General features: G+C 41.2%; 1 protein-coding gene and 1 non-coding gene across 7 annotated transcripts; one reads left to right on the forward strand and one right to left on the reverse strand.

The window, feature by feature from the left end:
* The first annotated feature begins 11,509 nt into the window (after positions 1-11,509).
* TAMM41 (TAM41 mitochondrial translocator assembly and maintenance homolog) lies at positions 11,510-96,978 on the forward strand. 6 transcript variants are annotated; one of them, XM_066350791.1, is made up of 8 exons: positions 11,510-11,827; positions 16,092-16,274; positions 18,801-18,893; positions 28,117-28,267; positions 42,718-42,863; positions 81,956-82,121; positions 84,154-84,216; positions 96,862-96,978. In XM_066350791.1, the coding sequence occupies exons 1-8, from the start codon at positions 11,702-11,704 to the stop codon at positions 96,936-96,938; spliced, it is 1,005 nt and encodes a 334-aa protein (XP_066206888.1). In that variant the 5' UTR covers positions 11,510-11,701; the 3' UTR covers positions 96,939-96,978. The 6 variants fall into 6 exon arrangements, with proteins under 6 accessions (XP_066206888.1, XP_066206889.1, XP_066206891.1 ...); XM_066350792.1 differs by lacking the exon at positions 96,862-96,978 and adding an exon at positions 88,064-88,196; XM_066350795.1 differs by having other exon boundaries at positions 11,713-11,827; positions 16,120-16,274.
* Positions 64,874-64,949, reverse strand: TRNAT-GGU (transfer RNA threonine (anticodon GGU)). Its single transcript has one exon. It is a non-coding gene; the product is annotated as a tRNA-Thr (tRNA).
* Positions 96,979-121,896: the final 24,918 nt, after the last annotated feature.

Below are 121,896 nucleotides of genomic sequence, written 5' to 3' on the forward strand. Positions count from 1 at the left end.
TTTTGTGGTGGTTTTTTCAAGGGTGGTTACCATTAAGTAATGAAAAGGGTACCTACCATATTCATTGTAGTACCCTATCTTATGAGTATTTCTGCACTTCATTGTCCTTTGCTACTGTTAATCTCCATCCTCTCCCCCCTTTTTTTCTTTTGTTGTCACAGTTTAAGTTTGGTTTTATTGTGTTCTTGGTGGAGCTGTTACTTGTGGTTTTGTTTTCTTTTGTTCTTTGAATCTGGTTGGAAAACCCCCTTTAGTATTTCCTGGAGTGGGGGCTTTCTGCTGATAAATTCTCTCATCTTTTCTTTTTTTTTTATTTTTTTTATTTTTTTTATTTTTTTATTTATTCATTTTAGAGAGGAGAGGGAAAGACAGAGAGAGAGAGAGAGAGGAGACAGAAAGAGAGAAGGGGGGAGGAGCTGGAAGCATCAACTCCCATATGTGCCTTGACCAGGCAAGCCCAGGGTTTCGAACCGGCGACCTCAGCATTTGCAGGTCGATGCTTTATCCACTGCGCCACCACAGGTCAGGCAATTCTCTCATCTTTTCTGTATTTGTGAATGTTTTTATATCTCCTTCGTACTTGAAGGATAGCTTTGATGGGTATAGTATTCTTGGCTGAAAGTTCCTCTCTTTCAGGGCTTTAAATATTGGGGTCCACTCTCTTCTAGCTTGTAGAGTTTCTGCTGAGAAATCTGATGATAATGTAATAGGCCTTCCTTTATATGTTGTACCCTTCTTTTCCCTGGCTGCCTTGAGAATTTTTTCTTTGTCATTGGTTTGTGTCATCTTCATTATGATGTGCCTTGGAGTGGGTTTGTTGGGGTTAAGAAAACTCGGTGTTCTGTTTGCTTCTTGAATTTGAGGCTTTAGTTCTTTCCACAGGCTTGGGAAGTTCTCGTCTATTATTTGTTTGAGTATATTCTCCATTCCATTTTCTTTCTCTTCTCCCTCTGATATACCTATTATTCTTATGTTATTCTTTCTGATAGAGTCAGACAATTCCTTTAGGGCTTTCTCATTTTTTATTATTTTTGAGTCTCTTTCTTCTTCTCTCTGTTGTGCCTCAAGTTGCTTGTCTTCTATTTCACTAATCCTATCTTTTATCTGGGCTGTTCTGTTAGCTAAGCTTGTTACCTCGTTTTTCAGCTTGTGAATTGAGTTTTTCATTTCTGTTTGATTTGTTTTTATAGTTTCAATTTCCTTGGTAATATATTCTTTGTGTTCGTTGAGTTGTTTTCTGATCTCCCTAAATTGCCTTTCTGTGTTTTCTTGTATATCTCTGAGTATTTTTAAGATTTCTATTTTAAATTCTCTGTCATTTAGCTCCAAGGCTTCCAATATGTTAAATCTTTTCTCCATAGATTTTTTCCACATCTATTTGTGTTACCTCTCTATCTTTTGTATCCATAATATTCGATTTCCTCTTTCTTATTGGCATCTGAGGGCGGTCTTGTTGATAGCACTAATTAGAATTAATAAAGAGTAAAAAGTAAAAAAAAAAAAAAGGTAAAACACCCTACAAAAAAAAAAAACAGTAATAATTTATTATTTCCCCCTTTTTTCTTTCTTCTCTTCCCCTCCTCTCCCCTCCTCAGGGAAATATCGTGATGACCTGTGAATTATATTATGCTAAATGGAACAAAAACTGCCTATAACGGAGGGCCTGATTTGGGGCGAAGAGTTCAAGGGGCAAAAAAAGGGAGTAGGGACCTACTAAATGCAAAAAAAAAAAGGAGAAAATCTTAGACAAGCATAAGATGATTTGCTTGTAAGTGATGGTCAACTAAGAGATATAATGAGAGGGATAAGAGGGAACCAGAAAAAAAGGGGGAAAAAAGAATAATAAAGAAAAAAAAATAAAAAGTAAAAATCTGTTGTAATAAGTGGAGCGAAGACTAAATACAATGGAGACCTTGTGTTGGGAGGAATGCTAGTGAGTTAAAAAGCAACATAAAAAGTACCCAAAAAGCCACAAAAATAAACAAACAAAAAAAAACCAAAAACAAAAGCGAAAGAAAAAAAAAAAACTTGAGTCCCAAATTAAATAATTTGTTCGTGATTGAGGATTAAATGGGAGGAAAAGTAAAAGGAGAAAAGAAGAAATGAATAGAAAGGAAAAAATAAGAAAAAGAGAAAAACGAAGGAAGAAAAAAAAGGAAGAGAAAAAAAAACAAAATAAAGCAAAACAAAAAAAAACAAAAGGGGAGAGAGTGAGAGTTAAGTGTTTTGGAGTGTAACCTTAAAGGGGAGTGAGGATGAAGAAAAGAAATAAAATGTAACACTCATGGGTAGTGTAGTTCAAGAAAAGGGAAGCATAAGATGGGCAGAGAATAAACGGACCGAGGTGGAGGAAATAGAAATAATAATAATAAAGGCAATAAGATAGAAGAAACAAATAACAACAATGAAAAATTAGTGGAACAAGTTATAATGTCTGTGGATTTTTCTTGATTTTGAGAGGTTAACTTCTTCCTTTTTCTTTTCTCTCCCTCTTCCTGGTCGGTGACTCTGTTCCCCAGGCTCTGTCCCTGTGTCACACTTAGGTAGGGATTTGCAGTTGATGGGATTCTATGGCAATGTCACATAATTGGCTTTAGTCTTGCTGGTAGTCAAGGCTTGTTGGCGTTTGCAGGGTCCAACAATGAGAGAGTTTGCTTTCCTGGAGTCTCTCTCCTAGTCTCCCCTTCCTGAATTAGCAGCCTGGTGATCCAGCTATAAGGCTGCTACTGCTTCTGCCTGGGGAGTAAGAGGCTCAAAGAGCTAGGAAATCCCCACTCTATCCCCACTCAGCGCAAGGCTTTGGGAAAGGCTCTGGCAGTCAGAGCCTCCAGCATAATCAGGTGGGGCTGGGAGTCAATTGTTGTCAAGGTGACTGTTCAGCGCCTAGCATTCAGTTGGACCACTCAACCCAGGCTTTCCACACTTTGTAGCCTGTTTTGGCTGGGAAGAAGAGGCACTAGTCGCTGCTTGGGACTCGTGTATTATAGATCTTATTATCTGCCAAGTCCCTCTTGTTAGCGTTTATCCCTGAATATGGAGGCTCTGTCAATCAGAAGTTGCCCCCACCCCTTTAGCGAGAGGCACTAAAAAATATCACGCCTCTTGTCTTGGATCGCTGAACTGAGAGAGATCTTATCAATTAGAGCCCCGTGGGTGCGCAGATTTCGTGGGTTAAGCTAATTTCAGTGATTGGATCCGCAGCTGTGCTCCAGAAAGTATTTCAGGCTGCCTGCGTGCCCCTCCTCCAACGCTTGATTGTTTGCTTGAATGGCTGGGTGAGGTGCCCGCCCACGCAGAGAATCTCCCAAGTAGGAAGATAGCCCTGGCGCCTCTCCCGCTCGCCCCGCCGCTGGCAGCTAGGGCGCACCAGGCGCGCGGGATAATGGGGCACCCTGGGTGTGCGGGCCAGTGGGGCGCTCTGGGCTCGTGGGACGCCCAGGGCACGCGCGCGAATGGGGTGCTCCGGGCACTGGTGGCTGGGGACTCTCACTCGCAGTGCGCGGGCCGCTGGGGACGCTGGCGGTGCTCGCTCTGCGACCGGACCGTGGCACCGGGCACGCGCCGGCAGCTGCTCGCCGCTCCCTAGTGTGGGCCGACTCACCACAGGCGCACTCCCTCCGCGGCTTGAATAAACGTCCCTGCGGTAGTTAGCTTCCTCCACACCCTCAGTCTCTCAGATTCAAGTGAGAACAGTCCTTTCGCTTTCAGTTTGTGTGGAACTCCGGAATGCTCCGAGGATAAATTTTTCTGTTTCTAGTTGATAAATTTGTTGAGATTTTGGGGAGATCTGTCGGACGCGCTGCTCACGGCGCCATTTCCGTGACGTCACTCAAACAACATTATTAAAAAGAATTCAGAGACTTATTTTACTTTAAAAGTGTTGGTCTTACATAAAATGCACACATTTACTTGTATTTAGTGTTAAACATATTGTATGGCTCTCACAGAATTACATTTTAAAATATGTAGCATTCATGGCTCTCTCAGCCAAAAAGGTTCCCAAACCTTGGGATGGAGCGTCGGACTGGGATGCGGAGGAGCCAGGTTCAAGACCCGGAGGTCACCAGCTTGAGCATGGGCTCATCTGGTTTGAGTAAAGCTCACCAGCTTTGACCCAAGGTCACCGGCTCGAGCAAGAGGTTACTCGATCTGATGAAGTCCCATGGTCAAGGCACTTATGAGAAAGGAATCAATGAACAACTAAGGTATCACAACAAAAACCGATGATTGATGCTTCTCATCCCTCTCTATTCCAGTCTGTCTGTCCCTATCTATCCCTCTCTCTGACTCTCTCTCTGTCTCTGTAAAAAAAAAAAAAAAAAGACACACTAGATCAACTGGATTTAATTGACATCTTCAGAACCTTTCACCCCAAAGCAGCATAATATACATTCTTTTCAAGTGCTCATGGTACATTCTCTTGGATAGACCACATGTTGGGACACAAAACAAGTCTTAATAAATTTAAAAAGACTGAAATCATATCAAGCATCTTCTCTGATCACAATAGCATGAAACTAGAAATCAATTACAATAAAAAAACAAAAATATTCACACACTTGTAGGCTAAGTAGCATGTTATTAAATAAAAAGTGGGTTAATTACAAGATCAAGGTAGAAATCAAAAATTTCCTTGAAACAAATAAAAATGAACATACTGCAAATCAAAATTTATGGGACACAGCAAAAGCAATTTTGAGAGGGAATTTCATAACATTACAGGCATACCTTAAGAAGCAAGGTAAAGCTCAAATAACAACTTAACCCTGCATCTAAAAGGACTAGAAAAAGAACAACAAATAAAACCTAGAAGAAATTGAAGGAAGGAAATAATAAAGATCAGAGAAGAAATAAATGACATAGAGGCTAAAAAACAAAACAAAACGATCAATGAAACCAAGAGCTGGTTCTTTGAAAAGGTAAACAAGATTGATGAACCTTTAACCAGACTCATCAAGAAAAAAAGAGAGAAGACTCAAATAAATAAAATTAGAAATGAAAGTGGAGAAGTAACAACTGACACCGCAGAAATACAAAGGATTGTACAAAAATACTATGAAGATCTATATGCCAAAAAATTGGACAACCTAGGCCCCTGGTTGGCAAACTGCAGCTCATGAGCCACATGCAGCTCTTTCACCCCTTGAGTGTGGCTCTTCCACAAAATACCACATGCGGGCGCTACCTCAATAAGGAATGTACCTACCTATTTTTAAGTTTAAAAATTTTGGCCCTCAAAAAAAATTTCAGTTGTACTGTTGATATTTGGCTTTGTTGACTAATGAGTTTGCTGACCACTGACCTAGGCGAAATGGATAAATTCCTAGAAACAAACAATCTTCCAAAACTCAATCTGGAAGAATCAGAAATCCTAAACAGACTGATTACAACAAAGGAAACAGTTGTCAAAAACCTCCCAGCAAACAAAAGTCCTGGACTGGATGGCTTCACAGGCAAATTTTACCAAATATTCGAAAAAGAATTAACACCTATCCTTCTCAAGCTATTTCAAAAATAAAGAGGAAGGAAGACTTCCAACCTCTTTTTTTAAGGCAAGCATTATCCTCATTCCAAAAACAGGTAAAGATACTACAAAGAAAGAATACTATAAGTCAATATATCTGATGAACTTAGATGCTAAAACTCTCAACAAAATATTAGCAAACATTATCCAGCAATACATTAAAAAAAATCATACATCATGATCAAGTGGGATTTATTTCTGAGAGGCAAGGCTGGTACAATATTTGCAAATCAATAAATGTGATTCATCACATTAACAAAAGGAAAGATAAAAACCACATGATTATATCAATAGATGCAGAAAAAGCATTTGATAAAATCTAGCACCCTTTTTATGATAAAAACTCTCAGCAAAGTGGGAATACAGGGAACTTACCTCACTATGATAAAGGACATCTATGACAAACCCACAGCCAACATCATACTCAATGGCAAAAATTAAAAGCAATCCCCTTAAGATCAGGACAAGGCAGGGGTGACCCCTTTTACCACTCTTATTCAACATAGTTCTGGAAGTCCTAGCCACAGCAATCAGACAAAAAGAAGAAATAAAAGGCATCCAAATTGGAAAAGAAGATGTAAAACTATCATTATTTGCAGATGACATGATACTGTACATAGAAAACCCTAAAGTCTCAGTCAAAAAACTACTGGACCTGATAAATGAATTCAGCAAGGTGGTAGGATATAAAATCAATATTCAGAAATCAGTTGCATTTTTATATATCAACAATAAACAGTTTGAAAGAGAAATTAAAAAACAGTCCCCTTCATTAGTGCAACAACAACAAAAATAAAGTACCTAGGAGTAAATTTAACCAAAGAGATAAACACCTTGTACTTGGAAATTTATAAAACATTGATAAAAATAAGGAAGATACAAACAAGTGGAAGCATATACTGTGTTCATGGATAGGAAGAATAAACATCATTAAAATGTCTATATTACCCAAAGCAATCTATAAATTTAATGCAATTCCTATGAAAATATGGCATACTTCAAAGATATAGAACAAATATTTCAAAAATTTATATGCAACCAAAAAAGAACATGAATAGCCACAGTAATCTTGAAAAGGAAGAATAAAGTGGGAGGTATCACACTTCCTGATATCAAGTTATACTAGAAGTTCATTGTAATCAAAACAGCATGGTACTGGCATTAGAACAGGCATACAGATCAATGGAACAGAATAGAGAACACAGAAATAAACCCACGTCTTTATGGTCAATTGATATTTGACAAAGGAAGTTAAGAGTATACAATGGAGTAAAGATAGCCTGTTTAATGAATGGTGTTGGGAAAATTGGACAGGTACATGCAAAAAACCTGAAAGTAGACCACCAACTTACACCATTCACAAAAATAAACGCAAAATGGATAAAAGATATAAATGTAAGTCACGAAACCATAAACATCTTGGAAGAAAACATAGGCAGTAAACTCTCTGATATCTCTCTTAGCAATTTTTTGCCGATATTTCTCCAAGGGCAAGTGAAATAAAGGACAAAATAAAACAAATGGGACTATATCAAACTAAAAAGCTTTTGTACAGCAAAAGACACCATTAACAAGATAAAAAGACAACCCACACAATGGGAGAACATATTTGCCAATACATCTGATAAGGGGTTAATAACCAAAATTTATAAAGAACTTCTAAAACTCAACACCAGGAAGGTAAACAATTCAGTTAAAAAAGAGGCAAAAGAGGACATCTGTATGTCCAAAGAGGACATACAGATAGCCAATAGGCATATGAAAAAATGTTCAACATCACTAATCATCAGAGTAATGTAAATTAAAACCACAATGAGATACCACCTCACATCTGTCAGAATGGTGCTCATTAACAAATCAACACACAATAAGTGCTGGTGAGGGATGAGAATGCAGACTAATGCAGCCACTGTGGAAAACAGTATGGTGTTTCCTCAAAATATTAAAAATGAAACAGCCTTTTGACTCAGCTATCCCACTATTAGGAATATATCCTAAGAATACCAAATCACTGATTCAAAAGAAAATATGCACCCCCATGTTTATTGCAGCATTGTTTTCAATAGCCAAGATCTGGAAACAGCCCAAGTGTCCATCAGTGGACAAATGGATTAAAAAGCTGTGGTACATATACACAATGGAATACTACGCGGCCGTGAAAAAGAAGGAAATCTTACCTTTTGCATTGGCATGGATGAACCTGGAGACTATTCTACTAAGTGAAATAAGCCAGGCAGAGAAAGACAAATATCATATGAGCTCACTTATATGTGGAATCCAAGGAACAAAGTGAACTGAGGAATGAAATAGAGGCAGAAGCAGGGTCACAGGTACCAGAGGGACAGCTGTCACAGAGGGAAGGGGGATGCAGGGATGGGATCATAGAAGGTGAAGGGATTAGTGAAATTATATATGCATAATATAGAGATACAGATAACAAGACAGCAAATCCCAGAAGGAAGGGGGGACAGAGTTAAGGGGAGGAGGGCAAAAGGGGTATAAATAGGGACATGGAGGTGGGGGTGAGGGTGTTATATTCAGTGGGACACTTGAATCTATGTTAACAAAGTAAATTAAAATTAAAACAAATAGTTAAAGAGAGGCTTTGGGTAAGTTGATTAAACCCAGGACATTTAGGAGGGCAAAAATGACAATAATTATGTATGATAATGCCAAATACAAAATGATGTCATGTAATATGAATGTATAATTTTGTTGAAAAAAATGACTGTCAATTCATTTCAAAATTTTAATGTAAATCTCATTAAATATGGGCATAAATGGATTTATATTCATAATTTCAGTTTAACTTTTCAAGACAAATTCTAAATTAGTGAAGTTTGTTTTACTGTTTACTTTGTAAACATGTTGCAGTCTGTAGTGACTTCACTTTTTAAATTAAGTTTATTGGGGTGACATTAGTTAATAAATTTATACAGATTTCAAATGTAAAAAAAAAAAAGAAAATAAAAATAAATACAAAGCCAAAAAGAAAAGAAAAGAAATACAAAGCCAACAGCTAGATAAGTCAGAAAAATTAGGTCCCACATTCACTCAAGTGGTATTTGAAAATGGCTCTCTAATGTTTTTATTTCATTGGAATAAGAGTTCCAACAGAACGCTAAAGCAATTATATGGAATACTACAGCTTTTTAATAGCTTTTAACCTCTCAAGCCACAATAATTTAAAAGGGAGAGAATGAACTGCTTGGAGGAAGATTTCTTCTGGAGAATATAAATGTATTTTCTGATACATTGCTTCTGACTCTTTTTGGGGAGAGGCAAATGTACACAGGAATGTGATGGAACTTTCCAGTTGGTGATTTTGCATTATCGAAGCAAGGTGTTTGTGAAAATGACTGGTAATTAGGTGTGAAAGCCTGTAAGACTGAAAAATGGAGAAGCACTGTAGAATCTTATATATATCAAGGGCTGAATTTGGTACACTCTTTTGGAGGGGATTTTAGCAATGTGTGTACACTTTGATCCAGCATTTTTACTTCTAGAAATCTACTTTATAGCAAATTGCACATGTACACAAAGGTCTAAGTACAAGGATGTTTGTTTGCATGTGTAAAAAATGGAAATACTCTGTATCTATCAATATAAAAATATTTCAACAAATGATGGCATATCCATAGTTTAGAAAAATTTTTGCTAATAAATAGAATGAGGTAGATCTATATATATTCTGACACAAAAAGATATCCCGGATATGATAAGTAAAAAAAGCAAATTGTAAAATAGTATCTATCCTACAATTCTATTTTTTAATGTTTCCAATGTCAATATAGTCATAGAAAAATATCTGGAGGAATATGTACTAAAGTTTATCACTGGATATCTCTGGGGGATGGTATTCATATTTTTGTAATGTTTACATTTTTATGAGCATGAATTACTTTTGCAAAGAAAGTTGAATTATTACTGCAAGGGAGGAAAGTAAAATTATTACGTGGCTAGTAGAGATTTATTCACTATCTCTGGATGTAACGTTTCAGTGTAATTCTGCATGCAGTAAATGCATTTTAGGTTCTGGCAATCTGGCAAGGGAGGTATTTTAGTCAGAATGAACCAGAATGAATGTACTCACGTAGAGAGGCTGAGATACATTGTGTCTCCTTGCTGCCACCCGTATTCTGGTCTCGGTTGTCCCTTTAGCTACTGCTGCTGCTCTTCGACCTTGGCTGAGGGAGAAGCAGCTCATTTCCTACTTCTTTCTCTTGCCTCACAAGTCACCTATTTTAGAAATCACCAAAACAAGGTGGTAAATTGCTTGGCCTTTGGAGTTGGGGAGCCCTGGGTTCAAATCTCCTAACTGTGAATTTGGGGAATTAGCATCTCGTTTTGGGCCCTCTCTCTCTTCATATGAAAAATGATACTCTTAAAGAACCTGCCTGATTGGGTTTTTGGAATGATTAAAAAAAGTTAAGTATTGGAGGTGCTTAGGAATAGTAAATAAATAAACAAATGTCACTTATTGTCACTGCATTCTATTAATTCATCTTTGGTGGATTCTCTCCCATCTAGCCTCTACCTGATAAACTCTTACTTATCCTTCCAAGCCTGGCTCAGATGCCATCACTGTGAAACCTCCTCTAGTTTCTCCTCACACACCCAGAACTGATTAATGCTTCCTTACCAGTAGTCCTGCAGGGTGCTAGGCACCCAACTTCATACTGTACCTTATATTCTGGGTTTGCTTGTCTGTCTCTTCCACAGACCCTGAGCTCCTGCAAAGCAGCCATCCTGTTCTAGTCAACTCAACCGTTCAACACTTATGTCAGTGCCAGGTCCAGGGTTTGACTTCAAATAACCATTTTTCAAATTGAATTAATCCCATCCCTGTCTTTATCACCCAGGCCTGACATCTTTAGTTCACTGTGAAACTATGGCAACAGCTTCCTAACTGGCCTCTTCTTTCCCCACTCCAGCCCAGGCTAACATTTGAGCCAAAAGAGTCCCTGATCAAAATATTTCAAGGAAAGAGTAGAATTTTAGGGTGCGAAGCCAGACTTAAGTTTTAACTCCAGTTTTGCCACAGGCTGACTTGATTTTAAGCGCATTGCTTTTTCTCTCTGACTTCGCTTCTTCATCCCTGAAATAGAGGCAATAACCTCTGCCTGCAGGACAGCAGAGGGGGCTCAGTGAAGAATTCATATGAAATGCATCAACATTACACAAATCTAGCTATTCCCACTTCTTTTATTTTTGAGGAAGAAGTGTCTTTAAAGTCTCTGTCCTGGAAGTCAAACTACCTCCCGTATATAGCCCTGTGATCCTGAGCAAGTTCCTCTAGTTACAAATGAAGAGGTGAGCTCTCACCTGGGGTCCTGTTTATTCCCAGGAGACATTTAATGTGCTCTGTAGTGAGGCTAATTCCCAAGGCAAAGGTGCAGAAATTCTTCTCCAATCTTAAAATTAAATACAAATATCAGGAACATTGGTACTGTCCTTTACCATTAATGGAGCACTTTCATACCCATCATCTGACTTGGAAGGGGCTTTATTGGGAAGAAATCACAGAAAAATCTTAACAGTGATAATCCCTGCATGGTGAAATTGGGCATGATTTTAAATTTATTTGTGTTTTCCTAAACTTTGAAAATCTACAATTTATTAGCTGGACACAGATAACTGTTGCACAACACGGTAAAGGTACTAAATGCCACTGAATTGTACATAAAGTGCACAATTTTGTTATGTGAGTTTCACCTCATTAAAAAATCTTCAGCAATACAAACGCACGAGTTTATATTCATTTATTAAAATGTGGTTTGAGGCGAGAACAAAAAAAGGATTCTCAAAGCTCAAAAGTAGTTCAATTAGGCAACATTTTCCCTCACCCATAGGTTCAAATCACAGTATGGCGGCCAGCCTGCAGTACGCTCCTCCGACCATCAGGGGTCTCTGCAAAATCCTCGCGTCCTCACACAGGGGCTAGCGCCTTCTCTTGCGTCTTTGAAGCGCTTTTGCGTGGGAGAGGCGTGGCCGGCTGCTTGCCGGCACAATTGTCAACCTAGTCTGTGCGGGTCTTTCCAGCTCCCGCTCCGGCATTCTCCCCTTAGGGCGGGTCCCAGTCTTTTATCTCCCCACCCTTAATCGCCTGCCCCAGTATTTATCTCTGCATCGGTGTCCTCTGTCTTGCCCTGCCAAGGGTCTCTGAGGCTCGGCTCCATGGCGCTGCAGAGCTCGGGGGTGGCCTTCCGCAAGATCCTGTCTCACTTCCCCGAGGAGCTGAGCCTCGGTTTTGCCTATGGCTCCGGGGTGTACCGCCAGGCAGGGCCCAGTTCGAACCAGAAGGTGAGCCTGGACCGGGGCCAACCCCACCCCTAGAATCGGCCTGTTCGCACGAGTTTCCTTTTGCCTTTGGTCCCTCCAGAACCCTAGAGCCATCTGCTCTGCGCACTCCACGTCTCAGCTAGCAAAGCACCAAGTATGAGAGTGTACTTAGTAACGTGAGCAGAGTTTTTGGTTAAGCAGGAGTCCACTTCGTCTAGAGCAAGAGGTGCAGTTATGCGGAGGGAAAAGTTGACACAGAAGCAAGACGGTAGAAGGAGAAAGAGATATTTGACAGATGCTAGTTCAGTGTTCTGGGATTTGGCTGAACATGGCGTTCTCTGAGAAGCTTTAAAAATACTGATGCCTGGTTTCCACCAGTGGAGATTCTGATTTAATTGGTCTGCGGGGAGGCGGGCTTCAAGAATTTCAAAACTTTCCCAGGTGATTGTAATGCACAACCTAGCCTGAGAGTGTGTCTGTAGCTGTAGGGGAAAATACTTCCTGACTTCAGGTAGCTGATGGACTGATTGTAGGGCCAGGGCACGTGCAGTGAAGTTAACAAGAGCAAAAGTTAGTGGGTGACCAGTATATTTACCCGTGCTCAGAACGTTTAACAAGACGATTTAGGATTAGGCATTTTAACTCTTCAGAATTGGTTGAGCACAATGGCAGTTGAGGGTACAGTTTTCCTTTTAATTGCAGGGTTTTTTTTCTGAAAATAAAGTTTGCTTCCAAGGTGGAGGAGACAAGATTCAGACAGCAGAAAGTGACAGGCAGATACTTTCCCATTTAAATGAATCTGTTAGTAACTCTTCTACCAGGGCTTTAGAGCTTTTGCTGAATTAACATAAAAGAAGCAAAAGTCAAAATAGAGCTGTGTGCAGCTTGGTTTCTGAACTGGATTTTTACTTGCTGTTGTTCATGCACAGCCTAACATCTCACTGTCATCTTTAATAAACTAAGGATAAGTGTGCAAATTGCTGCAGGGCCTTCTGGATTTGGATACCTGGCCATCTGTACTGTTGCTGGGATATGCTGTTTCCTACCTACTCTAGTTTTTAAGTAATACTTTTTAAAAAACGGATTGCTTATGAGAAACTATAGATTGTTGGTGTATAAATGCTAGGTTATTGTAGGCTAGTTGTTTTTTCTAAATACATTAACATAATTATAAGTTTTTAAAAATATATATCCACCCCAAATCTTAAATATCATATGGTTTGTGGATCACATTATGGAAAAGTCAGAGCAGGCCTAAGCATCCTGATTCTATAGCCACCTCTTCATTTTTTTCATGAAAATTTTCCTTTGAACAGAGGTAGAAAAGTCCTTTTAAGAAAAGGTCCTTCCTTTGCTTTCCTCACCCTCATTTCCTGCAGGTTAACAGGTCTTATAGATTCCAACACCTAAGTCCCTGTCAGATTAGTCTCTATACCCTTCAGTGCATTAGTATTATTTATATTCTCACCTGGAATCTTGCATTTAGCCTCCTATGTGGTTTCCCAGCCTTTGTTCTCTCCTCTCTCTAGTGAGCTCTTCTCCAGAAAAATGTCTTAGCAGAACCTGCCCAGCTCTCATATCCACAAGAGTGTTTTCCTCCCACAGGACTCTCCTTCCCTGTGCTTCTCCTAACACTTCTACCAAGCCTGCTTAACTCTGTGCATTTCAAGATTCAGATTTAGTCAGTCTTAAAGAATGTAATTTTATAGGAAAATTTCTGCTTCCTGTTCTGACCCAATTTTGAGTGAAGTGAGTACATTTTATTTTCTTCTATCAAGTCAATTTACTAATAATTTGTTCATTTTTCCAAGTAGTCTTTAAGCTCTTTACCACTACCTTATCTATTAGAGCTCATTTAGGTCCTCAGTGAGTAGCTGGTGAATGGATGAGAGTTAAAATAACATTTCCCTTTACATAATACTGTATAGAGACCTGACCAGTTTGCTCAGTGGTAGAGCATCGACCTGGCGTGTGGAAGTCCTGGGTTCGATTCCCAGCCAGGGCACACAGGAGAAGTGCCCATCTGCTTCTCCACCCCTCCCCCTGTTGCTTCTCTCAATCTCTCTCTCTCTCTCACTCACTCTCGCTCTTGCTCTTGCTTTCTCTCTCTTCCTCTCCTGCAGTCATGGCCCAGTTGGAGCAAGTTGGCCCTGGGTGCTGAGGATGGCTCCATGGCCTCTGCCTCGGGCACTAAAAAGAAATAGCTATGGTTACAAAGGAACAAGGGCCCCAGATGGAAAGAGCATTGCCCCCTAATGGGCTTGCCAGGTGGATCCTGGTTGGGGTGCATATAGGAATCTGTCTCTCTGTCTCCCCTCCTCTCACTAAAAAAAGAAAAAAAAAGGAATAGTGGTTTAGCACACAGAATTTGGAACCAGACTATTTCTGCCACTTACTAGCTATGTGTTCTTGAGCAAGGAATTTACTCTGTGCCCTGGTTTCCTTTCCTGTAAAACTGTGATAGTAACAGTGCCTACCCTGCAGGATTGTTTTGAGGATAAAATGAATTACTGTATATATAATATATAAACTGTTTAGAAGAGTGTTGGCATGACAGTACATGTTAAATAAGCATTGTTATTATGTGTATTGATGAAAACAGAGCTTATATTGGTTTCAGAGACTTGCTTAAGTTTCTGACGAATAGCCTCAGCAATCTTAAAAAAGAAGAATAAAGTGGGAGGTATCACACTTCCTGATATCAAGTTATACTACAAGGCCATTGTACTCAAAACAGCCTGGTACTGGCATAAGAACAGGCATATAGATCAATGGAACAGAGCAGAGAACCCAGAAATAAACCCACAGCTCTATGGATAATTGATATTTGACAAAGGAGGTAAGGAAATACAATGGAGTAAAGACAGCCTCTTTAACAAATGGTGTTGGGAAAATTGGACAGCTACCTGCAAAAAAATGAAACTAGACCACCAACTTATACCATTCACAAAAATAAACTCAAAATGGATAAAAGACTTAAATGTAAGCCATAAAACCATAAGCATATAGGAAGAAAACATAGGCAGTAAGCTCTCCGACATCTCTCGGAGCAATATATTTGCTGACTTATCTCCATGGGGAAGTGGAATAAAAGACAGGATAAACAAATGGGACTATATCAAACTAAAAAGCTTTTGCACAGCTAAAGACAATAAGAACAGAATAAAAAGACAAACTACACAATGGGAGAACATATTTGACAATACATCTGATAAGGGGTTAATAACCAAAATTTATAAAGAACTTGTAAATCTCAACACCAGGAAGACAAACAATCCAATCCAAAAATGGGCAAAAGAAATGAATAGACAATTCTCCAAAGAGGACATACAAATGGCCAATAGGCATATGAAAAAATGCTCATCACTAATCATTAGAGAAATGCAAATTAAAACCACAATGAGATTTCACCTCACACCAGTCAGATTGGCGCTCATCAACAAAACAACACAGAATAAGTGCTGGCAAGGATGTGGAGAAAAGGGAACCCTCCTGCACTGCTGGTGGGAATGCAGACTGGTACAGCCACTGTAGAAAACAGTATGGAGATTCCTCAAAACAAAAATCGAACTGCCTTTTGACCCAGCTATCCCACTTTTAGGAATATATTCCAAGAACACCATAGAACTGCTCCAAAAGGAGAAATGCACCCCCATGTTTGTGGCAGCATTGTTCACAATAGCGAAGATCTGGAAACAGCCCAAGTGTCCATCAGAGGACGAGTGGATTAAAAAGCTTTGGTACATATATACTAAGGAATACTACTCAGCCATAAGAAATGATGACATCGGATCATTTACAACAACATGGATGGACCTTGATAACATTATACAGAGTGAAATAAGTAAATCAAAAAAAACTAAGAACTATATGAATCCATACATAGATGGGACATAAAAATGAGACTCAGAGACATGGACAAGAGGGTGATGGTAACAGGGGTGGGGGGTGGGGGGATGGGGCGAGGAAAGAGAGAGGGGTGGAGGAGGGGAGGGGCACAAAGAAAACCAGATAGAAGGTGACGGAAGACAATTTGATTTTGGGTGAGGGATATACAGCATAATCAAATGTCAAAATAATCTGGAGATGTTTTCTCTCAACATATGTACCCTGATTTATCAATGTCACTGCATTAAATTTAATTTAAAAAAATAGAAGGAAACAAGTTTCTGATGACAACCCAGGTCTTTTATTAATCTTAATGACATAGAATTTTAGAGCTTGCCACTCCAAGTGTCTTTCTAGGAATTAAAACTAAAATCGTTCTCTTTTCTTCACCTCCCAGAATGTCATGCTGGACTTTGTGTTCACAGTAGATGATCCTGTTGCATGGCATTCAAAGAACCTGAAGAAAAATTGGGACCATTACTCTTTCCTAAAAGTTTTGGGGCCCAAGTATATCACCACTATCCAGAATAACTATGGTGCTGGAGTTTACTACAATCCATTGATCATGTGTGATGGTAGGGTAAGTGACTTTGGGCCTTTGTCTTAAGTTGGGTTGTTATTAACCTTTTTATTAGAATACCAACAAAATATATATGTTGTTGCAGTCAGGAAATGTTCAATCTCCTGCTGGGTGAAGGTGGTCAAGTGTGACTGTATTTTATTTTATTTTGCCTTCGGCCAAGTGGTTCTCTATTTTAATGTGCATCAAAATCCCCTACTGTGCCTGTTAGACACACAGATAGCTAGGCCCCACCCCAAAGTTTCTGACTCAGTAGGTCTAGGGTTGGGTTTGAGGATTTGCTTTTTTTTGTAAATTGAAATATAATTGCCATATAACATTATATTCATTTTTGGTTTACAACACTGATATATGTATATTTTGAAAGGATCACCACAATAAGTTTAGTTAGTATCCATAACTACACATAGTTACAATTTATTTCTTGTAATGGGAACTTTTAAAATCTCTTTTGGCAATGAGGATTTGCATTTCTGACAAGCTTCCAAATGATACTGCGGCTGGTCTGGAAAACATGGTTTAAGAACCAATGGTTTAGTCAGTGGGAGGACTAGGCAGGCCCATTAAGAATCAGAGTGGAAATTATTCTGATTTATACAGAGTGGCCAACACTCCCAGAAAGAATTTGGAAGTGAAGAGGATATCATAGGTAGTTGGGAGCATGTGGTGCCAAGTGGTAGGTACCTCTTGGTACCAGCAGGTGGGCGGAATTTGGTGAGTGGTTGTAGATCAGGTAAGATGCATGGATCCTGGCAGAGGGTTGTCTGACAGCAGGACCCCTGCTGAGCTGTCTTTCAGATGAAGGGGCCTCATCTGTAAGAGGGCTGCCAAGAACTAGTCAGGATCCCAGCCTAAGAAGACCAAGGGATACTGAATCAGATGCCTTCTAGAGATAAGCTGGCTAAAGATGACATATAGGTTTCACCAGCTGTGCCACCTCTGCTCAATGCTACTGATTGCTTAGGGCAGTCATACTTTGATGTGCAGACAATGCCCTGAGGATCTTGTTGAATGCAGATTCTGATTCAGTTGGTCTGAAATGGAGCCTGAGATTCTGAAATTTTTTTCAAGCCCTCAGATAGATGCCGATGTTATTGGTCAGTTGACCACACTTTGAGGGCCAGGAAGTTGAGTACTGACTGAGAAGGATTTTGAAGACCTATTTGAACTTGGCAGGAATGAGTGCTGTGATTGATTGGTGATGTCTGCATAACCTTTGGGGGAGATATATATTTTTTTTTTTGGTTGAGGTCCGATTGGTGATGTCTGCATAACCTTTGGGGGATATATATATATATATATATATATATATATATTTTTTTTTTTTTTTTTTTTTTTTGGTTGAGGTCCAATTGTGCTCCACCTGCACTTTGCAGATGAAGAAAACCAAGGTTCAGAGGAGAAAATAACTTCCATAAGCTCATGCAGCTACTTAGTGACAGACCCTGACTTCCAGGCCAGTGGTATTTATTTCTATTGCCTCCCAGCTTTTATGTGCCTGCAGCAAGAAGGCTTCCTAGCTTGAGGAGAGGGAAGGTTATTCCGCACAGCCTTCTATGTCCACTTCAGTCATGCCGAACATGTACCTTTGTTCTTCCTTCATAATTAATATTATGCTGAACCTATCTCTAATTAGTAGCTTCAAACAATATTAAAAGCTCCAGTAACCAAATGTTTGGGCATAATTATATGCCAAAGGGACTGTACTTTTTAATTAAAATTCTTTAGCTACTTTTTAGATATTTGCAGCCTGAGAAGGCTATTGGGATACTAAGTTTAGCAAAGTGAGGCCAGAGATATTTGTTGAAGCAAATTGGATTTTGTAACCTGTAACAATTACTATTCAGAGTTTGTATAAATTACCGTTGCATGAGCTTGACCATAAATCCATATGTTCTCCACTGATAAAGAGGTTTTATTTTAGATGTTGCTTTGTAATTATAAAAGTGTTTAGAATAGTACATAATGAAAGAAAAATTTACCATGTAAAGAATGTCAGTAAAAACTTTTAATTAAACAAAATTTCTTGTACTTTATGGTAAAATGAACACTGGAGTCTAAACTAAAATTCATGGACCTAGTTTTGTCTCTGCTACTAATGGTGCCACCTTGGGTGTATCATTTATTTTCTGAGCCTCAGATTTCTTATTTCTCAAATGAGAAATGTAAAATATATTACTGCTTTTTAAACTATCTATGCTTAAAGACCAATTTTTTATTTCCAATTCTTTGAGAACCAGTACTAAGTAGCCTCTAAGAGCCATTATACTTTTAACATCACAAGAGTCTGAGTTAAAATTATGGTTACCTCACCTCTTCTACCTGAGGGGACAAGTCAGTCTTGGAAACTTACCCTTTGAGAAAATTTTTGGTAGAGATGTGTGTCTTTACAAAGTAGGCATTCTGCGTTGGCTTTGGAAATCAAGGTACTCTATAGGAAGCAATCTCTTTCTTTATATTTTGCATTTGCGTAAGCAACAATATGGTATTTTGTTCCTTTTCATGCCTATTTCTTTTCATTTTCAGCTTATCAAATATGGGGTTATTAGCACTAGTAATTTGATTGAAGATCTCCTCAACTGGAATAATTTATACATTGCTGGACGACTCCAAAAACCGGTGAGTGTTTTATTGGCTACCACAGTTAGGTATATCTCTCCTTTCTGCTCCTGGCCTTACTTTTATCTTTGATTGCAATGATATGGGACTCCCGGAAATAGAAATGAGTTTCAGACTCCTCTTTCTCCCTAAGAATTCATTACCAAACAATATCTAGATATTACCCACACTACTCCTGCCCTCTTTCTAAAGATTTTTCAGTTGTCTGGATGGATTAGGCTCAGAGTTAGTCCATTTGGGCAGAAGAGGATGGCATAATAAATTTCCAGTATCTAGATGGAGCCTCTATTTGCTTGACCCAGATAACCTTCTCTTCTAGAATGTAAAGGCCAGAGGACATTGTCCACTGATGTGTCCCAGCAGTGCCTGGGGCAGTGCCTGGCACATAGTAAGCATTCAGCAAATATTTGTTGAATAAATGAATGAACTAGGTAGTCATGCTGAGGAGTTCAGATTCTAATCCCCATTATCTTCCTCAGGCCAATGGTGAGATCCTGTCATTGCATTCTCCATTTGGGATACTGCTAGAGGAGACTGTAGGGCAGGGGTCCCCAAACTATGGCCCGCGGGCCACATGCAGCCCCCTGAGGCTATTTATCCGCCCCCCCCCCCCACCCCCCCCCCCCCCCCCCCCCCCCCCCCCGCCGCACACCCAGAAGGGGCACCTCTTTCATTGGTGGTCAGTGAGAGGAGCATAGTTCCCATTGAAATACTGGTCAGTTTGTTGATTTAAATTTACTTATTCTCTATTTTAAATATTGTATTCGTTCCCATTTTGTTTTTTTACTTTAAAATAAGATGTGTAGTGTGCATAGGGATTTGTTCATAGGTTTTTTATAGTCCGGCCCTCCAGCCGTCTGAGGGACAGTGAACTGGTCCCCTGTGTAAAAAGTTTGGGGACCCCTGCTGTAGGGAGTAGTTATCTCCCTGGGATTTAATAGAAACAGGAAACAAACAAAACAGGAAAAAAGTGAAGAGGACTTGAACTTTTGACTTGTTTTTACAAATGTCATGTTTCTTCTTTTTTTGTGTGACATGGACAGAGAGAGAGAGACAGAGAGAGGGACAGATAGGGACTGACAGACAGGAAGGGAGAAAGATGAGAAGCATCAATTTTTCATTGTGGCTCCTTAGTCTCCTTAGTTGTTCATTGATTGCTTTCTCATATGTGCCTTGAGGAGGGGCCTCCAGCAGAGTGAGTGACCCCTTGCTCAAGCCAGCAACCCCTGTCTCAAGCCAGCGACCCACGCTCAAACTTGTGAGCCCTTGCTCAAGCCAGATAAGCTGTGCTCAAGCCAGCAACCATGGGGTTTCAAACCTTGGTTCTCTACGTCCCAGTCCAATGCTCTATCCACTGTGTCACCACCTGGTCAGGCTCATGTTTCTTCTTTTTTGCAAATTTATATTCTATTTTGTGAGAAAGGATCTTTTCATAGTTTGAGAACTATGCAACATTGTCATAGTTGCTAATCTCTCAGCAAAGAAGATTTTTCTTAGTGCTGTCAGAGGGTGTGAGGCCCCCCAAAGAGAGTACATGATTGTTCTCAGATGTCTCCCATAGAGTGAATATGCTGCTCCTCCTTTTATCAGAGCAAATATTAGAGAGAGAGATTTATACGATCTTAACTTACTTGATTGTGTCATAAAAATCTCTATACAGCCTGACCTGTGGTGGCGCAGTGGATAAAGCGTCGACCTGGAAATGCTGAGGTTGCCGGTTCGAAACCCTGGGCTTGCCTGGTCAAGGCACATATGGGAGTTGATGCTTCCAGCTCCTCCCCCCTTCTCTCTCTCTGTCTCTCTCTCCTCTCTCTCTTTCTCTGTCTCTCTCTCTCCCTCTCTCTCTCCTCTCTAAAAATAAATAAATTTTAAAAAAATCTCGGCCCTGGCCAGTTGGCTCAGTGGTAGAGTGTCGGCCTGGCGTGCGGGGACCAGGGCACATAGGAGAGGCGCCCATTTGCTTCTCCACGCCCCCCCCTCCTTCCTCTCTGTCTCTCTCTTCCCCTCCTGCAGCCAAGGCTCCATTGGAGCAGGGATGGCCCGGGCGCTGGGGATGGCTCCTTGGCCTCTGCCCCAGGCACTAGAGTGGCTCTGGTCGTGGCAGAGCGACGCCCTGGAGGGGCAGAGCATCGCCCCCTGGTGGGCAGAGCGTTGCCCCTGGTGGGCGTGCCGGGTGGATCCCGGTCGGCGCATGCGGGAGTCTGTCTGACTGTCTCTCCCCGTTTCCAGCTTCAGAAAAATACAAAAAAAAAAAAAAAATCTCTATACATATACATGGGTGGTCAAGATTCTCTTGCCTTGCATCTGGTCTTAAAGTGTCATGGTGTAGCTCATTATAATGTCCATAAACACTTGATAGGGACAATGGTTATGTGGATATACTCATATGTAAAAATTTGTCAAGCTTTATCTGTTAGATTTGTATACTCTATGTAATTTTTACTTCAGTAAAAACATTTTTATAGTTTGGAAACAATAGGCTTATCAAAATAATGTAATGTCCAGTTAGATGAATTTCTCATTTCTAGGCTGGATAATTAGAAAAGCTCATAATTCAGCAAATAAATGTAGTTGCAAATTTATAAACACTAATTTTCCAAGTTTTTCTTTTAATTTTCAAAATATATGTAGCTTGACAGGAAAAGTGATGAATGTGGAATGAGAAGCTTTGGGTCTTATTCATTCCTGACACTTGTTAGCTATTTATGTGAAGTCAGGCAACGTGCTTTACCTTTCTGAACCTCCTGTAATTTTTCTGTAGAATGGGGACAACAATATTTGTCCTGCCTACTTTTTAAGAAGTTATTGAAAACTGGAAGCAGGATAGTAATGCTAGAAAGAAAACAGATGTTTTAGAATCAGACAGATCTGTGGTTTGTGTCCCAGCTCTGACAGTCCCAGCTATGTGACACTGTACCAGTTACTTAAGTCTCCCTGAGCCTTGGAACATCCTCATTTATAGATAAGGCTGATCATACTGACCTCAAACAACATTTAAGGAGTGCCTGGATCAAAAATGCCTTGCACTTAGTAGATGCACAGGAAATGATCTTTCACTTTCCTTTGTCCTTGCCCATCTCAGAGTTATTTTGAGATAAAATGAGATATTGAATGTGAAAAGGTTGTGTTATTCCCTGTACTGTTTTATGTTTGGAATATTTCATTTAAAAAAAAAATAGGCTTTAGAAAAATGAAAATGCCATGAAATCCCAGAATAAAGTACTGGAAATGACCTCAGATTTCATCTAAATGTCATATATCTTGATAAAATAAAAACAGCAATTCAACACAGGTAGTAGCAGCTACACTTAAATCATGCAAAACAGCATTTCTCAGCTACCTTGGAGAATAAAATGTTATTGATAATAATGACTATTCCTCGGGCTTATTAAGCTTCTAGCACAAGAAAAATAGGATATCTTAAAAAAATCATTTGAAAGTGTTGACCATAGCACATACATGGTAAAAAAAAAAACCCAAAAGACATAAATGGGTAAATTAACTCATCTATTCCTGCTGTTAGTTTCCCTCTCTAGTGGAAATCAGTTAACCAGGCTCAAGATAACTATCTTTAGTAAACTATTTTTACCAGTAGGTGGCAGCAGATATTAAAAGAACAAATCCGATGGAAGAAAGAATTGGTAGCATTTTAATAAAAGAAATAGTTGAATGGCTTAGGAAGGAATTGTGAGAATACGAGTGTGAATTCTTTGTTTTTATGTATTTTAAAAAAAGGAGTTGCATGAAATCATATTGCCTAAAACTCTAAAATTATCTTCCATATTACAACTAGAATAGAATATCTCAATCACTAGCAGTTTTGGGTTTAAAATATACAGAGGGTAAGGGAAGTCTCTGTACTTTCCATTCAGTTTTGCTGTAAATCTAAAACTGCTCTAAATGTAAAGTTTTTTAATGAAAAGGAGAAATATAAAGGAATACTTTGCTTTAAAAGATAGACATTTTTGGAAAAAGTTGAGTAAGTTAAATTTTTGCTATATTATACTTCACCATTAACTTAGTTCATAATTGAAGTGATAACTATTATTTTTAGTGCAGTCTTAAGTTTCGGAGTCATTTACCAAGTCATTTCCAAGTAAAGAACAATGAAATTTAAAATATTTAATAAAACATTTTGGCTAATCCTTTTTAAATCAGAAAACTCTCAGGTAATATTAATAGTCATTTCTCTAATTTATTTAACATAAGTTTAGTTTTTTGTATTTCAAATAAAGTGTGTAGATAATTTGCCTTAAATTTTTAAACTATTCACATTGATATACAGTACCTTGTTAAGAGGGTTTTATTTTTGTGTATTCATTGCAATATATTTTATGTGCTAGTAATATAGCTTTTAAAAAAATAACAGCTCCTTGAAATATAATTCAGATACCATACAATTCAGCTATTTAAAGTGTACAACTCAGCCCTGACCAAGTAGCATAGAGTGCCATCCCAAATATACCAAGGTTGCGGGTTCAATCACTGGTTAGGGCACAAACAAGAATCAATGAATGCATGCATAAATAAGTGGAATAACAAATCAATGTTTCTTTTTCTCTCTCCTCTCACTCCCCTTCTCTCTTTCACCTTTTCCTCTCTCTCTTTCTCCCCCTCCCTTCTTCTTATTCCCCTTCCTCCCTCTCTCTAAAATCAATCAATCAATAAAGTGTACAATTCAGTGGTTTTTAGTCTATTCACAGTTTTGCAACCATCATCATATTGTAGCTATTGATTTACTTTTGGTAGATAGAAAAATCACAGCAGTCGAAAAGATCCCTGAGGCCCTGGCCTTTTGTCTCAGCGGTAGAGCATTGGTCTGGTGTGTGGAAGTCCCAGGTTCGATTTCCGGCCAGGGCACATAGAAGAGGCGCCATCTGCTTCTCCATCCTTCCCTCCTTTCTCTCTACTCTCTCTCTTCCCCTCCCAGCCAAGGCTCCATTGGAGCAAAGTTGGCCCGGGTGCTGAGGACAGCTGCATGGCCTCTGCCTCAGGCGCTAGAATGGCTCTGGTTGCAACAGAGCAACGCTGTAGGTGAGCAGAGCATCACCCCCTAGTGGGCATGCCGGGTGGATCCCAGTCGGGTGCATGCGGGAGTCTGTCTGTCTGTCTGCCTGCCTCCCCGCTTCTCACATCAGAAAAATACAAAATATAAAATAAAAGATCCCTGACTAGACATGGAAAACCTGGCTTACTAGCTGGGCTCTTCCCAGCTCTGAGCAGATCTTGGGACCTCTAACCTTTGAAATGCAAAGATTGAGCTATTCACTTGCATATTTAAAAAACAACTAAGTTTCTTCTCTGTATATGCCAAAGATTTTTTTTTTTTGTATTTTTCTGAAGTGAGAAGCGGGAAGACAGAGAAACAGACTCCCACATGTGCCCGATTGGGATCCCCCGGCATGCCCACTAGGAGGTGATGCTCTGTCCATCTGGGGCATTGTCAGTTGCAACTAGAGCCATTCCAGAGCCTGAGATGGAGGCCATGGAGCCATTCCCAGCGTCTGGGCCAACTTTGCTCCAACAGAGCCCTGGCTGCAGGAGGGGAAGAGAGAGAGAGAAAGGAGAGCAGGAAGGGTGGAGAAGCAGATGGGCGCTTCTTCTATATGCCCTGACCAGAAATAGAACCTGGGACATCTACATGCCGGGCTGATGCTCTACCACTGAGCCAGCTCGCCAGGGCCTTTGCCAAAGGAATTTTTATAAAAAACGCTATACTCTTGTCTTGGCAGAGTCCATAGTCCAACAGATAATTAGTAAGGTGTCATCCAGTTTGAAGGTTCAGTGTGGTTTGTTTTTTGTCGTGTTTTTTTTTTGTCTTCTGATGTTCTGGCAATGACCATTTAGAAAAATTAGCCTTTCTAGCCATTTAAGATGGAAAACTTCCATTGATGGAAAGGGTCATTTGGTTCATGGTTGGGTATTTGAACATTAGATAGGGCTTTGTGAGTATAACTTTACTTTTTGTAATTCAAGTACTATCTCTGTGTGAACTGTATTTTAGAGGAGACCACATATGACTTTTCTTTTTTCTGTCTTGAAAGGTACTCACAAATCTCTCGAGTTGGGCTTTTGAAAATCCCTTCAAGTGTTGCCCCATCCTTTCTCCAGTAAAGATTTTTCTCCTTGGCAGTAGTGCTAATGCTATCTGGGCACTTCAGATCGGGGCATTTCCAGTAAGACACAAACAGCTATTCACAAATCTGAGGGCTTTCTTCTTTTCCCAGGCCTATCTGGCAGTGTCCCAAGAGTTCACTGGCTTTTCACTCTGAACATCAAATAACAGTGCTGCTGAGGCAAGTTCCTAGTTCACCTTACACTGGAGAACCAGATCAGCACAGTAGCAGAGTTTTCTGAATTGGCATTTTTCTTTGAGTAAGGATGTTTTTATTTACACTCTCTTAACCTTAAATGGCAAACAGACTGCTTTTTTATAATCTAAGTAGAACAATGTTCTTAGAGAATACGTGGTATCACATTGAGTAGGGAAATTTCCTCCAACTTACTCTCTTCTTTGCAACTTTGATTTGTTAACATCTCAAAATAGCTTCTGTCTTCATGGAGTTTCTATAAAAGCTACCCCCCAAAAAAAGAGAGAGAGGCCCTGGCCAGTTGGCTCAGTGGTAGAGCATCGGCCTGGCATGCGGGAGTCCCGGGTTCGATTCCCGGCCAGGGCACACAGGAGAGGCACCCATCTGCTTCTCCACCCCTCCCCCTCTCCTTCCTCTCTGTTTCTCTCTTCCCCTCCCGCAGCCAAGGCTCCATTGGAGCAAAGTTGGCCCGAGCGCTGAGGATGGCTCTGTGGCCTCTGCCTCAGGCACTAGAATGGCTCTGGTTGCAACAGAGCGATGCCCCAGATGGGCAGAGCATCGCCCCCTGGTGGGCATGCCGGGTGGATCCCGGTCGGGCGCATGCGGGAGTCTGTTTGACTGCCTCCCCGTTTCCAACTTCAGAAAAATACAAAAAAAAAAAAAAAGAGAGAGAGAGGGAGAAGAATTATTGAACAGGACCTGGTGAATGAGGAGAAATAATAAGAATTTGGAAGTAAGGTTTTACAGACTTTTAGAAAGAGCTCAGGGACCTAGATCTTCATTCACTGTGCCACTGCTCTCATGCAGAAGTCTTTTAATAGGGAATCAGATTCCCCATGAGTACGATGAGGAGGTCACCTTCCTATATCCATGATTCTCTTATGATTCTATATGGAGTACAGAGTTTGGGATAATTATTCAAGAAATAAATATAGGGCTTATTAATAGGGCCTTAAGATTTGTTTTAATCATCTCTCAAGAAAAAAAGTTAACCAGACAAGATCCCTAACTGAATGCATGAGAATAATTCAAAATAACTATATTTAGAGCTGAATTTGCCACGCATAAGGGTGTTACCCTGATTTTGCCATTAAATCATTATGCAGCCATGGGCAAGTCCTGCTACTGGGCTGCGCCTTGGTTTTACTCTCTGCAGATGACTGCAATATTACTAAACTCACCCAAGTGCTGAAAGGTTTCATTAAGGCTATTAAGTCCTTGTAATTACAAGGGAGGAGGTGGTAGTATTGGATAAAGTGGCTTACCTAATATATGAGAGGTTTCTATGTTATAAATATTTTTTCAGGAAAAAAGTAGGGACAAAAAGTAAAAGATAGAATTTAGGTTTTTAAGCCTAATTTATAAACTAATTATGTTTTATGATATTGCTTTTTACAATTAATTTTTAAAAAGAAACTATACTTTGAGAGATGTATCAGTCTCTTGCTGTCTAATAAGATTTTAATTTGGAGTTTCTTATATGTATGTGTCTTTTATGTACCATCTTAATTTTGTCAGAAATTATCTCTGACAAAAGGTAATTTAAGCCTTGTTTTCTAGAACAGGAGGAAAATTTGGTGCCAGCACTAAATGGTTTAGAGATGGTAGATACATTTGAGATGTGTGGAGTTCTTATTAGGGACTTAGACCCTTTCCTTATTTAGCACATCAGTCAGAAGGAACATGATGGTTTTTAAAATTATGGCAGGAGTGTAAATAGGCACAACTACTCCAAGAGCAATTGAGCAGTTATACTTCCAAGTATATATACCGTAGAGCAGTGGTTCTCATAATGTGGCTCTTTGACCAGCAGCACCAACAGTACGTGGAACTAGTTAGAAATGTACATTTTCAGGCCTCACCTAGGCTACTGAAACCCTGGAGGATGGGCCTAGTGATACATGTTTTAACAAGCCCTTTAGGTGATTCTGATACTTGCTAAAGGTGAGAAACTCTGGCCCAGAGAAACTCTTGCGGTGTGCACTAAGAAACACATAAGGAAGCTCACTTCAGCTAAGGGATCATATGTAATATCTCATTTAATCTTCCCAGCAACCGTATTAGCTTAATCCTGTATTAACCCCATTTTACTAAGGAATTATGGCCATAGTCACAGAGCTAGTAAGATTTGAAGCTGGGACTTGAATGAATTCTTTTAACTACAGTGCAGTCTTTAAAACCTAGAATCTCAGAACAGGCTAGAGCAATTTATATTTTCATTAATTTGGGGAAAGTCAAAGCAGCTTCTGCTATGGATTCAGAAGAAAAAATTGTTTTTATTGATCAAGACATTCACTAGTATAGTAGGTCATTTACATTTATTATCTCATTCAATCTTTGTAATAGTTCTTTGATGCATGTCTGTTATCCTCATTTTATAGATGAGAAGTTAAGTAATTTCCCCAAATTTATACAGCTAGTAAATACCTAGACTTGAGCCCATCCTGTGCCCCAAACCCATGTGTTTCTACTGCAGCTAATTTTCTTTTTCTTTGGTCAAGTTTAAAATCAGTTAAAAAATAGAGCATGAAGCTACTCAGGTTATGTATGAATAACAGAAGAGTTGAATTCTAAATAAAGAAGTAAAATGCCTTTATCCACCATAAAATTAAGTGAAGAACAATAAGATTGTAAAATAAATGTTAAATTTCCCAAAGGACATTTATTACATTTCTAAACCCATTTAAGAGAAGTATTTATTTATTTTTCTTCCTATCATGATTTCTCTGATTTTGGCACAAAACAGAAGATTCTGGGATTGCTTATTAGAATAATAATTATTTTGTGTCAACTGGCCTAATATTCCAAGATCTTCAGGGCTAAGTTTGAGACAGTTCCATTGCATGTGTAATACCCTTAGCTTAAGCAGTACTTTTCTGGAATTTTTCTTCTGAATGTCCTGCTTTTTTCAGGTGAAAATCGTAGCACTGAATGAGAATATTACTCTTAGGTCAGCCCTAGATAAAAATCTGAAGAGTGCTGTGACTACTGCTTTCCTCATGCTTCCTGAAAGCTTTTCTGAAGAAGACCTTTTTATAGAGATTGCCGGACTCTCCTATTCAGGTTAGTAGGTTTGGTGCCCATGTTTTGTGCAAGAAGATTTGTTGTTTGAAGACCTTGTAAACACCCCCCTGCTCTCCCTGCACTGGAGCTGCAGCGACCTTAGTTCTGAATCCCATTACTTCCTGTGTAGGTTACTGCAAAACTCAGTGGTTCCAAAGTCTCTTCCTCTCCACATCTGTACCTAAATTACCCTAGGGTAATCTTTTTTTTGTTGCTATTCTTAATTTTTATTTTTAAACAATTTTAAACTTACAGAAAAGTTTCAGTGATGGCACAGAAAACCCATATGCTCTCTTCCCAGATTTACAAGTTTTAACATTTGTTTTATCATTCTCTCTGTATCGGTGGTTTTCAAACCTTAGTGTGCAATCCCCTGGAGGGCTTTTAAAATAGACTGCTGGGCCCACTCCCAGAGCTGATTTTAGCAGGTCTGGGGTAGGGCCCAAGAATTTGTATTTCTAGCAAGTTCCTAGGTAATGCTGATACTCTTTCAGGCATTTCACTCTGAGAGCCACTGCTCTCCCTTCATGTGTAAATACACTGTATTAGTTTGGGTTTTTTCCTAATTATTTGAGAGTAGATCATTTATTATGTTCCCCCCCTTTTTTTGTGACAGAGACAGAGAGAGGGACAGATAGAGGGACAGATAGGGACAGACAGGAAGGGAGAGAGATGAGAAGCATCAATTCTTCGTTGTGGCACCTTAGTTATTTGTTGATTGCTTTCTTATATGTTCCTTGACCTGGAGGCTACAGCAGAGTGAGTGACCACTTGCTCAAGCCAGCGACCATGGGGTCATGTCTGTGATCCCATGCTCAAGCCGGTGACCTTGCACTCAAGCTGGTGAGCCCGCGCTCAAGCTGGATGAGCCTGTGCTCAGCTGGATGAGCCTGTGCTCAAGCCAGTGACCTGTAGGGTTTCGAACCTGGGTCCTCCATGTCCCAGTCTGATGTTCTATCCACTGCGCCACCGCCTGGTCAGGCTATTATGTTCCCTTTAGGCCAGATACTTTAATATGTGTTTCCAAAGAACAGAGACACTTTCTTACATAACCAATAGTACAGTTTTCAAATTCAGGAAATTTTACACAGATTCGGTACTTTTATTAAATTGGCAATCCATAGTTCACATGTTGTCAGGTGTCCCAATAATTTTTATAGCATGTTTTCCTCCAGTACATGAGCGAGTCAGGGATCATATATTGTATGAGATGTCATGTCTCTTATATCTTTTAATCTGGAATACGTCCTCAGCCTTTCTTGGTCTTACATGACATTCACATTTTTGAAGTCTACACACTAGTGATGTTTGTACCCTGGTAAACAGTGTTTTTCTCACTTCTAAACAATTTATGGGGAGACATTTGAAGATCATGCACATATCCTTTCCTTATCAACCTTTTCCTCCTAGGTCACGCACCCATTGACGATTCTTGCTCAAACCCATCTCTTTACTGTGATGGTTACAAAATGGTAACCTTCCAACTTCACCTCTTCCTCCACATTAAGGAAAGCTTTCCCTTCTTTCCCATTTATTTTTCTACCTAAGGATTCACTTCCTTTCCCTTTCCCCTTAACCAGGGTGTTCCTCAGAGATGTCAGGGGCTCCTTCAGAGGGCAGGGGGGAGCTGAGAGGAGAGAGCCCTGACCCTCACCTTAGCTTCCACCAGTGGAGGGAGTGCCACACTTGTCTTTCCAGGTACTAAGGAGCTGTATAAAACTGCATTTACGAAAAAGTCTTCTACTTAAAAAATAGTTTAAACACCACTATCTTAAGTAAATATCCTTTTTTCCAACTTTTAAATATGAGTCAAAAAACTTTATGCCCAAAATATTGCAAAAGCAGTTTGTTCATTTTCTAAATCCCTGTACAGATAAGATTTCATGGAAATGTAATGCTGAAAGAGACCTTAAAGGTCTTGTTCTTCAGTGTTTTTCCCAAAATGTGTCTAGCATGATCATACTATAATTACAACACTGGGGAGAAAGGAAGTGAAATTACCTCCATCTTCAGTTGCTTGCACCTTGATGTGGCAGCATCCCTGCTGTTGAGATGAAAGTGGGGGAGGACAAAACATGGGGAAAGGGGTCACTTTGTTAGGGTAATTCTCTGGCCTTGCTCCCTGTGAAAAAGGTGGACCAGAAGCCTTTTATTTTCTGTGGAAGAAAATGCAGAACTATTCTCTACTTTGCCCACACCACAACCATGCTTCCATATTTTTTCCCCACGTCATCAACATCAGCATAGTATTAGGCAGCTTCTAGGACTTTTCTATAAATTCTGAACATTAACAAAAAATGTTTATCAAATGAAATAACTGCTTTCCCCTATTAATAGACTTCAAGTTAGCATTCAGGATAATATCAACCTTCAGCAGATTTTTGCTTTGCATCCTGGCAGACTCATATTTTATACTCCTGGTTTCTCCTGTGCTCTGAGACATATCCAAGTTGTTTGGTAAATACTTGGTGACTCATAGCAGTATCATTCTCCATTTTGTTTCCTTTATAATATTTATTAAGATCTACTGTATAGCAGCACTGTACAAGACACAAAAAGGTAGGTAGATAGGTAATTTATTCTACCATTGAATCCTCACACAATAGCCTATTTGTTTTAACAAATATTTATTCTTCCATGTGCCACATGCTGTGCTAGGCCCTAGGTATACTCTAGTTAGCATGACATGAGTGAAATACTTCATGGAGATTTTGTTCTTTTAGGGAGAGACTGACAATAAGCTATATGGTAACTTCAGATAGTGGTTAAATGCTATGAGAAGTAAATAAATCAGGTTGAGGGTGGGTCCATCTTCATAGTGGATAGTCAAGGAAGGCTTTTTGACAGTGTTGACATCTAAGCTGAGATCTTAAAGTGATAAAGAGCAGCCCTGGGCTGTTGGGAGAGAGGCTGTCAGAGAAAGGGAGTTGCTTCCCAAGAGCCAGGTTTCAAATCTTGGTGTGTCAGACTCCAGTCATTCCCTTTCTCATCTAGTCTCCTCTTGTTTTCTTGCCTTTAAATTATTTATTGCTTAACCCAGATTTGGATCTGAGAATTTGGCCAAGTATCCTACATTACTCATTTCAGTGTGGTTGGCTTCTTCTTACTGCAAAACTTAGGCTACAATTCTTGGGAAATCCTCTCCAGAGGGAACTGGTTACAACTCTCTATAGTCGCTAGCTTATGAATGAGACTTTTTCCAAAGCCAGTTATTTAGAACTGGGAATATACTTTCCCATTGAAACAACATTATGTATGATGGTTGTTCCTAAGCCAGGATACAGTATAATTAATGGCTACCTAGTCTATAATATACTGGAATTAGACTAGAATAGGAGGATCTAAACCCTGCAGGTAGACATCTTTCATAGGTATGAGACTTGCCCCAGGTGATGTGGTGAAAGGCGAGCTTTTCCTCCTGCCTTTCCTAGGTTTCTGAGAACCCATTGTCGTTGAGTGGATCAGATTCTATCCCTTTGGCAAACCACTCAAACCTCCCAAACTCTCAGAATATTCTGAACTTTAAATTACCTACCAATCTCATTTTATTTACAACATTGACACTTTCATATATTTCCAGTTCAGAGATTATATGTTGTCCCTAACTTGTGAAGTTCAACATTTCTCCCTAGAAGGGGTAGAGGGGTGGGTGTGCAAGGGACAGAAAACACAGTGTTTCTCCATGTGACTGGACAAGTTTCTGCCAGTAATTACTGGCAGAGGCAAGGTCTAGCAGTTATTATTAGTTATATTAATAGCCCCGACATTTAATGTAGTACTTAAGTGTCACTTTGACTGCCCTGGGGTCAGTATCTATGGTATTGTTGTAAATGATGGTGAGAAAGGAGTAGGTGGAAGATGAGAGCCTGAAAAATGGGGAGGAAAGTTTTCTAATCCTTCAGTTATTCTTAGAATTCAGCATTTAAGAAAATAGAAAAGGAAAACCAAATAAACTTTAAAATTCACCTTGAACTTTCTGTAAGTACAAACTATTAAAATGACTAATTGTAGGTAATGATCCTGGTTTAACATTTATCAAGTGAATCAGCATTTCATACCTTAAAAAATTTGACTATATAATTTTTGTTCTAAGGAACTTCACATCAATCAACATATGCAGTCATAGTGAGTCAGTGGTAGACTTACAAAGTAACACGTGTGAAAGAGGAAATGGGGTTTGTGAAGGAACATGGCTTGTTTAACGAAGAAGGAGAAGATTGATGTGACTAAAGTACAAGGCTTGTGACAGGAGTAAATAGCATTTATTATTTTATGCCATAAATGACTCTCAATACCTTTTTTTTTGAGAGAGAGAAAGAAAGAAAGGGAGAAAGATGAGAAGTATCAACTAGTTGCAGCACTTTAGTTGTTCATTGATTGCTTCCCATACGTACCTTGACAGGGAGTCAGTGGGCTGCAGCTGAGCCAGTGACCTTTTGCTTAAGGCCAGCGACCTTGGGCTTCAAACCAGTGACCATAGGATCATATCAATGATCCCATGCTCAAGCCAGCAATCTCACTCTCAAGCTGGCAACCTTGGGGTCTCGAACCTGGGACGTCGGATCAGAGTCCCAGATTGACATTCTATCCATTGCGCCACCACTGGTTAGGTGACTCCCAATACTTTTGATCTGGAAACTACCATAGTTTAATCCTCACAAAACAACCCATTGATTTGGGAGCTGTATTATTGCCACATTTTACAGAAAACTAAGGCCCAGTTCTGTCCAGGGTTGGCAATCTGCTAAGTTAGTAGGTGTTGGAGCTGAAATTTAGCCAACCCTCTTAACCATTTATCTTCACTGCTTCTCTGGTATTTTGGAAGAAGAGGTTGGACCCAGGCCAGGTTGGGCAGGGCACTGAATACAAAGTGAAAAAAAAAAAAGGAATTTGACAAGCTGTACACAACTAGGATCCATAGAAATTTTCAGGCATTGCAAGATAGTCTGGGCCCTGGCCAATGGCTCAGTGAATAGAACGTGGGCCTGGTAATGGACATCCTGGGTTCAATTCCCAGTCAGGGCACACAGGTAAAACGACCATCTGCTTCTCCACCCCCTCCCCCTTTTCTCCCTCTTCCCTTCCTGCAGCCAGTGGCTCAGTTGGTTCAAGTATGGCCCCAGGTGCTGAGAATAGCTCTGAGCACATCAGCTTCAGGTACTCAAGCTTTGACCCCAGATGGGATTGCCAGGTGGATCCCAGTCAGGGTGCATGCGGGAGTCTGCCTTACTATCTCCCCTCCTCACCTAAAGAAAAAAATAAGGTATTCTGAGATTTGTTATCGTGAAAAGATCATTTTGCTAGCCCTGTGTAGGAGGCAGAGAAACAAAATCAGGGAAAAGTTTTATTCATTCAGCAAATAATTACAAGAGTCTTCTCTATGCCAAGCAGTCTTTTAAGTTCTGAAGACAAAGGAAGTAAATAAGGCAGGCATGATCCCAGCCCTCATGGGACTTTCATTCCAGTTGAAAAGTAGGACAGCAAACAGTGGCAGCACTAGAATGGGAAGAAGGTGAATGTGGCCTCGGGGAAGACCTCTCTAGGAGATGACATTTGAACTAAGCACCAACATATGAGGACCGGTGAGCAGAGCCCAGATGAGAGCTGTCCAGGCAGAGAGGAGCCTGCTGGGGTATAGTTTGGACAATGTCCGTGTCTGGTCATCCTTGTATCCTCCGTCTCTGGAACACTGTGTGGCTCATAGTAGGCAGCCTGTACGTATTTGTTGGCAAGAAGGGCAAGGTGAATGATGATGAGGGCTTGGACTAGAGCAGCGCCTCAGTGAGGTGAGCAGCTTTACATGATAATACTGTAATTAGCATTAAAGCCTTAACTACTTGAATTAAGCATCCTATTTTGAATTTTGGGTTTTTTTAAAACATGATATTAATTCATGGAAGGCAGCCTTAGTGAAATGTTTAAAGTTGGGGCTCTGGAGTCAGATGCCTGGCTTCAAATCTTAAATGTACCCTTAATTAACTTTCCATCTTTGGGCAAGTTTCTTGTTTCCTTACAACTCAATTACTTTATCTCTAAAGAAGATGTTTATACAGGTTAAATTAAATCACATAAAGTGCTTAGCACAATGCCTGGCACATAGTAAATGCTCAATATTATTACTTTAGATATATGTTTGAATTAACACAGCCATTTGATGTAATAGACAACAGAAAAGTAAATACTACATTCAGACTTCAATGTGAATACTAGCTTTGTAGATGTGCTTAACCTTTTTGAGCCCCGTTTTCTTATTTGTAAAATGGAAATATCATATAAAAAGGTTTTCAATGAGATTATATGTATAAAAGCCTCCAGCATCGTACCTCACTGATAGTTGGTGCTCAGAAAATGATTGCTATAATTATTTATTGCTATTATGTTTTATTGATGGCTATATATAGGTTTTCCCAGGTTGAGATACCGTGTTTTGCTCAGTCGTTCAGTGATTGAGGGACACTCAAGTCGGCTCTATTTATCATTGTTTTATTAATGACACTACTATGAATCACTTTGGACAACTTACTTTAGTAGGAGAAGGGGGCTCAGGGGGCACTGACTTCCTTGGACATGTTCTCCAAAGTGCAATTATGTAATTATAAGAATTACAGAAAAAAAAAGAATTACAGAACTTCTTACATGTTGATATATAATGTCTGTCAAAATTAGCAGAATATTGAGGTCAGGTGGATTTATTTGGCCCTTTACAGTTCTTAGGAATGAAAAACACCTTCAAGCACTCTTGTGTAAGAGAGAGAATGGGTTTCTTTCAATGTCAAATTGAACTTCTAGGAATAAGACAAAGCAGTGAAGAAGTTTAATTGCCAGTTGAGTGATTCTTGGAGAAAAAAATTAGAAGTGGGTGCCAGAGCTCTAAAGTGTGAGTAAACATCCTCATTTCTGGATCCTGGTAAAAGTCAGTACGGAAATTTTTTTTCTGGAGTGAGAGCTATTAAGATTTATTCCATGATAGTCACACTATCTGAAACCTTGCAAGCAGTGTCATGTGATGCCTTTCATGTTGAGGATTAGGTATTTCAGTAATTTGGAAGCATATTTCTCTATGCTTGACCAGATCAGCTTTTGCTGAAGACTCAGTTGGAACTCTTTGCACTTGTCACTTGCTAATTTCTGAAAGTACAACACTCCTAAAAGAATATTATTTATTAGTAATATCTAACATTTATGGATTACTTACTGTTTGCCAGATATTGTTACTTTTTTAATTATATTTTTCAATTACAGATGACATTTAATGTTTTGTATTAGTTTCAGATGTACAGCATAGCATTAGACAATTATATAATTTATGAAGTGATCCTGCCAATAATTCTAGTACACACCTGTCAGGTATTGTTTAGATGTTTTACATGCATTAACTCATTTAATCCCTGAAATTATGAACTATTACGTCTATTTTACATTTGAGGTGCTGAAGCCTAGAGGAGTTAAGTAGCTTATCCTGGGTCATGTATCTTGTAAGGGCCAAGCTAGGCTTTGAACACAGGTGGTCTGGTTCTAGAATCCTCACTCTTAACCCTTCACTGTTATGCAAAGGGTCTGTCATAGTGATTGTTATTCCTGGTTCACAGCTGGGACACTCTTCCCTCAGAGACCTTTGTGGCTCATCCTCCACTCCTTCTCATCTTTTTTCTGCTTCTGTTTTCTTCACAATACTTTCCACCACCTGAAATACTATTTATTTTATTTGTAGCTTTGTTTGTCTTTGGTCTATGTTCCACCACTGAATGGACAGGGTAGAAATTTTTGTCTTGTTTAGCTCATTCTATTCCAATGCTGACCTGATGCTCAGTAAATGACAAATGAATGGATGGATGGTTGAATGGTTCTGATATTGGTTCCTTCCTGAACCAGCGTTATAAACTTGATTTCTCTTCATCCCTCCCCACACCCTTCCATTTTGTGTTCTGTAAAGTATGTAAAAGAAAAAGTAATTGAAATTTATATCACTAAGTATATCAACTATCTATTTTTATTTCATTCCCTTCCACATCTGAGTTAGTCTTCTGCAGCCATGGAGATAATTTTGAGGATGCATTTTAAATTGTGTAATAGACTGCTTCCTACAAATACCGCCTTGGTCATCTTTGAATAAATATACTGCTCCCAAAAATTAGGGGATATTTTATCGCTCTATATTCATTTTGAAATATCCCCTAATTTTTGTGAGCGGTATATTTTGTCCACATGTAAAAGAATGAAGTTGGATGTCTAACTTCTCCTGTGTGCCCTGGCTGGGAATCGAACCCGGGTCCTCCGCACGCTAGGCCGACGCTCTACCGCTGAGCCAACCGGTCAGGGCAACAGACATTTTTTAAAAGAGTATACAAATAGCAAATAAGCATATTAAAGATGCTCAACCTCATTAGTCATTAAGAAAATGTCAAAACCACAGAGACACCATTTCGCATACACTACAACAGCTATAATCAAAAAGATAGACAAGCCTGACCAGTGGTGGTGCTGTGGATGAAGCATCAACCTGTTTACCCTGAGGTCGCAGGTTCGAAACCCTAGGCTTGCCTGATCAAGGCTTATCTGGGAGTTGATGCTTCCTGCTCCTCTCCCTCTTCTTTCTCCCTCTCTCTCCTCTCTCTAAAATGAACAAATTAAGAAAAAAAGACAAGAGCAAGAGCAAGTATTGATGAGGATGTGAAGAAATTGAAACCCTGATACATTGCTGGTGGGATTATAAAATGGTACAGCTACTTTGGAAAACAGTTTGTCAGTTTCTCAAAATATTAAACAGAGTTATCCTATGATCCAGCAGTTCTACTCCTAGGTATCTGCCCTATAGAAATGAGAACATATATCCACACAAAAACTTGTACACAGCCTGACCTCTGGTGGCACGGTGGATAAAGCGTCAACCTGAATGCTGAGGTTGCCGGTTCAAAACCCTGGGCTTGCCTATCAAGGCACATATGGGAGTTGATGCTTCCTGCTCCTTCCCCTGTTCTATCTCTTTCCTCTCTCTCTCCCTCCAATAAAAATGGGTAAATAAAATCCTTAAAAAAATTTTTTAAAAACTTGTACACAAATGTTCATAGCAACATTTTTTGTAATAAATAGCCTAAAACTGGAAACAACCCGAATGTTCATCAACTGAGGAATGGGTAAATCAAATGTGGCACATTTATCCAGTGGAATATTATTTAGCCATAAATGGGAATAAGTACCAATGGGTGCTACAACATGAACTTTGAAAGCAGATGCTAAGTCAGAAAAGACCATATGTTGTATAATTTCATTTATATAAAATGTCCAAAATCAACAAGTCTATAGAGACGGAAAGTAGATTATCTTTGCCAAGGGCTGGGGGTGTAAGGGTGGAAGGAGATGGAGAGTGACTGATAATGGATACAGCATTTCCTTTAGGGAGGCCAAAAGTTTCTAAAATTAGATAGTTGCATAACTCTATAAATATGCTAAAAAAACATTGAATTGTATACTTTACATAAGTGAATTATATGGTATATAAATTATGCCTCCAAAAACTGTTAAAAATGAATATTATTTTGCCATATGAACCTTCAGTTTGGGCTACTGTTCTTAAACACATGTTTTTATGTCACTTGCTGCCTTAGGTAGGTATCTTTATATCTCCAATGTCTGGCACAGCTCCTTGTACTTTGTAGCCATCCAAATTTTTTTTTTTTTTGTATTTTTCTGAAGTTGGAAACGGGGAGAGACAGTCAGACAGACTCCCGCATGCACCCGACCGGGATCCACCCGGCACACTCACCAGGGGGCAATGCTCTGCCCACCAGGGGGCGATGCTCTGCCCCTCCAGGGCGTAGGTCTGCCACGACCAGAGCCACTCTAGCGCCTGGGGCAGAGGCCAAGGAGCCATCCCCAGCGCCCGGGCCATCTTTGCTCCAATGGAGCCTCGCTGCGGGAGGGGAAGAGAGAGACAGAGAGGAAGGAGAGGGGGAGGGGTGGAGAGGCAGATGGGCGCCTCTCCTGTGTGCCCTGGCCGGGAATCGAACCCGGGACCTCTGCACACCAGGCCGACGCTCTACCACTGAGCCAACCGGCCAGGGCCCCATCCAAATATTTTTTGAACTGAAATGACAGCAGTATTGCAGTTAGTCAAGAGGTAATAAAGTTAACCAGTTGTTATCTTCAAAGACTCAGCTTTCTCTACCCCCTGTCCTTTGCCCATCATATTTGTGTGTGTGTGTGTGTGTGTGTGTGTGTGTGTGTGTGTGTGTGTGTGTGTGTGTATGAGAGAGAGGGTGGGGGGTGAAGGATAACAATATATGCTTAACTATTTACAAAGCATTCTCAAATACATTAACTTGTTTAAATCTAAAAGCAATCTTGTAAGGTTAGTACAATTGTGATAGCCATTTTATAAAGAAGGAAACTAATTCAGAAAGTTCATCTCCAGTCACCATGGACATTGTCAGACTTGAAAGCCTTTCCACTGTACTTCACAGCCCCTCACATCCCTACATCCATAATGTCCCTAACCACTGATGGCAGGCCAACTACTGATGGTTTATAAATCTCTGGGTTTGTCTCATTTCAGAGTCAAAGAGAAATAATCCTTTTGGTTACCCATTTTATTAGATTGGCTTGAGCAGTCAAGAGTTAAACCCATCAATAGAGTCATAAAATAAAAGTCAGCAGTTAGTTTTACTCAATTTTTGTGTTTTGTTGCAAACATCTCTGGAGGTAAGAAAAATTTATTCTTATGATCAGATGCTGGTTCATGCTGTGTGTTCTGAAGAAATGGGTAATAATCCCATTTGCTTGCTGTTGCCTATGGCTGAGCTAGTCCTGCTGCACTGCAGTTGGAGAAATTCAGTTCAGCAGATATTGATGTGCCTCCCATGTGCCAGGCAGTGTGCAAGGAGCTGGGGAGCCAGAGATGAGTAAGCTCCTGTCCTTATTCTCAGAGGCTCCGGAGTATTTTCCAGGTTCTTTTGGGAGGATTTGAATTAGTTTGGTAAAATGCAATCTCTCTCTCTCAGAAAGTATAAGAATTTTTGGTCAGTGAATGTATAGAAGGAGAAGAAATGACACAAGTGTTTAGAACTCAACAGTGATCCAAACTGATCTTTCTCTTCAGAGTCAACCATGTTAGATTCAGCGTTTGATGACATTTCATCCCCTCACAGATCAATAGAATCCATTTATTGTCTCTAAATAAAAGCCTACAGGTTTACACACTTGAAATCCAGCTTCCTCTCCATTCACATTTGCCACATCATCACATATCTGTATCCTGTGAATTTATTTTAAAATGCTAGAAGTAATATGCCAATATTACATAAGTGAGGGCATGGAGGAAAATTACAAAGTGGAGTAAAATAGTCACCTCAAATGTCACTTCCCTGATATTGAAAGGCAGCTGGATCCTGTACCTCACTCTTCTTTCTCATCTGTAAAATTGGGAATAATTTAGACCAGGGGACCCCAAACTATGGCCCACGGGACGCATGCGGCCCCTGAGGCCATTTATCCGGCCCCCGTCACACTTCTGGAAGGAGCACCTCTTTCATTGGTGGTCAGTGAGAGGAGCACAGTTCCCATTGAAATACTGGTCAGTTTGTTGATTTAAATTTACTTGTTCTTTATTTTAAATATTGTATTTGTTCCTGTTTTGTTTTTTTACTTTAAGATATGTGCAGTGTGCATAGGGATTTGTTCATAGTTTTTTTTATAGTTCGGCCCTCCAGCGGTCTGAGGGACAGTGAACTGGCCCCCTGTGTAAAAAGTTTGGGGACCCCTGAATTAGACTAAACATGGTAGCAAATGTAAAACACACATACCCACAAAAATCCACAATAAATGTATATCTTGTTAGAGTAGAAATAACCATTTTTAATATAATCCTTTTGTCTTGTTTTTCCTGTTTTTTTACAAAATTCTTTTCTCAAACGTTTGTATTTTTTTTTTCTTATATGATCATTTTCCATCTTGTGCTGTGTGAGTACTGCAACTTTTAATAGTTGTATACTGTTCCATGGTAGGGTATGGGTATACCATCATAGTTCATCCACTCCCCTATTGTTAAACAATTGGGTTGCTTCTAGTATTTCAATATTATAGATAGTACTTCAGTGAACAGTTGTATGTATGTAGTGTATTGACTTAGCTCCTTGGAAATCTTCAGCAGTTTACTACATCTCTGTCTTTGTTGCCTTGATGCTGAATGGGGTTGGAATAGTATCTCTTGAGGGGATAGCTGTGCAGATTAAATGAAGAAATGCAGCAAAGCAATAGGAACAGTGCCTGGCACTTAGCAGATGCTCAGTAAACTTTACCTCTTAACCTCTGTTTCAGTTTATTTCTTTAGGCTTGCTCTCCAAAGATGGATTTTAGCAATTTATGATGTCAACAGCAGTGATCTCAGGTTTTAACTCTTTAACTCTCTTTCCTTTTAAAATAATAGTGAGAAAAAAAAAACAAGTTCATCCATATTTGGGCAGCTTATTATGACTTATTCTGCTCACTGCCTTGAAGAGTCAGAACTCATATCACGAAAGCTGGGTTCCTGAGCTTTTTGTATGTTTTTCTGAGTTTGCAGTCCCCAGCTGCTTTCCACCAGGTTGTAGTAGCATAAGTGGGTTTTAAAAACAGGCATAATTTATTCCTTAATGAAGTATGTATACTTTTGAGTACCTTTTTAGTTTTTCTAATACAAACTAACAGATTTTTTTTGCTCTAGGAAAATCTGTGGTGTCATGTAATGATTTTGATGATCCCTCCCTTCAGCCCCACCCTTTTTACCCCCAAAAAATAAATCGACGAGGGTAATCATTTGTCCTGATTTGCCTAGTTTGTTTGTACTTGTCTTGGTGGAATTATTCATAGTGCTCCCTTCACCCTCAAAAGTGACCTAGTTTGGAAAATAAATCAAATTGTCACCTTGTCCCAGGGGATTCCTCAGTAGCTGGATTATTTGCCTATGCTACGTACTTGCTACTTTATTGCTGTCCTAGACAACTATCTGTCCAACAAAGGTTTTAGCCATTGCTCTTACCAAGCTTCACCTGGGAGGTCCTCACATGTGCCCAGCCTTGAATTTAAAAAAAAAAATTTTTTAATTTATTGATTTCAGTGAGAAAGTAATGGATTTTAGTAGAGAGAGAGAGGGACAGGAACACAGAGCCATTCCTACATGTCCCCTGACCAGGGAACAAAGCGGCAACCTCTGTGCTTTGGGACGATGCTCTAACCCAGTGGTCCCCAACCTTTTTTGGGCTACAGACTGGTTTAATGTCAGAAAATATTTTTACGGACCTGCCTTTAGGGTGGGACAGATAAATGTATCACGTGACCGAGACAAGCATCAAGAGTGAGTCGAGTGAGTCTTAGACGGATGTAACAGAGGGAATCTGGTAATTTTTAAAAAATAAAACATCGTTCAGACTTAAACATAAATAAAACAGAAATAATGTAAGTTATTTATTCTTTCTCTGCGGACCGGTACCAAATGCGGACCGAGGGTTGGGGACCACTGCTCTAACCAACTGAGCTATCCAGCCAGGGCACCAGCCTTGAATTAACATTAGCCCAATAGGCATTCACTCAAGTTTTACCATTTTATTACCTTTCCCCCACTCCATATCTTACTAATAATTGTCAGTGGCATAGGAAGGAGAGGGCACTTCAAATTTGTTTCAAAAGTTGCTCTTTGTCCTTCAGAATTATTTATTTTGCAGCTTAATTCATTCCATAAGCAAATGTATCATTCTCATTTCTCTCCACTTAAAAATTTAAAAATTATGTCCTAACCAGATAGCTCGGTTGGTTAGCGCATTGCCCCTAAGCACAGAGGTTGCTGGTTCGATCCCTGGTCAGGGCACATACTGGGACAGATCAATGTTTCTGTATTTCTCTCTCCCTTCCTCTCTCCTAAAATCAATAAATAAAAATTTTTTAAAAAAATTTTAATTATATCTGCTTTCAAGTTCATCTTAAATGTAAACAAGATACTAGTACTTTTAACACTCACTGCTTTTGCCTTTAGCAAATATAATCAGGTGTTTATATTCATAAACCACCTCAAAAGCCCTCATGGAAACATGTCCATGCTGAGTAGTGACAGGGACACGTCTAAGGTGATACAGCCCCTGTCTCCATGCTTGTTCACAAGATGAAAGTTTGTAAGTACAGAAGCTTTGCATTGGAAAAACAAAAACAGATTAGCCTCTCGATGATGATTACCTTTTGTACTTAGGTAACTATATTTTAATTGTTATAGAGGGCTTTATGATTTGAAATGCTTTCTTTTTTTCCCCAAGTAAGTGCCTTCATTCCTTGGGCGATGAGTTCATGGTTTTAAGGAGGAAAAGGAAATGTTTTGAATGAGGGATACTGCCATTTTGAACTAGTGCAGTATCAAAGTGGGGCTGTAGTCCATAGGTCAGAATGTGGATTATCAATGGAAAATTTGTTTTTCCGTTTGTTTTAACCAGGCGACTTTCGGATGGCGGTTGGAGAGGATAAGGCAAAAGTGTTGAATATTGTAAAGCCCAACGTAGCCCACTTTCGTGAGCTGTATGGCAACATACTACAGGAGAATCCACAAGTGGTGTATAAAATCCAGCAAGGCAGACTGGAGGTAACTGTGGAAAATAACTTCTACTGTTTCTAAAGCAAGATCTATTTTAAGGGGGAAAGTAAGAGTTAGAGCAGTGTAACTAATGTAATAACATATTTTTAAAAGTAAGCTTTATATATAAACATGTTCTTCTGTATATTGGGAATAATGCTAAAAAAAGTAACAAAAGAGACTGATAATAAGAGGCCACCTTTGGAGAAGGGCACCAGAGGCTGGCATGTGGAACAAGGCTTGTCTCCACCAAATATATCTCTTTTGCCATTTGAAATTCTTACTCTGTATATTACCAGTCAAAAATAAGTGAAAATCAACTCTCAGATTACCTTTTTTCTGTCTCTAATCCCATTTACCTCCCCAGAGGTAAGCTTTCTAACAGTTTGGCATTTATTCTTCCAGATTATTTTGCATGAATTTTTGTATATATAAATATTTGTACCTTTACACATGTATGAAGCATTTTGGTGTTTTTTTTGTTTGGTTTTGTTTTACATAAATGGACTCATACATATTATTCTGAAGCTTGTTTTTATCTGCCATTTATTATATATGTATATTATATCTTAAAACTGTTTAATACATTAAACAAAACTTTCAAGGTATTTTAAAATTAATATTAAGTATTTGAAAATAAATACTAAAAACTTTTCCTTTGAGAAAAATAATTTGGACTTGAGGTTTTTTTAACATTATAGAAACCTCAGTTTTAAAAAATTTTTAGCATAAAGAACACATTATTTTACCTTTTATGCTTTTCTTCCAAATAATAGGGCCACTAAAATTATATTGAATAATAAAATTGCCTGACCTGTGGTAGTGCGGTGGATAAAGCGTCAGCCTGGAACACAAGATCCCTGGTTCAAAACCCTGACCTTGTCTGGTCAAGACACATATGGAAGTTGATGCTTCCTGTTCCTCCCCCCTCCCCTTCTCTCTCTTTCTCTCTGTCTCTTTTTCTTTCTCTCCCCTCTCTAAAATGAATAAATTTAAAAAAATTTTAAAAGCCTGACCAGACGGTGGCACAATGGATAGAGCTCAGCCTGAGACACAGAGGACCCAGGTTTGAAACCCCGAGATCGCGGAATTGGGCACAGGCTCACCAGCTTGAGCACAGGGTCACAGGCTTGAGCATGGGATCATAGACATGACCCCATGGTTGCTAGCTTGAGCTCAAAGGCCGCTGGCTTGAAGCCCAAGGTTGCTGGCTTGAGCAAGAGGTCACTGGCTCAGCTGGAGCCCCCCTGGTCAAGGCACATATGAGAAGGTGATCAATGAACAACTAAGATGGTGACAACCAAGAGTTGATAATTCTCATCTCTCTCCCTTCCTGTCTGTCTGTCCCTATCTTTCCCTCTCTCTTTCTCTCTCTCTCTCTCACTAAAATAATAATAAAATTAATGGAATTTTTAGAACTGAAAGGGAACTTTTAAAAATAAGAATTTTAAACATAAGGAAAGAATAAAATATTAAGAAATGCGGAGGCCCTGGCCGGTTGGCTCAGCGGTAGAATGTTGGCCCTGCTGTGTGGAAGTCCTGGGTTTGATTCCCATCCAGGGCACACAGGAGAAGCGCCCATCTGTTTCTCCACCCTTACCCTTCTCCTTTCTCTCTCTCTCTTCCCCTCCCGCAGCCAAGGCTCCATTGGAGCAAAGTTGGCCTGGGCTCTGAGGATGGCTCCATGGCCTCCGACTCAGGTGCTAGAATGGCTCCGATTGCAGCGGAGCAACACCCGAGAGGGGCCAAGCATCGCCCCCTAATGGGCATGCCAGGTGGATCCCAGTCAGGCATGCGGGAGTCTGTCTGTCTGCCTATCCTCCTACCCTGCTTCTCACTTCAGAAAAATACAAAAAAAAAAAATTCCCAGAATACCCACCACTCCACTGAGCAGAGTTTGCCATATTTGCTTCAGACTGAGATTTTTTGTTTTTAATTTACACTCTTCTCAAAGTAATGCACGCACATGGTTTAAAAACCAAATGGTACCTCAAGGTTTATAACAGAAAGTTAGAGTTCTGTACTATATACCTCTCTACATCTCAGTGCTGCTCCCTAGGCACCTGCTTTTATCTCATTAGCTGATTCTTCTGATGGTTAACTCCATATTTCTTTTTGTTTTGCTTTGATTTAAGTAATGTTTTGGAAGATTTTATTTACTCATTTTAGGGAGAGTAGAGAGTGAGAAAGCGGGCGGAGGAGCAGGAAGTACCAATTCTTAGTTGCTTTCCATATGTGCTTTGACCAGGCAAGTCCGGATTTGGAACTTGCGACCTCAGCATTCTAGGTTGACACTTTACTCACTGTACCACCACAGGTCAGGCTAACTGCCTATTTCTAAATAATGATTTTACTATCATTTTTAAAATTTTATAATTTTGTACTTTATTTTTGTCACTGTGAAAGATGATAATATTTTACTGTTTACACACACATACTTTCCCACCTCTCTCCCACTTGCTCCACAGTTATTTCATGATTTCTGGTTGGTTACTATTTAATATTTACTTAATTATGACAACTTACTTTTTCTCCATTGCTGAGATATACTACTATGAAATTTCCTTTTCTGTACAACTTTGTTTTTCCTGGAGTTAATAATTGTCTAATTTTTTTTCACTTGCTGGGTTTTATTCATACCTGTCATTAGTTTAGCCTCATACTTTTTTACAGTTCTGTAAAACTTCTCCTGTTATAGACAAGCTCAGCAGGAATTTTCTGTTTCTTGTTTTTCTTGGGGACATTTTCATGGAGCCCTGTATTCCCACTTCCTTTCTGAGACTTTACTGCACAATTTACTGTTCTCTTGCAACTTCTTTTCATTGTCACCTGAGAATTTTTTTGCCTCTCTACTGTGCTAGTTTTTAATTCTGTAGATCTTTTATCTGCTTCTTTCATGGTTACACTTTAAGTTTCATGAAGTATACCTTCCTAACGTAGGTTGTGAGGAAAGTAAATTTTTTAAGGCAATGCACATCTGAAAATCCTGCCCTTGCAGTGATTGAAAGTTTGGACTATCAAGTTTTAGGTTGGAAATAATTTTCCCTAAGAATTTTATTTTTTTATTTATTTTTAATTAAATTTTATTTAGAAAATTAATAGGATGACTGATCAATAATAGTACATAGATTTCAGGTGAACATTTCTATAGCATTTGAACTATTGATTATGTTGTATACCCATCACCCAAGTCAAATCATTTTTTATCCCTCTTTACATCCTTTCCTTCCCCCTCCTTTCCTCCCCCCTCCCCATTCACTCAAGTCCCCTTCCCCTCCCCCACATCCCCTTTCCCCTGGTAACCGTTTCACTTTTATCTATGTCCCTAAGTCTCAGTTTAATAACCCACCTAAGTGCGAAATCATACAGTTCTTAGCTTTTTTTGTTTGGCTTTTTTTGTATTTTTCTAAAGTGAGAAGCAGGGAGGCAGACAGACAGACTCCTGCATGCGTCCTACTGGGATGCCCACCAGGAGGCGATGCTCTGCCCATCTGGGGCATTGCTCCACTGCAACCGGAGCCATCCTTAGCACCTGAGGCGGAAGCCATGGAGCCATCCTCAGTGCCTTGTCTAACTTTGCTCCAATGGAGCCTTGGCTGCAGGAGGGGAAGAGAGAGACAGAGAGAAAGGAGAGGGGGAAGGGTGGAGAAGCAGATGGGTGCTTCTCCTGTGGGCACTGACCGGAAATCGAACCTGGGACTTCCACATGCCGAGCCAATGCTCTACCACTGAGCCAACCGGCCAGGGCACACAGGAGGTCTTAGCTTTTTCTGATTTACTTAGTTCACTCAATATGTTCTCAAGGTCCATCTGTGTTGTTGTAATGTCATGATGTCATCATTTCTTATGGCTGAGTAGTAGTTCATTGTATATATGTACCACATCTTCTTTATCCAATCCTCTATTAAGGGACACTTTGGTTGTTTCCATGTCTTGGCCACTGTGAATAATGCTGTGATGAACATGGGGGTGCATGTGTCTTTACGTACCAATATTTTCGATTTTTTCAGGTAGATACCAGTGGAGGGATTGCTGGGTCATATATGGTAATTCTATTCTTAATGTTTTGAGGAACCACCATATTTTCTTCCATAGTGGTTGTACTAATTTGCATTCCCACTAGCAGTGAATGAGTGTTTCTTTTTCTCCACAGCCTCTCCAACACTTATTATCTATCTTGTTGATAATAGCCAATCTAACAGGTATGAGGTGGTATCTCATTGTAGTTTTGATCTGCATTTCTTAAGTAGCTAGTGAAGATGAACATCTTTTCATGTACCTGTTGGCCATTTGTATGTCCTCTTGGAGAAGTGTCTGTTCAGGTCCTCTCCCCCATTTAAGTCCATGAGCTTAGTACCTATGTTTTCTTCTATGTAATTTATTGTTTTGAATCTTATATTTAGGTCTTTGATCCATTTTGGATTAATTTTTGTGCAGGGAGACAAACTTTAATCAAGTTTCACTCTTTTGCATGTGGTTTTCCAATTTTCCCAACACCATTTATTAAAGAGGCTTTCTTTTCTCCATTGTATGTTTTTGGCTCCTTTGTTAAAGATGATTTGTCCATATATGTGTGGCCTTATTTCTGGGTTCTCAATTCTGTTTCATTGGTATGTATGTCTGTTTTTATGCCAATACCATGGTGTTTTGATTATTGTGGCTCTATAATATAATTTTAAGTGAGGTAGTGTGATACCTCCAGCTTCATTCTTTTTTCTCAGGATTGCTTTGGCTGTTCGGGGTTTTTTATGGTTCCATACAAACCTGGTAATTTTTTGTTCTATTTCTTTAAAGAGTGACAGTGGGATTTGCATTAAATTTGTATATTGCTTTGGGTAATACAGCCATTTTAACTATGTTCATTCTTCCAATCCATGAACATGGAATATTTTTTTTGTTTCATTGTGTCTTTTTCAATTTCTTTCAATAATGTTTTGTAGTTTTTAGTATATAGGTCCTTTGCATCCTTTGCTACATTTATTTTTAGGTACTTTATTGTTTGTTGCTATTGCAATTGTAAAAGAAATTTTTTTTAGTTCATTTTCTGAAGTTTCATTGTTGGTATACAGGAAAGCAGTAGACTTTTGTATATTGATTTTGTATCCTTTGACTTTATTATATTGGTTTATTGTTTCTAATAGTTTTTTGGTGGAGTCTATGGGGTTTTCTATGTATGAAACCATGTCATCTGCAAAAAGTGATACCTTTACTTCTTCTTTCCTGATATGAATGCTTTTTCTTTCTTTCTTTTGCCTGATTGCTCTAGCTACAACTTCCAGAACTATGTTGAATAAGGGTGGAGACAGTGGGCAGCCTTGTTTTGTCCCTCATTTTAGAAAAAAAGCCTTCATTTTTTCACCATTTAAATTGATAATAGCTGATGGTTTGTCATATATGGCCTTTATAATGTTGAGGTACTTTCCTCCTAATCCAATTTCATTGAGTGTTTTAAACATAAAAGATGTTGTATCTTATGGAATGCCTTTTCTGCATCTATTGATAGGATCATATGGTTTTTATTCTTTGTTTTGTTGATGTGGTATATTATGTTAGTCAATTTCCATACATTGAACTATCCTTGTGCTCCTGGAATAAATCCCACTTGATACAGCGATGTGTTATTTTTTTAATGTGTTGTTGTATTAGGTTTGCTAGTATTTTGCATCTGTATTCATTAGAGATATTGGTTGGTAGTTTTCTTTTTTGTGTGTTGTCCTTGCCAGGTTTTGGTGTGAGGGTTATATGTTGGCCTCATAAAATGTGTTAGGGAGTGTTGCTTCTTCTTCTGTTTATTGGAAGGCTTTGGGAAGGACAGGTACCAAATCTTCTTTGAATGTTTAGTAGAATTCACTAGTGTAGCCATCTGGTCCTGGACTTTTGTTTTGGGGAGGTTTTAGATAGTTGTTCCTATTTCCTCCCTGCTTATAGATCTATTTAGGTTTTCCACTTCTTTGTGGCTCAGTCTGGAAAGATTGTATAGTTCTAGAAATTTATCCATTTTCTCTAGGTTGTTGAATTTGGTGGCATGTAATTTTTCATAATATTCTACTATGATCTTTTGTATATCTATAATGTCTGTGGTAATTTCTCCTCTTTCATTTTGGATTTTATTTATATGAGTCCTTCCTCTTTTTTCCTTAGTGAGTCTAGCCAGTGGTTTGTCAATTTTATTGATCTTTTCAAAGAACCAGCTCTTTGATATATTAATTTTTTCTATAGTGTTTTTGTTCTCTATTTCATTTAGTTCTCTAATTTTTACTATTTCCTTTCTTCTGACTTTGGGTTGCCTTTATTCTTCTTTTCCTAGTTCCTTTAAGGTGTGATGTTAGGTTGTTTACTTGGGATCTCTGTTGTTTCTCTTTTTTTTTCAGAGACAGAGAGAGAGTCAGAGAGAGGGATAGATAGGGACAGACAGACAGGAACGGAGAGAGATGAGAAGCATCAATCATTAGTTTTTCATTGTGACACCTTAGTTGTTCATTGATTACTTTCTCATATGTGCCTTGACTGTGGGGCTACAGCAGACCGAGTAACCCCTTGCTCGAGCCCGCAACCTTGGGTCCAAGCTGGTGAGCTTTTGCTCAAACCAGATGAGCCTGCACTCAAGCTGGCAACCCCAGGGTCTCGAACCTGGGTCTTCCACATCCTAATCCGACGCTCTATTCACTGCACCACTGCCTGGTCAGGCTGTTGTTTCTTGATATAAGCCTGTATTGATATAAACTTCCTTCTTATTACTGCTTTTACTGCATCCCAGAAATTTTGATATGTCATGTTGTCATTTTCATTTGTCAGTATATCTCTTTTGATCTCTGCTTTTATTTCTTTTTTGACCCAGTCATTTTTTTAGAAGTATGTTATTTAATTTCCACATTTTTTGTGGATTTCTTTTCTTCCTTTTTATAGTTGAATTCTAATTTCAAAGCCTATGAACTTGGTATAATTTCAATCTTCCTGAATTTGTTGATGTTAGTTTTGTGGCCCAACATATGGTGTCGCGACCCGCACGACGAGTCTATTCCAGGGTCTCAAGCAGGAATGGTACAAAATTGAATGAAAAATAGACAAAGGCTTAAAGACATATATAAGATGGATTTCAGGAGGATGCCACAGCTCCTTGCCAGCAGTAACTCCTGCCCTGGCCGAGCTGCAAAAGCATGGCTGCCCCCAGAAAACATTCTTCTTTATTTACTGGACGAGGTGGACCATTAGCAAATCAATCACATTTCCAAGACAACAAAAGAAACCACCAGGTACAGAAAACCCCCCACCATCTTAACTTTACACAAAGAAGTAACTAGCTTCCAGTCCTTCCGGGGAACATGGGCAGACAGGACGAGTGCTGAAGCACAGCCAGCCCTTTGCAACTTAATCAGGCAGGTGAGGTGAGGGGTTGGGCAGACTGTCAGCTTACAGTCAGCTCCCAGCACCTCTGTCCCCCAGACTCCAAATTGCAAAATACCCTGTTTATTTTTCAGTCCCCAACAATATGGTCTATCCTTGAGAATGTTCCGTGAACACTGGAGAAGAATGTATAATCTGACATTTTGGGATAAAATGTTCATTTAGTCCAGAGGGTCATTTAAGGCCGATATTTTTTTATTGATTTTCTGTTTGGATGATCTATCTAAAGCCATCAATGGTGTGTTGAAATCTCCAAGTATGATCTTGTTTTTGTCTGCTTCTCTTTTAGATCAGTTAGTATATGTCTTAAAATTTTGGTGATGCCTGGTTTAGTGCATATATATTAGAAGTGTTATGTGTTTTTGGGGGGTTTTTTTGTATTTTTCTGAAGCTAGAAACGGGAGAGACAGTCAGACAGACTCCCGCATGCGCCCGACCAGGATCCACCCAGCACGCCCACCAGGGGGCGACGCTCTGCCCACCAGGGGGCGATGCTTTGCCCCTTCAGGGCGTCGCTCTGCCACGACCAGAGCCACTTTAGCGCCTGGGGCAGAGGCCAAAGAGCCATCCCCAGCACCCGGGCCATCTTTGCTCCAGTGGAGCCTCGGCTGCGGGAGGGGAAGAGAGAGACAGAGAGGAAGGAGAGGGGGAGGGGTGGAGAAGCAGATGGGCGCTTCTCCTGTGTGCCCTGGCCGGGAATCGAACCCGGGACTTCTGCACACCAGGCCGACGCTCTACCACTGAGCCAACCGGCCAGGGCGTGTTATGTGTTCTTGATACAGTGTCCCCTTTATGAAATGGACATCTTTGTCTCTAGTCACCTTTGTTGTCTTGAAGTCAGCATCGTCAGATATGAGTATAGCTACATCTGCTTTTCTTTGTATATTATTTGCTTGGAGAATCATTTTCCAGCCTTTCACTTTGAATCTACCAATTTTTCGCTCTATAAGATGCACGCACCTGACCATAGGATGCAACTAGTGTTTTAAGGAGGAAAATAAGAAAAAAAATATTCTGAACCAAATGATGTGTTAAAATATTTAATAAAACAAACTTTAATATTCAAATACTCTTCTAGTTGTCCGGGAACCCCAGGAACTCATCATCGCTAGTGTCAGAATTTAAGAAGCTCAGTTGCTTACAATCACAGGTATCACTTTCTTCGCTATTTTCATATATGATACCATCTTCAGTGCCATCTAAGGCATTGCTAATGCCACATTTTTGAATTACCATACCACGGTTTTATTCTTCACTGACTGCCATGATGTTTTCACCCATTCACAAACTTGAGTGATAGTGGGTCTCTTCATTCGTCCAGTTGGTGTCAGATCATGATTACCATCAGTCATCCATTTGTTCCACTCTTCTCGCATAAAGACTTTAAACGGTTTGCTGATGGAAACGTTGAGAGGTTGCACCTGGCTGGTAAGACCCCCAAGAATTACAGCTAGGTCTTTACTTCTTTAAAGATTTTTTTTGTAGTTTCACTAATATGTGCTCTAAACTGGTCAAGCATTAACTAATAGGGCAGCAAGTGACATCAGTACTTCACACAGAGCTCTAGCAGCTGCAGCGCAGCATTCTACCACTGCAGCGCGCCTCTCACGTCTGCCTGCGATGATGCCAGAAGAATGCATTCACACAGCGTTGCTTGCCTTCCCTCCTGTGCTACATGTAACTGTGGAAACCGGAAACAGGAGATCACTCAGTAGATGCCGGGGTTCGGCATGCTGCCATGGTGGGTATGATTACATTCCTACTGGCGCTCATTTTACATATGTTTACCAGCACAGCGCCCTGCAGTAGCTTAAAAAAATGAACATTTACTTCATAAGACACACAGGCATTTTCCCCTCCACTTTTGGGGGAAAAAAAGTGTGTCTTATGGAGCGAAAAATACAGTACTTCTGTTCTTGCAGTTTAGATGTGTCTCTTGAAGGCAGCATATGGTTGGGTTTTGCTTTTTGATCTAATCTGCTACTCTGTGCCTCTTTAATGGTGAGTTCAGTCCATTTATTTACATTTAGGGTAATTATTGATACTTGAGGATTTCCTATAGCCATTTTATGTTTTGTTTTCTGATAGCTCTATGTCTTATTTGGTTCTTCTCTTTTTGTTTCTGTCAATTGTTTTTGTTAGGTGGTATTCCATACTTCTTTCCCCTGTTACTTCTTTTTTAAGCTGTGTGTTTCAGTAGTGGCTATTTTGTGGGTGGTTACCATTAGGGTAAGAAAAAAATGTTCATATGTATAAGAGTCCTTTGTCATATGAGTGCTTCTGCACTTCATCCTCCTTTGCTACTGCAGATCTTTATCCTTCCCCTTTTATGTTATTTTTGTCACAGGTTATTCTTGTTTTTATTGCAACCTTGTTGGAATTTTTACTTGTACTTTTGATTTGTTTTATTCCTTGTATCTGGTCGAATAACCCTCTTGAGTATTTCCTAATGTGGGGGTTTTCTGGTGATAAATTCCCTCAGATTTTGTGTGTCTGTAAAAGTTTTTATTTCTCCTTCACATTTGATGGACATAGTATTCTTGGATGGCAATTTCTTTTAGTACTTTGAATGTTTAGGCCGACTCTCTTCTGACTTGTAGAGATTCTGCTGAGAAATCTGATAACCTAAAGAGCTCTCCTTTATATGTATGTTTCTCTTTTCCCTAGCTACCTTGAGAACTCTTTGTCATTGATTTTTGACAATTTTATTACAGTGTGCCTTGGAGTAGGTCTGTTTGGGTTGAGGTAACTCGGCGTTGTGTTTGCTTCTTGGATTCGAGGCTCTAACTCTTTCCATAGGTTTGGGAAGTTCTCATCAATTATTTGTTTGAATAGGCTCTCCATTTCCTTTCCCTCTCTTCTTCTTCTGATATACCTATTATTCTTTTTTTTTCCTGTGGCAGAAACAGAGAGAGTCAGAGAGAGGGACAGACAGACAGGAAGGGAGACAGACGAAAAACATCAATTCTGCCTGAACAGGCGGTGGCGCGGTGGATAGAGCGTCGGACTGGGATGCGGAGGACTCGGGATTGAGACCCCGAGGAAACCAGCTTGAGCGCGTGGGCTCATCTGGCTTGAGCAAAGCTCACCAGCTTGGATCCAAAGTCACTGGCGTGAGCACGGGGTCACTTGGTCTGCTGAAGGCCCATGGTCAAGGTACATATGAGAAGGCAATCAGTGAATTAAAGTGTCGCAATGAAAAACTGATGCTTGATGCTTCTCATATCTCTCTGTTCCTATCTGTCTGTCCCTATCTATCCCTCTCTCTGACTCTCTTGTCTCTTAAAAAAATTTTTTTTTAAAAAAAGAAAGAAAAACATCAATTCTTCTTTATGGTTCCTTAGTTGTTCATTGATTGATTTCTCATATGTGCCTTGATGGGGGTGGGGGGCACAGCAGACAGAGTGACCCCATGCTCGAGCATGCAACCTTGGGCTCAAGCTAGTGAGCCTTGCTCAAACCAGATGAGCCCACGCTCAAGCTGGTGACCTCAGGGTCTCGAACCTGGGTTCTTCACATCCCAGTCCTATATTCTATCCACTGTGCCACCGCCTGGCCAGGCCCTATTATTCTTATATTGCTCTTTCTGATGGAGTCAGACAATTCTTGTAGAACTCTCTCAGTTTTTTAGTGTATGAATCTCTCTCCTCTTCTCTCTGTAGCATCTCTAGTTGCCTGTCGTCAATGTCACTTATTCTTTCTTCTATCTGGCTTGTTCTTTTAGCTAAACTTGCTACCTCAGTCTTCAATTCACGTATTAAGTTCTTCATCGCTGTTTTTTTTTATTTTAATGGGTGACATTGATAAATCAGGGTACATATGTTCAGAGAAAACATCTCAAGGTTATTTTGACATTTGATTATGCTGCATTCCCATCACCCAAAGTCCAATTGTCTTCCTTTACCTTCTAAATGGTTTTCTTTGTGCCCCTCCCCTCCCCCAACCCCATCCCTCTCCTCCCCCCCACCCTGTAACCCCTACACTCTTGTCCATGTCTCTGAGTCTCATTTTTATGTCCCACCTATGTATGGAATCATATAGTTCTTGTTTTTTTCTGATTTACGTATTTCACTCAGTATAATGGTATCAAGGTCCATCTATGTTGTTGTAAATGATCTGATGTCATCATTTCTTATGGCTGAATAATATTCCATAGTATATATATACCAAAGCTTTTTAATCCACTCGTCCACTCATGGACACTTGAGCTGTTTCCAGATCTTCGCTACTGTGAACAATAAACATGGGGGTGCATTTCTTCTTTTCTTTTTTTTTTTCTTTTTTTTTTTTAATTATAATTTTATTTTTTTAATGGGGTGACATCAATAAATCAGGTTACATATATTCAAAGATCAACAAGTCCAGGTTATCTTGTCTTCCAATTATGTTGCATACCCATCACCCAAAGTCAGATTGTCCTCTGTCACCTTCTATCTAGTTTTCTTTGTGCCCCTCCCCCTCCCCCTTTCCCTCTCCCTTTCCCCCCTCCCCCCGTAACCACCACACTCTTATCAATGTCTCTTAGTTTCACTTTTATGTCCCACCTACGTATGGAATAATACAGTTCCTGGTTTTTTCTGATTTACTTATTTCACTTCGTATAATGTTATCAAGATCCCACCATTTTGCTGTAAATGATCCGATGTCATCATTTCTTATGGCTGAGTAGTATTCCATAGTGTATATGTGCCACATCTTCTTTATCCAGTCGTCTATTGACGGGCTTTTTGGTTGTTTCCATGTCCTGGCCACTGTGAACAATGCTGCAATGAACATGGGGCTGCATGTGTCTTTACGTATCAATGTTTCTGAGTTTTTGGGGTATATACCCAGTAGAGGGATTGCTGGGTCATAAGGTAGTTCTATTTTCAGTTTTGTGAGGAACCACCATACTTTCTTCCATAATGGTTGTACTACTTTACATTCCCACCAACAGTGTATGAGGGTTCCTTTTTCTCCACAGCCTCTCCAACATTTGCTATTACCTGTCTTATTAATAATAGCTAATCTAACAGGTGTGAGGTGGTATCTCATTGCAGTTTTGATTTGCATTTCTCTAATAACTAAAGAAGATGAGCATCTTTTCATATATCTGTTGGCCATTTGTACTTCCTCCTGGGAGAAGTGTCTGTTCATATCCTCTTCCCATTTTTTTATTGGATTGTTGGTTTGTTTGTTGTTGAGTTTTATGAGTTCTTTGTATATTTTGGATATTAGGCCCTTATCTGAGCTGTTGTTTGAAAATATCATTTCCCATTTAGTTGGCTTTCTGTTTATTTTGTTATCAGTTTTTCTTGCTGAACAAAAACTTCTTAGTCTGATGTAGTCCTATTCATTAATTTTTGCCTTCACTTCTCTTGCCATTGGAGTCAAATTCATAAAATACTCTTTAAAACCCAGGTCCATGAGTTGAGTACGTATGTCTTCTTCTATGTACTTTATTGTTTCAGGTCTTATGTTTAGATCTTTGATCCATTTTGAGTTAATTTTAGTACAGGGGGACAAACTGTAGTCCAGTTTCATTCTTTTGCATGTGGCTTTCCAGTTTTCCCAGCACCATTTATTGAAGAGGCTTTCTTTTCTCCATTGTAGGTTCTTGGCCCCTTTATCAAAAATTATTTGACTATATATATGTGGTTTTATTTCTGGACTTTCTATTCTGTTCCATTGGTCTGAGTGTCTATTTTTCTCCCAATACCATGCTGTTTTGATTGTCGTGGCCCTATAATAGAGTTTGAAGTCGGATATTGTAATGCCCCCAGCTTCATTCTTTTTCTTTAGGATTGCTTTGGCTATTCGGGGTTTTTTATAGTTCCATATAAATCTGATGATTTTTTGCTCTATTTCTTTAAAAAACGTCATTGGAATTTTGATGGGAATTGCATTAAATTTGTATATTGCTTTGGGTAATATAGCCATCTTGATTATATTTATTCTTCCTAACCAAGAACAAGGAATATTCTTCCATCTCATTATATCTTTTTCGATTTCTCTTAACAATGGTTTATAGTTTTCATTATATAAGTCCTTTACATTCTTTGTTATGTTTATTCCTAAGTATTTTATTTTATTTTTTGTTGCAATTGTGAAGGGGATTATTCTTTTGAGTTCGTTCTCAGTTGTTTCATTGTTGGCATATAGAAAGGCTATTGACTTCTGTATGTTAATTTTGTATCCTGTGACCTTACTGTATTGGCTTATTGTTTCTAGTAGTCTTTTTGTGGATTCTTTGGGGTTTTCGATGTATAGGATCATATCATCTGCAAAAAGTGATACCTTTACTTCTTCTTTTCCGATATGGATACCTTTTATTTCTTTGTCTTGTCTGATTGCTCTGGCTAGAACCTCTAGTACCACATTAAATAACAGTAAAGAGAGTGGACAACCCTGTCTTGTTCCTGATTTAAGGGGGAAAGCCTTCAGTTTAGTGCCATTTAATATGATGTTAGCTGATGGTTTATCATATATGGCCTTTATCATGTTGAGATATTTTCCTTCTATACCCATTTTGTTGAGAGTCTTAAACATAAAATTATGTTGTATTTTATCGAAAGCCTTTTCTGCATCTATTGATAAGATCATGTGGTTTCTGTTCTTTGTTTTGTTGATATGGTGTATTACGTTAACCGTTTTACGTATGTTGAACCATCCTTGAGATTCTGGGATGAATCCCACTTGATCATGATGTATTATTTTTTTAATATGTTGTTGTATTCGATTTGCTAGTATTTTGTTTAGTATTTTAGCATCTGTATTCATTAGAGATATTGGTTTGTAGTTTTCTTTTTTTGTGCCATCCTTGCCTGGTTTTGGTATGAGGGTTATGTTGGCCTCATAAAATGTGGAAGTATTGCTTCTTCTTCAATTTTTTGGAAGACTTTGAGTAGAATAGGAACCAAGTCTTCTTTGAATGTTTGATAAAATTTGCTGGTGTAGCCGTCAGGGCCTGGACTTTTATTTTTGGGGAGGTTTTTAATGGTTTTTTCTATTTCTTCTCTACTAATAGGTCTGTTTAGGTTTTCTGCTTCTTCTTGACTCAGTCTAGGAAGGTTGTATTGTTCTAGGAATTTATCCATTTCTTCTAGATTGTTGAATTTAGTGGCATAAAGTTTTTCATAGTATTCTACAATAATTCTTTGTATATCTACGGTGTCCGTGGTGATTTCTTCTCTTTCATTTTGGATTTTGTTTATATGAGTTCTTTCTCTTTTTTCCTTGGTAAGTCTTGCCAAGGGTTTGTCAATTTTGTTGATCTTTTCAAAGAACCAGCTCTTTGTTCTATTAATTTTTTCTATAGTTTTACTGTTCTCTATTTCATTTATTTCTGCTCTGACTTTTATTATCTCCTTTCTTCGGCTGGTTTTGGGTTGTCTTTGTTCTTCTTTTTCTAGTTCCTTAAGGTGTGAAGTTAAGTGGTTCACTTGGGCTCTCTCTTGTTTGTTCATATATGCCTGAAGTGATATGAACTTCCCTCTTATCACTGCTTTTGCTGCATCCCATAGATTCTGATATGTCGTATTGTCATTTTCATTAGTCTGTATATATCTTTTGATCTCTGCACTTATTTCTTCTTTGACCCATTCATTTTTTAAAAGTATGTTGTTTAGTTTCCACATTTTTGTGGGATTTTTTTCCTCCTTTTTGCAGTTGAATTCTAGTTTCAAGGCTTTATGATCAGAAAATATGCTTGGTACAACTTCGATTTTTCTGAATTTGCTGATGTTGTTTTTGTGGCCCAACATATGGTCAATTCTTGAGAATGATCCATGTACACTGGAGAAAAATGTATACTCAGTCACTTTGGGATGAAATGTCCTGTAGATGTCTATCATATCCAGGTGCTCTAGTGTTTTGTTTAAGGCCACTATATCTTTGTTGATTCTCTGTTTGGATGACCGATCTAGAGCCGTCAGCGGTGTATTGAGGTCTCCAAGTATGATTGTATTTTTGTCAATTTTTTTTTTAAGGTCAGTAAGTAGCTGTCTTATCTATTTTGGTGCTCCTTGGTTTGGTGCATATATATTAAGGATTGTTATGTCTTCTTGATTCAGTGTCCCCTTAGCCATTATGAAATGGCCATTTTTGTCTCTGAGTACTTTTGTCGTCTTGTAGTCAGCATTATCAGATATGAGTATTGCTACGCCTGCTTTTTTTTGGATGTTATTTGCTTGGAGTATTGTTTTCCAGCCTTTCACTTTGAATTTGTTTTTATCCTTGTTACTTAGATGAGTTTCCTGTAGGCAGCATACAGTTGGATTTTCTTTTTTAATCCATTCTGCTACTCTGTGCCTTTTTATTGGTGAGTTTAATCCGTTTACATTTAGTGTAATTATTGACACTTGTGAGTTCCCTATTGCCATTTTATAGATTGCTTTCTGTTAGTTTTGTGTCTTGTTTGATCCTTCTCTTTCGTTTTTCTATCTTTTGTTTTTATTTGGTTGTATTCCATACATCTTTCCACTGTTGCTATCTTTTTTATCTCATGTGCTTCTGTGGTGGTTTTTTCAATGGTGGTTACCTTTAGGTAATGAAAAGGGTTCCTACCCTGTTCATTGTAGCGCACTATTTTGTGAGTACTTTTGCACTCCATCGTCCTTTGCTACTGTTAATCTTCATCCTCTCCCCCCTTTCTTTTTGTTGTTGTCACAGTTTAAATTTGGTTTTATTGTGTTCTTCTTGGAGCTTTTACTTGTGGCTTTATTTTTTTTTTTGTTCTTTGTATCTGATTGGAGAACCCCCTTTAGTAATTCCTGGAGTGGGGGTTTTCTGATGATAAATTCCCTCATCTTTTCTGTATCTGTGAATGTTTTTATTTCTCCTTCATATTTGAAGGATAGCTTTGATGGGTATAGTATTCGTGGCTGAAAGTTCCTCTCTTTCAGGACTTTAAATATTGGGGTCCACTCTCTTCTAGCTTGTAGAGTTTCTGCTGAGAAATCTGATGATAATTTAATGGGCCTTCCTTTATATGTTGTATTCTTCTTTTCCCTGGCTGCCTTGAGAATTTTTTCTTTGCCATTGGTTTGTGCCAATTTCATTATGATGTGCCTTGGAGTAGGTTTGTTGGGGTTAAGAAAACTCGGAGTTCTGTTTGCTTCATGAATTTGAGGCTTTAGTTCTTTCCACAGGCTTGGGAAGTTCTCATCTGTTATTTGTTTGAGTATGTTCTCCATTCCATTTTCTCTCTCCTCCCTCTGATATACCTATTATTCTTATGTTATTCTTTCTGATGGAGTCAGATAATTCTTGTAGGGCTATCTCATTTTTTTTAATTTTTGAGTCTCTTTCTTCCTCTCTCTGTTGTGCCTCAAGTTGCTTGTCTTCTATTTCACTAATCCTCTCTTCTATCTGGCCTGTTCTATTAGCCAAGCTTGTTACCTCGTTTTTCAGCTCGTGAATTGAGTTTTTCATCTCTGTTTGATTTGTTTTTATAGTTTCAATTTCCTTGGACATATATTCTTTGTGTTCATTGAGTTGTTTTCTGAGCTCCCTAAATTGTCTTTCTGTGTTTTCTTGTATATCTCTGAGTATTTTTAGGATTTCTATCTTGAATTCTCTGTTATTTAGCTCCAAGGTTTCCAATATATTAAATTTTTTCTCCATAGATTTTTCCTCATCTAGCTGTGTTACCTCTCTTTCTTTTGTATCCATGATATTCGATTTTCTCTTCCTTAATGGCATCTGAGGGTGGTTTTGTTGATAGTATTAATGAGATTTAATAAAAAATAAAAAGTTAAAAAAATAAAAAATTGAAAAAAGTTGTTTTTTTAAAAAAATTAATAATGAAATAAAGAAAAATAAAATAAAATAAAAATTTTAAAAAAGGAAATTATTCCCCCCCTCCTTTTTTTTCTCTCCTCTCCTCTCCCCTCTTTCTTGAGAGAATCTTGTGGTGAACTGTGAATTATATTGTATTTAATAGAACAAACAATGCCTGTAATGGAGGGCCTGAATTGGGGAAAAGTAATAAAGGGGCAAGAAAAAATAATAATAAAAAAATAAATAAAAAAGGGGGGGTATGGACCCACAAAAAGAAAATAATGAAAAAATTTGGATCAAGAATAAAATGATTTGCGTTTAGGTGTTGGTTGACTAAGAGTTATGATGAGAGGAGTAAGAGGGAAACAGAAAAATGGGGGGACAAATTAAAAAATTACTATTGTATTTAGAGCTTGATAAAATGGAGAGCCAGGGATGGGAGCACTGCTAGTGAGTTAAAAAGGTGAAGTAAAAACCCCCCAAAATGCCTCAAACATAAGTTTGAGTCCCAGAAAAAATAATTTGTTTGTTAGTGAGGTTTGAATGAGAGGAGACGTAAAGGAGAAAGGAAGAAACTAATATAGAGGGAGAAAAGAAAGAGAGAGAGAGAAAAAGAGGGAACCACTAAAAGAAGAAAAAAGAAAAAAGAGGAGAGAGAGAGCGAGAGAGTTAAGGGTTTTGGAGTGCAACCCTCATAGAGAGAAAGGAAGAAGAAAGAAAAGATAATGGGAGATGTAACACTTATGGGTAGTGTAGTTCAAGGAGAGGAGAGAGTAAGACCGGTAGAGAGTTAAACGACCAAATTGGAGGAGGAAAAAAAAAAAAATCAAGGATGAAGATAAGAGAAACAAACGAACAAATATAATAAAATGGGATAGGTTATAAAGTCTGCGGATTATTCTGATTTTGAGAGGTTATCTTCTTGCTTTTTCTTTTCTCTCCCTCTTCCTGGTCGGTGACTCTGTACCCCGGGTTCTGCCCCTTTGGCACGCTCAGGTAGAGGTTTGCAGTTGATAAGTCTCTATGGCGATGTCATGTATTGTGCTTCAGTCTCGTTGGCAGTCGAGGCTCATTAGCATTTATAGGCTCCGACAGTGAGAGAGTCCATGTTCCTGGAGCCTCTCTCCTAGTCTTTCCTTCCTCAATTAGTAGCCTGAGAATCCAGCTATGGGTTTGCTGCTGCCTCTGCCTGGATAGTAAGAAGCTCAAAGAGCTGGCAACTCCCCACTCTATTCCCACTCAGCACAGGGCTCTGGGTAAGGCTCAGTCAGTCAGAGCCGCTAGCATAATCAGCCGGGGCTTCCGCCTACTCAAAGTCCTCTGGCTCTGCCACTCTGTCCGGTAACACGGGCGGGCACCCACTCCCGGGGTGCTTGGAGGAAACTCTCGTTCACTATCTGCACGCGCAGACCAGGATGTTAGACCGGAAGTCTCGCCCTCTGAGTGAAACCCCCCGCCCGCACTGAAAAGTTCCAGTGTTGGAATCGGCTCTCACTCCGTCCCCGTGTGCGGCTTTTTCAAGGCGCTGGGGCGGCCTGTGACTCCGCCCTCGACCCACACAAAGGCCCCCAACTCTGCCCCTCCATGGGACAACACGGGCTCCCACTCCCGAGGTGCTGGGAGGAGTCTCCTGCCCACTCTCCGTGCGCGCAGACCAGGATGTGAGGCCGGAGACTTGCCCTCTGAGTGAAACCTCCCGCCCGCACTGAAAAGTTCCAGTGTTGGAATTAGCTCTCGCTCCCTCCCCGTGTGCGGCTCTCCCAGGGTGCTGGGGCAGCCCGGAGGCTTTCGGCCCACACAAAGGCCTCTGACTCTGCCTCTCTGTGGAGTAACACGGGCGCACCCTCCGGGGGCTTTGGAAGGAATCTCTCGCCCACTATGCGCCGACCAGGGGATCAGGTGAAATGGCTGCCCCGCTTGTCTTTCTTTGTCTGGGTTTGGCGCGAGTGTTAGCTGTATTGCCCGGGTTGTCACAGGAACAGTTTTTCCTCGGCTTGGATCTCCGAGCCACAGCCTGGTTCGGCCGTTTATGCTGCAGCCTGGATCTATTCACCCCCTTTGCCCGCCTTAGTTTCTATATTCTCAGTTTCCAGTGAAAATCGCCCTGTTTAGGTTAGTGAGGAAGGCGGAGCATTTCTTACTCCCTATTTCCTTCGGGGTTTGGTTATATATTTAGCCAATTTTTCGCTCGATCATACCTTTGGGTGTGTTGCGAAACATCTGGAGGCTCCAAGGATAGGTTTTTCTGTTTCTGGTTGAAGATCTTGTTGAGGTTTGGGGGAGATTTATCGGTATCGCTTCCTACCCCGCCATTATTCTGACGTCATCTCGCATTTCTTCTTTTCAAACAGTGCTATGGTGTTCTTGGGGTATATTCCTAAAAGTGGTATAGCTGAGTCAAAAGGCAGTTCGATTTTTAATTTTTTAAGGAATCTCCATATGGTTTTCAACATTGGCTGCACCAGTCTGCATTCCCACCAGCAGTGCAGGAGGGTTCCCTTTTTTCCACATCCTCGCGAGCACTTATTCTGTGTTGTTTTGTTGATGAGCGCCATTCTGACTGGTATGAGGTGATATCTCATTGTGGTTTTAATTTGCATTTCTCTAATGATTAGTGATGTTGAGCATTTTTTCATATGCCTATTGGCATTTGTATGTCCTCTTTGAAGAAGTGTCTATTCATTTCTTTTGCCCATTTTTTGATTGGATTGTTTGTCTTCCTGGTATTGAGTTTTACAAGTTCTTTGTAAATTTTGGTTATTAACCCCTTATCAGACATATTGTCAAATATATTCTCCCATTGTGTAGTTTGTCTTTTTATTCTGTTCTTATTGTCTTTAGCTGTGCAGAAGCTTTTTAGTTTGATATAGTCCCATTTGTTTGTTTATCCTTTATCTCACTTGCCCATGGAGATAAATCGGCAAATATATTGCTGCGAGAGATGTCAGAGAACTTACTGCCTATGATTTCTTCTAAGATGCTTGTTGTTTTACGGCTTACATTTAAATCTTATCCATTTTGAGTTTATTTTTGTGAATGGTGTAAGTTGGTGGTCTAGTTTCATCTTTTTGCAGGTAGCTGTCCAATTTTCCCAACACCATTTGTTGAAGAGGTGGTCTTTACTCCAATATATGCTCTTACCTCCTTTGTCAAATATCAGTTGTCCATAAAAGTGTGGGTTTATTTCTGGGTTCTCAGTTCTGTTCCTTTGATCTATATGTCTGTTCTTATGCCAGTACCAGGCTGTTTTGAGTACAATGGTCTTGTAGTATAACTTGATATCCAGAAGTGTGATACCTCCTACTTTATTCTTCCTTTTCAAGATTGCTGAGGCTATTCTGTTCTCTTTTGGTTCCATACATTTTTGGAATATGTGTTCTATATCTTTGAAGTAAGTCATTGGTATTTTAATCGGTATTGCATTGAATTTATAAATTGCTTTGGGTAATATAGACATTTTAATAATATTTATTCTTCCTAACCATGAGAATAGTATATGTTTCCACTTGTTTGTATCTTCCCTGATTTCTTTTATCAATGTTTTATAATTTTCCAAATACAAGTCTTTAATCTCCCTGGTTAAATTTATTCCTAGGAACTTTATTTTTTTGGTTACAATGGTGAAGGGGATTGCTTCCTTAATTTCTCTTTCTGACAGTTCATTGTTAGTGTATAAAAATGCCTCTGATTTCTGAGTATGAATTTTATATCCTGCCACCTTACTGAATTCATTTATTAGGTCTAGTAGTTTTTTGACTGATACTTTAGGGTTCTCTATATACAATATCATATCATCTGCAAATAATGATAGTTTTACTTCTTCTTTTCCAATTTGGATACCTTTTATTTCTTTTTCTTGTCTCATTGCTGTGGATAGGACTTCCAGAACTATGTTGAATAAGAGTGGTGAAAGAGGGCACCCTGCCTTGTTCCTTATCTTAAGGGGTTTGCTTTTAATTTTTGCCCATTGAGTATGATGTTAGCTGTGGGTTTGTCATAGATGGCCTTTATCATGTTGAGGTATGTTCCCTGTATTCCCACTTTGCTGAGAGTTTTAATCATGAATGAGTGCTGGATTTTATCAAATGCTTTTTCTGCATCTATTGAAATTATCATGTGGTTTTTATCCTTCCTTTTTTTTATGTGATGAATCACATTGTTTGATTTGTGAATATTGTACAAGCCTTGCCTCCCAAGAATAAATCCCACTTGATCATGGTGTATGATTTTTATTCATATATTTCTGGATCCGGTTTGCTAATATTTTGTTGAGGATTTTAGCATCTAAATTCATCAGGGATATTGGCCTATAATTTTTTTTCTTTGTGTTATCTTTGCCTGGTTTTGGAATCAGAATTATACTTGCCTCATAAAAGGAGTTTCGAAGTCTTCCTTCCTCTTGAATTTTTTGAAATAGCTTGAGAAGGATAGGAGTTAGTTCTTCTTTGAATATTTGGTAGAATTCACTTGTGAAGCCATCAGGCCCAGGACTTTTCTGTTTGGGGAGTTTTTTGTTTTTTGTTTTATGTATTTTTCTGAAGCTGGAAATGGGGATAGACAGTCAGACAGACTCCCGCATGCGCCCAACCAGGATCCACCCGGCACGCCCACCAGGGGGCGACGCTCTGCCCACCAGGGGGCGACGCTCTGCCCACCAGGGGGCGATGCTCTGCCCCTCCCTGGCGTCGCTCTGTAATGACCAGAGCCGCTCTAGCGCCTGGGGCAGAGGCCAAGGAGCCATCCCCAGTGCCTGGGCCATCTTTGCTTCAATGGAGCCTCGCTGCGGGAGGGGAAGAGAGAGACAGAGAGGAAGGAGAGGGGGAGGGGTGGAGAAGCAGATGGGCCCCTCTCCTGTGTGCCCTGGCCGGGAATTGAACCCGGGACTTCCGCATACCAGGCCGACGCTCTACCACTGAGCCAACCGGCCAGGGCGGGGAGTTTTTGATAACTGTTTAAATCTCATTTGTTGTAATTGGTCTGTTCAGGTTTTTTGATTCTTCCAGATTAATTTTTGGAAGATTACATGTTTCTAGGAATCTGTCCATTTCATCTAGGTTGTCTAGTTTTTTGGCGTACAGTTTTTCATAGTATTTTCTTACAATATTTTGTATTTCTATTGTGTCAGTTATTTCTCTACTCTCATTTCTAATTTTATTTATTTGAGTGCTCTTTCTTTTTTTCTTGGTGAGTCTGGTTAAAGGTTCATCGATCTTGTTTACCTTTTCAAAGAACCTGCTCCTGGTTTCATTGATCCCCCGTATTATTTCTTTAGCCTTTATATCATTTATTTCTGCTCTGATCTTTATTATTTACTTCCTTCTACTACCTCTGGGCTTTACTTGTTGTTCTTTTTTTAGTTATTTTAGATGCAGGGCCAAGTTGTGTATTTGAGCTTTTTCTAGCTTCTTGAGGTATGCCTGTAGTGCTATGAACTTCCCTCTCAGGACTGCTTTTGCTGTGTCCCATAAATTTTGAGTTGATGTATGCTCGTTATCCTTTGCTTCTAGGAATTTTTTTATTTCTTCTTTGACCTCATTGTTAACCCATTTGTTATTTAATAACATGCTATTTAGTTTCCAAGTGTTTGAGTATTTTTCAGTGTTTCTGTTGTGGTTTATTTCTAGTTTCATGCTATTGTGATCAGAGAAAGTGCTCGATATGATTTTAATCTTCTTAAATTTGTTGAGACCGCTTTTGTGCCCTAACATGTGGTCTATCCTAGAGAATGTACCATGAGTACCTGAAAAGAATGTATATTTTGCTGCTTTAGAGTGTAAGGTTCTGAACATATCTATTAAATCGAGTTGATCTAGTATGTCCTTTAAGTCTGCTGTTTCTTTGTTAATTTTCTTTCTTGAGGATCTATCTAGTGATGTTAGTGGGGTATTGAAATTCCCTACTATTATAGTATTGCTGTTGATCTCACCCTTTAAATCCATCAAAGTCTGCTTTATATATATATTTAGGTGCTCCTGTATTAGCTGCATAGATATTTATAATGGTTATATCTTCCTGTTGGATTGCTCCCTTTATCATTATGTAGTGACCTTTTTTATCTCTTACCATAGCCTTTGTTTTAAAGTCCATTTTGTCTGATATAAGTATTGCTACCCCAGCTTTTTTTTATTTTCATTTGCATGAAATATTTTTTCCATCCTTTTATCTTCAGTCTGTGTGCATCTTTTGTTTTAAGGTGTGTCTCTTGTAGACAGCATATGTATAGGTCCTATTTTCTTATCCATGCAGCTACCCTATGTCTTTTGATTGGATCATTTAATCCATTTACATTTAAGGTTATTATTGATTTGTAGTTGTTTATTGCCATTTATTCTTTAAAACTGTATTTCTCTTTTCCTATATATTCTTTTTCTCCTTTCATCTGTTTACAATAGGCCACTTAGCATTTCTTGCAGCCTTGGTTTGGTTGTAGTGAATTCCTTGAGGTTTTGTTGTTGTTTTTTTGTCTGGAAAGCTTTTTATTTCTCCTTCAATTTTAAATGTAAGTCTTGCTGGATAAAGTAGTCTTTGTTGTAGGCTCTTGTACTGCATTACTTTGAATATTTCTTGCCATTCCCTTCTGGCCTCAAGCGTTTTTGTTTAGAAGTCGGAAGTCATCCTTATGGGGACTCCTTTGTAGGTGATAGTCTTTTTTTCTCTAGCAGCTTTTAATATATTTTCTCTTTATCACTTAGCTTTGGTATTTTAATTATGACGTGTCTTGGTGTAGATTTCTTTGGGTTTCTCTTTAACGAAGTTCTCTGTCCTCCTTGAACTTGTGAGACGTTTTCCTGCCTTAATTGAGGGAAGTTTTCAGCTATGATATGTTTGAACAAAGTCTCTATCCCTTCTTCTTTCTCTTCTTCAGGAACCCTTTTGATGCAGATGTTATTTCTCTTTATGTTGTCACAGAGCTCTCTTAGAATTTCCTCAGACTTTTTGAGTCTCTTTTCTTTTTTCTGCTCTGCTTCCATGCCTTTATTTATCTTGTCCTCTAACTTGCTGATTCAATTCTCAGCTTCATCTATCCTGCTTTTAATTCCTTCTGTTGTGTTCTTTATTTCTGATATTGTATTTGTCATTTCTGACTGATTCTTTTTAATTATTTCAATGTCCTTTTTTATATTTGCTATCTCTTTTTATTTTTTTTCAGAGAGAGAGAGGGATAGACAGGGACAGACAGACAGGAACAGAGAGAGATGAGAAGCATCAATCATTAGTTTTTCATTGCGCATTGCAACACCTTAGTTGTTCATTGATTGCTTTCTCATATGTGCCTTGACCGCAGGCCTTCAGCAGACCGAGTAACCCCTTGCTGGAGCCAGCAACCTTGAGTTCAAGCTGGTGGGCTTTTTGCTCAAACCAGATGAGCCCGCGCTTAATCTGGCGACTTCGGGGTCTCGAACCTGGGTCCTCTGCATCCCAGTCCAAGGCTCTATCCACTGCGCCACTGCCTGGGCAGGCTTGCTATCTCTTTATTTAGGTGTTCGTAATGACCATCTATTGTTCTAATATCTTTGAGCATCCTGACAATTGTTATTTTAAACTGTGCGTCTGGTAATTTGGTTATGTCTGACTCATTCAGGTCCTTTTCTGGGGATTTCTCTTGATTCATTTGTGTTGCATTTCTCTGCCTTCTCATCTTGTCTGTGTAAAAGAAGGTTTTGGCAACTGGAGTCCACTGGGTGTGGCCTCTGTGTTCCCTACTTGTGGTCTGTCTGCAGGCCCGCCACCCCCTCTGCTGTTGCTGCCTTGGGTGTTCAGTTATGGGCGTTGCCAGTGCCTCCCCACTGGGGCTGTTGCTGTGGTTTCTGCCTCTCCTTCACGAGAGTGGCTGTTATCATGTGCTCGGGTGTACAAGCCTCAGTGGCTTTGGCCTTTGCCCTGCCCCCGCGGGTGGCGTTATGCTCAGTACTGAGGAGAGTGGCGAGCACCTTTGCTCAGTTGCAGGTCTCTGCCTGATTCTGGTATTTCACCCACCCTTGCAGGAGGAGCATGCTCGTGGGACAGCTGTAAGCCTTGGCTCCACAGGCTGGGCAGGAGTGCATGTCCACGCTCAGTAGCGGGACTCCGCTTGTTCTGGGCTTTTGGCTCCACCCCCGCAGGAGGAGCCGGCTCCTAAGTCAGGACACAAGCCTTAGTTTCGTGAGCAGGGCAAGGCTGTGCTCCTGCGCCCTTGCTCCAGGGCAGGTCTCCGCCCCTTCCGGGGCTCCTGCCCTTCCCCTGCAGGCTGGATTGCAGGTGGTCAGCAGCTGGGCTTGACCACTTTTGCATATCTCCTCCTCCCCAGCCGGGCAAGACTGAGCTCACACCTGGGCCTCAGTGGTATCCAGCCAGCTTCCCGCCACCGCCTACCCTCGGGCGAGCCCTCAGCCATGTGGGTGGGGCGCTGCAGCTCAGACCCTAACACTCACTACTGTAGTCCCCAAAGCTCCCTCCTTCTAAGCAATTCTGCTCTGAGTGCCGCAGGAGAGCTTGTTTGACTGGTTTCCTGCTTCCCTTTGCTGGTATTGCTGTTTCCAGGGGAAATATTCACTTCAGATTTGGGGAGTGACTCGTCCCAGAGGTTAGGGTGGCTGTCTCTCAAAAGGTTTCTCCCTATGCCTCCTAGATTACACTCTCTTCCTTCTACTCTGGTCCTCTCCTCTCTCCTCATCCCCCAGAGCCCCAGGTGAGGGGTTGTGAGAGAGGTTTTCTGCGTGGTCCCTTTAAGAAGAATCCTGGGTCTGTGAAATCAGTCTCTTTCTCACAAACAGTATCCTGTCTTGTTTCCAGCTAAATACTGTCCATACACCTCTTCTAGGCTCTGGGACTTCAGACTGGGACTTTGTTCCTGGGACTCAGGACCCTCCCCTCTCTGCTAAACTCACTTCCCCCCACGCGAGTCTCTCCCGGCTGCCGTTCGCTCCAGGGAGCTGGGCAGCCTTCTCCGCATTTCCGCTTTTCCTACCAGTCTCAGTGTGCCTTTTTCAGTGTTCCTTGGTTGAAGAGTCCTCATAGTTTAGTCCAAAGTTGGTTTTACTAGATGATGGTTCTTAAAATTAGTTTGTAATCAGCCCTGGCCAGTTGGCTCGGTGGTAGAGTGTCGGCCTGGCATGCAGGAGGCCCAGGTTCAATTTCCGGCCAGGGCACACAGGAGAAGCATCCATCTGCTTCCCCACCCCTCCCCCTCTCCTTCCTCTTTGTCTCTCTCTTCCCCTCCCACAGCCAAGGCTCCATTGGAACAAAGTTGGCCCGGACACTAAGGATGGCTCCATGGCCTCTGCCTCAGACGCTATAATGACTCTGGTTGCAACAGAGCGATGCCCCAGATGGGCAGAGCATCCCCCCCTGGTGGGCATGCCGGGTGGATCTCAGTCAGGCGCATGTGGGAGTCTGTCTGACTGCCTCCCCATTTCCAACTTCAGAAAAATACAAAAAAAAAAAAGAAATTAGTTTGTAATCCACTTTGGTTCTGGGAGGTGGAGGTTGGTACGTCCGCCTACTCCGTCGCTATCTTGTCTCCCCTTCATCTCTGTTTTTAAAGTTTCAATTTCCTTGTGAGGTATTCATTTTGTTCATTACTTTGTTTTCTGAGCTCATTAAGTTGCCTATTGGTATCTTCTCGCATTTCATTGAGTATTTTCAGAACTTTAAGTTTGAATTCTCTATTATTTAACTCCAAGGCTTCCATGTACTTGAGATTTTTTTTTTCAGGAGATTTTTCATTTTCTTTCTGTAATACGTCTCTGTCTTGTGTAGCCATGGTATTTGATTTCTTCTTCCTTGATGGCATTTGAGAGTGGTATAGTTAAGAATCCTAACCAAAAAAAACCCCTGAAGACATTGGAATATTTTAAAAATATAACAATCAAAATTATAAAAATTTATAAAATTACAAGAACAACCATAGTAAAAAAGATCAAAAGCAAAGAAAAAAATAAAAACAAAATACCCACAAACAATAATGAAAATATAAAAATTTTTAAAAATGAAAGAGGAAAAGGAATAAGAAGGAAGAAAAGGAAAAAGGGGGAAAAGGGAAAAATAATTTTTGGTTTTGAGAGGTTTCTTCCAGTAGTTGTCGCTGTATTACAACTTTTAGCTCTATGAAATTCCTGGGCTGTTCACTGAGATGTTGCTGTCACAATGATGTAGGCAGGCCACAGTTGGGTTGATGGGTGGAGCGTGTTATAAGGGCTTTATGGCTCTAACAGTGGTAGTTTCAGGCTTCCAGGCACTCCTTCCCACGTCTCAACAGACCGGTGGACTGGACATGGAGCACCTCCTTTCTTCAGGGAAGAGAGTGGCTCTGGAGATCTAGCTGTGAGGTTTGTCTCTTCCACTCTCCGTATTGTGAGGTGAGGGAGGCAGAATCTGGAAGGCTGGGGGCTGCACTTTAGCTTTATCTGTCTCTGCTGAGTGCAGGCTGCAGGCAGACCATGGGAACACTGGCTGTGACCTTGTGCTCTGGCTGCTTTGGTTTACCTCCCCCTCTGCCCCTCTGTCTCACCACTCCTTTGGCAGAAGGAGACCCAGCCACTCCTAGTTCCCTTCTCTATACCCCTCAGACAAAATCCAGAGAGCCCAAGCATCTTTCATTCTCATAGTCCAGCAGAGAAAAAGAACCCAGTCACTCTGGGTTTGTCTCCTCTCCTCTCCAAAGCCCACTGTGAGTGCATTTTATCTTCCGCCCCCCTTTCACCCTATCCCACCTTTAATCCATTCAGTGTGTGAATCTTTTAGGCGCACCTGCAAGCCCAGCTGAGGTTCCTTCACTGCATTGTAGTTGTTCAATTTGTTGAAATTTCAAGGGGAGAGGTCAGGAGTATCTCTCACGCTGCCATTACTCTGATGTCATTCTCCCTAGGAATTTTAAATCATAACTTCATTTCATCTAGTTTCTAGTGATTCATTTAAAAGTCTAATAACAAGCCCTGGCTGGGTGGCTCAGTGGATAGAGTGTTATCCTGGCATTCCAAAGACATAGGTTCAATCCCTGTGAGAAGCAACCAGTGAGTGCACAACTAATTGGAACAACTAAGTGTAACAATGAGTATCTGATGTTTCTTTTTTTCTACTTCTCTTTCTTATTCTCTCTCTCAATTCAATGTAAAAAAAATTTTAATGTCTAATGATATCAGATTTTCTATCTTTGGAAGTGACTTTTTTTTTCTCTCTCTCTCTCTCTCTGACATTGTTTAGGATCTTTTCCTTTTTCCAGTACCTTTATATTTCATGATTTGCCTTGTCTTTGTATATCTTTGTTTTTCATTTATTATTCTGGTATTTCATGAACCTTTTCAGTCTGGAATTTGCAACCTTCAATTCTAGGAGATTTTCTTTTATTATTTCTGTAATAATTTTTATTTATTCATTTTGGAGAGGGGAGAAAGAGAGAGAGAGTGAAGAGAGAGAGAGAAGGAGGGGAGGAGCAGGAAGCATCAACTCCCATATGTTCCTTGACCAGGCAAGCCCAGGGATTTGAACTGGCAACCTCAGAGTTCCAGTTCAATGCTTTATCCACTGCACATACCACAGGTCAAGCTGTAATTATTTCTTCATATCCACTTTTTTAGTTTATTCTTTCTGAAATTCCTCTTAGTTGGTTATTGATCTGCCGGATTCGATCTCTTTTTCTTCCCTTTCCTCTTGTTTCCTTAGGGTTTTTTTCTGCTTTCTAGAAGAATTTTTCAAATTGATCATCTAATACTTCTATTGATATGTTAATTACCTCTGAATTTTCTTCTTTATCACATTCTTTTTTTTTATTTATTCATTTTAGAGAGGAGAGGAAGGGACAGAGAGAGAGAGAAAGAGAAGAGGGAGGAGCTAGAAGCATCAACTCCCATATGTGCCTTGACCAGGCAAGCCCAGGTTTTTTGTTTTTTTTTTTTTGTTTGTTTGTTTTTACAGAGACAGAGATTCAGAGGGAGGGATAGACAGGGACAGACAGACAGGAACGGAGAGATGAGAAGCATCAATCATTAGTTTTTCGTTGCACGTTGTGACACCTTAGTTGTTCATTGCTTGCTTTCTCATATGTGCCTTGACCGTGAGCCTTCAGCAGACCGAGTAACCCCTTGCTTGAGCCAGCGACCTTGGGTCCAAGCTTGTGAGCTTTGCTCAAACGATATGAGCTTGCACTCAAGCTGGCGACCCCGGGGTCTCGAACCTGGGTCCTCTGCATCCCAATCCGACGCTCTATCCACTGCGCCACCGCCTGGTCAGGCTTTATCACATTCTTTTGTTTTGTAAATATCTTTCCTTATTTCTTTAATGATTTTTATTATAATTTTGGATTTTTTTTCTTGCTCTCTATATTGTGTCTTTTTCTTTTTGTTCCTTTTTCTGTTGATTCACTCACATGTGTTAGTGAATTGGCCTTTTTCAAATGTTTGTATGTCCTTTGTGGCCTGTTTTTAAAGAGCAATACACTTTTAAAAGTACAGAGAGAAAGTTCTTTGTGATGTACCGTGGTACCTTGACACATGAGCACTTTAAATCACAAGCAATTTGAGAGACGAGCAGTCACTCATGGGATTTTTTGCTTTAAGTCACTAGCAGATATTTGAATCACAAGCTTCTGCCACCCTCCACTAGATGGCCTGCTGAACGTTCTGAAAGGGAGGAAGAAACAAATTTCCATGGAAAGGTTTTTGTTGAAACGGTCTCTAAGTGAAGACGAGGAAAGTGTGGTGAAAAAGCCAAAAGTCAGTGAAGAAAATGATGATTAAACAAAGTAAAAAAATAACAATTAAGTTTAGTGATAAAGTTATATATCATACTAGTGTGTAAGTTCAATTTTGCAATTAAATGCAGCATTAAGTGTGTAAAGAGTAAATTATGTTAACCGATAATGCACGAAATGAATACTACCTCTGCCAGTCTCCTACCCCTCCACTTGCATCTTTGCCTGACCTTAAAGGTAAATATACTTCATAAACCAGTTTATTTCTTTACATTCTCTCTTATTATGTATATATATGTATTATTATTTTTTTTTTGTATTTTTCTGAAACTGGAAACGGGGAGAGACAGTCAGACAGACTCCTGCATGCGCCCGACCGGGATCCACCCGGCACGCCCACCAGGGGCGATGCTCTGCCCACCAGGGGGCGATGCTCTGCCCCTCCAGGGTGTCGCTCTGTCGCGACCAGAGCCACTCTAGCACCTGGGGCAGAGGCCAAGGAGCCATCCCCAGCGCCCAGGCCATCTTTGTTCCAATGGAGCCTCGGCTGCGGGAGGGGAAGAGAGAGACAGAGAGGAAGGAGAGGGGGAGGGGTGGAGAAGCAGATGGGCGCTTCTCCTGTGTGCCCTGGCCGGGAATCGAACCCGGAACTTCTGCACGCCAGGCCGACACTCTACCACTGAGCCAACCGGCCAGGGCCATATATGTATTATTTATATAGTACATTTTCTTACTTAAAAGCATATAAAATAAAAATTTGTGTGGTTTTTGGGGGCTGAAATAGATTAATTGCATTCCCATTAATTTGAATGGGGAAATTCAATTTGACACACAAGCAAATTGAGTCACAAGCTCAGCCTTGAAATGAATTAAACTCATGTGTCAAGGTACCACTGTATAGAGCAGGGGTCCCCAAACTATGGCCCGCGGGCCACATGCAGCCCCCTGAGGCCATTTATCCGGCCCCCGCCGCACTTCTGGAAGGGCACCTCTTTCATTGGTGGTCAGTGAAAGGAGCATAGTTCCCATTGAAATATTGGTCAGTTTGTTGATTTAAATTTACTTGTTCTTTATTTTAAATATTATATTTGTTCCCGTTTTGTTTTTTTACTTTAAAATAAGATGTGCAGTGTGCATAGGAATTTGTCGATAGTTTTTTTTTATAGTCCGGCCCTCCAGCGGTCTGAGGGACAGTGAACTGGCCCCTTGTGTAAAAAATTTGGGGACCCCTGGTGTAGAGCTTTTTGGCTGATGGGCTTCCCTATAGGGTTACGGGGCAAGGATTTGGCTGTTTTATTGGAGGATCCAAATTATCAGTATCTGTAGACTTCGTTTAGTGAGACATTATCTACTTTCTGATTAGGATAGGGGAGACTAATGTGCCTAGCTGCCAACTTTCTAGAGCCCAAGCCAGGGAAAAGGGCTGGAAATTTCCTTTAACTATGAAGATAAACTTTTCTAATTTCCTCATTACAGCTTATATACAAGCCTGTATGATCTAGGTTTTAATTGGTTTATCTTGGGGAAACTATTCCACCTGCCCCCCCCCTCGCCGTGAGAAGTGGGGAGGCAGACAGACAGACTTCGCATGCCCACTAGGGGGCGATTCTCTGCCCTTCTGTGGTGTTGCTCTGTTGCAACCAGAGCCATTCTAGCGCCTGAGGCTGAGGCCATGGAGCCATCCTCAGCATCCAGGCCAACTTTGTTCCAATGGATCCTTGGCTGCAGGAGAGGAAGAAAGAGATAGAGAGAAAGGAGAGAGGGAAGGGTGGAGAAGCAGATGGGCGCTTCTCCTGTGTGCTGTGACCAGGAATCAAACCCGGGACTTCCACATGTCAGGCCGACGCTCTACTGCTGAGCCACTGGCCAGGGCTATCTTGGGGAAACTTTCACAAGGATAAGATTAGTAGGCTGAGCTATGTTCCAGCACTATATCTGGTCTTGAGGCTACAACTGATACCCATCTTCTCTCTCTGCAATTACCCATTCTAAGTTCCTCTCATTCTCATCTAGCACTTCTGCTTGTCTATATGAGGTGTCCCACACCCTCATCCTTAAGGAGTCTAAGACTCTGGTCACATGCCCATCTCAGGCTGTGACTACTGCACTTGTTTATTTACCATCAAAATTGGGCAAGGATTACTAAGGCATTTGTATCAGTAGCCCTTCCTCCTGATGATGATCAGGGTCAGTTCCTCCTGCCAGTATGGTATGACTCATTCCTTTGTCTGCTAGACTTTTTTTTTTTGCAAGACAGAGAGAGGAACAGATAAGGACAGATAGACAGGAAGGGAGAGAGATGAGAAGCATCAATTCCTCATTGCGGCACCTTAGTTGTTCTTTGATTGCTTTCTCATGTGTGCCTTGACTGTGGGGCTACAGCAGAGCGAGTGTCCCCTTGCTCAAGCCAGCAACCTTGGGCTCAAGCCAGTGACCTTGTTCTTCAAGCCAGCAACCTTTGGGCTCAGGCCAGCAACCATCGGGTCATGTCTATGCCCCAGGCTCAAGCCATTAACCCCGCACTCAAGCCGGCGACCTCAGGTTTTGAACCTGGATCCTCTGCGTCCCAGTCTGATGCTCTATCCACTGTGCCGCTGCCTGGTCAGGTTCTGCTGGACTTTTGACACAGGATTCTAAAGTAATTGGTGGCAGTCATAGCTTTAAGTTTAATGGGATGCTTACTCTTTCCTCTGGGAGAAGCAGCCCTCCTCTGGGAACTATGACCTCTAGACCTACAGTTCTAAAGTTGTAGAGATGGAAAACACAGATTTCCCAAATGGGTCACTGGGAGTGATGGTAAGCAAGGCCACTTCTCCTTCCACCTCTTGGTTCCCAGGTCCAAGTATTCTACCAGTTGGGAACATAGCACTATAGAATGGTCATTAATGTGGGACATATGCTGCACCCCTTTTCACAGAGTATCATCTCCAGACTGGTGCCTCATCTGTTCTTTATTGCTATATCGTAGGGTTTTTCAACAGTGACACTATTGGTATTTTAGGGTGTGGGGCAGAAACTGCCCTCCTTGAGAACTATGCTCTACCAGACTGGCAGCTTTGGTGCAGTATGTGGTAGGAACAGTGGAGCCATGGTCTTGAGCTCGTTGCTACACCCCTGCACCTGTTTTGCTCTAAAGTAGACTCCATAAGTGATATTACAGTACAACCATGTCAGAAAATGAGACAGTGGTGTTGCATAGGTCCTGTAGACAGGAAAGACAAACTCATGCTCAGCCTATGTATCACTTCTAGACAAGATGAAATTGCTACCTGACCTGTGGTGGCACAGTGGATAAAGCATCAACCTGGAACACTGAGGTCGCCAGTTTGAAACGCTGGGCTTGCCTGGTCAAGGCACATATGAGAGTTGATGCTTCCTTCTTCTTTCTTTCTCTCTTTCTCCCCCTTTCTTCCCTCTCTCCGCTCTCTCTAAAAATGGATAAATAAAATCTAAAAAAAAAAAAAAAGATGAAATTGCTGCCCCTTCCTAGGTAGAAGGAGTACAGTGTACTCAACTTACCACCAAGTGACTGGTTAGTCTCAAGAGATGGTCCTGTATCAGGATCTCATTGTTAGACTCTGTTGCTCTCAGGATAGACTTTCAACAGCAGTATTAATTAAGTCCTAAGGAGAGCCTCTATCCTTGCCACCATAGCTGCTACTTTTATGAACCCTGACAAGGCTTTTAAATGGACTGGCTGAATTGTTCTTTTGATTGTTGTTGCTGCTCCTGTTGCTCTCTTGTAAATATTAACATACAATACAAAGATCTTCACATTTGTGCTAATTTTCATAGGTCCATCCACATGCCTCCTCCCCCAAATTATTTTTCTTCAGTCTTCCAATCCTTTAATTTTCATTTCCCTAACAAACCAAAAAAACATTCTTGACTCCCCATGAGTCTTTGCATAGTCTTATCTTGGGCCATTTTTTCCATGTGAAGTGGATGACCAGGCACACCACCTAAAGTATTCCTCCCTGAGTGAGGTGCTAATGCATGTTTCAGGTTTATATATTATAAGCCAAATCGTCCATGAAACAAGCTTATTCTTTGTCTTCCTTCAAAGCCTGTCACAAGAGAGCCTTTATGTGGCCATATGCATGAACAAATGCGGAAGTAGAACAGTGAGCAATGATGCAATAGTGGATATTATAGGGGTCTAGGTTTCCTGCATATGCAGCTTACTTGTGCCATCTGGCCTTTTTCGTGTCTAATGCTAACGTACCTGTTCCATCTTATAGTGGATTGCAGTTGAGTCTGCCTGACCTTGTGACTTGGTAAATCTGAGAGATTCCAGTTAATGACGGGCAATTCTTGATGCACAGTCATTTGAATTCCCATGGTTAGAACCTCCGTTTCTATCAGGCCTCCAATGTACCTGCCCCCTGTTCTTACCAGGTGACAGTAGCAACATATCATTGATGTAGTGGACCAACATGAAATTATACAGAATATCCAAATAGTCTGGTTCCCTTTGAAAATCTTGTGACAGAGGATGGGGGAGTTAACATAGCCCTGAAGCAAACCATAAGGTATGCTGTTATCTGTCCATATGAATTTGAGCTGCTTCTTCTCTTTTTCCTAGTAGGAATAGAGAAGAATGCACTCGCCAGGTCTTTGGCTTCATCCAGATACTTGTAGATGTGTTGATCTGCTCTAGCAGGTTTACCACTCGCACAGTAGATGTAATTGGGGCTCGTCCTGGTCAAGTCCGTGGTAGTCTACTACAGTCTGCGGAGCCTCCTACAATCTACAGAATCCATTTGGACTTTTTGAGGGTCATTCTTAATGGAGTTAGCATAGGGACCATCAACCTTTGTATTAGTCAGGGTTCTCCAAAAAACAGAACCAATAGGAGACCCAGAGAAGAGCATGTGGTAGTCTTAAGTCTGAAGACAGTCTGGATACAGAATTCCTTCCTCTTCAGGTGACATTAGTCTTTTTTTCTTAAGGCCTTCAACTGACGAGATGAGGCTCATCCACATTATAGAGGGTAATCTGCTTTACTTAAAGTCTACTGACTTAAATGTTAATTACATCTATGAAATACTTTTACAGTAACATCTAGACTAATATTTAACCAACCTACTGGACACAGTAGCCTAGCCAAGTTGACACATTAAACATCACATTCCTGCATCTATTTTTTAGAGAAAGAAAGAGACCAGAAGGAAGGGGGGAGGAGATGAGAATTATCAACTTGTAGTTGCTTCACTTTAGTTGTTCATTGATTATTTCTTGGATGTGCCTTGATGGGTGTTTGGGGAGGGGGTACTCAAGCAGAACCATGACTCCTTGCTCAAGCCAGTGATGTTGAGATCATGTCAGTGATCCTGCGCTCAAGCCAGCGACCCTGCACTCAAGCTGATGAGTCCGTGCTCAAGGCAGCAACCTCAGGGTTTCAAACAAGGGACCTCAGTGTCCCAGGTTGACACTGTATCCACTGCACCACCACTGGTCAGGCTCACCCCTGCATCTTTTAGGTCTACAGGTGACACTAATCTCTGCCATATATCTTGGGATGGTTTTACTTCTTTTTAAGTGAGGAGGGGGGATAATGAGGCAGACTCCATATGCACCTTGACCGAGATCCACCTGCCAACCCTATCTGGTGCTTGAGTACAGAGCTAATTTTAGCACCTGAGGTCGATGGGTTGATGCACTTGGACAAACCAAGCTATCCTCAGTTCCTAGGACCATGCTCTGACCAATCGAGCCACTGGATGCAGGAGGGGAACAGGGAGAGAAGGTGGAGAGGGAGGAGAAGAAAAGCAGATGGTCATTCCCCCTATGTGCCTTGATTGGGAATTGAACCTGGAACATCCATACACCAAGCCAATGCTCTACCCACTGAGCCATCAGCCAGGGCGTGTTTTTACTTTTGAATAACTCTTTTGGCTAGAAGGTGAGAATGGCAGTTTCAGAGGCTTCCATTTGGCTTTCCACACTATAATTGCTGCAAAATGCTACCTTAGAGTGTACATTCTAGGACCAATGCTGGTACCAGTTGTGTAAGATCAGGATTGGGCAGATTTGAAACAAAGACCTCATCTGATCCTGTGGTGACACTATGGAGCTAGATGGCCCTTTCTAGTTGTCCCAACACCAGGCAAAGAGACCAGGCTTTTATACTCTGCGTTTTCCAGTTATTGGATATAGGCAACTTAGATTAGCTGAGGACAGTTCTGGGAGGGACTGAGAAAGTGCAAGCTGCCAGTGGAACAAGTACTTTGGCCCTGAAGCCAGGATATGGGTGATGCCAAACAGCATGCACTATCATATAACCATAGCTGCTTTTTAAAAGTATCGGCTTTATTGAGATATAATACACATTCCATAAAATTGAGTGGTTTTTAGTATATTCACAGAGTTTTGCAGCCATCACCACAGTCTAATTTTAGAACACTCCCATCACTCCAAAAAGAAATCTCATGCCCATTAGCAGTCCCTGGCTTCTCTTCCCACCAGGCAACTTTCTACTTTCTGCCTGTGTGGATTTGCCTGTTCTAGATACTTTGTGTAAATGCAATATGTGAATTTTCCCCATATCTGCTTTTAAAATGCAATTTGACTCTCATCATTTAACTATAAATACTTCCACTCATGTCATTAAAACATGAAGAATTAAAGAGTAATGATAATTAGACAGAATATAACAATTTATTTGAACACCTAATATTTTGTCTTTAAACACGTTTCCAAGCAAAAAAACTAATGCATTCTTTTCTGCAAGAGAAAGCAGTAGCAAATACTATTTTCTTTTTTTTCTTTTTCTTCTTTTCTAAGTAAGAGGAGGGGAGATAGACTCCTGCAACTACCCTGACCAGGATCCACCCAACAACCCCCATCGGGGCTGATGCTCTGCCCATCTGGGGCCATGCTAGCAACCGAGCTATTTTTAGCACCTGAGGTGGAGGCTTGAGGGAGCCATCCCCAGCGCCCAGGGCCAATGCACTCAAACCAATTCAGCCATGCCTGCAGGGGGGGAAGAGGGAGAGAAGGGGGCAAGGGGTGGAGGAGCAAATGTGGCCTGACTAGGAATCAAACCTGGGATATATCCATACACTGGGCCATACACTAAGCCAACCGGCCAAGGCCAGCAAATTCTATTGTCTAATTCCTCATATTACACAAGCCATTTTGGCATCTCTAAAGTTCCTAGAAGTTTCATAAGTGAAGTCTTACAGAAATATATGATCTTTTTCATTAAATCAATACTTGGCTCCAAAATATGAGTCCATAAATGTCACTTCTAGCATATTTTACAGTATTTTGGATAATTCTCTAGCCAGAGCTAAGTAGAGGTTGAATTCTGTAAATTTAGGACCATCTTAATGGTAAATATGAAATATTTAAGTTATAAAAAAACTTCAGTTTTATTGGAGTTTTTATAGCATTTTCTTTGCATAGATTTTGTATTTAAAACTAGAAAATCAAGATATTGGCATGTACTCAATAAATATTTGTTAAATAAAAAAGGTGGTAGAATGAGTGAATTTTAATTAAGAAAGTTGATTGTATCTGGAAAATCTGAATCTAAAATTTAGTACATCTGTTTGTCTAATTATTTTCTTACTGTTCTCTTTTTTTTTTTTTTTTTTGTATTTTTCTGAAGCTGGAAACGGGGAGAGACAGACAGACTCCCGCATGTGCCCAACCGGGATCCACCCGGCATGCCCACCAAGGGCGACGCTCTGCCCACCAGGGGGCGATGCTCTGCCCCTCCGGGGCATCGCTCTGTTGCGACCAGAGCCACTCTAGCGCCTGGGGCAGAGGCCAAGGAGCCATCCCCAGCGCCCGGGCCATCTTTGCTCCAATGGAGCCTCGGCTGCGGGAGGGGAAGAGAGAGACAGAGAGGAAGGAGAGGGGGAGGGGTGGAGCAGATGGGCGCTTCTCCTGTGTGCCCTGGCCGGGAATCGAACCCGGGACTTCTGTACACCAGGCCGACGCTCTACCACTGAGCCAACCGGCCAGGGCTCTTACTGTTCTCTTAAAGTTAAAACCTAAACTTTTGTTTAAAAGAATACAAGAAAGATTCGCACTTGGAAAATAACATGATGAGCTACTAAGGGCAGTGTTACTGGTTCTCAACTTGGTAGGCAGGCAGTGTTCACACCATTTTGTAAAAATTTAGTTCTATGAGGTATTAGACTGGGAGTTAGGGAAGCTAGGTGGGGCCTTGTTCTGTAGCTCTCTTTTGATTCAAAGATTTCCAAGTAAAGTCTAACGTGTAGTTTTATATGTTTAATTTCTATATTTACCTTTCTTTTTTTTACAGAGACAGAGCGAGAGTCAGAGAAGGATAGATAGGGACAGACAGTCAGGAATGCAGAGAGATGAGAAGCATCAATCCTCAGTTTTTCGTTGTGACACCTTAGTTGTTCATTTATTACTTTCTCATATGTGCCTTGACTGTGGGGCTACAGCAGACCGAGTAACCCCTTACTCAAGCCAGCGACCTTGGGTCCAAGCTGGTGAGCTTTGTTCAAACCAGATGAGCCCACGCTCAAGCTGGCGACCTCGGGGTCTCGGTCCTGGGTCCTCTGCACCCCAGTCCGACGCTCTATCCACTGCGCCACTGCCTGGTCAGGCTTCTATAGTTATCTTTCAATTTGATGAATATGTTAGGAACAGAATTCATTGGTGTAACCGCCTGTTTAAGAAATAATGACAGCTAAGATTTATTCAACCAGTGGTTTTTTTGAGTACCTACTATGTATTAGGGGATTAAAAGTGAATATGATTAGCTTTTATTATCACTTTATTCCTACAGTTCATGAAATACAACATGATATATAAAAGACCTTAAAGGCAGGAGACATAAATTTAGATGCCACTCTCTCTTACTGACTATATGATCCTGGCTATGTTACTCTGTCCTTGTGTTTAAAATGGAAGAAGTAATTTGAGTGCCTGGATTTGCTGGGGCCTCAGTGACTGTTAGCTGAAGCCTTACTTCCTTTTATTGTTGGATTTAAGACAAATAGAAATTTTAAAACTGAGAGTCAGAAATTGATCGTTGGATCCAGGCATCTCTTCTTTTCTCATGCAAAAATGAAATATTATAGGTAATGAATTGGCTTTTTTGAAGGAACTTAAAATTCTGAACACTTATGCATTTAGTTTCAGAAAGGAGACTATCTCCTTAGCATGCTGTGTAGTCTAGCATATGGATTTATATATATTTGTGTAACTTTACAGAGAAGCCATGGTCTCTGAATATTTATACAATTCAAAGTACTTTCCATAGACATCATTTTTCTTCCCTCAGATAGATAAAAGCCCAGAAGGACAATTCACTCAGCTAATGACATTGCCCAAAGTGTTACAGCAACAAATAAACCATATTATGGACCCTCCTGGAAAAAACAGAGATGTGGAAGAAACTTTATTACAACTTGCTCATGATCCTGACTGTGGAGAGGTGGTACGACTAGGTATGTTTATGAATTTGACACTGAGGAAGTGCTGGCCATGGGTAAAAGCAAACTTTGATTATGACTGTGACATATTCTTTATTCTTGCTTACCTGGTGAGATCAAGAGATAGATTGCTTCTGGGAAGAAGAAAACACCAACAATCTGGGGAAATTTAAATTTTCATTTGTTTGAAGTAGTGTGGTATAAAACTATTTCTAGTTTTAAATTCCTGGGTCCTAAATCACTGACAAAGGGGGCAAACAATATTTCTTTGGTCTCAAGAGCATAACTTTTAGCAATTATTTTAAAGACAAGCCTGTGTTCTTCATGGTGGTCTGAGAAGGAAGGAGACTGGTGACATTTTTAATGCTTTTATAATATCAGGAACACACTTTCTTTTTTATTTTATTTTATTTTTTTATTTTTCATTTTTCTGAAGCTGGAAACAGGGAGAGACAGTCAGACAGACTCCCGCATGCGCCCGACCGGGATCCACCCGGCACGCCCACCAGGGGCGACGCTCTGCCCACCAGGGGGCGATGCTCTGCCCATCCTGGGTGTCGCCATATTGCGACCAGAGCCACTCTAGCGCCTGAGGCAGAGGCCACAGAGCCATCCCCAGCGCCCAGGCCATCTTTGCTCCAATGGAGCCTTGGCTGCGGGAGGGGAAGAGAGAGACAGAGGAAAGCGCGGCGGAGGGGTGGAGAAGCAAATGGGCGCTTCTCCTGTGTGCCCTGGCCGGAATCGAACCCGGGTCCTCCGCACGCTAGGCCGACGCTCTACCGCTGAGCCAACCGGCCAGGGCAGGAACACACTTTCATCAGATAATATTAAAAACACAGCTTCATCAGCCAGCTCCTGTTCAGCGTGTCTCAGAGCCTGTGTGTTCAGCAGGTTCCCCCTCACACGCCTATGTTCTGCACGTTATCCCTAGGGCCTCCCTAATATTTACCAAAAAATCTGACCCTTATCTTCAGAGATGCACTTTCCTTTGAGGTGTTAAAGGTAATTTATGAGGTAAATTAAAGGTAATTTAAAAGGTAATAATTTTGTAATTGAAAATAGTTCCCTCCCTCAGATGAGTGCATTCTCCTATTTCATTGACTAAGTACTTAACTGAGCTTAGTTAAGTATTTAACCCTCCAAGGTACAAGCCACTGTGCTAGACATACACAGTGACAATATTGAACATTAGCTACAACTGGTGGGCCCACACACCCTCTCTCAGGAACCAGCCCCAAGTTGTCAGAGCATATGTTTAGGTCACCAGATATCTATTCTGAAGAAAAACATGGAGGCATATCATTCATTCATTCATTCATTCATCTATTTTTAACATGATTTTGGTCATTGTGTGATCTCTGCTGCCTTTCATAGGGCATGTGGGACTATACTGTTGATCCTTACTGAGGAGTCCTCTGTGTGTTTTCAGATTGAAAGTTTTATTTCTGAGCAGAAATATTTGTGGTTTTTGTTTGTTTCTTGTTTTGTTTTTAAGTGAGAAAGAGAAAAGGAGAGAGAGAGAAAGAGAAACATCAACTCATTGTTCCACCTAGTTGTGCTGTTGATTTCTTCTCGTGTGTGCCCTGCCTGGGGCTTGACCTGCAGCCTCAGTTCTCCAGGATGATGCTCTATCTACTGCACCACCAACCAGGGCAAAACATTTGGTTTATTTATTTTGATTTTTTTTTAATCTTTTTTATATCTTGGAATTGAGGATCAGCGACCTTACTTAGATTTAAGTGATAAAAGCAACTTTGAAGGTTACCTAACCCACCCTGTTTTAAGGTGAGGAGGTGCCTAGGCCCAGCTGTAGTATATGACTGTGCTTATATAGCTGGTTGGTGACATGGCTGGCAACTCGAGTCTCCTGGCCCTCAGTCCTGATACCCTTTTCACTGTCATTCTGTGACATCAGGACAGAGATAGATTTGCTGGTTTTATTGAATAACTGAAAGAATGTTTAGTTTCAGGTTTTAAAAGTGTTGAGATGACTAACATCTGGCTTTTTTGGCATCCTTGTTATCCTTGTTGGTATTTTTTTTCACAGGGCTTTCAGCAATCGTGAGACCTTCTAGTCTGAGACAGAGCACCAAAGGCCTTTTCACTGCTGGTAAGAACTTAGAAAATCTATACTTAATGAAGCTGCTGGATTGAGTGGCCTCAGCACCCCTGGTTAAAATCTAAGGCTTTGTCTGTATCCTGTAGGTACTTGTGAAATGCTGAATTTTGATGTTCATAAACTATAATAGTGCAATAATGACCAGACAGGCAGACAGCACTGTAATCTGGTCATCTAAAAAGGTCAAACCAGGCCCTGGCCAGCTGGCTCAGTGGTAGAGCATCGGCTCGGCGTGTAGAAGTCCCAGGTTCAATTCCCGGTCAGGGCACACAGGAGAAGCAACCACCTACTTTTCCACCCCTCCCCCTCTTGCCCTCTCTCTCTTCTCCTCTCCTCCTGCAACCATGGCTTGATTACAGTGAATTGGCCCCAGGTGCTGAGGACTGCTCCATGGCCTCACCTCAGATGCTAAAGAATGGCTTCAGTTGCATCCCCAGATGGGCAGAGCATCGCCCCCTAGTGGGCTTGCCAGGCTTGCCGGGTGGATCTCTGTTGGGGCGCATGTAAGAATCTGTCTCTGCCTCCTCTCCTCTCACTAAAAAAAAGAAAAAGAGAAAAAGATAATAGGAAAATAAAATTTTAAAAAGTCAAACCATATGAGGTATGGTTGGAAGGCTTTACTGCCCCTCTTAAGTTTTCTGAATAACTACAAGTTTTTCCCTCATTTTTCTATTTATGGAGTTACACATGCATATTGTTGCAGAAGCAGCAGTACCTTGTCCTCCTCCCCCACTTCCCCTCTCCAGAGACAACCACTTCCAACTCTCTTGGTGGGTTATTTTTGTCTTCACTGCCAATTCACTAAATAATAAGCTTATATTACTGCTTCTTTGCTTTTCCATTTTAGGCATTATCTGTTGACTTCTCACTGTGGTAGATTAGAATTCAGCTCCTCTACCCAGCTTCACCACACACTCATGCCTCCCACCCCTCTGTCCTCCTACTAGTCATGTTGTAGTTTCGGTAAAGTTGGTCTTCAGAGTCTACCCCAGGGGTAGTCAACCTTTTTATACCTACCGCCCACTTTTGTATCTCTGTTAGTAGTAACATTTTCTAACCGCCCACCAGTTCTACAGTAATGGTGATTTATAAAGTAGGGAAGTAACTTTACTTTGTAAAATTTATAAAGCAGAGTTACAGCAAGTTAAAGCATATAATAATAATTACTTACCAAGTACTTTATGTCGGATTTTCGCTAAGTTTGGCACAACAAATCTTTATAAAACAACTTACTATAGTTAAATCTATCTTTTATTTATACTTTGGTTGCTCTGCTACCACCCACCATAAAAGCTAGAATGTCCACTAGTGGGCGGTAGGGACCAGGTTGACTACCACTGGTCTACACTATATGACTAGGCTATGAGATTCATAGGTGAGCCACATAACACACTTTTCCTTTTCTGCACAACCTTTTTAGCCCACAGAGATTGTTTCACCTGTCTCATGTGAGGGATACCCTCTTCCTGTATCTCATTCTTTTGTCATCATGGTGTACACACTCATTTTGGTGAAGCACACCATCCAGTAATTTCCTAAGAAAGGGTACATGGGAGGCAAATTTGGAGACCATGTATTTCTAAATGTATCTTTAGTCTAGCGTCCTATACATAATTGACGTAGGCTGCATGGAGATTGGAAATAATTTTCCTTTAGAATTTTAATGTCATTGCTTCAACTATCTTCTCACTTCTAGGATTGTTGACAAAGTCAGTCATTCTGCTTACTGATCCTCTGTGTCTGTTCTTTTGTGAGGCCTTGTTGGGTCTTCATTTTCCTACAGTGTTCTGATGTGCTTTGATGTCTGTTTTATCTGTTACAATACTCATTGCTCTGTCAGTTTGGATACTCAGAATATATGAAAATTTTTTATTTATTATTTTTTACTTTCTTTCCATCTGTTTTCTTTCTTCTTCTTTGAACTCTTTTTATTCAAATATTGAACCTCTTAGACTAGTCATTTGGTTTTCTTTCTTTTCTCTCCTATGTTGATCTCTTCTACCTTTTTATCTTACATTCTGGGAGATTTTCTCAACTTAAGCTTCCAACCCGTCTATTGAGTATTTATTTTTTAGTGAGAGAGACAGAGAGAGAAAGAGAGAGAGATGGACAGACAGGGACAAACAGACAAGAAGGGAAAGAGATGAGGAGCATCAACTCTTAGTTGCGACACCTTAGTTCTTCATTGATTGCTTCTCATATGGGAGGAGCTTCAGCTGAGCCAGCGACCCTTTGCTCAAACCAGCAAACTTGAGCTTCAAGCCAGTGACCTTTGGGCTCAAGCCAGTGACCATGGGATCACATCCATGATCCCAGGCTCAAGCAGGCAAACCCACACTCAAGCTGGTGAGCCTACGCTCTAGCTAGATGAGCCCACGCTCAAGCCGGTTACCTGGGGGATTCGAACCTGGGTCCTCTTATCCACTGCGCCACTGCCTGGTCAGGCAAGTATTTTTATTTCTGTTACTATATTTTTAATTTCTAGGAGCTCTTTTTAGTTTTTTGTTCTCTGAATATTTTATTTTCTGTTCTTGATTTATGGGCTTAAACATTTGAACATATTTTTGGATATAGCCAAATTGCCCTCCCAAGTAGTTACATCAGTCCCACTCGTAGTAAATGAGAGTTCCTGTTTCTCACCATTCTTTCCAATGCTTGGTATTGTTAAAGGATGGATTTATATAGTTCAGTCTTTCTTATGTAACCACCTACTGAACTTTGCTCATGCACTAGCCATGTAGCATACAATACAAAATGAATACGAAACACCATCCTGCCTTCAAGAAGTTCGTAGTCTAAAAAATAAAAAAAAATTCATAGTCTAGAAAGGACAATAGGCACATAAATAGAAATTTGCAGTAGTAACAGTGCATAAATGGCTCAGAGGTAACACAAAGATGGGAGTGATCTTTCAGCCTGATTCTGATCCCTGGGTTAAGATTGCCAGGGAGCTGGCGTGGTCGTGCCTCTTAATGTCTCACCCCAGCTGCCTGGATACACAGCTGAGTGTTTGGCCCAAGGACACTATGTGGCCGTCCTGGATCTTTGGAAAGGTTCAGCCAAAGAGTCAAAAAAGGTTTAGTAGCAATGTGTCCCTGAAGATATTTCTACCACTCGGGTACATAGCTTTGCGTTTCCGGTTAAGATATTTATTTAGGCCCTGGCCGGTTGGCTCAGTGGTAGAGCGTCGGCCTAGCGTGCGGAGGACCCGGGTTCGATTCCCGGCCAGGGCACACAGGAGAAGCGCCCATTTGCTTCTCCACCCCTCCGCCGCGCTTTCCTCTCTGTCTCTCTCTTCCCCTCCCGCAGCCAAGGCTCCATTGGAGCAAAGATGGCCCGGGCGCTGGGGATGGCTCCTTGACCTCTGCCTCAGGCGCTAGAGTGGCTCTGGTCGCAATATGGCGACGCCCAGGATGGGCAGAGCATCGCCCCCTGGTGGGCAGAGCATCGCCCCTGGTGGGCGTGCCGGGTGGATCCCGGTCGGGCGCATGCGGGAGTCTGTCTGACTGTCTCTCCCCGTTTCCAGCTTCAGAAATGAAGAAAAAAAAATAATAAAATAAAAGATATTTATTTAATCTGTTTTTCTATTGGTTTATCCTGGCAAGGCTGAGATGAGGTGCTTTTGTTTGCTTGGGTGGTTCTGGCTATTAATCTGTGTTTTGCATGATTGCAGCTCCTTTTCTATAATCCTTCTTGGGTGAGGCTGAATGCTTTGGGGTTTTTTTGTTGGTTGGTTGGTTGGTTGGTTTCCTGTGCTATAAGAAATCACTACATTGATGGTTTTGTTGTTGTGAGAATGGTAGTATGATGGGGGTTTTAAAAATTCTTCTTCTTGTAGAAATACATACTAAAATATTTACAGATGAAATGACAGGATGTCTGAGATCTGCTTCAAAATAAAACATGGTGGAAGGAAGTGGGCAGATGACAAGATTGGTCATAACTTGCATTGTTGAAGCTGCATGAAGATACATGGAGACATATTTTACTATTTTATAAGTTTGAATGTTCTCTAATAAAAGGTTTTTAAAAACCAATCATCATTTTTTGACATTTTAAGCTAAATGAACCTTTGGTCGTCTTTCCACTCATTCTTCCCAGTGGCCAGCAGAGGGGGACAGTGGGTAACACATCACAGAACACAGCCCAGATTTCCTTGTGGCCATGGAGTGAGTGCCCATTGCAGTTTCCCCTAAGTGCTTAGTGTGGGTTTCCCCTTACCTTCTAAAGATACCTCATTGGATTGAGGAAGTCCAGATTATCAGAATGTCTAACCTGACTAGGTTGCAGAAATTATGGGAAGTGAGGAGTATCCCTTCAGATTCTGTAGGTTTACTTACCTTAGTTCTGATTTGTCTGGTTTATGATGGTTGTGAGCTGATGAAGGCGGCCCATACCATGGGCAGGGGTTTGTGAACCCCCGAGACTAGGGTTCAAATTTCAACTTAACTACTGTGACTTAGGCAAATTACTTCATTTTTATGAGTTTTCATTTCAGTTCATGCCTTACCAGGTTGTAAAACATGCATTTTAAATATATAAAAGCATCTAGTACTGTGCCTAGTTTTTGTTTTCTTTTGGTATCATTAACTAAAAGTTTATTGACTTCAGCCCTAGCCGGTTGGCTCAGTGGTAGAGCATCAGCCCCACGTGTGGAAGTCTTGGGTTCGATTGCCGGTCAGGGCACACAGGAGAAGCATCCATCTGCTTCTCAGACAGTAGAATGGCTCCGGCCACAACAGAGCAATGCCCCAGATGGGCAGAGCATTGCCCCCTGGTGGCATGCCGGGTGGATCCCGGTTGGGCGCATGCGGGAGTCTGTCTGACTGCCTCCACGCTTCTAACTTTGGAAAAATACCAAAAAAAAGTTTACTGACTTCTCTTTAGAACATGGCTCTTTGCACTGTCATATTCAAATAGCATTAGTCTTAACCAGGTCTCCAGTTGGAGTAAACTAGCAATGACAGGAACTGAGAGGCCAGTTTACCTGTTTCTTTTACTTCTAACTTCACAGCAAGCTTCAGAATTTCCACCCCCCTGCACTTTGTTCTTCACAAGTCCTCATGATACAGTCATAGCTGCTGTTGTTCTGCCTTGCTTTTGCTAGGGCCTTCTCCCCTAAATCTCCAAAGTTCTCTTGTTCAGCTTTTTAGACAATGGATGTATCATCTGCAGGGTGAAACAACCTCAAAGTATTTGGTTTTATTCCTTGTAACCATTATCACTCTGCTTCTTTGCAACCTCCTACTCATATGGGGGTAAAAAAAAAGGTTCAAAAGCAAATACCTTTTATATTCAGTTCAGACAGGTAGCTAACCAAGGAGCTAAGCTTGGAGTCAGAAACTTTTGACTTGAAGTTATAGTTACTCATTTCTTGGCCCTGTGACCTTGATATAATAATTAGCCGCCTGCCTTGAAATAGTGGGGCTACTAATAGTCAATTCACAAGGTGTTCTGAGAGGGTCCAATATGTTACCTAGTGCCAAGTGGGTGCTTGGTGAACTCAGGTGAGTCTAGATTTCAGTTTCACCTAGAAATGATGAAAGCCAGGCATGTAACCAGTTTAGAGGATTTGCCTTCCTCATAACTGTGTGGAAAACATGGCAGTGTGTTCCCATACCGTTGTCACACCCTGCGAGTTCCCTTGAAATTCCCTGACCATTAGGTACACCCAAAGAAGTGAGTACAGAAATGCTTCCAAAAACAAAAGCTATTTTTTCCCTTTAGCCTGAGATTTGATTATTTAAAAAAACAATGTTACTCTTATTGATCAATGTCACACCATTAAATTTAATTTTCTATATAAAAAAATTCTGTTGACTTCTCTTATACTGTGATGTTGGTAATATAGCATAGTTTCCATCAGGGTACCACACAGCAGCTGGAGCCAGCCAGCTCAGGAGTAGCCTCCTAGTACTTGCCTGGTCGTTCTTTCTTAGTAGCAATAGATGACATCACATCTCAAACTGATAACAGAAGACCAGCTAACAAACTGTCATATTCTGAGAAGCAGCAGTCTTTTATGTTTCTAATCTGTTTGGAGAAAAGTAGAACTGTTTTGAGTATTCTGGTGTGGGAACTGGGAGAGAAATGGGGGTGAGGGTATTAGTGATTAAACTGAGAAGTATGCAGGAGCCAAACAAGGGAAGCCCTTAAAAGCCATGAAAAGGAATTCAGAGTTTCTTCTGAGGGGAGTGGGAAGCCACCAAAGGACTATAGAAAGACCACTATAGCTAGAAAACGAGAAAAGATTGAAGGGGGATAAAGCTATTGCTTGGGAAACTGGTTAGATATGGTTGCAGCCAGCCCAGTGAGGAGTCATGGCCTGAATCAGGTCATTGTAGTAGAGGCAGAGGGACATGTCAGCAATATTTATTTATTTATTTATTTATTTTTAGAAAGCGGGAGACAGGAACAGAGAAACAGGAAGGGAGAGAGATGAGAAGCCTCAACTCATGGTAGCAGCACCTTAGCTGTTCATTGACTGCTTTCTCATATTTGTCTTGACCTGGGGGGCAGGGGCTTCAGCCAAGCCAGTGACCCCTTGCTCAAGCCAGTGACCTCTGGGCTCAAACCAGCAACCATTGGATCATGTCTGTGATCCCATGCTCAAGCTGGTGAGCCCGTGCTCAAGCCGGTGACCTCGAGTTTTCAAACCTTGGTCCTCAGTGTCCCAGGCCAACACTCTATCACTGATCCATCGCTGGTCAGGCCAATGCCAGCAATATTTAGATAGCAGATTTTCAGGTCTTGGTGATTGGAGGGATGTGGGAAGTGAAGGAGAGAGGAGTCACAGTTAACTCCCAGGTTTTTGGCTTGGGAAGCAATAGATTTCAGGAGGTGAAGAAGGTTGTGAGGGGATCATGAGTTTAATTTTGAAATCTTGCTTTCTCTTTTTCCACTTGACTTTCTAGTCAATCAGAATTAACTGTGGGGACAGATACGTATTTACTTCCTTAGAGCTTCAAAAGATTCAGCTGAGCCTGACCAGGCAGTGGCACAGTGGATAGAGCGTCGGACTGGACACAGAGGACCCAGGTTCAAAACCCCAAGATCAGCCCTGGCCGATTGGCTCAGCGGTAGAGCGTCAGCCTGGCGTGCGGAAGTCCCGGGTTTGATTCCTGGCCAGGGCACACAGGAGAGGCGCCCATCTGCTTCTCCACCCCTCCCCCTCTCCTTCCTCTCTATCTCTTCCCCTCCCGCAGCCAAGGCTCCATTGGAGCAAAAGATGGCCCGGGCGCTGAGGATGGCTCCTTCGCCTCTGCCCCAGGCGCTAGAGTGGCTCTGGTCGCGACAGAGTGACACCCCGGATGGGCAGAGCATCGCCCCCTGGTGGGCGTGCCGGGTGGATCCCGGTCGGGCGCATGCAGGAGTCTGTCTGACTGCCTCCCCATTTCCAGCTTCAGAAAAATACAAAAAAAAAAAAAAACAAAAAAAACCCAAGATCACCAGCTTGAGCATGGGCTCACCAACTTGTGCGCAGGGTCGCTGACTTGAGCATGGGATCATACAGATGACCCCATGGTCACTGGCTTGAGCCCCAAGGTCACTGACTTAAAGCCTGACGTTGCTGGCTTGAGCAAGGGGTCACTTGCTCTGCTGTAGCCCCCCGCCCCGCCCTGGGTCAAGGCACATATGAGAAACCAGTCAATGAAATAACTAAGATGCTTCAGCGCGAAGACTTGATGCTTCTCATCTCTCTCCCTTCCTGTCTGTCTGTCTGTCCCCTATCTGTCCCTCTTTCTGTCTCTATCACACACACAAAAGATTCAGCTGAATTAACAAGACAGGTTTAGTCTTGTTTCTAAGAAGATTCTGGCATGCCTCAGTTGATTCTTACCAGCCCTTTCCTGGAGCACAATAGAATGGATCATTCATTGTTCTGTGCTTCTGGTTTCCTCCTTTCTTTCTTTTCTCTCTCTCTTTCTTTCTCTTTCTTTCTTTCTTTCTTTCTTTCTTTCTTTCTTTCTTTCTTTCTTTCTTTCTTTCTTTTTCTTTCTTTCATCTTTCCTTCCTCCCTTCCTCCCTCCCTCCCTCCTTTCCTTCCTTCTTTATTTATTTCTCCTTTTATATTTTTTAATTGATTGACCTTAGAGAGACAGAGAAGAATGGTAGAGAGAGAGAGAAGTAAGCCTTCATTTGTTGTTCCACTTAGTTGTGTATTCACTGGTCACTCTCCATATGTGCCCTGACCAGGGAACGAACCCACAACCTTGGTGTTTTGGTACAATTCTCTAACCAACTGAGCTAACTGGCCAAGGCTTCTGCTTCTGATTTCTTATAAATAAAACATTTCTTCCAGCCTGACAAGGTGGTGGCTCAGGGGATAGAGTGTCTACCTGGGATGCTGAGTACCCAGGTTCGAAGCCCTGAGGTTGCTGTCTTGTGCTGGCTCGGGCTCACCAGCTTGAGTGCGGGGTCGCTGGCTTGAGTGTGGGATCATAGACATGACCTCATGGTTGCTGGCTTAAGCCAGTTTTTGGTACCTACATATTTATTTATTGATTTTTATTAAATTTATTGTGTTGACATTGGTTAATAGGATCATATAGGCTTCACATATACATTCCTATGACATACAATCTACATATTGCATTGTGTGCCCACCACCCAAAGTCAGACCATCTCTTATCACCATATATTTGGCCTCCTTTACTTTCAACTTTCCTCACCATCTTCCTTCTGGTAACCACTATACTGCTGTCTGTGTCTATGAATTTTAGTTTTATATCCCACATATGAGTGAAATCATATAGTTCTTAGATTTTCTTTTTGACTGGCTTACTTTGCTTAGCATACTATTTTCAGGGTTTATCTATGTTGTAAAAAGTGGCAGAATTTCATCGTTTTATGGCTGAGTAGTATTCCAAAGTATATGGTACCTACATATCATATTTAAATAAGAAGAACAAATAATAACAGTTAAGATTTTTTTCTGGTAATGTGTTTATCATTTAAACTTGAAAATTTTTAAAATAAGTTTTACTTTGGCTTCAGAAGAGATTTTGCTTGTAGAAAAATCTATGGTTGGAAATTAATTGGAAGAATGTTGAGGGCTTACTGATTTTCTCTCCTAAAAATCTGAAATATAGAAATATGAAAAGGTAGAGACCCCTCACAACGTCCTCATATTTCTGCCTCACATTGTTTCCTAGAGAATTTTGTCTGTCATAAGCCATCATTTTAAGGTCACATAGGCAATTCATAGTCTTACATTTGTAGTAACTTGGCTGTAGGTCTGGAAAACAACAGAAGAAAAACCTTTAAGAGCCATATATTGAAGTCAGTTTTTAAGTTCTTCCAAAACAAAATTCTGACTTTAGATACTAATCAGAATTCATAGTGACTAGCTTTAGGTAAATAAGGATCTGTCTAAAGAAGGCATATATAAAGAAATGTTGCATCGTTGTCCATTGAGGAAGGAGCAAAGACGATGATGGATCTTAGAGTGAAATTTCTCTCTTAGGAGGCTGTCTTCCCTCAAGACACTTTCTAAATGCATACATCTTAAATCACCATCCCTTTTTAAAGAAAAGAAGCAGAAACCAGAAGTAAGCTTAATGTAGGCCAAGTAGAATTCTATGGATTGTAAAGTCAGTGAGGGCAGAGACTATAACTGTTGCTCATACCAGTATCCCAACAACTCGCTCAGTGTCTTATATATACAGGTGCTCAATAAGTACTAATTCACTGTATTTCAGTGACTGAATAAAGGAAAGATTCTAGATCTTCTAGTAGTATGGAAAATTTCCATATATACAGAAAAGTGCACAAATCATAAATTTGATGAATTTTCACAAAGTGAACACACTCATGAACTTGATATTTTTATCTTTTTCATTTGAGGCAATCTGGTAAGTGAATAGTGGTATCATACTAGAACTTTAATTTACTTTTTCCTGATGGCTAATAAAGTTGAGTATTAGTTTATATGCTTATTTGAATCTCCTCTTTTGTGAAGTGCCTATTCTTATCTTTTGCTCATTTTTCTGTTGAGTTGTCTGCCTTTTTTTGCTGACTTCTCTGTATAATCTGGATATAGATCTTTTGTATATATGTAATATATGTAAAGCCAAAATCTCCTGCTCTGCCCTGGCCGGGAAGCTCAGTTGGTTAGAGTGTTGTCCCAACATGCCAAGATTGCGGGTTCAATCCCTGGCCAGGGCACACACAGGAATCAACCAGTGATGGCATGAATGAGTGGAACAACGAATTGATGGTTCTCATACTCTCTCCCTCTCTTTTCCTTTCTCTCTCTGTCTCTCCCCCTCTCCCTCCTCCCTCTCTTTCTTCCTCCCTTTCTCTCTTTCTTAAAATCAATACATTTTAAAAAAATGTCTCCCACTCTGAGGCCTGTCGTTTCTCTGTATTAATGGTGACTTTTGGTGGAAAAAGTTCTTAATTTTATTTAGTCCAGTTTATCCATTTTGTCCTTGATGGTTAGTGCTCTTTGTATCCTGTTTAGGAAAGTTAGCCTATTTCAGGTTTATGAAGTAAGTCCTCCACTTTTGTTGCTATTAGAATTTTGAGGCAGAAATGACCCTTTTATTCTGATCTGTTGTTCTCTTTTGCAAATCCTGGCTCCCTATGAAAATCTGGCTAAAACTGTGGGCTCTCTGCACAGAAGTGCACATGTATCTACACAGCAGACTGCAACAATTTTAGCGAGTTCACAGACTAACATTGAAGCCTACGCCTGGGCCTGTTTTTAGAGAACCCTTAACCTAGTCCAAGCCAGTCATTATGCAGAGGAGGAAATCAGGGCCAGGGAGGAGGAATTACACTGTAAATTTGTGGCCCAGTCGGGACTAGAATCCGGGTCTCTTGACTGCTGTTGCAGTGCTTTTTGTAACAGTTCCCTGCTGCAGTCTTGCTGAGATTATCTCTCTGACAGAGCCATTGAAGGGAGAGACTGTTTCTAATTAAGGGAAGTTTCTATAGACTAGTTGCAACAACAACACAAAAGACTGCATGGTGTCTCAGATGTACTTTTATATATTTACCTTAAATTTAAGCTCCAAGGAGTCTGTAAATTTTTGAAGTTGAACTGGGACTTATCATAGTTGCTCTGTCTTCCTCTAGCTATGACTCAGTGCCCTGGGGTTGCTGTGTTGGATCTTACCATGTGCAACTAACTACCTGTATTCAGCTTAGTGTCTTGATTGGGTTTGGCTGGAATTTTAAAAAGCACCTTACGTAATAACTTTCCCGTCTCAGTGCTCAAGTGGGTGAGGTTTACCAGAGTGGTTGCTCTAGGGAGAAAATGAAAAGGGGTGGAGGCAAGGAAAGGTGCTCTGAGCTTCTTGACAAGGCTGTGTCAGTTTTCAAGTAGTCATTAGACAAGCCAGGCCAGAGTTTCTAGAAGTATTGCTAATGATTTTACTGGTACCCTGCCTTTTAACCTGCCACTGCCTGCAGTAACCTCTTAAAAGGTCCTAAGCAGACTAGGCAGCATACAGTAACAGCCACGTATTTTTAAGAGATCACTCAAACCTCAGTGCTAGGAGTCCACAGAACTAACCCTGTTACCTCACCAGCAGTGTTTACAAAGTATACTGCTAGTAGTGTGCATTTCATACTCACAGCACAGACTAGAGTTTGTATCTCATGGTGAAAAAGACTATTTGGATCTTTGGGCCACACCCTGAAACACAGACTAAATGATCTCATTCTCAACACAAAGGAAGTCGAGCCCATAATACTGTCTGCAAATAGGATCCTATTAGATCTGACAGACAAATAACATCTCATTTATTCTATCCTATTTTACTACATTCCCAGAAACCCCCCAGAGAGCTCCTCCGGTTTCATCTGATACTTGTGATTAAGTACATAGAGAGTGCTTGAAGTTCAGATAGCTGAATGACGAGAATCTGTTCTGTCATTTCAAAAGCGTTTACCGAGTGCCTACTATGTGCTAGGTTCTATGCTAGGTGATGGGTAGACAAGGATGAATAGCACAAGGTCCCTGTCCTCAAAGAACTCCCAGTCTGGGCAAAGAGACAGGTTGCTGAAGCTGTCCCTGACCACCGCACAGTGGGGGCTGCTGTGCTGGTGTCGGCACAGGTGGTATGGGTCTAGCAGGAGCAGGGTCTGGGTTGGCGTGGGGCATCAACGGACGCACTTCTAGAGAAGAACTCTGAGAGGGGATTTAATGTCTACTCAGCAGAAAGTGATGGAAACAATATTCACTCTGGGTACATCAGCGACACATGCAGTGACACAAGCGGTGAGCTGGGGTCGGTTGGGATGCAGGCACCAGGAGTGAGAATGGAGCCAAAGATACTCACTTCCATACAGAGCTTGTCTTTGTTCTTCCTTCCTCCTCTTTTTTAAGAACTAGTAAGTTCAAAGGCTGCCAGTATGCTTGTATCTCAAAAAATTCACTTACCCTAGAAATTCAGATACCTTTGACATCTATCTCCATTTAATAAACGCCTAAATCAAAACATTTTCCCCGCACACTGATCACAGTGACCTTTAGTAACCTGTGGCTCCCCGGCTCCTGGACACCTCAGCTGCCCATCACAGCTCCTCTCCAAAAACAAGTCTCTGGTCCGAATATCACAGAGCCTCTAGCTGATTATCTACTCAATAAGCCTCAATTTTCTCACTGTTTCTTCTTTTCCTTTCTAGGCATGAAGAAATCATTGATTTATAGTTCACAAAAACTGCATAAAATGTGGAAAGGATGGCTGAGGAAAACATTCTGATTTTGCTTGCTTTTATAATGTATAGATGAATAAAGTGTTCCTTTTTAACAAAACAGTGTTTGTCACTTTGACCCATTGCTTGAATTTGAAGATGCCTTGGTTTACATAATATAGCAAGTCCTCAAATTGCACTGTTTCCTTCAATGTATGACATTGATGAGGGAAAAATATCGATTCCCAGCCAGAGCCACGCCACGTTCTGCGTGGAGTGTGCACGTTCTCCCATGTCTGTGTGGGTTTTCTCCAGGTACTCTGGCTTCTTCCCACATCCCAAGGATGTCCATGGGAGGTCCATAGCTAGTCTGAATTGTCCTAGTCCGAGTGTGGGTGGGGTTGTGTGTTTGTGTGCGCACTCTGCGTTGGAAGGACATTCTGCCCACAGTGGGTTCCAGCCTGGCACCCAGAGCTGCCAGGACAGGTTCCTGCCACCGCCACCCTGAACTGAAATAAGTGGGTTGGAAAATAATTCTCTCACTTGTTTTTATCTTTCCTAAATGTATGTATAGCTCACATTTATTTCAGTATTTAATATTAAAAGAGTTTCGATCTTTATTTAGAAATTTGATGATATTTTTATGATCAGAAATAAGCCATAGGAACTTAATTCTTGTTTATCAATTAGCTTAGGATAATATTGGTTTGGGTTTACATTGTTTTGCTTAAAGTGCAGTTTCCAGGACCCTTTTGATGCTGTTAAGCGAGGACTTACTGTACTTGATTTTTTAATGTTTTTAGATATTTATGCTGGGGAGGGGGACCAAATACCTTTGAAGACTTAGTATGAGAAGAGAAGAAATTTTTTTTATTATTATTATTTAGAAAATTACATTTAACAGGAAAGAATTCTCTTTATATACAAAACCACCTGGGTCATGCTGTCGTAAGAGCTTTAGCTGTGGTCTGCATTTTTGGCGCATGAGTGTCAGAAACTGGAGGAATTATGTGCATGCTTATGGACACATAGCCCCGGGGGTTGCAGGTGGGGAGAGCTTGACTCTCTGCCTAGTCTCCATCCTTGTTCACTTGTGTGTTTTTTTCAGTGAGAGCTCATAAGTATTGCATCAACACTTTCCTGGATCTAGGTTTTCTAAGTTCTTCTTTGTTCTCCATGAAAATATGTGGCAGTGACTTTTGGAGGAAGAGCCTGCAACAGACCCCTTGCACAGCCTTCCCTGTTGTAACGGGGATGTTTGGGTACAGGAAACCCACTGCGGAGTGCCTTGAGCAACAAAAGACACATTAGTTCAAAGAACTGAAAAGTTCAAGGTGTAGTGGGCTTCAAAGTCATTTGGATTCAGCAGGTTAATAGAATCATCCAGGACTCAGTTTCTCCATCTCTCCTCCCTCTGTCCTTGACTGTGTTGGCATCATATCAAGGCTGGCTTCCCTCTTAATTCTGAGACTGCTGGCAACAATTTGAAGGGCTACATGCTTTCCCATCCACATTTGGGGAAACAGAGGGTTCCTTTAAGAAGCCCTCTGAGAAAGGCAGGAAAGCTTTCCAGTAGCCCCAGCAAGCCTCTGTCTGGTTTCACGGGCCCTAATTGGATTACCTGCCCACCCACAAGCCTGGCTGAGAGATGGAACCAGGTTGATGAGCTTAAGCTGGAGGCACTTGCCCCATCCAAGAGTCAGCCACCCCTCCAACCCGTGAGCTGCAGGAAAGGAGTGGATGCCTGGATGGAAACAGGGGGAGGCTACTGAGAGGCAACCACCTTGTCTACCTTGATCATCATCTCAGTCGCTTCAGTCCAACCTCAGGTTTTGTCTTTCTTTTCTTCAAATTGTCTTCACCTCACACTGTGTCCATTGCGCAGTGCTCTGGTGGAGACCCTCCGGTACTTTTTTTTTTTTTTTTTTTTTTTGTATTTTTCTGAAGCTGGAAACGGGGAGGCAGACAGACTCCTGCATGCACCCGACAGGGATCCACCCAGCATGCCCACCAGGGGGCATCGCTCTGTTGTGACCAGAGCCAGTCTAGCGCCTGAGGCAGAGGCCATGGAGCCATCCCCAGCGCCCGGGCCATCTTTGCTCCAATGGAGCCTTGGCTGCGGGAGGGGAAGAGAGAGACAGAGAGGAAGGAGAGGGGGAGGGGTGGAGAAGCAGATGGGCGCTTCTCCTGTGTGCCCTGGCCGGGAATTGAACCCAGACTTTCACACGCCAGGCCGACACTCTACCACTGAGCCAACCGGCCAGGGCCTACCCTCCAGTACTTTTATACATCTGAACAATAGCTTTGTACTTATTTCTTCTACCTTTGGGTTCAGCTCATTCAAACCCAGATTAGAAGCCTCATGGTATAGTGAAAAGAGCGCAGGCTCAGGATATGACCAAACTGTTGAATCTCTGCTCCACTGCTGACTAGCTATTGACTTTGGGCAAGCTATTTAGCCTCTGAACAGCATCACTGTGCAATGGCGATAATACTACAAATCTCTGGCTGTTGTAAAGATCCTGTGAGCTAAGTGTCCTGTGTGCTAGGACACTACCTAGTAGCATTCAGTAAATGATTATCACTGCTATCATTATTTTGTATTGTTTTTGTTATTATTTTCTTCTATAAGCCTTCATGTTTGTGTCAGGCATCTCCTCAAGAAGCTAAAATAATTCCCCACTACTTGCAGGATAAAATAAGTACTTCTTATTACCCTTAGTTCAGACTACTATAACAGGATATCACATACTGGGCTTATAAACAACAGAAATTTATTTCTGACCATTCTGGAGCCTAGAAGCCTGTGATTAGAGTGCTAGTATGGCTGGGTTCTGGTGAGAGCCCTCTTCTGGACTGCAGAGGGCTGTTTTCTCATATCCTCACCTGGTGCAGGGGGCAGAGCCTCAGTTTCTGTCACAAGGTAGGTATGCCCATACCCATCTGGCAGGGCTAGTGTTAGAATTACATAAGATAATGTATTAAAGCACCTAGTTTAGTCCTTGGCACATAATAATAGTTAATATTTCTACAAGTTGCTTTGCTGTTCAATTCAAATGGTAAGTTTGGAAAGCTAGAGATAATCCCACATGTATAACTCAGAATCCAGGCAAGAAAGCAGAAACCATCCTAAGTATAACAAATAGAATTTTTTTTTCTTAAAGTGTAAAAAAGGGGGAGGGCGGAGTGGGAAGCATCAACTCGTAGTACATAATTGCTTCTCATATGTGCCTTAACCAGGCAAGCCTGGGGTTTCAAACTAGCGATCTCAGCGTTCCAGGTTGATACTTTATCCACTGCACCACCACAGAAGGCACAAATAGAATTTTTTTTTTAAATATTTATTACTCTTATATCCCCCATTCAGAATTTTTTTTTAATTATTTTTATTTATTTATTCATTTTAGGGGGGGTAGAGAGAGAGAGAAGGAGGGGAGGAGCAGGAAGCTTCAACTCCCATATGTGCCTTGACTGGGCAAGCCCAGGGTTTTGAACCGGCGACCTCAGTATTCCAGGTTGACGCTTTTATCCACTGCGCCACCACAGGTCAGGCACAAATAGAATTTAATAAAGCAAATTTATTACAAAGATGTTGGAAGAACTGGAAACAAAAGAAACGGGTATGCTGGGGGAGGAAGATAGGATGACTTTTAGAGGTCAGGAAGTGGCTCACGTCCCTGGTCTGGAATCTCCAAGCAGATCTGCTTGCTGTGTTGCTGGAGATGCTGCCTGTTTTGGTTTCAACATACATTCACAAATTCTTTGACTCTCCTCACATAGTAGGTAGAGTCTAATTCTCCTTCCTTGAATATAGGCCGGCCTTAGCAACCTGATTCTAATAGAATACATCAGCCAAGGTACCCTGTGACCTCTAAGCTGAGGTCCTAAAAGATGACACAACTTCCACCCGGCTCTCTCAGAACTCACTCTTGGAACCCAGGCACCACGTTGTGAGGAAGCCCAGGATACATTGAGGGGACTAGTGTAAGTGTTCCAGCTGACAGCAAGCATCAACTGCCAGAGAAGTGAGTGAGCAAGCCTTTGTAGTAAGTCCAGCTCTAGTCACTGCCTTACTGCAGCCAAGTGTGGGACCCCACACTATAGCTGCCTAGCTGAGCCCAGTCAATTCCCAGAATTCTGAGGAAGAATAAGGAAATGATTATTTAAAAGTCTTTAAGTTTGGGGGAGACTCTTTCTGCAACATTATATAATTGGTCCTATGCTAAGGGAGCTGCCAGAGAGGTGCAACCACTGCCCAGATGCCACTGGGAGACCATGAATAGCTGCTGTTGCTGATGGACTCAAACCCAAGAACTTTGTATTTCCCCTACACTCTGATCGCCCACCACTGACTCCAACTTGCAGAGCTTATTACAAGGTCACCGGCAGGAAAGCCTGAAAAATGTAGTTGGCAGACACCTACTCCCAGCGTTGTAGAGTTGAGTGTAGAAGAATAAGTGTATAGCTGAGGCCCGCCAGACAAGTAACTGACATGTCTACTCCTTCAGTGACTGACTATTCATATACACCCTTCAATTCATACACAAGCTTCCAACAGTAATGGCAGCCTCCGGCTTCCACCTAACATGACTAGCCTTTGTACTGAAGAAAGTGCTCTTTTGTACAAATTTGTATAATGCTCATTTTCTACTTCCTGGCAAAAAATGAGCATTATATTAATCTCTGTGTGATGCTAATTCCTCTTGTATTCACAATCTCACCTGGCTATCATATAACCTAGAAACCAACCTGTAAAATTAACCACCACTCCATGTAGAAAGTAATAGAATGAAGGAGGTTAAATTTATACGTGCTTGTCAGTGATACAGAGATACATAGAAGTAATGGCAAGTATTGACTGAACCCTTACAGTGTGTTAGGCACTGTCCTAAGGACTTTCTATACATTTATTCATTTAATCCTCACTATGGCTTTATGTAATAGAGATTCTTGTTCCCTATTTTATGCCTGAGGAGATGGAGACACAGGGAAGTAATACCTTGCATACAGTTTCACAGGTAGTAAATGACAGCCAGGATTCAAAACTGGGCTGTCAGTTTCCAGAGCCCTCCCTCTTAACCTCTTAGCTAAACCATCTTTTTCAATCACTTAGCATTCACCCAGTGAAGCATTTGAATGGAGGGAGCAAGTGATGCCCAGCCTGTTACTTTAAGAACAAGTAAGTAAACCACAGGAGAAGGAAAAAAGCCCCAGACATAGGGAAGTGTTTGTTCAAAAGCCCTGAATGATGATGTCACGGTATGTTTAGAGAACAAACATTAGCTCAAGATGAATAAAATGCCAGGCAGAAGTGAGGCTGGAGAAATTACTGAGGCCAGATAATGAAAGGTCTTATATGTTTGTTAGTGTATTAATAATTATATCCAGAGCAATGGGGTTGGAGAATAGAAAATTTGGATTTGTATTTTCTAAAAATCATTATGGCTGTAACATGGAGAATGAATTAGAAGGGGCAAGACAAAGATCACCCAACTGAGAGGTAATGGTTGTCCAGGGCAGAATTATTGAGAAGGGACTAAAGGGACAGATTCAAGTGATCTTTGAGAGGTAGACCCAGCACAACTTGATGGTTGCATATGGAAAAGGTGATGCCAAGATCCTTGCCGGAGCAATTAGGAGAATGGTGTGCTATTTCCCAAGTTAGGGATTCAGGAGGAGCAGCAGATTCGGGGATGGCATGAGGAGGATGATAAATTCAGGTCTGGGTTTGCTGAGTTTGGGATGTCTGTGGGAGATGTTCAGTAGACAGTTGGCTACACAGGTCTGAGGCTGGGAATGTAACTGAGAGTTGACAGCTAATAGATGGTGGTTAAAGATACCATGGTAATCTTTATGGTAATCTAATGGATGGTATTTTCCCAGGAAGTCTGTAGGGTATGAAGATAAGAGAGCCAAGGGTACAACAATGGGTAACACCAACATGAAAGGAACAGGCAAAGAAATTTGAGGAGTAATGGAGAAGTCAGAGGAAAACCAGGAGAACTGGGTGTCAAGTCATACAGAGGGTCATGAGGAAGCATTAAGTTATATTACCATTCCCCTGTATAATTAATTTTCCCTCCCTGCAGTGTCCTCTCCCATGGGAGGATTCATTCATTGTCTTCTCCTCACAAATATCAAGTTTGACCTTATGACTTGTTTTGGTCAATGCAGTAAAAGTGGGAGTGACATGGGTCCCTTCTGAGCAGAAATTTTAAGAGCCAACCCAGAGTTTAACATGTCTCATTTGTCCCTGGCCAATTTGCTCAGAGGTAGAGTGTCGGCTTGAAATGTGGAAGTCCCCGGTTTGATTCCTGGTCAGGGCACACAGGAGAAGTGACCATCTGTTTTTTCACCCCTCCCCCTCCCTCCCTCCCCCCCTTCTCTCCTGCAGCCATGACTTGAATGGTTAGAGCAAGTTGGCCCCAGGCACTGAGGATGGCTCCATGGCTTTGCCTCTGGCGCTAAAATAGCTTGGTTGCCGAGCAACAGAGCAGAGGTTCCAGATGGGCAGAGCATCAGCCCCAGATAGGAGTTGCCAAGTGGATCCTGGTAGGGGCACATGCAGGAGTCTATCTGCCTCCCAGCCTCTCCACTTAAAAAACAAACAACAACAAAAAACATGTCTCATTTCCCTCTGCCACAGGAATGGCAATATTCCAGTTAGAGGCTACTCCATCAGTCTAGGTCCCAGAATGAAGATCATCTGGAGCAGAACCACGATGCACACTTAGCATGAGTGGGAAACAATTTTTTATGGTTATAGCCTCTAAGATTTTGGAAACACTTGTTACTGCAGCATAACCTTGCCTATCCTGACTGATAAAGTGGGAAAGGTAAGATTCAGTTGTGAAAATCAAAAAGATTTCATGTGCCTGACCAGGCAGTGGCTCAGTAGATGGATCGTCAGACTGGGACATGGAGGACCAGGTTTGAAACTCCAAGGTCGTCGGATTGAGCGCAGGATCATAGACATGACCCCATGGTCACTGGCCACTGGCTTGAGCCTGAAGGTCACTGGCTTGAAGCCTAAGGTCACTGGCTTGAGCAAGGGGTTGCTTACTCTGCTGTAGCCCCCAGTCAGGACACATATGAGAAAGCAATCAGTGAATAACTAAGGTCTGCAACAAAAAATTGATGCTTCTCATCTCTTCCTTCCTGTCTGTCTCTATCTGTCCCTCTCTCTGTCTCTCTTTGTCACACACACAAAAATAAGATTTCATGCTGCCAGTTGATTTTTGATACGGTATATAAGGCATAAATGGAGGAAAGAACAATTTCTTCAACAAATGGTGATGGGACAATTGGATATTCACATCAAAAAAATGAAGTTGGCACCTCATTTCATATTACATATAAAAATCAGCTCAAATGGATCATAGCCTAAATGTAACAGCTAAAACTATACAACTCTTAGAAGAAAACACGATTAAATCTTTATAACCTTGGATTAGTCAGTGTCTTCTTGGACATAACACTAAAAGCACAAGCAACAAAAGAAAAAAATAGATAAACTAAACATCATCAAAAAATAAAGTTTTGTATTTCAAAGGACACCATCAAGAAAGTATATATTCAAAGGCCCTAAAACACTAATTCTAAAGAATATATACACCCCCAAATCTATTGCAGCATTATTTAAAATAGCCAAGATATGGAAGCAACCCAAGTGCCCGTCAATAGACAAGTTAATAAAGAAGAGGTGGTGCATATATACAATGGGATATTACTCACCCATTAAAAGGAACAAAATCTTACCATTTGTGACATCAATTGACCTAGAGGGTATTATGCTAAATGAAATGTCAATCAGAAAAAGACCAATTGGCCCTGGCCGGTTGGCTCAGTGGTAGAGCGTCGGCCTGGCGTGCAGAAGTCCTGAGTTCGATTCCTGGCCAGGGCACACAAGAGAAGCGCCCATCTGCTTCTCCACCCCTCCCCCTCTCCTTCTTCTCTGTCTCTCTCTTCCCCTCCCGCAGCTGAGGCTCCATTGGAGCAAAAGATTGCCTGGGCGCTGGAGATGGCTCCTTGGCCTCTGCCCCAGGTGCTAGAGTGGCTCTGGTCGTGACAGAGCGATGCCCCAGATGGGCAGAGCATCGCCCCCTGGTGGGCGTGCCGGGTGGATCCCGGTCGGTCGCATGCAGGAGTCTGTCTGACTGCCTCCCCATTTCCAGCTTCAGAAAAATACAAAAAAAAAAAAAAAAAAAAGGAAAAAAAAAGAAAAAGACCAATACCACATGATTTCACTTATACATGGAATCTAACGAACAATATAAACAGAAACAAACTCATAGACACAGGGTGAACCAGTGGTTGCCCGAGGAAAGGAGTGTTGAGGGACCATGTGAAAAAGGTAAAGAGATTGAGAAGTACAAATTGGTAGTTACAAAATAGTGATGAGGGTATAAAGTACAGAATAGGAATAATACTGTAATAACTATGTATGGTGCCAGGTGGGTACTGGAAATATCAGAGGAACATTTGGTGGAATATGTGAGAGTCTAACCACTATTACTATACACCTGAAACTAATACAAAATAATTTTGAATGTAAACTGTAGTTTTAAATTTTTTAAATAAAGTGAAAAGACAGCCCACAGAAAAATAGAAAACATTTGCAAGTCACATATCAGATAAAGCCCCTTTGTACCTAGGAAGTATAAGTAACTTTTAAGAATATATAAATGATGCCCTGGCTGGTTAGCTCAGTGGTAGAACATTGGTCCCAGCATGTGGAAGTCCCAGGTTCGATTCCCGGTCAGGGCATACAGGAGAAGTGACTGTCTGCATCTTCACCCCTCTCCCATCCTTTTCTCTTTCTCTCTCTCTCTCTCTTTTCTCCTCCTGCAGCCATGGCTCAATTGGTTCAAGCACATTGGCCCCAGATGCTGAGGATGTCTTCATGGAGCCTCCACATCAAGCACTAAAAATAGCTTGGTTGTGAGAATGGCCCGAGATGGGCAGAGCATCACCTGGTAAAGGGCTTGCCGCGTAGATCCCAGTTGGGGAGCATGTGGGAATTTGTTTCTCTATATCCCCTCCTCTCACTGAGAAAAAGAAAAAAAAAAGAAAAAAAATATATATATATGACTATTACAATTCAATAATAAAAAAACAGACAAACATATTTTAAAATGAGAAAAAGATTTGAAGATACGTTTCTCCAAAGAAGATATACAAGCCTGACCAGGCTGTGGCGCAGAAGATAGAGTGTCTGACTGGGATGCGGAGGACCCAGGTTTGAAACCCCAAGGTTGCCCGCTTGAGTAGGCTCACCAGATTGAGCGCAGAGTCGCTGGCTTGAGCATAGGATCATAGACATGACTCCATGATTGCTGGCTTGAGCCCAAGGTCGCTGGCTTGACCAAGGGGTCACTCATTCTGCTGTAACACACTGGTCAAGGCACATATGAGGAAGCAATCAATGAACAAGCAATTAACAAACAACTAAGATGCCGCAATGAAGAATTGATGCTTCTCATCTCTCTCCCTTCCTGTTTGTCTGTCCCTATCTGTCCCTCTCTCTGTCTCTCTCTCTCTCTCTCTCTCTCTCTCTCTCTCTGTCTCTGTCAAAAAAAAAGAAGATAGGCCCTGGCCGGTTGGCTCAGCGGTAGAGCGTCGACCTGGCGTGCGGGGGACCCGGGTTCGATTCCCGGCCAGGGCACATAGGAGAAGCGCCCATTTGCTTCTCCACCCCCACCCCCTCCTCCTCTCTGTCTCTCTCTTCCCCTCCCACAGCCAAGACTCCATTGGAGCAAAGATGGCCCGGGCGCTGGGGATGGCTCCTTGGCCTCTGCCCCAGGCGCTAGAGTGGCTCTGGTCGCGGCAGAGCGATGCCCCGGAGGGGCAGAGCATCCCCCCCTGGTGGGCAGAGCATCGCCCCTGGTGGGCGTGCCGGGTGGATCCCGGTCGGGCGCATGCGGGAGTCTGTCTGACTGTCTCTCCCCGTTTCCAGCTTCAGAAAAATACAAAAAAAAAGAAAGAAAAAAAAAAAGAAGATATACAAATGACCAATAAGCATATGAAAAGATGCTCAGCCACATTAGTCATCATGAAAATGCAAATTAAACCATGAGATATCCTCTTTATATCCACTATGTGGATAAAATCCTAAACACCAAAAATAGCAATAGCAAGTGTTGGTGAATATGTGGAGAAACTGGAACCCTCGCTGCTTGTGAAAATGTAATATCTGCAGCAGGTGTGAAAAAGTCTAGCAGCCCCTCAAATGGTTAAACATATTGTTACCATATGATCCAACAATTCTACTCAGCTGTATAGCCCAGAGAGATGAAAACACATGCCCACACAAAAATTTGTACATGGATACTCATAGCATCTTTATCCACAATAGCCAAGAAGTGAAAACAACCCAGTGCCCCTCATTAATGAATGGATAAACATGGGTATATCTCATACCGTGGAATATCATCCAGCAATAAAAAAAGAGTGAAGTTCTGATGCATGCTACAAAATAGTTGAACCTTGAAAATATTATGATAAGTGAAAGAAGTCACACACAAAACAATGATAATTGTATCATTCAATTTATATTAAATGCCAAGAATAGACAAAGGGCCCAACCAGGTGTGTTGCAGTGGATAAAGCGTCAGACTGGAATGTGGAGGACACAGGTTCGAGACCCCGAGGTCACCAGCTTGAGTGCGGGCTCATCTGGTTTGAGCAAAGCTCACCAGCTTGGACCCAAGGTCGCTGGCTCGAGCAAGGGTTCACTCAGGGTGCTGTAGCCCCTCGGTCAAGGCACATATGAGAAATCACTCAATGAACAACTAAGGAACCACAATGAAGAATTGATGTTTCTCATCTCCCTCACTTCCTGTCTTTCTGTCCCTCTCTCTGATTCCCTCTCTGTCTCTGCCCCCCACACACACACACAAAAAAAAATAGACAAAGGTACAAAGACTGAAAGTAAGTAAGCGGTTGTTTACCTAGCATTGGAGGTGGGCAACGGGGGGCTTAGAAGTGACAATTAAGGATTCAGGTTTCTTTTCAGGTTATCAAAAAAATGTTCTAAAATTGATTGTCATTATAATTGCACAGCTCTGTGAATATACTAAAAACCATTTAATTATTATACTGTTAAGCCTAATCCGGAGGGACCCAAAACATGGAAGACATGAACAAAGTCCATCGATTACACATCAAAGCTTTATTGTCTAGCTTGGCCAAGTGGCGGCAACTTCGACAGAAATCTGAGGGAGAGCGCGCCGGCCCTTTGTTCTACCTAGTTTTTATAGTTTTGTAAGTGGGAAGTACAGAAGTAAAAAATTGCAATTAGGAGCCCTTTACCACTATTGGTTATAGTCATATGTCCTTTAACATGATAGGACCATGTTCAATTTGCAAGCCATACATCATTTTGGAGAAAACAAAATTTACAAGCCAACACAATGGTAGAAAGATGTCTCTTTACATATTAAAAGGCATTCCTATATTTTCTAATGTTTATCCGCCATATCTATGTCCAGAGTCACACGTGTTAACCACGTGCATTCATATGGGAGAGGTAGTTTCTGTGGGGACAAATGCCCGCAAATGGCTCATTGCTATAAGAAAAGGTTTATTTTGGCTTTTCTCTCCCTGTACCTGGCTAGCCATTCACCTCTTTCCCCACAGGGTTGGTAGAATGTCTGGGGATCCATGTTTTCCTCCCCTTTGCATTTACAATACAATGCCAAGGGCCATCCCGGTTTTATGCCAATCACACAGTACAGAGACTATTTTTCACAATTTCTCTGCACACCTTAACCCAAATTAATAAAATGTTCTTCAAGCCTCTTAAAATATGAATATTGATTCTGTAGCTTTTGGTACTTTACAACACCTGCGGGTGAGGTGGCGCAGTGGCTCCTCAATACTTAAATTCAATGGTTTAAGTACATTGAATGGTAGGTTGCTTGGCATGTGAATTATTTCTCAAATAAAGCTGTTAAAAATGAAAGAAAGGAAGGTTTCATTGAAGTGAAGGCACTTGAGATGTCCTCAAAAATGGTAGAAGTTGAGAAAGCGAAGAAAGAACAAGTGAGAGAGGTTATAAAGGTGGAAAAGTAAGGAATAAGGGAACAGGGAATATGCCTTTTTTTCCTTTGCCTGAGAATTTAGGGGTTTGTTTTAGGGTCTCAAACCAAAGCTGCCTCTCGTTTCTAAGCTAAGCTAGATTTTAGATCACAGAGACAGATCAAAGAGTGTCATACTCCCTTTGTTTCCTCTCAATTGTTGTGCCAAAAAGTACCTGGATATTAGCTACCTTGCTTGCAGCCCTGCACTGGAACGCAGTGTAACTCAGAGCCAGTGTTGCTCTCAGAGAGGTTGCTGGGGCCTCCAAGTTGAATATCTACAGCCCTCACCACATGAGGAAGAAGGGCTGAAATGATGGGCCCATAGTGACAACCAATCTTATCTCATTGGTATGTTGAGTGACAAGTTTCTCACCATTGTTTTATAGAAATTGGAGAAGCAAACATTATTCCTCAAACTGGAAGGACTTTGAAGAGGAAATTTGCAGTGATTATATATTTTTCTTCTTTGCTGCCAGTATGTAGCCAGTCATGTGACAACAGGTTCACAGACTTTCTTGTCCTTATTCAAGTATGACAGACAGAAGTCTCAGTCTGTTGATAGAGCGAGTTGCCTTGAGGACAAATGTAACACTGGGGACAGAAGCCTTAGGAAGTTTCCCTGGAAAACACACTCTGCAGGAGGTGTATCAGAGCATAACCTCAAGAACAACATCTGTAAGAAAGTGAGTGCTAGGCCTTGGCTGGTTGGCTCAGTGGTAGAGTGTCAGCCTGGCATGCAGGAGTCCCGGGTTTGAGTCCCGGGTTCAGTTCCCGGCCAGGGCACACAGGAGAAGCACCCATCTGCTTCTCCACCCCTCCCCCTCTCCTTCCTCTCTGTCTCTCTCTTCCCCTCCTGCAGCCGAGGTTCCATTGGAGCAAAGATGGCCCGGGGGCTGAGGATGGCTTCATGGCCTCTGCCTCAGGAGCTAGAATGGCTCTGGTCACAACAGAGCGATGCCCCAGATGGGCAGAGCATCGCCCCCCGGTGGGCACGCCGGGTGGATCCCAGTCGGGCGCATGCAGGAGTCTGTCTGACTGCCTCCCCATTTCCAACTTCAGAAAAATACAAAAAATAAAAAATAAATAAAAAGAAAGTGAGTGCTGGAGGATCAGGCAAAGGGAGAAATTGGGCTGGGATGCAGGTACAGCAGAGACCACAGCTGTTCATCCAGGGAAGCTCTGGAGCTGGGTGGCCTTGTAGTGGTCCCAATTGAGGGAAGGCAGACAGTCAGATGACTTCCTTTGGCAGTGGCAAGTCCCACAGATAGACTCAGTTGTGAGCCATTTGCCATCAACAGTCCTGGCAGCTGGAGGAATGTTTGCTCCAATTCTGGAGGGAAATCTGGGTAGTGCTAATTGTGAACTTTGTCAGCTATAAAACCTCAGAGCCCCTGTAATGTAGGACAAATGTTCAAATATTAAACATTTATATGTTAACACTTTTCTTTAGCAATTCTCTATAGGTCTGACTGATCTGTGCTGCCCTATATGGTGGCTACTAGACACATGTGGCCATGGAGCCCTTGAAATATGACTGTTCCAAATCGAGGTGATGTAAGTATAGAATACACACCAGATTTCAAAGACTTAGTATAAAAAATTTAATGTAGAATGTCTCCTTAATAATTTTTAATATTGCCTTGGCTGGGTAACTCAAGTGGTCAAAGCATTGTCTGGATACGCCAAGGTTGCAAGTTGGATCCCAGGCCAGGGCGCATACAAGAATCAACCAATGGGCCCTGGCCAGTGGGCTCAGCAGTAGAGCATCAGCCAGCATGTGGAAGTACTGAGTTTAATTCCTGGTCAGGGCACACAAGAGAAGTGACCATCTGCTTCTTCACCCCTTCCCCTCCCATTCTCTCTCTCTCTCTCTCTCTCTCTCTCTCTCTCTCTTTCCTCTCTCTCTCTCCCCCTCCTGCAGGTTTGGGCAGGTTTGAGCAACTTGGTCCCAGGCACTGAGGATGGCTCTGTGGCCTCACCTCAGGCTCTCAAATAGCTTGGTTGCCAAGCAATGGAGCAGCGGCCCCAGATGGGCTTGCTGGGTGGGTCCCAGTTGAGACGCATGCAGGAGTCTGTCCTTACCTCCCCACCTCTCACTTAATAATAATAATAAAAAAATCAACCAATGAATGCTTAAATAAATGGAAAAACAAATCGCTCTTTTTTTCTCTCTCTCTTCTTCCCTCTCTCTAAAATCAATAAATATTTAATATTGATTGCATATTGAAATAACATTTATTGAATAGATACATTGACTAAATATATTATTAAACTTAATATTAATACCAATCTCACCTGTTCTTTTTTACTCTTAAAATATGTATATATTGATTTTAGAGTGAGAAGAAGGGAGGGAGACAGGAACATCAATCTGTTCCTGACCAGGGATTGAATCCACAATCTTTGCATACCAGAAAGATGCTCAACTAACCAAACTATCCAGCCAGGACTTTCCCTTTTTACTTTTTTTAAAATGTGCTGCTGACCTATGGTGGCTCAGTGGATAAAGCGTCGCCGGTTCAAAACCCTGGGCTTGCCTGGTCAAGGCACATATGGGAGTTGATGCTTCCAGTTCCTCCCCCTCTTCTCTCTCTCTGTCTCTCCTCTCTCTCTCTCTCTCTCTCTCTCTCTCTCTCTCTCTCTCTCTCTCTCTCTCCCTCTCCTCTGTAAAATGAATAAATAAATAAAAATTTAAAAAAAATAAAATAAAATAAAATGTGCTGCTAACCAATTTAGACTCCACTGGGCAGCGTTGTCATAGACCTTTTCAGACAGTCTATATGCTGGTTTCTTTCTGAAGTAGGAAGAAGGTGTTTTTCTGTTCATTTGGTAACTGGTAAGAACTATATTTCTTCTAGTCAACCATGCCTTGCCCACAGTAAGCTCTCACAAAAGTTTTTTGAGGAAAATGATGAAGCAAGAACATCCCAATTTTGTTTTACTTCCCTCTTTTTGATGCCGCTATGCTATTATGTTGATCAGATTCTTAGCTTCATCACAGATGGGCAAGAAGAAAGATTGACGGTGTTTCAAAAAAGGGTAGCTTATTAAGATGTTGTGATGTCATTCAAAAAGCAGTTGGCAAAGATTACACCATAATAATGGCTGCTATTTCAGTCTTAACAGCTGTAAACATGTCTCTGTATGCTTTTTCACAGGCAATATCTAATTTAATCCTCATGACAGTACTGTGAGATGTATGTGCGTGTATTTGTGTGTGTGTGTGTGAGAGAGAGAGAGAGAGAGAAGAGAGAGAGAGAGAGAGAGAGAGAGAAGAGAGGAGATAGAGAGATAGACTCCTGCATGCACCATGACTGAGATCCACCCAGCAACCCTGTCTGGGGCCAATGCTCGAATCAATCAAGCAGTTTTTAGCACCCGAGGTTGATGTGCTGGGACCAGTGGAGCCATCCTCAGCACCCGGCTGACACTGAACCAATTGAGTCACTGGCTGCAGAAAGGGAAAGAGGGAGAGAAGAGGGAGAGGGAGGGGGTGAGAAGCAGATGGTCACTTCTCTTATGTGCCCTGACCAAAAATTGAACCCGGGACATCCATACACCAGGCCAATGCTCTACCACTGAGCCAACTGACCAGGAAAAGATGTATATTTTTATTATCCTCATTTTACAAGTCAGGAGGAAACTGTTGTCTCTCCAAATGCTTACATTACCTGAGCAGCACTATGGGATTTGAAGTTTTGCCCCTGTTCCTTAGCCAATTACATATTTACTATATTGAAAAACTGATTGAAAGCAAATAAGTAGGGTTCCAATATACATCTTAGTTTAAAAACCTTCATTGAACTTTTTAATAAAAGTTAAATTTTTCTTTTGTAAGTACACTCTAGTTATTTAATAAAACTTTATTATGCATCTTTCTTAACTTAAAAATAATTTTAAGGTTTCCTTTTGGGGAAAGACAAAATGTAACAAATAATTTGATTTTCAAATTCTGGAGTTGTTCCAGAATATAAAGCTAATTGTACAGATGTTGATTTTTTTTAATTGAGGTCAAATTGACATACAACATTATATGCAACATGATTCAGTATTTGTATATATTGAAAAGTTAGCACAGTAACTTTAGTTAACATTAGTCACTGTATATAGTTACAAAAATTTTTTCTTGTGATGAGAACTATTTTTTTTTAACAAGGGAAAGTGAGGGAGATGGACAAATGGACAGACAGGAAGGGAGAGAGATGAGAAGCATCAACTCAGTGTGGGACCTTAGTTGTTCATTGATGGCTTTCTCGTATGTACCTTGACTGGGGGGCTCCAGCTAAACCAGTGACCCCTTGCTCAAGCCAGTGACCTTGGGCTCAAACCAGCAAACTATGGGCTCAAGCCAGCGACCACAAGGTCACATCTATGATACCACGGATGAGAACTTTTAAAATTTATTCTTGCCTGACCAGGTGGTAGTATACTGGATAGAGTATCAAGTTGGAACCCTGAGGACCCAGGTTTGAAACCCCAAGGTTGCTGGCTTGACATGGAATCCTGGAAATGGTCCCATGGTCACTGACTTGAGCCCAAAGGTCACTGGCTTGAAGCCCAAGGTCACTGGCTTGAGCCCGAGGTTGCTGGCTTGAGCAAGGGGTCACTGGCTTGGCTGGAGACCCCCAGTCAAGGTACATATGAAAAACAATCAATGAATAACTAAAGTGCTGCAACTACAAACTGATGCTTCTCCTCTCTCTCCCTTCCTGTCTGTCTGTCTCTCTCTCAAAAAAAAATTTTTTTACTATTGTTGAAACTTTCAAATATGCAATACAATATTATTAACCATAGTTGCCGTTCTGTATATTACATCCTTATGAGTTATGTACTTTTTAACTGGAAGTTTGTACCTTTGACTCCCTTGCCCATTTTGCTCCCTGCAACTCCCTTCCTCTGGCAACTGCCAATCTGTTCTCTGTATCTATGAGCTTGGCTTTGTTTTTGTTTTTGTTTGAGATTCCACATATAAGTGAGATCGTATGGTATTTGTCTTTCTCTGTGTGATTTACTTTACTTAACATAATGCCCTCAAGGTCCATTCGTGTTGTCTCAAATAGCAAGATTTTGTTCTTTTTTGTTGAACAATGTTCATACATATATGTTCCATTCATCTGCCCATCTGTCGACAAGCACTTAGGTTGTTTCATATCTTGGTTATTGCATTGAACAAGGGGGTGCAGATACCTTTTTGAGTTAATGTTTTTGTTTTCTTCAGATAAATACCTAGAAGTGGCATTGCTAAATCATATAGTAGTTATATTTTTAATTTTTTGAGGAAACTCCATACTGCTTTCTATAGTGGCTGAACCAATTTACATTTCCATCAACAGTGCACAAGGGTTCTCTTTTCTATACATCCTCATCAACACTTGCTATTACTTGTCTTTTTGATAATAGTCATTCTAACAAGTGTGAAATGATATCTCCTTGTGGTTTTGATATGCATTCTCTGATCATTAGTGATGCTGAGCATCTTTTCACATACATGTGGCCATCTGTGTCTCTTCTTTGGAATAATGTATATTCAGATTTTATGCTCATTCTTTAATTGGACAGTTTGGGATTTTTTATTTGTTTGGCTGGTTGGTTTTGGAGTTTGCGGTGTTTTTTGTTTGTTTTTGCTATCTAGTTGTATGAGTTCTTTATATAGTTTGGATATTAGCCCCTTATCAGATATATGATTTGCAAGTATTTCCTCCCCTTCAGTAGGTTGCCTTTTCATTTTATTGATAGTTTCTTTTGCTGTGTAGAAGGTTTTATGTTTGATGTAGTCCCATTTGTTTAATTTTGCACTTGCTGCTTTTGTTTTTGGTGTCAAATCCAAAAACTCATTGCCAAGACTGATGTCAGAATCTATTGCCTATGCTTTCTTCTGTTTTATGGTTTAAAGTCTTACATTCAAGACTTTAATTCATTTTGAGTTTATTTTTGTGTATGGTGTAGAATCGGGCTCCAGTTTCCTTCTTTTGCCTGTTGTTGTTTTCCAGCACCAGTTATTGAAGAGTCTGTTTCCCATTGTATATTCTTAGCTCCTTTGTCATAAATTAATTGACCATTTATGCCTGAGTTTATTTATGGGCTCTCTATTTTGTTTCATTGGTCTGTGTGTCTGTTTTTATGCCAGGACCACTGTTGTTTTATTTTGTTTTGCAACAGAGACAGAGAGAGAGGCAGAGGGGGACAGATAGGGACAGGCAGACAGGAAGGGAGAGAGATAAGAAGCATCAAGTCTTCATTGCAGCAACTTAGTTGTTCATTGACTGCTTTCTCATATGTGCCTTGACCAGGTGGCTCCAGCAGATTGAGTGACCCCTTGCTCAAGCTAGTGACCTTGGGCTCAAGTCAGCGACCTTGGGCTTCAAGCCAGCAACCTTTGGGCTCAACCATGGGGTCATGTCTATGATCCTACACTCAAGCCAGCAACCCCGTGCTCAAGCTAGTGAGCCCGTGCTCAAGCTGGATGAGCTCAAGCTCAAGTCAGCGACCTTGAGGTTTCGAACCTGGGTCCTCCATGTTTTAGTCCAATACTCTATCCACTGCGCCATCACCTGGTCAGGCTCCAGTATCATTGTTATGATTTTATTTAACCAGAAAAACAAACACATGTTTTCCATATATTTTTATTTAAGACAAAAATACAGATATTTTTCCAATAAGAGACTGAGAATTTTAGAAATGTTCAATTTGTTTATACTCTTGAAATGCATTGATTTTAAAAACATGCACTAAGCATGTTGTTTCCATCAGGCTGATATGTGAACTATGTAATTGTTTTACATATCATTACATGTGTGTGTATATATAAATCATTATGTGGCTAACATTCTTCTCAATTTCTCCTCCCTTTTAATTCATAAGACATAAGAGAAAGCATCCCCACTTTCCAGTTCCCAGTTCCGAAATAATATTTCCACATAGTATTAACCTACCTAAAGGAAATACATATACCTATTCTTTCTGTGCTTATTATTATTAGAAACTTGTCAACTGAGAAAGTTTAATGGGAAAGGTATGGTCTCTGGGATAATCATACCTGTGTTCAAATCCCAGCCCTACTGCGTATCAGCTGAATGGCCTTGGGAGATCATTTATCCTCTAAGAAGTTGGTTTTCCTCTCCTGAAAAATAAGGATAAATTCTACCTTGCAAGGGCTGGCATGAGGCTCAAATTAAATGGCTACTGTAGTATTTTATCCATTGTAAAACTTACATATAATATCCTCTCTGATGAATTCCGGTGATGAAGAGGCAGCGTGCGTAATGGAAAGAGCTCTGAATTTGAAGACTAGAGAGGAGAAGTAACATTGCCAGGTTCCTTCGGCCTCCCTTTCAGCACTTTACCTAAGTTGTATAATTTTCCTTACATTTGCCAGGTAGGTATTAATTTTCCCATTTTGTACTCTGCTCTTCTCACTATTCCTTGCAGATTTAAATCCAAGTACAGTATTCATTATCCAAATTACTATGTGATCTTGGGGACAACATTTATTCTAATAGTTTTCTTTTTTTTATTTTTTTTTTATTTTTTTTTTAATTTTTATTTTTTAATTTTTTTTACAGAGACAGAGAGAGAGTCAGAGTGAGGGACAGGGACAGACAGACAGGAATGGAGAGATGAGAAGCATCAATCATCAGTCCTTTCGTTGTACATTGTGACACCTTAGTTGTCCATTGATTGCTTTCTCATATGTGCCTTGACCGCGGGCCTTCAGCAGACCAAGTAACCCCTTGCTGGAGCCAGCGATCTTGGGTCCAAGCTGGTGAATTTTTGCTCAAACCAGGTGAGCCCACGCTCAAGCTGGCAACCTCGGGGTCTTGAACCCAGGTCTTCCGCATCCCAGTCTGACGCTCTATCCACTGCGCCACCGCCTGGTCAGGCTATTCTAATAGTTTTCTTATTTGTAAAACTGCAGGAGTATTAATCCTGACATCACTAGTACTTTTTGGAGATTCCCAACCCCTTTTTATAGCCAGATTAGCTTTAAATAAAAAGGTAAAAGCTCAAAGCGTTAGTTCTAGGGTCCAGCTCACACTAGTTCAGTGAATAATCATGGCATCAGATCTGAATTTAGTTACTTCCCCCAGGACACTGTGGCATGACTTTATTTTAAAACTTTATTTAAAAGAGACACACATCTCTTAAAATTCGTACCAGTTTATATACTAAATATGTGGCTATAAACTGGCCTGTGGTGGTGCAGTGGATAAAGCGTTGACCTGGAACACTGAGGTCACTAATCCATTACCCCAGGCTTGCCTGGTCAAGGCACATATGGGAGTTGATGCTTCCTGCTCCTCCCCTCTTCTTTCTCTCTCCCTCTCTTCCCCCTCTCTCCTCTCTAAAATGAATAAATAAAATCTTGAAAAAAAAATCAAGATGTGACTACAGAATAGCCAGGTCCTGGCCACCTTAATGAAATTGTAATGCTGTCCTGAAAAACACAGGTGAAGGGTGAATTGTTCACATGGACATGGCCAGTCTCCAGGATAGTGGCAGGGAATGTGACAGAAAGGAAGGTGGTGAGCAGGTCTCCAAAGCACACAGTGAATGTCGGGGGGTCAGCTGGAAATAGTAATAAAAAAAGTATTCTAGCTCATGGCCTGGACCTCAAAGGAAAAGAAGTTAACTTAGGGGCAGTCTTGGGAGCCAGGAGATTGCAGGCTCCACTCATGGGTCTGCAGCATGTGATTACTTCGTGGAAAGTGCTCCCTCTTCTGCCCATGGTGCAGTTAGTTGATCTTGTGCTAGCCTGGCCATCTAGCAATAGCCACACTGAACTCAATTACTGCTTTTGCTAGCAGGTAGAGGGGCTGCCTGTGTCAATGTGGTTCAATGGAAAGCTTTCCAGGTGCACATATAAAGGGAAGAACATCTTCTGACTCCAGGGGAGAGAAGAAAACCACCCCCAGGGTTATGGCATCTAAGGTAGTGAGAGAACTATCCTTTGCTCTGTTTTGTCCAGGAAGTTTTCCTTTGTATAAAGTGTGCATTCATAGAGTGGGAGAACAAGGTTGTTCAAACCTGTTTTAGATGGCAGAGCACCTGGAAGTCAGCTGCCTTTGCAGAAGATGATGAAACACTACCATTTCTATTTCTCATTATAGGAACCATGATTTTGCTCAGAATAATATATTGATGGATTTAGCATCTGGATTGGTCTAGAAACACCTGCTTAATTAATTGTGCATGCTGTTATAAATGACAAAATCATAGCCATGAGCATACTGGCTGTGGAGAAAACAAGCTGTTGAGCTACTCATGTTCCAGCATCCAAGTGTCCCCATGACATTCATTTCCATTATCCTTTTGCCAATAGGTTTCAATGTTCTGCTAGTACTTAATAGTCATCAAATAAAAATGTTGGGAGAGCCTACCCAGGCGGTGGCACAATGGATAGAGTGTTGGACGAGGTCTCAGAGGAGCCAGGTTCGAAATCCCAAGGTCACCGGCTTGAGTACGGGCTCACCCAGCTTAAGCGTGGGATCATAGACATGACCCCATGATTGCTGGCTTGAAAGCCAAGGTCGCTGGCTTGAGTCCAAGATCGCTGGCTCAAGCAAGGGGTCGCTTACTCTGCTTTAGCCCCCCAGTCAAGGGACATATGAGAAAGCAATCAATGAATAACTAAGGTGCTGCAACGAAGAATTTATGCTTCTCATCTCTCTCCCTTCCTGTCTGTCTGTCCCTATTTGTCCCTCTCTCTCTGTCAAAAAAAATGTTGAGAGAAAAACTTAAAATTGACAAATTACTATTTATTAGCTTTTTATAAAAGTAAATTAAAAAATAATATTTGAGGGACTTTGGAGTCAGAGGACCTGGGTTGAAATCAAGAATATTAGCTGTGTGACACTGGGCAAGTTACTAAATCTCTTGGAACCTGTTTACTCTTCTTAACATGGAGATAATACCTTCCTGGCAGGATTATTCTCAAGATTAGCATTAATATATGTAACGCTACTGGCACAGTGCCTGGCACATAGTGGGAGGCTTACTAAAAGACAGGTATGGTCATATTATTGGCATCAGCACACTTCATCCAGCTCCTGAAACAACAGTGTTCCATGAAGAGGGGGAGACTGCGCTGGAAAAGGCCTAGATGCGATTAAGTTGTATTCCCCCATTCAAAGGGTGAGGCAATGGAGACTCAGAGGAAGGCCCAGACTACACAGTTTGCTGAGAGCCAGGAGCAGAAGCTTAACGCCAGCTTCCCTACCATGTTGTGCTGTGCTGTTCTCTTCTGCAAACCCAGAGCCTTTCTAAAGTGCCCCATGCTGTCCCTGGAGGCCACAGGCTATTGCGTGTCTTCTCTTTTGGTAGCCAGCCAAGGGGAGAGAATGTGCAATGACTCACCAGGTGAGCAGGTCCCCAACCCCTAGTTACTGTTCCTGTTAAAGAAAACATGCCCCTCCCAACTGGGCCCACACATTAGTTTCCTGTTAGGTTTATTCCTCCTACTATGGCTTTGCTCTGTTTGGAGAATTTATCAAGGAGGGTGCCTGCAGCTGCTCAAGGCCACAGCTTGAGATGCTGATATTGTGGCCACTTGGAACAGAAGGACCTGAGTGCTCAGCCTGGCCTGGGCTGCAAAGTGGGGAAGCCAGCTGCCCACCTCCAGCTCCTTAGAATACATTTGGGTGGAGAGAGGGGACTGGGAGTGGAGGCAGACATGTCAGCACCTGTCTGGGAGTCTCCAGAAAGACAGAGGGACACACACCTGGGACAAGGGGAGGCAGAAGCAACACAAAGAAACCCAGGTACACTTCAGAGACAGTGCATAGATTTCACAAGTTTGAAGACCTCTTTTTTGTTTAAAACACAGCCCAATGCTTCAAAAGATGTTGGTTGGTCCCCCATATGACTGTGACCATTCTGGGCATGCGCTGTTCACATCCTCCACTTTCCTCCTGTTCCTGGGCTCAGCTGGGGTGGCTGGCCCACCAATCACATTCAGGAATTTATATTAGGTCACCAGCAGCCAATCAGAGCAGCTGATTGGTCTGGAATAACTAGTGTTACTACCTGAATTGACATAATCCTAGCCAAGAGCAAAGAAATTTGGCAGTTTTCATCAGCTGGAAGAGAGCCTTTTAAACAGCTTTTTGAAAGCCCTCATATTTTTATAGAGCCACTCATAAACCTTCTGTGTCTCCACCCCACGCTGACTGAAATGCCGACTGAACACAGAAGATGAAAGCCGGTTTGCAAAACCTGTAGCAGACACCGAAAGGGAGTCCATGTGGCCCGAGAGACCAAGAAGGGCACCTGCTCCTAACTTTCCAGTCCTGGCTCTAGTCCAGGACTGCCTGCGCATCCTAATTCTTGGTTTTAGAAAGTACCTTGAACAAATTCTTCTTCACTTAAATTAACTGGAATCAAGCCTTCCTGTCTCAGGCCAAATGATCTTTACCACGACTTCTGCCTTGTTATCTAGGCTTCTACTTGCCTTGGCTGTGGGTTTCTTGCCAGAACTGTCACTGGTTTAGGCTCCACAGCTTCACGTTGCTGTCACAGGGCCTGCATGTGGCCTGAATGAGTTCTGTGCTTTAGGGTCGATAGGGAGTTCTCCCTTAGCTTGTAGGAAACACAGGCCTGGGGATAGGGAACACAGTTCCACTTTCCAGCCCAGGCCATGTTGAGGACCAGACTCTTCCTGAAGGCTAAAGATACCCTCTTCCAAAAGTAAAAAATGAAAATCGGCCCTGGCCGGTTGGCTCGCTGGTAGAGCATTGGCCTGGCGTGCGGAAGGCCCGGGTTCAATTCCCGGCCAGGGCACACAGGAGAGGCGCCCATCTGCTTCTCCACCCCTCCCCCTCTCCTTCCTCTCTGTCTCTCTCTTCCCCTCCCGCAACCAAGGCTCCATTGGAGCAAAAGATGGCCCGGGTGCTGGGGATGGCTCCTTGGCCTCTGCCCCAGGCGGTAGAGTGGCTTTGGTCGCGACAGAGCGATGCCCCGGATGGGCAGAGCATCGCCCCCTGGTGGACATGCTGGGTGGATCCCGGTCGGGCGCATGCGGGAGTCTGTCTGACTGCCTCCCCGTTTCCAGCTTCAGAAAAATACAAAAAAAAAAAAATTTACACTGTAGGTAGAAGCTCCTTAGTGTGGCTCAACACAGCCTGGCCCACACCCCCTTCCATCCCTACTTTGCACCCTCCACCTTGGCTCACTCTGTGCTTGATGCCTAGAGCGCCCTTCTGCTTTCTCCCTCTGTCAAATGTCTAAACAATCTTCAACATCAAAGTCAAACATCACCTCCCCTATGCACCCTTCCTACATGCCCAGCAGAATTAATTCCTCCCTCCTCTGTGCTCCCATAGCTCTTTAGACAAACAACTGCCATTGTATTGACCCTATGGGAGTGCAATGATGTGTTAATATGTTTGTATTCCCTACTATTGAGTCAGCTACTAGAGATCAAGGACCATGTCTCACTGCCTTTCTGCCCCTGCCAGGAATGTAGATAGATCTTATGGATGGTAAGTTAAGTCAGAAAAAGACTTTTATGAAAGTGCCTGGAAACTTATATGCCACCTCCCATGATTGACTGCTTGGTTTCTTCTCTCTGTACTTCTGGTAACTAGAATATCAGAGGTGCTCAGAAGATGTCTAATGAGTGAGTATGTAAATATATATATATATATATATATATATATATATATATACACACACATATATATTTTTTCTAACATCAAAATGCAGTAAACACATTGTTACATACACTTTATCATCAAGTACATTCAAAACTTTTAAAAATGTCCTGTCAGGATAACTTGGTTGGTTAGAGCATCATCCAAGGTTGCAGGTTTGATCCCTAGTCAGGGCACACACAAGAACAGATCAATGTTCTTGTCTCTCTCTCTCTCCCTTCCTCTCTCTCTAAAATCAATAAGTAAATTTAAAAAAAGAAACTTTTAAAAATAACTTACTTCCATCCAAAGAAGATACA

The sequence above is a fragment of the Saccopteryx leptura genome, chromosome 10 (assembly GCF_036850995.1).
Source record: "Saccopteryx leptura isolate mSacLep1 chromosome 10, mSacLep1_pri_phased_curated, whole genome shotgun sequence".
Taxonomy (NCBI): domain Eukaryota; kingdom Metazoa; phylum Chordata; class Mammalia; order Chiroptera; family Emballonuridae; genus Saccopteryx; species Saccopteryx leptura.

What these genes read in the sequence shown, in the direction of transcription:
- TAMM41 (XM_066350791.1), top strand. Translation starts at nt 11,702, where the DNA reads ATGGCGCTGCAGAGCTCGGGGGTGGCCTTCCGCAAGATCCTGTCTCAC. An exon ending in CTGGACGACTCCAAAAACCG is followed by an intron (nt 18,894 to 28,116) that starts GTGAGTGTTTTA and finishes TGCTTTTTTCAG; the next exon opens with GTGAAAATCGTAGCACTGAA. An exon ending in TGGAGAGGTGGTACGACTAG is followed by an intron (nt 82,122 to 84,153) that starts GTATGTTTATGA and finishes TTTTTTTCACAG; the next exon opens with GGCTTTCAGCAATCGTGAGA.